This window comes from Passer domesticus, chromosome 3, assembly GCF_036417665.1.
Source record: "Passer domesticus isolate bPasDom1 chromosome 3, bPasDom1.hap1, whole genome shotgun sequence".
Taxonomy (NCBI): domain Eukaryota; kingdom Metazoa; phylum Chordata; class Aves; order Passeriformes; family Passeridae; genus Passer; species Passer domesticus.
In genome coordinates, this window is record NC_087476.1 from 56797978 (window position 1) to 56930360 (window position 132383).

General features: G+C 38.2%; 2 protein-coding genes and 1 long non-coding RNA gene across 11 annotated transcripts; all 3 read right to left on the reverse strand.

Moving 5' to 3' along the window:
• Positions 1-17404: 17404 nt before the first annotated feature.
• ALDH8A1 (aldehyde dehydrogenase 8 family member A1) lies at positions 17405-29547 on the reverse strand. Of its 2 annotated transcripts, XM_064413252.1 has the most exons (7): positions 28290-29322; positions 24151-24298; positions 23617-23772; positions 21758-21907; positions 20914-21170; positions 19951-20112; positions 17405-18544 (listed from the first exon to the last, which is right to left on the reverse strand). In XM_064413252.1, exons 1-7 carry the CDS (start codon positions 28425-28427, stop codon positions 18092-18094), a joined length of 1464 nt encoding a protein of 487 aa, XP_064269322.1. In that variant the 5' UTR covers positions 28428-29322; the 3' UTR covers positions 17405-18091. The 2 variants fall into 2 exon arrangements, with proteins under 2 accessions (XP_064269322.1, XP_064269323.1); XM_064413253.1 differs by lacking the exon at positions 23617-23772 and having other exon boundaries at positions 28290-29547.
• A 1318-nt stretch (positions 29548-30865) lies between these two features.
• On the reverse strand, positions 30866-89365 carry HBS1L (HBS1 like translational GTPase). 5 transcript variants are annotated; one of them, XM_064413247.1, is made up of 18 exons: positions 89177-89341; positions 86533-86598; positions 84597-84737; positions 82274-82468; positions 56008-56116; positions 47605-47861; positions 46982-47147; positions 45818-45935; positions 43221-43367; positions 42500-42574; positions 41621-41738; positions 41369-41437; positions 38052-38156; positions 35973-36063; positions 34262-34370; positions 33559-33659; positions 32484-32628; positions 30866-31534 (listed from the first exon to the last, which is right to left on the reverse strand). In XM_064413247.1, the coding sequence occupies exons 1-18, from the start codon at positions 89217-89219 to the stop codon at positions 31523-31525; spliced, it is 2067 nt and encodes a 688-aa protein (XP_064269317.1). In that variant the 5' UTR covers positions 89220-89341; the 3' UTR covers positions 30866-31522. The 5 variants fall into 5 exon arrangements, with proteins under 5 accessions (XP_064269317.1, XP_064269321.1, XP_064269319.1 ...); XM_064413251.1 differs by lacking the exons at positions 82274-82468; positions 84597-84737; positions 86533-86598; positions 89177-89341 and adding an exon at positions 81310-81331; XM_064413249.1 differs by lacking the exons at positions 82274-82468; positions 84597-84737; positions 86533-86598; positions 89177-89341 and adding an exon at positions 63909-63973.
• Positions 89366-89590: 225 nt separating this feature from the next.
• Positions 89591-99807, reverse strand: LOC135298106 (uncharacterized). 4 transcript variants are annotated; one of them, XR_010360082.1, is made up of 4 exons: positions 99170-99807; positions 98301-98391; positions 93730-93916; positions 89591-89678 (listed from the first exon to the last, which is right to left on the reverse strand). It is a non-coding gene; the product is annotated as an uncharacterized LOC135298106 (long non-coding RNA). The 4 variants fall into 4 exon arrangements; XR_010360083.1 differs by lacking the exon at positions 93730-93916 and having other exon boundaries at positions 89594-89678; XR_010360080.1 differs by lacking the exons at positions 89591-89678; positions 93730-93916 and adding an exon at positions 96275-96428.
• Between the last annotated feature and the right edge of the window lie 32576 nt (positions 99808-132383).

Sequence of the window (132383 nt, forward strand, 5' to 3'; positions counted from 1 at the left end):
ACTTTTTTTCCACTGAGCCTTCTGATTAGTTTACATTTGTGATAGCAGGGAAAGACAAACAAGTTAAAAGAACAGAATAGAAAAATCAAGGCATATAAAGTCTATTATTCTAACCGGAGTGTCCTACAGGGAAATGATTCAGGGCTAGCAGCCCTGAAGATGGAGGAGGGGAAATCGTGCTAAAGCACATTTGAGTGACACAGATCCAGGCTGTGGGTTTGTGAGGGTTTGGTAGTTTTATTCATTTTGTTTCCTGGTAAAGATTAAAGCAGACAGCTGAAAACTCAGAGGTAGGCAATGACTTTCATCCATCTTAGAGACAGAGGAAGGCAGCTTGTCCTGCGGCAACGCAGTGCCATCTACTGATTCCTTTCTTTAAGGAAAAAAAGGAAAAAAAACAAACCAGGCTAAATTACCCCTCGTGGTAGGGCAGGTGTAATCAGTGGCTGCAGCATCAAATGACAGCTGTCCTGATTCTTACTGTGAGCTTTGCAGCACTATGGCTTACCTATCTCAACTACCCATAGTTAACTACAGATAAACCCAAAATATTTATTTGACAGGTGTGAAAAACCACAAAAATGGGAAGGAAACTTTTTAAAAAATAAAATAAACCCAGAATTTCTCATCACAGATGATTTCATGACATACAGTGCTTTTTGGATCCTGGCAGTTACTCTAAATCTGATTTATCCCCATCCTGTGAGTTGAGGTTCAGGTGCAGGTGCCTTACAGAAGCCACACATTCCCATGAGCTAAGTGCTGGGCTACATGCTGGGAAATTCCACATATTTCATTTCTGCTCCCATTTGGCCTGAAGACACCCATCCCTTTGTACTGCTGTGTAGCTGCCCTTGGCCAGGAGACAGCTGCAGGCTGCACAAAAAGGAGGGGAGTGGGATGCAGCTGCATGGTCGTGACTTTGGCATGCGACCACCATGTGTGTCCACAGCTTCAGTGGGTGCTATATGGGACTGATATCCTCACCAGCAAATCTATGTTTTGTCTTCTTTATTCCTAATTGAGAGGAAGATGAGTGAGAGGAAGACCAGACAACAAGCCTGGGATTTAGAAGTGTCAAATACACCTCATAGCTTTCCACAGATGGGGTTTTTTCCATATTTTTTCAGTGACAAAGAGCAACTCCTAATGCAAAACCAAAGAGAAACTTTTGCACATTTTTGATTGAACAAATTTTTGTGCACTGGTGCAGAATTTACCCTTTCTTAAAAATAACATATTTTTTTTTCTTCAACTTGAAATACTTTCCTGAAAAATATTGTTTGCATATTGGGCCATAACAACACCATGAACATCCAGAGTCTGAGATGGTGTATTAAAAACAATGGTAAGCAAGCTTCTAGAATAGTAGAAGAGCAGATCCTGAGAGCTTTACTAGCTCAAAGCTGATCTATATTCACCACTAACACATAGTTTTCAATTTACATGGCATGTAGGAAGTAGTCCTTTTGCCCCGTTCTGTCTTGGAAAGCTGTCACTTGGATACACACCCAGGATTTGGTGCCACCTTCACAATGTGTGTGAAGAGATCCAGTGGAAAGCAGTGAACAACGGGAGATCTGGAAAGTATGGCATACAAGGAAGACTTGCATGAGGCAACCTTGCCTAAAAATATCTTTAAAAGCTACCAAAAAGAGAAGTTATAAAATTTTCCTGCCCATCACCAACAGGAGGAAGATGTAATGACCTTCATTCACAGTTAGGAGAATTCAGGTTGCATGCTAGCAAAAAGCACTTCAGCAGCAGAGGCAGAGATTGGGGAATAGGGTTCCAGAGAGGCTGTGGACTCACTTCAGCCAGAGGTCCTTACTAACAAATTTAATAGAAATACAACTATAATTACTCTGGCCAGAAGCAAAGCCTGAAACAAGTTCATGATGTTCTTCAAACCCTCCTTGCTCCATGAACCTCTGATGTTAAAATTCTAGCCTAGGGAAAAAATGAGCTTCCTTCCAACCCCTAACACAGGATCAAAATACAAGTACAGCCTGATTTCACACATACTGGTGTAAATCAGGAGGTACTAAACTAGGAGCAGTGGAATTACTCTGCTTTAAAGCCCAAAAAAAGAGGGCCTTTAAAATCATTAACCTAGAGGGTTTTACTGTAACAAAAGGCAATTTTTAGATATTTTTTGTTCCTGTTCTAGTTTCTTTGTTATGATCTATTCTGGGTTTTATAGCAATAATGATATCATCACCTCATTGGTCTGGTATCTACATAGTGTAGCAGGTGGAAAAAAATATTAGCCAGGAGAAAGATAAATTGATTTGATGCCCCTGCACCATATTTTAAACCCACCTATAGAAGAATGGAGATGAATACATTTTTTTTAATAAACTCTACTTAATTATCCATTTTCTCTGTCTTCTGTGACTAACAGTTTCACACAACTTTCTTTTTAAACTGGCTAATTTTGTACAGGAAAAGTGTTAATTAAAAAGTAAACCAAAGGGCTTAGCTAAATCTTTGATTTTTCTCTGTGCCCCAGTTGCTCATCTGTAACAGAGAGATCATAGTTTCTCAGCCCAGACATCTGCTGTATGATTCATTAAGATTTGTAGGGTGGTTTGCACATTCCCAAGTTACTAAAATAGATTACAGCAGATAATCCAAACAGTGCATTAGAAATTAATTTCCCTCTACTGGACTTTTGACAGAATGCAGAAAATTACTGGAAGTTCTGTGGTTTTTCTTCCAAGCTGTACAGTCAGCCAGTGTGACTGCCCATGCTGAGCCCAGCAAATAAACCTCTCAGCAGCCTCAGTGGGAATGGGATCAGCTCATCATTTCCCTACTTTTTCTACAGGAAGCCTGACACCTTGCCCACACAATGAGCACCCTCCAAGAAGTACCTCTACTTCTGCATTTGCATCCTCTCCCAGTGGATCTCCCTTGTTAGCACCTCTCAAAAAGCTGATCTGCCCCTTCATACATGGAAAGACAGCTTTTATTGCACACAGGAGTATTTAAATGTCCTTTCTATTTAGCATGAAGGGTGAGCAGTCAGTACAACTTTGGTTTTGAGGCAATTTACTTATTGACAAGGATCAGCCTAATATCACCTATTGCTGGGTGGAAATAGGTTCTCTTTGGGGTAAAGGGGATGCACAGTCTGCTTGGCTGCATGAAGAGCATCATCCCTTGTAGTTGTGATAATATGTAACTGTCCGTGTGTGGACACTCTTATCCTAGGAGTAGCAAGTGCATTTTCATGTTTAATCCACTTCTGAAGATAAATGCTGAGTGTGAGCAAACCAAGCAGGAAGAAGACACTCATATGCCAGGAGCTGATAAAGCAAAGTTTATCAGACTTAGCACAAAGATGAAGCAAGACACATCTGAAGCTGTAGATATCAAAAGCCCAGGTTCCAGGCATGAACAAATCACCTTAAAACATTTGACCACACACGAGTACCTGCAAACCAGGAAGCAGGTATTTGGAAGTGTGAGGCAATGGCCACTGACTTGCCAAGGGTATCTGGGACAAAGTGTCCTCACTTTCAGCTCTGATGTCATTGACCCCAGACAGCTTGATTTGTCATGGGTGTTCACTTCCCCATAGCTGAGAGGGTACCAAGCAAGGACAGCTTCCACTGAGCACTACAGCAATGCTCTTGCTTGAGCAGTGCAATATCTTTGCTGTTTCTCACATTATTTGGTAATTTGTCCTATAGTTTTGCTGCAGCAAAGCTCCTTAGTTTCCACTGTTTCAAAATATAATTCTGCAATAAGGAAGCCTTAACTTTGGGTTATTAACTTTGAATGCCAGATTATGATTTCCATTATTAATAGCCACAACAGACTATTAAGAAGGCATCTCCACCCAGCTAAAAGCAAGATTTTGTCTTCAGGCATAATAATATCTCTGGGAGCTGCTCAGTTCTAATAAGTATTTAAACATATATTTAAATTTAAGCATCGTTGTCCTCTGACGTCAGTCAGAATTCTATTTAAAAATAAACCACAGACTTTGTTTTCTTTTACTCAATACAGCATAGTTGCTATGGCAATAATCAGTAGCAGAGCACTTGTGGTGAAAGGCAGAATGTTTTGATTGTCATGTGAAGATTCACACCTTCAGAATTCAATTCTTTCACTAGCTGCTGCTGTTCCTCCTGCAGGTTCAAGAGACCGCAGTGAGTCTTTATTAGCTCCTACAAGCAGCACCAAGACAATGATTGTCCAGCTTGCACTGAAAGGCCACTTAGCACTGAAGAATTAACAAGGCATTCACTCCCTAAGGAGTACAAACAAACACCCCAAAGATGTACTACAGAACAGGTGTTTAATCTGCAAGGAAACTTCCTTTTCCTTGGTAAGGAAAGCTTTTCATTCGCTTCCTCTATAAAGAACACCTGATGGACTCTATTACGCAAATGCTAACCACTATCAAAGCAGTTATAAGAAGGGATATCCAACTCCTGATCCCAAGTCTATAGTCTTCTTGTGTGTGCACAATAGGTATTCAATTTTTATCAGAGTTTTATGGAGCAAAGAACAAATATAGTACCAACTTGTTCACCAAGAACAGAAAAACATCCCCAACTAGTCAGACGGAAAAATAGATATGTGGGAAAGAATAAATGAAAAAGTATCAAAGCAGAGAGAATAGCAAGGCAGAAGTTGCTGTTTAGCCTTAAGGTCACAGGCAAGTTCATAACAATTTCTGAAACTGTTTGCTACGTTGAAAAAATCTGGGACCTCTTAAACTGCCTGCTTTTATAAGGTGCTCTTGAGGCTGGCCCTGAGCTACTTCTTGGGAATTCTAGGAGGAAACCTCAGTTCCCCAACAGTGTCCTCATGACACACTTGAAGCACGTTTGGGCTTCCAGATATTCCCTCTGCCCTTTCAGTGACCATGCCCAGTATAAAAAAGTCAGATGTCCTTCGTTGAGGTCAATGTAGGATAAATAAGGACCCAGTGTCTTGCTGCCACCTGCCAGAAAGGCTCATGCCCTTTATAAGCAATCTGAATAGAAGCTGCTACAAAAGACAAGATCCCTACAAACAGCGAGGTCCCAAGAGTGCCCTGGGATCAAGGAGGCTCTGATACTCTCTTTCAAAAGAAAAGCACACACAACATCCCTGAAATTCAATGCAAATACTTCTCTGTTAGAAAGAAACACACATGAAGCTTTTGAGATTATAGCTGGGGGGGGAAAAGGTAGGTACTTTCCTTAGCATGTTCCTAGGGAATCTGTATTTATTCTGACAGTCTTCATCTAAAAGGATGGTCACATGTTAATACAGAAAAGTAAATAAGTAAAAAGACTGAACAGTGTTAGTAAGAGCTACTTCACAGTGTATCCAAAAAGTCACTTTATCTCTGCTTAACTCTGCTGTCTCTGAAATGGGAACGCATCAGTGGAAATTTTTCTTGCTTCTGCTACCTATCTTTGGACTTGTCAAAAACATATCACCTAGATTTTTCCAGTTTTCAGCTGGAAAATGCTTGTTGCTTTTCCCTATATACTTTCATACTGTTAAGCTTTTTCATACACAGTAACTGAGCTTTCCTTACCACAGTTAAACCCTGTTTTATAAATCTTGATGTCTATGGTCATTTCATAACGTTAGAGTCAGGTCTTACACAACTGTAGATGTCCAACACCCTTCCATTCACACACAACACTGGTTTAAAGTCTCAGCATAGAAAGTGGAAGCTGAAAAAAAAACCCCAGGAGAACCTGTCACTAGAAGTGGCTGGACCTTTTCACAGGCATAGGTTGATATCAACTTCAGGCAAATATCCAAAGATTTGTTATTTCAAAGTATATCACATCTGGATCTGGTTTAGTACCTGAACCTGAAGCCTTAGGTACACAGGTTCTCACAGGAAAAACCTTCCTGCTACCTTTTTACTGCTTTGTCCTTTTGCTGTTCTGTAGCTGAAACTTGCAGAGGCAAAGGTAAAGCAGACAAGAAAAACATAACTGTAAAAATATGAGAACAAAGAAAAATTTTAATAATCAGAACAAAATTTAATTTCTAGAAGTTGGTGATCTTTGATAACTAATTTAAAAACAAAAATCTTAATTATGATTTTAAAATATTTTTTAAGCCTTTCATTATCTTTAACACTGGACACTGACCCCAGTGATAAAGACAAATAAGCTTTGAGATGGAAACCAATATCTTCTCCTTGTTCAGAGAAATGCCTGAGAACAACTTGCTGGGAAATCATCTGTGACAGGCACAGAGGAAAGCCTTGTGAAAATGTTCTTCACAAACTCAAAATTAGGGAGGCCCTCCAGCCATACACCTTCCACAGTTTGAAATGAGTATATGTGTCCCAGTATGAGAACTTGGTGTTCCTTTTGCTTAAACATTTATTAGCTTTTGCAGAAATAGCAGAGCAGTTTCATTCATTCTCTTTTCAATTTATATAAATATTAGATTTGTAAATACACAAAAAATCACTTTGCACTTCTAAAATTTAAATTACTACAAACCTGAAATGTAACTTCATACAATACTTGAAAAAAACTTAAAAGCAGGAGGGAAAGAACTGAGACTACTTTCCTAATATATATGATCAGTCAGATAACTTTTCTTCACCTATCAACAAATTTGCTTCAAGAAGGTTTCATTTGCAGTTCATCATTATTAAAATGCCCCTTAACTTATTTCTCCCTGCTATGTATTTCCACAGAAGCTTACAACTGTCAGAATTTAGTCTTGCTCAAGCAAAAAATCACAAAAATACATACAGCAGCACCACTCCCTGGAAATTATTGTTTTCATAAAATTTCATTAAAAGGTAAGAGATATAAAACCACCTTAATCCTACAGACTAAGCCAAACCATTCCTCCAGTAAAGAGCCAGCAGGCAGAAAGGAAAATTCCTTTATTGGCTCAGAAGTTTTTGAATGCTGAGAAGGAGAGAAGACCTCTGCGGGCAGGGGTAGTTCCTCAGCGTCCTCCCATCCCATCCAAATCAATCAGCAGGACAGCTCTACACACCCTTCAGGGCTGGTTTATATTTAGAAATGAATAAAGAATAAAAAATAGCAAATCATACACCCACTGTGCTTTGGGGAAACAAATGTGCTAGTCAACGGAAGATATAAATAATGGCACGATGACACAACGAAACGCCTCATCCGGCGGCTTCAGTGCACGCCGCTGTCCGGGGGCCAGCAGGCTGCTGGATGTATTCCATTAATCTCTTTCTCAAAGTGATGGATTTCTTTTCTTGGGAACAAGCCCAGTTCACAGAGGAGTCATTTTTTCCCCCATCAGCTGAGAGCAGTCACCAGTAACTCATCACTTCTCATCCAGCCCGTGCTCTTCACTTGTACCAGAGACTTTCCAGCAGTGATACCACAGCTGGCCTGCAGGAAACACCCCCGAACTCTCTATTCATAGTCTGGGAAGGGCAGAGAAAGGAGAGAGCAGGCAATCAGATACAGAGCGATAGGAAAAGTGTGACCTTCCTTTCCCTCCGTATTGATATCATTTTCTTCCTCAGCTTTAACCTTTTAAAAACATTCGAGAAGCTGTGTGAAAACTCGCAACCTCAATGCAATCTAGACGTAATAATTCCAAATTTTTAGGTGCAGAAGAAAATCCATAGTGCTGGGTATACATATTGGGCCAGAGAAGGTGAGCATGACCAACAGCTCCAGGGAAGAGCCATTCTGGGTTTTTACTCCACCAACTACAGGCATTTCTATTAAAAACAGGTTTCATGTTTCATCAAATAAGTCTGACATGCTGTCCTGAGACCAAGAAAACCTGAATTTTGTGTACCTAGCTCTCCCAGCATGACACAGTTTACCTGTAAGGAATGTATGAAAAATAAATCTTTTTATCAGGGATTTCCATGCCCCCTCCCTGCCAGCTGCAAGTGAGGCTGGCATGAGGCAGAAGTCATAATGCTTCTAGACACTCATGGGAAAGGATTGAGAAGCTGGGGACATTTGGATGCTAAATGTAGGGAGGATGGCAAGTTTGTATGGTGGCTAAGCAGAGGCCTGGGAAATTGCAATGGAAGTTGTTCAATGGCCTTGGCCATCCAAAGCTGACTCTGTCAGTCTACTCAGCTGCACAAGAACTTGCAGACATGTGACTAGAGGTGTACAGGGACAGAGGAGAAAAAAAATGTGATGGGCTTATAGGGAGGGAATGGATTTTTACTGCTTTCCAGCTGCCTTGCAAGAAAAGAGTGATTGAATGGCAGGCTTGTGCTCTCAGGGTGGTCCACAGCAGGGTGTAAAATTGTTGGGAAGTTTATTTACATGCTCAGTCACTCTCTCTGACTTCTAATAGGAGCAAAAGCAGCATGAAATGAGGCCCCAGCTACTGTGAAGAATTGCCAGATAATGGGATTTATGAAAGAGTAAACATGTTTATGCACATCCCTCAGCAGTTAACCACTGTATTGAGCAAAAGACATGCTGCCACTTAAAGGGTTAAAACAGATTCAAAATTAGAAGGGAGACTACAAGACCCTGGTACAATCCTTCTGTGCAGGACAAGGAGGAGGGTGGTGAGTGTGCACACACACCTCCTTCTGCTGCAGCAACAATATTTTTATTCACTTTCCCAGATAAGAGAATCAAAGAATCATAGAGCAGTTTGGATTGGAAGGGACCTTTAAAGGTCATCTAGTCCAACCCCCCCATCACAAGCAGGTATACCTGCATTTAGATCAGGTTGCACAGAACCCCTTTCAGCCTGGCCTTGAATGTTCCCAGGGACCTCAGAGCAGCTATAAATTGCAGAGCTTTTTGTTAGCTGGGCTGTCACTGCAGTCCTGATTCAAGTTAGTGCTGTAGCTCAAAGCCTGTGCTGCCCAGTGCCTCTTTGAGGAGCAGCACAAAGTGAATGAGCTTTATCCAAGCCTTGGCATTAGAAGGGCTGCCAGCACCTTTGCTGGTAGTTTCTGGGCACACAGAATTTTTCTTAGTCCTAGCAGGGCAGAGCTGAGGCACTACTGCAGAAGACATTGCTTGGTCTGCCTCCATTTGGGGAGGAGTGAATGTTGGCCTCCTTGGGCTGTAAATTCTACTAGCATTTCTCCGTATTTTACCTATGGTTTTCTCAGAATTAGGGGTGGTGGAGGAAACAACTCTAAATAACCACAATGCAAACATTTTACAGTAGAAAATGCACCACCCTAAAAATGGCACAGAGCCATCATTTTAAATTACACAGGGCAAGAGCAATGCCCCTTTGGAAAGTGTCATTTCAAGGTAATGAGGATGTTGAGGAAAGACTGTGTGACCCTGCCCATATTTATCCTCCCAAATAGGTGGGGATGTGTCACAAATCGCTGTTACCAACCCGAGCCATGGCAAGCTCTGCCTTGCCACCAAGGGACAAAGCACAACCACCACCATAACTATTCCACAGAAGCAGCTCATGGCCAGTTTGTCGCTGTGAACCTGCAGCGGGGAGCCAGCAGTGCCAAAGGACAGAAATAGCAGCACTCCTTTTATCACCCAGGGTTTCACAATGCACAGTGCCGTGCCAAAAGATCCATGGATAGGGTGGGGAGATTCCTCTCACCTTTTCCCAAGGCTCATCTCTTAGTCTTGACGTTTACAAGAACTGTAAGAAAAGGTTTCTCATTTCCAGGTGTGGCAACATGACCCTCACCTCTCAGGTCAGGATGTGGTCTTTACAAAGATTGGACTGCACTACCCCTGATCTGAGATATACAGTCACCTTTAAACAATACTTTGGTCACACAGCCTGACTGTCTCTCTACCATTGCTCCATCCTGCTCCAGGCAGAATTGCTGCTCTAAATGGAAAGTTAAGAGCTGGAGCTGTGCTTGGCCAAATTTCCTATTGTGATGACCAGAAGCTGAGTATTGAGAATAGGCTGAGTCCTCCCAGCACTGCAGGGCTGGTCTGAGCTCACCCCCACACTTACCTGTCCAAAGCAAAACTGTCCCTGATGGGAAAAAGGCGTCCATTGATCTTGGAAGAACAAAATGCTGCATTCAGCATCTTTCCTAGGGCTAGAGAGCACTGTCCTCATTCACATTTTTCCATCCACAAAGTATGTATCAGTCTCCCCTACAGAGAAATAAGAGTTATTATCATTCTGATATTTCTGATACCAAGTGTTCTGCATGGAGAACTACAGGACCAGAAATCATATCTTTTCAAAGCACAATAAATTGTTCAGGACCACATAGAATAAAACCAAACCAAGTATCACATGAGTTCCATTTGTGAAACCCCAGGAAACTTTCAGTTTAGTTAAGAACTAAATGACCCTGATTTGGCACATCTAATGCACCTGCTGCTCTGATCATGCAGGGTTTAGTCCATGCACAATCACTACTGTGAGTGTTCACATTTCTTAAATTTAACTCAGAGGATAGCTAAGTAGCCACATGTGGAAAGACAAAGAGTGCTGTGAATTAAAATTACCTGACTTAGCTTCAAGGAACAGAGCTCTTTCAAGAGCACTCAAAATCTGACAGCATTCCAGTGACAAGTCCATGGAGTACAACTCCAGTCCTCAATGGCTGTTTCTTAAAACCAAAATAAGTTAAGCTCTTATATTATTTCATGGCAGTGAAATCCAAAAGAACATTTTATATTGTTCAGAATATTGCCATAGATTTATTATTTTCCTGTGCATATATGAGTGTCAGCAGTTGCTTTTTCTCTTTCTACATGATTTGAATGATCTCAAAGGCAAAAGCCAACAGCCTCCTATAAAAGTTAATTTTTTTTTTTATTTCTGAGCTTTACTTGAGTCCAGCCCTCACTTATTCTGCTTCTTTACATCTGCTGTTACTTTAAGTATCTTTATTATTTAGAGGTATATAAATTGATTTACAATATTCATCTACAGTGAAACCAGCCTTTCTGAATTAGTGTCTGACCCCCCAGTGATGCACACTGAATCTTTCACTCTTTCTACCTCAGCTCTGCTCTAACTCATCCCTACCAGACCCAGCAGCCAGAGTACACACCAGCTGACATCTTTTCCCTTGAGTTCCAGCAGTTAGTTTTCCAGGATGCCTGAAGACAACATAAATCATACTGCCAACAAAGAAAGGACTAAGCAAGAAAGTTTTAGGTAGGAATATTCTGCCTCTTCCATACAAAGCAACTTTCTTCTCTGCTGAGATCAGTCAAACCATTCAGACCATGACTGCGCAAGGGAAAAAACTACCCTCAACTCATTTTGAAGAAATGTCTTGCAGGCATTACAGTATAGTCTGTCCTTAAATAGCCTCAGCAGCAAGAAGAAAAATGGTTCACATTGGTAAGATGTGCAAAGAAGGTTAATTAACTAAAGTTCATGTACTGCTTTGAAGGTGGAAAGACCTTCAAAGGAAGTGTTAAGAACAGCTAACCAGAATCCATCTTTTTCAACCTCATAAAAAGCAGATCAATGCTGCATAGAATGTGCACAAAGAGAAATTGTCCAATTGTAGGATTATTCATCTTTGTTAGAGCCTAAGGGGTTGCTTAGAAACTGGTGTTTCCCAGCTGTATCTCAGTCAGAGCTGTGATTTCACTACATAAATGGAGTCAATATGGAGTCAATATGGCTGGAACATTACAACATTTTCTTCAGCATTCAGGGCTCATAGTTTTAAAAAGCAGATTTCTGACAGCTCCCTCAAAAAGAAATTATTTCTGTGTCTGTCCAAATACATAACAGTCCAGCTAAAAATGATGTTTCTGTCACACAGTATGCCCATTAAATAATTCATATCACTGACTAACACTGGTGAGAAGTGGTATGTAGTAGCAAAACAACAAGTGAATCTGAGTACATGGCTGCATATTTCTAAATATTAATTAGGAAGGAAAGAATGAGCATATTTAAAAATCAAACTGGAATGTACCTCTTGCTGTATTTTGTCCTTAGATAGAACATTATCATCCTTACATCCAAACTGCATGAACTGTAATAACTTAGCCAAACCTCAGGAAGAATAATGGGAGGAATTGCTTTCCTCCCCAGTGGTGAACGGCTACATCTTTCAGGCAAAGAAGCACAGTTTGCTTTGGGAAACAATGTTCTAGTTCTACTGTGGAAAAGAGGTATTAGTCGGACCCTGGGAGGAAAAGTGAGTCTTGGGCAGGATGACAGCAAAACCACAATCAAACTACCAGCTGACTGTCAAAGGTAGACATTGATTTGTATCAGCTGAGGGGAATGTGACCTCCCGTGAACCCTTGTTCTCAAAATAAGGTAGTTGTATTATTTAGATGAGTGGATGGTGTTAAGCATGACAAATACATAGCATGTTGTACAAGTATAGAGAGCTCAGGAATCTAAAAAACTTGTTTTCTTTCGGGCTGCTCATGGAAAGAAACTGAACAGGGAAGTAAGGTCTCAGACCAGAGTGAGAGTTTCTTTGGAAGTACTTGGATCAATACTTCAGCTTGCCCTTCTAACTGAAGCCCCACACTGTGGAAACTGCATATCTAAACAGTTATGCACATACACATACTTATTTTTTAAACATAAGCAAAGGTTTCAAAGCATATCACCAACAGAGGAAGCAGCCTGAAGCTCCTTGCAGGGGTCAACTGATTAGAAGAATCCCACAGCGCTGTAACAGCAAATTTCTCTCTGAATCACCAACAAATTCTAGCTCTTGTGGCTCTTATAGAATTTTGGTTTTCACCCTTGTCCCATATGACTCAAAGCCACAAAGGCCAGAGATACATTTGACCATCCAAAAAACCTCTCCACACTACGCATTTGAGTAGGCAAAACAGACAACTCAGGAAAAAAATGATGAACTGTAGGAATATAATTACGGGTTACAAAAGTATCCTTTCCATCCTTAAAAAACTTTGTGCAGTTCTGGAAGCAAACCAGCACAGGAAGGAGGTAATTTCCTAATCAAACTTCAAAGGTTATCTTATCAAACCTACTCAATGTCCTCTACTTGGAAAACTGGCTCCAGAGTCTCCTTGGAAAACAGCGACTGAAATACAGCCATTCAGCAGGACTGAAATTACCTACTTTCAGCTAATAAGTACTCATGTGAAAACATGGATATTTCACCACAAGAATCCCAAAGAGAAGCCCAGACAGACATTCTGCTGTTTCCACCAACAAACATTTTGGCATTCATCCTGAGGACAAGAACTCATATTTTCTTCAGTGAAACACAGTCAATGCATTGCAGCCAAGTAAGTGTAAACAAATCAGTTTAAAAAAATTAAGGCAACATTAGGAAATGTTCCTTTTTTTTTTTTTTTTTAAATAAGTCAACCTCTGAAAATGTCATTTTACAGCTGCAGAAGACTTTGCCTGACTTTTTTGTTGGGTCAGCCAAACTTGAAGAAAAACATGAAATATCTCTGTAACCAAGGATAGACCACTACTTTAATAGGCACTGCTCCCAAAGGAAGAGAAAATCCAATTACTAAAATGGTAGCATAATCTTTTCATTATTATTTCAGGAGCTCAGAGTTAATTGGACAAGTTTAGCTCCCTGTGAATGAATGTGTGTCCTCATTTCACAATAAATAGTCTGTAATTACCTCCATTTCTCTGAAACCAGGAGATAGCTCTCATTAGCAATACCCTGGAAGAAGCCTATTGTGGGTTTGAGTAATATTACAAACCTCATCATTATCATATCTGGGCACCCCACAGAAGCTCTTACACACAGAGAAATGTTCTTATTTCATCTTTCATGTAACTGCACAAAGGCCCCACTTGCCTATGGGGAAGCTGCACAAGTGCTTTTCCCTCAGCCTCACTGCAGCCCAGCATCTGTCTGTCACCTCCTCGTGTCCCAGTGGGCTCCTTGGACCAGGCACTCCTTGCCAAGCTGCAAGGTCCAGCACACCTTCCCAAAGCACAGGGCAAAAACAGAGTGGTAGCATCCAGGTAAGAAACCTTGGCCTGATCCACCTGGCAGGTCACAACTTCCTCTTTCCGCCTTAAACAACTGCCCATCCAGGACCCTTGTGCTACCTTCTGTGGGAGCATCTGCATTTTCTAGGATATTATTAAGGACACCTGATGCCAGAGAGAAATGCCACAAGGCAGGCTGTGCTGTGGTTAACTCGTCACCCACCAGAGAACACACCAGTCAGGTGTGCTGCACCATCTGCTGTGTTTTAAGAGACAAAACTTGCTCTTCAACACAGAAGCCCAGGAGTATATCTGCCCCTCTGGACACTTCAATGACCCCTGCAATTGCTTCCTTGAATATGAACACACACACACACGCACACACAAAAGCTGTCTTGGCAAAACTGGTGTTTGTGAAGCCAAAAGGTGTTGTGACACATCATCCAAGTCCCACACTAAAAGGACTTTCTTCAGAATTTGGAGTTATTTTCCTCCCTCCAAATCTCTCTGTTAAAGAGAACAGGAATAGATGCACAACATGACAGTAGTGTTACATACAAAGATAAAGATTACTTGCAGATTTAGCACAGTTCTTATTCTCTGCAACATCATGCTGGCCCTCCTGTTAATTGCAATGATATGACAGAGCTCAGGCTGAGTTCTACACTGTTGGGCTGCTTTGGCTGAACTCCTATTCTCACACTGATTGCACTTTCCCTCATAATCTCCAAATCCATTTCAGCTGCTCCTTTTCAGGAGGCAGCACCATACACACAGTTTCTGGCTGCATAACTAGCCTTCAGCTGCACTAAGATGCATCCTGTTTAACCAGTTACAGTACTGCAGGGCTTCCCTCTTTTTCTCATTATACCCCAATCTTCACCTAAATTACAACTGTTATCAACAGAGATTTGAGGTATTCTAGAAAAAACCTTGTGCATTGTTGTCCCTTAAGTACAAACATCACCCTCCAAGCACAAAAACAAATGCTTGGAAAGGAGGGGAGCAGAATTCAATGAAGAAAATGTCCCAGAATTTCCTGCAACTGTTGTTAGTTTCCTTTATTCATTATATTTAGCTAACTATAGCATATTTAATGACCATCTAGGGTGGAAAGTGACACCCTGGTTTTACTCTAAGACTAAGAAAATTTTATTCCGTTCTCATTTTTCACTCTCCCACCACACAGAAAATCCTCTAATTTAATAAGAAGCTTGAGGACAAGTGCTTGGACACATCAGCCAGTATTCTCGTCAGAGCTGAGACAGGTGTTGAGCTCAAGCTTCAAGTCTGAGCAAAAACTTAAACCTAAGCCCTGAAGACAAGCCTGGAAAGAAACTCCTCACTGTTCCCTCACAATCTCACTCTCTTCCCCCCCCCCCTTTTTGCTTTATTTGTTGTTGTTCATAAGAGGAAAGTCTTAAGTATCTGATTCTACCTGTGAAGTTGAATCTTAAGGTATAGCTTTCTGAAGTTCAGAAATTCAAAGCTTGGGTTTTAAAGTCAGTCTAGCTTACTAGACTGGTTTACATTCTTGTTCTGCACATTTAAGTTACACATGAAATTTTCTCTGACCCAAAATCAAGTCTGTTTCCACCCCTGAGTTTTACAAATGTCTTGCTCTGCCTACGTTACAAACACTGTGGGAACATGAACATAGCTTGATTTTAATATAAACATTACAGCTGATGTCTCCCCTCTCCAAACTACATGCAGAGTCTCCCCAAGCAAAGCTGCTTTCAGCATTATACAATAACTGGGTACAGACATAAATAGGCTGAGAAAAGATCTGAAATAGAACAGAAATAAACCTATCCTAACTGAGAGCTGTAAAGGATGGCAAATATATTAATACTTCCCCATGTAAAGTAATAATCTCACACCAGTGAGATAATCTTCTAGTGTTAAACTGAACTGTACTCACTCCATCAGTAAGAATTAACAGATGGAGCAACTCTTTGAGATTTACATAACAGTAATTAAACAAATCCTCACAATGGCCACATGATTTCATGCTCATGCCAGGGCAGTCTACAAAAAAAAAAGCTTTACTATCATGTTGGAAAATTCCAGAACACGTAGCCTGAAGAGCTCCGCAAGAGCCATCAGCCTCATAACTTGGATCAGCCTGCCTCATCCTCCAGGATATCCTCTTCACTGTCCACTTAAGAGTGAGAGCAGAAAACTCAGAAACAAAGCAGCTGTAATAGGCACCTTCATCATCTGTAGGAAGAAGTCCCATGGCACCTCCTTCACTGCCACAAGCACCAGCAGCTCCCTTTGGGGCTAGGACCTGAGGCTGGAGGTAGGCATGGGAAATGCAAGAATTACCCATTACTACTGGCAGGAACTGTCCCCACTGATAACACCCTCACATCTGTACATGTGTGAATGTCTAGTAATCTAAAAGGGCAAGAAATAAGCAAGGTACTTGAGCTGTACATTTACAACTGTAAAAGGAAGGAGTCTGCCCATTAGAGATGGAAAATGCAGAAAGGGACAGTATTTTGTATTTTCACATGGTCTCTCCCTCCTGCACAAAAGTCAGCAGCATCATTAGCACCAGCAGACTTCCCTTACCTCTCTGAGGTGCTGGACACAGGGATGACAGAATGGGGCTCCCCAGAAGTTCACCTCTGAGAAATCTTCAGTCATGCTGGACACAGGGCCACCACCTCTATATCCCACACCTGGGGGTCCTGCAGAGCTCTTTCTCCACCCCACCCACAACTCCACCTCTGATGTCTTGGGCTAGAATCACGTAGCTAACACACAGACCTTTGTCTCCAGCATGTGAAATACATCTAGAAATCGCCCATCACATTTGACGATAAAATCAACTCCTGAAAGCAAATTAATCTCATTAAACCTGAAACTAGACCAGATCCAGATTGCGGAAGGTATCCATCCATTTCTGCTAATTGTGCAATAGGCCATCTGCTGTTGCTGAAAATGTCTGCCCCCCATCACCCCCCAACAAATGAACTGTTTCACAGCTTTTGGGTTCTTGTGCTCTTCCAAACAGGATGTGTAAATAGAAAGGAAACTGGCAGAATGAAACATGCACTGATAGCTGTTTATTCCCCTCCCAGCTGAGTGATGGGGATTAAAAACATCAAAGCAGGTGTTCTGCTGCCACCACATGGTCATGATTAGTCCTAAGCATTTTTAAAATAAAGTGCTTCCTCAGAATGCATCAGCTCACTAAGCCCAGAATTTTTACGTATTTCCTTAACATGCCTTTGGCTGGGGATTCTTGTACCAAATCCATCAAATGCCCACAGTTCCAGCATGGCTGCTACCTCTGCCCTGCAACCAGGTGGAATCCTGTGGAGGTGTATCCAACTCCATTTCTCTTTTTGTGGAAAGCAAACAAGTTTGTGAGATACCTGATTAAAAAAATCCCTGCAAGCAAAAGGAAGAGGAAGAGTTGGAAGTGGCTTTATATTTTAGTGACAAATATTTCCAACAGTTCATTCTCTCAGGAGTAAATTCTGGATTCTATTAAAGAAGAGTGACGCTGTTTGTGATGCAGCCAATATTTTTGTGCAGAGATGCAAAAACCACTATCACTGAGGTCTTGAAGTGACAAAAGGCTTTAATTTTAAAATAGACAAGAGAACAGGTATTAGGATGATTCAGCTCCCAACCATAAAGAAGGTTATAATTAAAACATTTATTGGCTCTGTGAATATCAACAGAATGTCATGACCCCATGGTTTAAAACCACTTAGCTGGTTGAAAAGAGTTTCTCAGGCTTTCAGTGTAGTGTAGTATCAACCCTTGTCTGATATCAGTGAAGTGCAATATGGGTGGATGTGTGGACGACACTGTTTAGAGTGAAAATGAGCTGATTCCCCTTTACAATATCAGTCTCACCATGTAGTACTTGTTACTTTGTCCCTCAAGGTAATTCACAAACCAGAGCTACTGTAATATATTACTCTTTCTCCAATCTGCCTTAAAGGGACAGATTTTTGAAGCAGGAATATCAAAAATATCAAAAATATTCAGGATCTGTAAGACAGGCAAGTCATCTGGCTTGAGATGGGTTGACTGTGGAGTCCACACTGACCTTTTCATCCAACATGAAAAACTGACTTTTACATTAGCATTTGGGATGATCATTTTCAGCTGTCATTGATATTACTTGACCAAAGTTCAAGAAAGGAATGGCTACAACAGCAGTCTGTATTCTAAGGAGCCATTTTTGGTAACTCAAATTGCTGTCATTTAGTTCACTCTAAAATACTTCCGTTGACATATGTCAGTGCTTTATTGTGATAGTTTTGACCTCAGTAAAGAACTCGTAGGAATCCTTTGCTCCCTCCCTGCCTATGCCTGAGGCTTTCATCCCACCAAATGGCAAGTTCAGGTCTCTCACAAGCCAGCAGTTGGTCCACACCAATCCAGACTGCAGCCTGTGTGCCACCCTGTGAACGCGTCCCACGTTGCCAGACCACACCGTGGCTGCCAAGCCGTATTTCACACCATTGGCTCTTCTGATCACCTCCTCTTCTGTATCAAATGCTACCACACATGTCACAGGACCAAAGATCTCTTCTTGCATGCAACAGGATTCATCCTTGACTTCAGCAATTACTGTGGGCAACATGAAATAGCCTTTCTGGTTGCCAGGTGGGAGGGCCAAAGGATCCACTCCCTCTCCACAGAGGATCCTGGCTCCTTCAGCCTGGGCTTTCTTCACGTAGGTCCTTACCTGGGGAAGCAGCAGAAAAACATCACTGCTAAAGGACACCAAATCCCAAGAGTTCACACATCAGCAGAAGCCCCTGAACAACTCCAGCTGGAACATGCTGCCCTCTTACAATAGAGGGCAGCATTCCCTAAATTTTGTTGTAATGCTTCTTTGTAAGCAAAGCTGGGTATTTCTTGCTGAAAAAGTAATTGTTTTCTTTTTCCTAATACTTACTAGCCTAGCAGACAACACTGCTGGCCCTTCCCACTAAGTATGGTCAAAAGGGTAGGACTCAGTGAAAACACAAGTGGTTCCAGAGCCTCTCTCCTCTCCCCCAGGAGCAGTTTGCCATGTATCCCATACCATGGTTCACTCATTTACTCCAAGAAATCAGTAGTATTTTCCTGCCTCACAGGCAAGACTTTTCAATGTTTACATGCCACTAGGACAATGAATGGTACAGAAAATCTCATCAATAAATGATTAAAGATATTTCCACGGCTGCTGCTACCATATGCTTGCTACCTTGAACACACAGGATGTTCTGTTGATCTGCTTCTGCTGTTCTGCAATCGCTGCCTGGTTTCTCTCCTTACAGAAAGACCACAGAGATACCACAGGACTTCCTTATCTTTTTCTTCTTTTAGGCACCTTGGTAGGTAAAACGTGGAAGTTCTCTGTGGTGCTACAGACTAAGGTCCTCAGGAAGTGGGTGTTGCTACAACTCTACTTCAGAACAAGAGAACCTGAAGAACCTTCTGAGGCATCAGGGAAGCATATCAAAGGTCTGGCTTTCTCTCACTCTGTGGTTTTTTGGTCTGCTTCTTGCGTCAGAGAGTTCTGGGATATAAGCATCTGCTCTCCCTGAACTCTGACACCACAACTTTCATTTCATATAAGCCACTAAAGCAGACTGTGTCTAACTGTGCACCATCTCAGCTGCTCTCCACACAGCTAGACCATTACAAATTACTGCAAGCAGTTCTAGGAAACTGTTCTGTACAAGCCAGAATTTGCCAGAGTGATATAAAAATAAAACTTTTACCTTGTCAACTAACTTATTAGGTAAATTAGTGATCTTTGCAAATGCATTATTAAAATCCAAGAAAATGTTGTTGAACTCTAAGATTTGTGAGTATAAATTCAGGACTTAAAAGAAATTATAATTATCTCATTCAAACAGGAGGAAATATTCTTTTGCCATTTTAAATTATTTTCCCCAGGGAGTTTGATTTTTTTTTCAGCGTAATCACATGATCCCAAGCCACAGGCAACAGAAATCTCATTAAAAAGATACCTTATAATGGCTTTATCATCCCTCAAAGCTGATCTTGGAGATGACAAGATCCTTTCCCACATAGTCCTGAAACTACCTTTTAGCCCTCTAAAAGATGAGATGAAATCACATAAACTCCATGTAGCATCACCTTTTCTAGATGCTCTTTACTTATTAGTGCTCCCACATCAATTGTAGGATCTGAGGGATTCCCAGTCTTCCACTTCTTGGCCTCAGCCACAAACCTCTTCAAAAACTCACTGTAAATTCCCCTCTGAACAAAGATCCTGGAGGTGCAGAGACAGATCTCACCCTATCAAAAACAAAGAAATAAACTAGAAATCAACAATATTGGTTCATAATACATTGCACTATTGACATATATTAGGAATTACAACCCAGTTCACTTGTGTGCCTGCATTCTTGGGAGTGCAAACTACGTTAACCAGCACTGCAAAGTGCGATTTTTTTTCCAGCTAAAAAACAAAAGGAGAAGGAAAAGGCAAAACTGTGTCAATATCATGCAATCACCACCATAAGTAAATTTAATTTTATAAATTACATGTTTTCTTCTCCAACATTTTTTATAGGAAACATGATTTCCAACTCTGAATGATCCCACTCCATTTCCTGATAATCTCTCTGTGATACCAACCTGTCTTCCTAACATTTGCCCAGATACAATTTCCTGGCTTTGGTGCTCTCTCCTGAGGGTGGTGATGAGGGAAGAATAATGTTGGTAAAATTTTTGGGGAAGTCCCCTAATTTAATTCTAACAAATCAACAAGCTTCCCACTTTCTTACTCAGTGGAACTTAAAGCAGCTGCTTCCATGAGAGATAAAAAATCTATGTACTTTGAGAGGAGTAATAACACCTTGTTATCTTCTGATGGAGAGCACAAGGAAGAGCCTTTATTACTCTGTGTCCCTCCCTGTGGAATAATGAAACCTTTGTCATATTTTTCTACTTAGGATCTTCTCAAACACGATCTTGAAATAGACCTTGACCATCTGAGATTCAGATCCAAAGGTAGGCGCAGCGTGCACACAAACCCTCAGACATGGTCCCACCCTGCTGCCAGCGGGGTTTGTGTGTTACAGGGGCGAGAAGCACCTGGTTGGCAAAGCTGGACCTCACGGTGGTGGGGATGCACTGGCTCAAGTCGGCATCATCGAAGATGATGGCGGGGTTTTTGCCTCCCAGCTCCAGCGAGAGGCGCTTGCAGTGCGGAGCGCTTTTCTCCGTGATCCGCTGCGCCGTCAGCGTGCTGCCCGTGAAGGAGATCAGAGGCACGTCGGGGTGGCACACCAGGGCCTCTCCTGCCTTGGCCCCTGTTCCAAACACGACATTCACCACCCCAGGAGGCACCCCTGATGGGAACAAAGGCACACGGTCATTGTACCCTCCTGTCTCCCCAAGGGTGTCACTTCACTTTGTTTTGTCCTTGAAGTTAGAAAGTTACAGCAGCTCAAGGGCAAAATATACTAACTCTCAACTTCAGTTAGACAGCTCTATGGGTCATGGGTTAAATGATAAAAGCAGTCCCACTGATCAAACTTGTCTGACGCACATCACCAGAGTGGAACAAGAAATTGTTCTCCCAGTTTTAATTAATAGTGTAACAAATACAGCCGTGACACAGTTACCAAGAGCTGATTCTCACTCCTTTATTCTCTCATGGCTCCTTTGCTTGCACCACAGACTTAGGAGACACTGGTAAGTGCAGGAGGGGCAAAACTTTTCATCAGAAGATAGTGGGAAAAAATGAGCAAGAGCTGGATATGGAAAACAGGACAGTATGAGAACAGAGAAAGCCTTTTGTTCTCCAGTGCAACATTCAGCTACAGCAGTCTTTCCCAAAGCCTCTGAGCCCCTTCTGATTTCAACTATAAAACACCCAATGAACAGACAAGCATTTCCATTCAATTCCTGTTCCTTTGCATGCTGCAGGACTTACCTGCTTTCTCCAAGAGCTTGCACATCATCCAGGCTGTGACAGATGTCATCTCACTTGGCTTGGCAACCACAGTATTTCCACATGCAATGGCAGGAGCTATTTTCCAAGTCAACAAATACAGTGGCAAATTCCAAGGACTGATTAAACCAGCTACAAAACAAAACCACGAAGACAGGAGGTCAGTCTGCTGGGATACAAAACTCATTTCTCTGACCTCAAGAATTATATACACCAATTCAGATCTATGAAGGGAATTTGGCCATGGCTTTTATTTCCAGACAATATGTACAATAAATTTGCAGCATTTCTCACAGGGAGATAACGTCTTAAAAGACCTGTGCAAATGATTCTAAAAGTGATCAGCTGAGCTCTCTGAATAAGTTTTGCTGCTTCTTCAGGGCGGAATCTTATATTCTCAATAAGTTTTTTAATGTTTTGCAGGAACATTAATGCAAGGTTAGGCATAACAACAATTTGCAACAACTTGTCTGTGGTAATACTTTGTATTAGCAAAGAGCAAGTGAAAATAATTATAGAATAGTTTGGGTTGAGAGGGTCCTTAAAGATCATCTGGTTCCAACCCCTCAGGGACACCTTTCACTAGACCATGTTGCTCAAAGCCACATCCAACCTGGCCTTGAACACTGCCAGGGTTGAGGCATTGTCCATTTCTTCAGGCAACTTGTATCAGTGCCTCATCACCCTCACAGTAAAAAATTTCTTCCTAACACTTGTTCACGTTGAAGCCATTCCCCCTTGTCCTATCACTACATATCCTTGCAAAAAGTCCCCCTTCTCTTAAGCTCTCTTGCAGGTCTCTCAAGAGCTTTCTCTTCTCCAAGCTGAATGTGCCAGCTCAGATCACATTCTTGCTTTCTCTTGCTCTTTCAAGCTGTTTTTTATTTTTCAATTTTAATATTAAACAAACTCTGTATAATATACATCACACATTTTCCAGATAAATTTTAGTCTAACTTATGAGTGCCAAAATTTATCACTATATAAATTGTTGTTCCCATGAATTGCTGAAAGACCAGAATTATTTTCAGTAATTGCCTTTAGGAATATTTTCACTTTACATATTAGTAGGAAATTATGAAAAAAATCTGTAATTGTCATGTGTGACTCCTTACAAAAGCTACAGGATTTCTTTCTGTTTGATGGTGCAGATTCAGTGAGGGACTTTTCCTTATGAGAATAATTTTACCAGAAAAAGTCATGTTGTCCACTGCTCAAGAAAAGTTTTAACAGGGTCCTCTAAGTTAGCCAATTTTACGTTTTAAGTAATTCAAGTGAAAATGTGGAGAACTCACAAATATTTAATGTTATATGTTATTTGTGTTATATGTATAACATAACCTAATAATGAAATCATTACAACACTGCTACTTGTCAGCATAGGACTTTATTTTCTGAAGCAGCAGCAGCATCTAGTGGCTGAGTTCAGCAATTCCCCAGCTAGAGTGGCTTATTCACCCACGTGCACTCGGGTCACAGACTACTACTGCTTTCCCAAAGGAGAGAGGATCCCACTCTGCCCACTGGAGCAGGAGCTCAGTGCTCTGCACACTGCACTGACCCACAGCTGTAATGCTCACCCACAGACACACACGGACAAAACACAAGAAAGACTGTAAAGCTGACAGCAGTAGATGAAGCTTTTCAGGTATGCAGTCTTTTTTCTTTTTTTTGCCATGAAGTCACACAACTGACTTTACATGAAGTTGCTGATGCTTTAGCAGACAAGCCCATGTTTAGCACATGACTCAGAGATAATAAATGCTTTCAAAAACTCTTTGCTGAGCCCCTACGGAGGCAGACATTCTGCCAAGCATTTCAGCACGTGAGGATCATCATACCAACTCCCACAGGTGCCCTCGAGGTGTAGTGCACACAGCCCATGGTTGGCATTTCGGTGCACTCTGTGACGTGATGAAGGATGGAAGAGGCAAAGAATCGGAAGTTGTGCACAGCCCGAGGGATGTCCACCGTTCTGGCAAACGTAATCGTTTTTCCTGAAACAAAAGCAAACCTGCTGCTGTCATCATGGACAGAAACATTGCTTTAATAGTCTGCTCTCAAAGCTGATTGGTGTGTCTTTTGGGAAATGTCTTTTGTCCTGTGCCTAAGTAATCGCCAGCACAGTACAAATGTAGTCAGTGACAACAGCTCCCCTGTAGCAATTCCAAATATCTGACAACTGAAGTCAAAGTCAGTAATTCCAAAAAGCAAGAATCACCCAGGAATCCCAAATCCAAAATCTCCTCAAGGTTCATGTACATCTACTCCAATTTGCTCCAACAGTTCATACCATAAAAAAAAATTCATCCAAATTCTCCATTTCAATATTCAGCAAGGCACACTTATTTGAGATCAACTGTTCCAGTTCTTACCCTGATCCTTTGACTCTGCTTGTGCAAACGCTTCCAGGTCATGTTCAATCAGGTCTGCCAACTTGTTCAGGATCTGAGATCTTTCCAATGGACTTTTTGAGGACCAAATTGGGAAGGCATCTTTGGCAGCTTTGACAGCAGCTTCCACCTAAAAAAGTAAAAGAGGGATGGTGAATGCTAATGAAAGGCTTAAGAAAATATTTAACACTCAGCAGATAAATTTATATTTCAGAGACTAATAATCCAGACCACACTGCTGGGGACCTGACAATTCCTTAGAGCTTCTCCATTGTTATCAAGACACTACCCCATAACTCAAGAAGTGTTACTGAAATAGAATATCTAGAAAAGAAACTTCCACTGGAATTCTTGTTTTTCTCCAAATACAGTAATTTGTGGGCCACCCTCCAGGCCTGGAAGAAATTCTGGAATGGTCAACTGGCCAAACCAAAAAAAAATCTTTTTTCTCATGGAGGAAAGAGCAAGAATCTCCCCAGAGCAAATGCAGCTTCAGTCTCAACATGCACAACCTTTGCAACACAAGGGTTCAGCCACAGCAGGCAATGATGAAAGTAAGGGGCTGGATGTTCAGCTAGCTCTTGATTTCTACCATTTGGTTCAAGTAAGGACTAAGAATATATTTAGAGAATGGACACTCAAGAGGAAAATTTTGTCTTACCTGATCACAGCTAGAAATTCATTAATGCCCTCACGGGAAAAAAAAAAAATGTTCCCTTTTCAACTCTGGGAGTTTAGTCAGTTCTCTTACCAGACATCTAACAAAGCCTACAGGTAAGAATCATTATGTATTTATACAGATACACACCACTCCTATCAGTATATTGCCTGAGATGTACATGACTGATGCACAGTCCTTCAGCATGACATTTCTGAACAGTGGCAGATTACCAGCACTTTTCTGAAGCAGACCCATCTTCAAAGGATTAAAATTCAACAGAAGGCTTTCTGTCCCATCAGTCATTTCCTCTGGACTCTTAAATGGAAGTTACCTGCATCTGTCTGTTGATTTATAAGCAGTTCCTTCTTCATGTTTGCCAGTCTCACACTAAGTAAAGATGGTGATCAATATCCTTCCATATTCTAACTGCTCTATTTCCCAGCTTTGGCTTCCTATGTAACACTTATACCATACTCCCCATGTCTAATATATGTATCAAAGTGGTGGTTTAGTCACAGCTGTCGAAGCTGAGTTCCTAAAATTTTGCTCATACAATTTCTCCAGTTTGGGAAATCTGCCAAAATCAATACCTAGGAGGATGCTGATGTAATATTGATCAGACCATTATGACCTCCCTGAATGTTGCCATATTGCTAGTCCCAATGAAGTCACTGAAGGCTCCTTTCCACCAATTCCACAAAACTGAGTTCTGAATTTGTTCCTTCAGATTGTGACAGGTCCATCACAAAATAATTTACAGATATTCCAAAGACTTTTTAACTAATGAGGGCACAAAAGTTCAAGCAAGCAAAAAAATAAAATCTATATACCCCTTCTCCTTCCTCCTCCCACACACATCAGAATTTATGGGCCCTGTAAAAATAACACCCAGAGTTTGAAAGCAAGAACACCATCAGTGCAGGGGGCAAGGTGGGAAATAAACCAACGTGCAGAGTCACATGGATCACTGGCCAAGCTCAGAAACCTAGACTCTTCTCTTTCGACTGTAGTTCCACAACCTCCTGCTCAAGAGCCAATAGCAGCAGGCTGTCAGCCACTGAACAGCTGAAACAGGACCAAACCAGGCCTGGGAAAGGGGAACTGCAGCTTCCTGAGTGAGTCCAGTGCAGATGCCATGCTAGCCTGAAATGTTCACCCTCTGTGAAACCATACCACCTTCACTAATTAACTTGTTCTTCCACCCTCCCATCCTGTGCTGCTGCTGATCTGTCCTCTCCTCTGTGGCCTTTTCCACCAGGTGCTGCCAGGAGAGGAGACAGTCAATACTGTCTGCATTTTTAACCCTTCAGTGGGTTTAGAAAAAAGGACAAAAATATTGTTTTTTCACAAACAGCAGAAGAAAAATCTAGCAAAGGAAGGAATTAAGTGGAAATTAACGTAAGAAGAAAAAAGGAGAGAGATCTGTAGAGAAGAACTAAGCATACAAAGGTTAAACAGTTACTTAGTTTGATTAGCAAAAACCAGCAAAGAAAGTCAAGCCACAAAGAAAACATGCAGAAGAATTCAACTATGAACTCCTGTGTCTGAAACACTTCCTTCTGCTTTCCTCTTCTGCATGAGACAGACACAGAGAAACAACACACAATCCAGACCCATCATAAAAAGTTGCTATCAAAATACCCCATGCTGAACTGCCCTCAGGACAAGATGTTTGCTTTTGCAGAGGATGATATGCAGCAGCCAGGTTCTTCAAAGAGAAGTGTTTTTAAAGCAGATATTTGCCAGTACTAATTAGTCATCAGCCTGTCTTTTGGATATACAGGGCACCTGCTCATCTTGCTGTGGTACTGCCATGTAGAATTTAAGATATCTAGCTAGGGAACAAACTGACTCCTAGAAAAAAATACATTCAGTATTTTTGGCAGAAAGTGGCTAAAATAGCCACAACAGCTGACCTGGTATTAAACTCTGGGGTCAGCAACAAATTCACTTTGCTTCACCTAACTTCCCAGAAAAATCTACCAAGATAATATGCAACTGGACATTGAGCCTTGCTAGAAACCAGCACCCTGAGTCCTTTGTTGAACTATGGTCTAGATGCTTAATTGGTATTTCTAGATAGCCTCAAGTAGTACGTGATTGCATTTTCTTCAGCAAATTCCACCAGTCCCCAGTGGATGCCAGCTCTGCACAGCACAAACTTCTTGTGCGGTTGTCTAAAATAGGACTAAAGCACTCACCAAATTTACAGTTCTTTAATCAGGGTTCCCATTGTTACACACAAACACTGACTCAGAAAGCTGAAAGAGAAAAGCATTGCTCTTAGGATGCTTGAACTCTATCTCTAGAGTGACCAGCAGCCTCTGGCATTCTCAGATCTCTCTGGCTTTAATGATTTTGCAAATGAATGGACAAGAAGATTTGCTCCTGCACATCAAAGAGCAAACTTTTCAGGCATAATTAGGATTGGAATGAACTTACAGAGATATATTCCAACAAACCCAACCTGTTACTCTTTAACCCTTGGTCACCAGCATCTAACAAATATTTACCCAGTTGAAATTACAGTGCAAAGGTTTCTGCTGAGAGAAGCTGTCAATAAGGCTGAAATACAAGCAAAGTGAACAGGTACATACTGCAGTATTCTGTTTTAAAAAACATTTTCAAAATGCTGCCCATTATTTGACAATATTTTCCAAGCTCTCTGTGCTATCCAAGCTTGTCCAGTCACTTTCCTCTTCAGTGAGTTTGAAACACTATTTTGGACACAGACTTTAAGGTCCCCTATAAAGCAGCATCAATGAAACTGCAGCTCCCCCAATGAACATCACTGCCCATCCACACCCGAATATGTACAATGTTCCAGGAAACATTCACCCCAGTAGGGAGCACAAGACCAGGAAACCCTATAGATGCAGAGGACAGGGTATGTTATAAGGAAACACACTCATCACAACCACTGAATATCCAACTGCTAACACCAAATCCAGAGAGGTCTGAAAGCTTTTTACCATTTTCAGAGAAGAGACAGCAAGCCAAAAACCCTTTTAAATGAAAACTGCAAATCATCAAGACACTAAGGGGAGAACACAGTTGCATATGGTGCCTCTAAGTTTATTTACAGAAGAGATCAATAAACACTGTTCTCACAGATTGTTTATATTTACAGCCTGTCTGGGTGTTATTGTGAACTTATGCACAAGGCATCTCCCACCATGTGAGCTGAAGGAGTTCCATGCAAGCTACTGAAGCTTTATTGATTCACACCAGCTTGGAATCCAGATCATAACTTTCTAATAGCAAAATGTAAAAAAAAATGACAGGATTTGCTGCTGCAGCAGTAGATTACACAATACTACAATATAATCAAGGATTTACTTGTTTAGGCATTGACATAGTCATTTTTCTGTTCTCTCACCTCCAGCCTCTCTCACTCAAAAGGTTATTGTTACATGCATTTAACATTTTTCACTTTTTTGTACATGTGGATAGCACTCACCTCTTCTTTGCCACTGTCTGGAACCCTGCAATAGACATCTCCAGTGGACGGATTATAGGAGTCTATGTAGGAGGAACAAGGAACAAATTTTCCACCTATGAAGTTTTCCAGCACTAAGAGAGCCTTTGAGTGAGCCATTGCTGGCTGCTTGCTTCACCTGTGATTTTTTTCAACGAGGCATCAATTCAGATTAGTATGTCTGTATGTATTTGCACAGTGAGTCCGAACTCCTCCCCCGTCTCTCCGTCTTCCCTGCACCACTTGTTTACAATTGAGAACAAACCCTGGCAACAACAGCAGGAAAGATCAAAGGAGAAAAAAATTAGTATTACTGTGACCCTTGGCTCTTTTCTAGGAGTTGAAGCATGAGGGAAGAACAGGACAGCTGCTGAAAACCAGCTTTTCTCTGTCTGTAGGAAATGAAAGACTGAAAAAAAAGAGAGAAAAAGAATGGTTTAACAGGGGAATTTATACCTATAACACTTTTTGAAGTTACAGTTTGAAGACATTTTGCAACAACTAAACAAAAAAATTCAACAATCAAACATCTGGCCAGGAACCTGCTTCTAAGTGTCAGCAGACAAAAGACACTTAAGACCAGCATATCTGCAGCCCACGTTCACTGTTCTATCAGTACTTTTCCTTGTATCCCCAAAACCAATGCACCAATCAAACCAAAAGATTTTAAGCAATAAGAAACTCTTTTCCACAAAGATCACCAAACGTCAAACAATACAAACAGCTGAGTGACCCCTCAATTGAGAAGCACAATCCTACCTGGTATACTCTTATATGTTGTCAGAAATTCATCAGGTTTTTTCTCCCAAAAAAAGCAAGACACTGGCTGTCATGCTTTCCCTTCCATAGATATTCCAGTGGAAGCCCCTTACTACAGAGAAACCTGTTACATATAATTAGTTTTTCCATTTTTTATAATTAGTTTCCCATTAGTTTAGAACCTAAACTGCCCAGTAAGAGCTGTGTAAAAGACATTTTCTCCAAGACAATGCTGAGGATCATCACTTTTAAGATTGCATGCCACCTACTTGTTCTCCAGAGATATTCAAAACACTACACCCAGAGAGCAGTATGTTCTCACCAGGAGATTGTGAATATCTCAATCAGGAGTTTAGGAAGGTTTTGCATCCTAGACAACTGGCAAGCCATCAAGTTTCACGTGGATCAACATGCAATCATATTTTGATCGAAGAAAGGTGATATGCTTCTATTGCACAACAACAGATCATTTATGCTTCAACCAAGTGGCACCTCTGGGCAGAGTTCAAATCTGTGCTGAAAGGTAGTGCAGTCACGTTGAAACTGGATTATGTAATACCTCTGCTTCTCCCAAGCTGCAAACTGGGAAAGTTAGCATGCAGTAGCTTTTCAGTCATCACAGAAAAGTGAGCCTCAAAATTTAGTGCAAAACATGTGTGAGAAGAGTTATCAGAGGTTCACCCTGTATTACACTTCCTTGTCCATAAATAGTAAGGAATTTATGCAAGTCTTAGAACTGAAGACTGTAACTGCTCCCTGATTTAAGGGCAACCTAAAGATTTTCAAAGCTTGAAGGCAAGCTCAAGTGGAACCAGTTCAGTGCAAGAGCTTGGCAGTATAAATCTCTGGAATCCACCAAGGGCACCTAAACCTTCACAGTGGCATGTTGAAACTGGTAAATATTTAAGTGCAATTTTTGGTCTATAAAAAGACATAACAAATAGTGGTAATTCATAAACTTGCAGTAACAGTGTTCAGGTATTTCAGATTCATAAGTTTTACAAAGGTTATTTCCACATAAAGCATTGCTGATACTTCTATAAATATCCATGCAGGCAACAGTACAATTCATCAATGTGGTCAAGTGCAGGTAGCTGCTGAACTGGGGCTAAAGCACCTAAGTACAAAAGAAGTTATCTAATAAAAAAAAATCATGTAGGAAGAGTAGTAGTATGGTTCACAGACCATACCAGACTGTGAACTAAATAACTACAGCATTTTAGTGTTCTTCACTGCTCTGGACACAGCTTTACTTCAGTTAACCCCACAGACCGACACTCTGGAGCGAGTGCTTCAGTTCCTGCTTCCCACTACTAACTCTGGGCAAAGGTGAATTGTCTCCACTCTGCATTCACATATAGGTCCTGAAACACCTGAGGTCCTCTCAAAATTCCTACCAATATAACTTCCAAGTTGTAGTAAAGTGTGTCTGTCCTGAGCTGGAGGTGGCAGAAGGACCCTCCTTTAAGCTGGAAGGTTTCATCAGCCCCATTACTGAAAAGCAGGTAGGAGTTTCAGGCATAAGTCAGCACAATTTGGCTTTAGCAGACACCACAAGATTAAACTGTCAGCCTTTGTTCAAAAGAGCACTAAGTCTGGATGAAAGAGACGTGTACGCACAGTGGCTGCACTGAGTAACATGAGAAAAACTGAAATTATTTCTTCAGAAAGCCAAATTGGATGCCAGTTTCGCATTTTAACTCATAAGTTTACTCTGAAACTTCTCAGTTATGGTAAGTAAAGAATGATTTAACACAATTTAGGAGTGTTTAAATAACAAAAGATGAGGGAGACAAAAATGCTCAGACAAATTTATTTTATTATTCTCACTGTTTAAAAAATAAAATTAGCCAAAGTTGGCACAGCTTCCACTACACAGCAAAAGAAAATCTCTTTTTTCTTAAATAAATTTTGGGACAGGGAAAGCAATCCCATGATAATACTACATGCCATTCTCTTGAAAACAAGGTAAATAGGTTTGGTTTTTTTCCCCTGAATATGCATTCAATTCAAACCTAAAAATATTTTAGACCAATAAAGTCACTTTACTGAATTAATGTGCAGCAAAAAAGCAATCAAAGAAAATATGTAAACAATTTATGTCTGGAAGTAAGAAGTTTGTTTCATGATAATTCATCATCTTTTTCTCTAATTCAGCTTTCTAATATTTTTCCATCAACTTCTCTAAGGGCTAAATTCCACATGGAGAAACTCATGAGATTCTTCAGATCAAGAAGTGCAACACTTGCAGTTCCTTGTCAGTTGGCATCTTGTTCTGCAGCAGGAGAGACTGATGAAGGGATCCCCAGATGTCTCATACAATTCGACTTTTGTCACCACCATCTTCTCCCCAGTTAATTGCACTTGTTCCTTCAACTGAAATAACTGGATTCTTACTCAGAAGTTTGGATATCTGATTGAGTTTTGCTTGGACGGTGGAAATTCTGTCATCACTGTCATTCTTTAATCTAAAAATGTAATCAAATGGAAAAAACCCAATGGTGAAAAATTAAGTACTAAGTGTAAAATTATCTCGGCGTTTTTCAGTATTATATAGTTGTGGAAAAAACAATTCTTTTTCCACTTAAATTCTTGGAACAAGAAGACAAGTACTAAAATAGCAATTCCCAAATAACATATCAAGGAGGTTATTTAGTCCCAATTCTACAAACATTAGTCTAGCTCTAAACATTGCAGATCTAAAAATCCCATTCACCTCAAATTTAATGAAAAATGGGTTCAATCCATCCTATTTCTGGAACTTATTTAAGACCAGACAGATTTTTAGGAGCATTCTACATCCATAAGACCTGTGACTGACCTAGCACATCATTCCTACACATACACAGAGAAACCAGAAAAGCTCATGCTCTAATTCTAAGTTTTGACATTAAATGACTCAGGCTTAAGTTCTCAGTGCCAGAACTTGGTTAATGCACAAGATTTTTTAAAGGGACAGCTAGAGGGACATTCACATTTTTTGCTTCTAGTTGAAGATAAAACATTTATGTTTAGCCCCACAGTCTTTGCTTCCTCTCTGTAGAATCAGAAAATGTTTTTTGGCATCAGTAAGAATCAAATGTACGATTTTAACAGAAAAAGACGTTGGACCCAACCTAGACAAAGTTAAAATGGCCAACACTTCTTATTTACAAACTGCTTCCAGAATATTCATGCAGACATTTCAAAAAGACTGATATATTTCAATTCAAGGGGAAAGAGGAGAAATTCTAAACACAGTAATTTTTACTCCTAATAAATTAGACAGAATTATGACAAGTTTTCCTCACATCTTGCTGAAGCACTGTCTCTTCCTTAGCACAAAAATATTCACCCTGGGCTAGAGGGTGTAAAACAGGTCTTAACCATAACATCACTCCTCTGCAGTACAGAAAGTCTATTACAAAAATGCCATACCTCTGTAACAACTCCTGCAGCAATAGTGGAACCACTGTAGCGTAACATAAACCTCCCCAGCTCTTTAAAATCTTTGTACAACTCTAGAGCAACAGGTCTTTGAGTTTGTAGTTCTACTAGAGCATTCTGGCCTTTAGCCAAGAACCTGCAGGTAAAAAAGCAGAAAACTCTATTAGAAATGTATGCATGGATCAATAAAGAAAAGAACACTGAATAAATGGGAAAAATCATTTTAGAAAGCCCACAGTACAACTATCAAACTTGATTTCAAGTATAACCCAAGCCACGAGACTGAAAACATAGATGCCTTATTAAAATGTATACTGCAGGCAAATGAGTTTTCTTCAAAAACTTTTTGGCACTCACCACAGCGTTTAACAAATTGTTTTGAAGCTATTTATCTTATTAGCACCTGTTTTTTTCATGTGAGGTGGAAATCAATTCTTATTTCAACCCCACAGCTAAAGAGCCCATTCATTACTTTGCAGAAGTCTGCAAGTTTCAGCCATGAAATTTCTGGAAAAATTTCTAAAAAATTATTCTGAAAATCTTGTATGTCTCAAATAGCATTTCTATATTAATTTAAAAATATTATTTGAAACAACTAGAGTGTAGTTACTGTAATTGTATGGGAAGATACCCTAAATTTCTTTTGCACTGACACATTGTCTAGCCAAGTGTGTTTTAGGCAGTTAGAAATCTCCAAAATTATATAAGGATCCCATGCTTTAACAGTAAAAGAAGGAATACTGTTAAAAAAAAAAAAAAAGAGAGAGAGAGAGAGGGAGGAAAAAAAATCCTTTAAGTTAGGCACTGCTGATCTAGGATTCATTCCCAATTATGCAAGTGACCTTAGGCCTAAATCACTGCACTTCTCAGGTGCTCTGCAGTTATCAAGAGGGCAGGAGGTTTTTCAGTTTGCAAAGCACATTGAAATCCAAACACGAAACCAACTAAAACAATAAAAGCATATTCTTATAACATACAATTGATTCATAGTAGAACCTGTTTGATATACTGTGTATTAAACATCAACCCATTTCTTGAGTAATTATTAACTATTCATAACACTTACTTAGGTTTTTTCTTTGTCACTTCACCAGTACTTTTGTGCAGGACACTCAACAGTCTTGTAATAGTAGCAGGTTCACTTACTGTTTGATAGTGTAAAAGCACCTGAAAATATTTTTTGTAGTTATTAAACATCCTACAATAATCAGCAATCCTAGGTGTTAATAGTTGAAAGCAGCAGCTTGCTTTTGATTTTTTTTAAACAAATACTTATAAAACTTCTCTCACAGGAGTGTGTGCCTCACACCCAGTAACTGTTCCTAAACTTTGTGATCACAACCGATATGACACAAAGGCCATATTTTATGTCATCATAAATATATTTTTCATCCTTTAGTTTGGCTTTTGCCACCTCAATGCAGTTCTGTAGCATGAACTGATATTTTATTTATTTTTTAAAAGTATCTTAAAAGGTATCTTACACTTAAGTGCATCACTATATTTCCACAAGATGTGAGCTTCTAAAGCCTAGCTGTGGTGGAACTCACATTCTCTGAAATGGCTCAGCTATGTAGTAAAAGCCAGTAAGGAAATGCATAAACAGGCACAGTAGCCCCTTCTATCCACTTCAAATTACAGAATAATCTGTTTCCTCTGGAGAGACAGAACCACTTCTGGATTCTGACTGTGTCTCATATCCAGGAGGTCAAACAGAGAGAGGAAAAGTCTTGAGCAACCTGCCATGAACACAGTTTTCAGAGACTTACAGGAAATCCTTTAGTGATTGGAATCTCAATATTGAAGATGAGAATCCGAGCTCTGAACCGAGTGCAAACTTTAATGGGTTCCTTGGGATCACAAAATACACAGCCCACACTAGAAGAGAGAACAAAAAAAAAAAAAAAAAAAATCAAACAATCTCTTGACATAGAAGTGTTCAATAAGTATCCTTTTCCAGTGCAGTGATTAAGACAAGCAAAGAAAAAGCAACACCGTTTTAATGTAAGCAGGGCGGTGGGGGTGGGGGGGGGTTGTAGGTGTGTGGATCTCCAGGAACACTGTATCGAAGCCTGTAACAAAATGCGTTCCTAGACAATGTCTACCTTATTTTGTGTGTATGCATGAAGGGCTCTGTCTAGTTCAGTGAACAATTACCTCCATTGCTAATCAGTTTCTGAAAATGTCATTGTTTCCTGTGCGTAGATATTTTTAAGAATTAGACTTTCATTCAGAGATTCAGGGTTTCCGTTCAACAGCATAAGATACTGCAGGGTGCCCAAAATTGCAGTACTGCTGCCTGTGGCTCTAATATTTTCAGGATAATAAGGGAACATCAGGATCAGGACTCAAAACCTGAGCTTTCAGCAACTCTCATTTCAAAACATTCTACTTGGGAGTCACAAGAAAGCTGCTGCTTGTTACAAGTTGGTAAGTAGACTAGACACAGCTTTTTCATAGGGGCTACTTTTAGCCATCTGAAATGAAAGGAAAATTAATCCCACACAGGAAAACATGACAGAAGAGAAAAAAACAGCACGATTAAACATATACATCAAATTTCATCAATATCAAAAGAACTTGAAAATTCATAGCTTTTTTGACAACACTAACATATCTCCAAAAGATGAAGACATCAATGTAACAAACTGACTCAAGACTTCATTCCACAACTAGAACAAGACTTCCCTCAACCTTTGACCACTGAGAATGCCACCCCACTATGAAATGGCAACACAGAATACCTGTACTTTTCCCTTAAATCAGAGCATAGATTTGAAAAACTATCAATGCAAGGAGATTTTCCAAGAGTAGCTTGAAAGTTTGCTGTCTGAAGTCCAACTGAAATGTAAAAAAGGTGAACAAATTGTGGATCCAATTATGTGGCCTAAACAACAACTGACACTTAAAAGCTTAGGCTAATGCACAGCATGAATCCTACAGCCTGGAGAAGACACCAAGAGGTTTGCTGCGCCTCACTATTACACCACCCCTTAGCAAAACATTTAGGAAAATAAATCTTACAATTAGCTAAATGTGTTGAATAAACAGGTTCCATCAATTCCCTTGTACAGATTTACTTATTAGTACAAAATGACAGTTTGCATGTGTCCTGTTAGAATGATTGATAATTTGAGATGTTCTTTAAAATTCTTCTGGTTTATTTAGCAAGGTTGAATTTATTTGGCAGTTAAAATGTCCAAGGGGTAGTCTAAAAGAAAAGGGCTTGGAAGGTTACTGGTGTCAGCACTAGGGCAAAGGAAAACTGACAGTATTCTTCTGAGGCTGCCGTTGCACATGCAGCAGATGTTTCCAACGTTTGTACATGCAGGCCAGGTGATATGCATCACTTTGGTTTTAAATATCCTGGTAGCCACATCATTCTTCAAGTAAACCGCTGTAATATAGCCCAGTGTAATAGTTATACAGCTTTTCATTAAAAACAAACCGTTACTTAGACTGAAACCCAGTTTTGCTCACTTGATTTTGATGATATCCATGCCGGTCAAAGTGAGACTAACGTGATCTCCTGCTGCAGCCCAATCAACTGGTTCATCGTGCAGTGTGATTCCTGGAAATGAGTAAGAACAGAACCTCACAGTGAAGTACCTAGGTTCTGAGCTACAAACAAACAGCTCTGTTTGGGCCATTTGTGCTTCATCAACCATTACTCATCAATTTTCAGTATGAATGGGTTGAGAGTAAAAGCTTTTTAACTGAGAAGACTGAGGAAGCCTTTCTTTCCCCTTGGTGAGGATTCACTATTCTCTCTCACCGCACCCTGCACCATAACATGGCCTTATTCGAGCCAGAGGAGGGGACCTGGCCCTTGCCACCAGCACAGATGACGCAATCCTGAAAACGCTGCAGTACTAATATCTCCATATCTGCCCCACCCATCCTTTGAGGCACACGCACACCCTAGACCGCATCTTTCATGTACTTTAATGGTACTGTGTCAACTTTCATTTACCTTGAGTGGGTTTGCTGACTCTTTCATAAAAAAGCCTAACTGAAGCCTTCCGTTCACAACATCGTGTCTATTAGAAAGCATCTTTACAAGCAACTGAATTCTGATTTTTATGCGTTTTAATTTCTTTAAAAGACAACCTGCCTGATGGGTGAGGGCAAGACTAATTAGCTCTGATTGAATATCCTGAGGTTTCTGGTGGACACCAAGAGAGAAAGAAGAAAACTGTTTTTTTAGAAATAGGATCTAGTTCTATTTTGCTGCAGATTGTACCTCTTGACTTGCAGATTTGTTCCCAAAACCACTTGCCAAAAACATGCCAGAAAGCATGATTCAACTATAATCATGTTGAGTACCATTTTTAAACAGTGCTGATAATTATTGATATATCTGTCATCATCACAGAATGAAAGAAATTCAGCCTCTTGAAATGAACAACTTGAATCCTAATGCGCACACTGCCTAAAGTAAATACAGTATGCTAAATTAAATTATTACTTCTTTACATTGAATATAAATAGTAAATGCCTAATGAATTTATATGCCCAATCTTCATTTGCATTTCAGTCACAGGAGAGGCAGTACAAAAGAAAAAACATAGAATCGTGCTGCAGGAGATACTCAGACAAAATACATCTGTTTCCATGGTACTTCTTCCACGCCCCACACAGGGGAGTGACTACAGTGGTCTGCTACCCAAATTCATCCACATTATTGTAACATTCCTGTGCATGTGAATAACGTGCATAGAACTGTGTGCGTTCATAGACTGAAGAGCTTCCCAAATTAGCACCAAACAAGCCGGTTTGGAACAGAACAGACAACCAAATCAACACATTGCTGTATTCAGGCTAAATACTTAGATACAAAAACCTATTCATATCTCAAGGACTCAATTTTTTATTCACTGGCCAATGTAGGAAAATCATAATTTTATCTTTCTATTTGCATATGAAGCAAAACCTACTCTGCAGCACAAAGAAGCAAGTTTAATCAGGAAACAGCTAAACACTTAATGTCTAGCTATTTCTTTCCAGAAATCAAATATATTGAAATTTAAATCCGATTTTCTTCTATTTTCTAGCTGTTCAAGACAACTATATCCTGGAAGTTTGATACTATGAAAGGATCAGTGACAAATCTTACAACATCAAACAGGAACGATGACTTTATTCTCAAGCTTTTTCACAACCAATTCATAAGATTAATTTCTAAAGGTTGTTCAACATCCTCACACTCCTAGCAGAAGCCCTACACAGTAAAGCTGAATACTAATGATTCCTGTACTGAATATCTTTACAGACATTGCTGGAACTCAAATGCTTTTACAGGCTCTTCATAGAGCCATGCCAAAAGCCACAAGGCTATAACATTTGGATTATCTGATACAGTAAAAAAAAAGTATTCGAGATTTCACATACTCTTCACAGACATATTTATACAGACACAGTCACATCTAAAGAAATTCGTTTTATGCTTTCACAATTTATGTTTGACAGTTGGTATCAGTTTGACAGTCTGTTACCATTTCAGTAACTGTTTCTAGCCCAGTATTGACCTGAAAGTAAACACGCTTCTGAAGACTGTACCTTTTGCAGTGCAAGTTTCATTGGGAGGCATTGCCAGAAGTCGTTCTCCAACCTGAATATAGCCTGCTTCTATTTTACCAGTCACACAAAATCCTGAACCTTGGTCTGTAACAAACACAGCAACAATTTCAAAAAACTTCATAATACAGTCAGTTTCCCATCAGAAGTTAAGTCCTTCATCAATGCACAGACAAGTTTTTAATATAGTGAAGATTTTTTTCCCCTTCTCAGCAGTGTTCAGTACTTGCAAGTTAGCCAGCTGTGCATCATAATGAAAATGAAACATTAAATTCAAAACCTCTAGATCTTATATTTTTCAGAACTAAGGAAGAAATATTCTTCTTTAAACAAATGTAGGTACATAAAGAAATATTTTTTAGTTTTTTCAGTATTAGACTAAGCCCCTTTATTTCTAGCAATATTATTTAATTCAGCACTTTGTCAATATAATTACAGATAAAAGGAATATTACACACTCTCACAATTATTCTCATGCATACAGGTGCAAATTCCTATGCCATTTACTGTTCAATTGAGTCAGAATCCTACATACTCTGCATATTACTTTTACTCCTGGAAAAGTGAAAGAATGATTCAGTACTTTTTAATACGAGAAACTATTATAACTGGAGATGATTAAGTATTTCTGAATAAAAGATCTGCAAAATTTTCATCTTCAATGTCCTAAGAGCCTGTTCATCATTTGAATGATATGCCAGTTACTTTCCAAAGATATTCTACACATGGATATTTATGCACATACACCTTAACAAATGCCTCATCTTCTTAGCATGTGTTTGCAGGTGTGTTTAAAAATAACTCTCTGAACTGATTCTACAATGACATTTTCAGTATCCACACAAACAACAAATAATCTTTTGCTGAACATCAGAATTCAGTGATACAAGAAAGCATCTTAGTATTTTGTGTCTCACATTAAATTAAAAGCTGAACTTAGAGCTGAATTTAAAAGAACAAGTAGAACTCCAATCTTGAGGTCACTTACTACTGACTTGCTCTTTGCATTTACCACAGATACTGATAAATGCTTCTGTGTAGTGAACGCTTCCATCTTTCTATCTGGAAAAATATTACCAGTATGCCTGCATGCTAGTTTTCCTCTACTCATTCCAGCAAATGACATGAAACACAGACAATTAACAGATGACATCAGATGTCAAACAGAAAACTGCAAAGCTGATACTGGCTAGAAAAAGAACACCCAAGTCACGTTACAGACACCACCTCAATACGGTACACAAACAACCTGCAGCTGGCCTTGCAAGCACTTGTGGCAACCAGAAACATGACCTGATTCCAGGTTCTCAGGCACTTCCAAGCACAATTGAGAACCATTTATCTTTTGTTCACATCATCACCAGGTTTGGCTTGGTAAACCAATGTGGTCTTTGAAGCTTCACCAACTCCTATGCTGATTGCTTCCTGAAAAGTGTCAAGTTCCTTCAGTTACCTCTGAAATCAGAGCAAGTGCAAAATGGACAGTGGGGGACAGAATCAGAGCATAAAAAATGGCCCAGTGTCTGTGCATCATGGTATTTGGGTTCTGCCAGAACATGCTCTTTGTACTCAAGATTTGGTTGGTGGACAAGGCATTTTAGGGTCAGACCAGTCATACCCTAGACAGAATTATAATATGGTAAGTGGGGACTGATGCAGCAGCAAAGGGATTTACAGATCAAGAGATAGTTAGCCTGGAGAGAATGAATATTAGGAGGACTGTGGAGGATAACAGCTAAAAGCTGGCTGAGGCAGCTGGCTCTGAGCAGCCTTAATAGAGAAAGGGGTTTTCCAAACGATGTGGGAGTACACTCAGCACTCTCACTTTTTACACACTTCTGTGGACAGCTCCTCCTGAGCATGCACAGGTACTGGAACAGAGCTGAGAACAACTATTGCTTCATGTACTTGTATGTGCAGCTACTTCCTCTGGTGGCATCAAAGTTGATCAAGTTTTGAGATTATAACATAAGAAAAAATAGCCTAAAAAACCACCTAAAAGACCACATTTAGTGATAAACCCTCTATACGTAAATTGTGTCCCTTCCAAAGTCATTATTTTTTTGCATATTTTAGCAAAATAGATGTAGTCAAAATTGCTCATTTTGTGAAACTTTTCTGAACCCAAAAATTATTATTTCAGCTGAAAAACTGTGACATATTATTTTGAAATATCTCAATCAATAATCCAAAGACACTTTCCCACAGTTCATGAAATTAAAGAGGGAAAAATAAACACAGAGATGGCATAGATGACAAAACCAGTAATATCACACTAGGGTAATTTCCCATGCAACTCTTCAATATTTAGCATTATGGCTTCAGTTAAATCAGCTAATTAAGGGCATGCACAATATCTATTGTTTTCTCAAAGGCCCACGTGAAAATTGCACAAACCTGGTATTTCCAGGTTTATACTACTTACAATCAGTATTTCGATCTGATTTTTTTGTACTTCCCCTATAAATATCCTAAATAGAAAGCAAAATTTCTTAAAATATGAATTTCAACAATCATATTCGATTACAAATATTTACAACAGTTCAAATCATGCTGTCATTTGGTTTGCAACATTTCTCAAGGGACCTACAGAATATTTCAAATGGGCTGAGTCTAGAAGTCTTATTTCTTCTAAGTTATCTGCAATTGTAAATGACTAAATGGGGAAAAAAATGAAGTTTACCACGAAAATCTTACAGGCTCAAGGTACTCTATTTCCACCAGACAACCAAAGTAAGAACTGGTTATATTTCTTGCTGTTCCTATCTTTATTAATGTTAGGGAATAGCTCACTGACTTAAATCCTTGGCTGGTTGTAACAGTCTCACCACCACCACGATTTTCTTCCACCTCATCTGTCCAAATTTTTATACAAAAATTAAAGAACATTTCATTATTCACAACTACAACAATGAACAGAAAAGGAACAAGACAAACTTGTTTAAAATCTAGGACTGGAAAGCAAAAGAGCCCAAAGCCACACTCAAAAATTTGAGAAATATTGATTTAGTCCAGCAGAACCAGTTTGGGAAAGTCTCATATTCTGTCCCACAGAACCATGAACTCATTACACAGACAAATAATTGGTCATGCAGATTACCTTCCTTAATCTTTTCCAAGGTGTTTCACCTTCAGCAGTACTATTTAAAATCTGGCAAGGAATAGAACTTGAAAATATCCTATTCTGGTCTAGGACTACACATGAAGCTCCAATTTTAAGTCTTATTTTGACAGCATTTTTTAACACTTGTGTTAAATATTGGTGAAATGATGGTAAAAACATTATAAAAACAACCAACCTTTAAACACATCAGCAACACACAGTCTAAATGGTTTATCCACTGATCTCTGTGGTGGCTTGAAAGAATCTGCAAATAAATTGATAAGATCTTTTAGAATGTCTGTATTTAATAACTATCTCAGCAACTTCTCCGTTAAGAGAAATTAATTATGTTGCATTCCATTGACTTTGTTTCACATTCTCCCCAAAATAAGTTTTAACACACACAGGACTAAGAGGTATTATTTTAAATGAGGAAAATTGCACTTACCAATTTGCTCCAACAAACACTTTCCTTTATACCATTGTGTGAGGTCACTTGACTGACCCCTTGTGACTAGATTTTCACCACCAAGGCCACTTGTTGGGATATAAGCCACATCTGACTCCTAATAAAGAAAACAAACAGATGTGAAGCATACATTAACAACAGAATCTCCTAGCAGAAGTTAGAGGTGCATTTTTTCAATGTTATGCATCTAAATTTTAAAAGAATAGTTATCACATTCCTATTTCCCCTGGAGAAGGCAGGTTACCCAGTGAATCCATTTCCTCTGTGGTTATCTCTTGCCCAATTACTCTGCTCCAGCAAAGAGATAATTAAACATGATGGTATCAATGCTGACAACTAGAAACTGAGTTCAGGTAATAAACTCCTCCATGTTTGACAGGAAAACTTTTGTTTGAATTGCTGCTTTATGCATAGAGATTGCAGGAAGACCACTGCCAGTCCAAATGAATAGTAGTTGAAATTCAGAAAACATGAGAGGAGGGTTCTCATGAGCTCACAGTCCACAGTGATACCTGCTCCAGTATAAAACCCTCTACTGTTATTCATGAAATCCTGAACGTTAAGATAGACAATTCTTTGTCTCTTCTGCTTTGTAGACAACAATCCCAAGAAACTACAAGTGATCTAAGAACCCCAAAGATTCAACAGACCTAAACAAAGATGATGACACAAAGAGTATTAAAGAACTGACTACCCTTATGCAGAACTCAGTATCACCCTACCAGGAAGAAAAGGCATCTGCTACATTATGTGCATGTAGCAGTAGCAGGAAAGTGACACAAAATAACCTGACTGTAGGAAAAGCTTCTCCCACCCAAATCCTTGAACAAAGCAACAAAGGCCTCACAAATATATTACCTTAAAGCCAGCTTGCTTAAGAAATTGGCCAAGCTTATTTGTAATTTCCTGAAATCTTTCCTGTTGCCAATTGACCTAAAATAAAGCACAGATTATGATATGATAATAAAATTACAGATTTTTAATCATGACTTGAACATACAGCTGCATGTCATCAATTCTGTAGTAGAAACAGATGTGTATTTATAAACATGAGATTTCCAGGTGCATTCATACTTGAATATATAAGAGCATACACATTAGCAACTACTGATCACAAACACCACTAAAATTGCAAGCCCTTTTAATTTCAACAGTAACTTTTTTTTAAGCTTACACAAAATTCAGATTCAGTAAGACATATTCACTACAGTAGTAACTTAAAACATAAATAGTAATCTTTAACACACTTTGCACATTTAAATAAAACTATTGAGGTCCTCACCTAAATGACCACCAAGATGATCTTACAGATTCCACTGAGATCAACTGTTATGTGAGATTTCCACAAGTACAAAAGGGACCCCTGCTCATTTTAGCACCAAAATTAACACACAAAATGTATTTTGAAAATACACCCATAAATAAAAAGAATGGCATCATAAAGTCTAAACACAAAGAACAGAGCTGGAAAGCAAAGAAACAATGCTTTACTATAAGTTTCACAATACTGATCCTTAAACTTAATGTCTACAAATCCAGACAGAAGCCCCTCACTTAAATGAAGAAACTAAACATGTACCTGGTCCATTTTATTGACAGCAACAGCCAACTGTGTCACTCCCAGAGAGCGCACTAATAATCCATGTTCTCTAGTTTGTCCACCCGTCTCAAATCCTGCCTCAAACTCTCCTCTGCTGGCATCCACAACCAAAATTGCCACATCAGCCTACATTATAAAGAAAAAAAAAACAAAAAAGTGGTTAAGAGGTGGAAATAATCTGGGTAAATACCTCAATCAGTAACATTTCACACAAAATGTACTTCACACAGAAAGAATCCTGATGTGCTCCAAATGTAATTGAAACTGCTCAGTCCCATCTGTATCATACCCACTTTGGTGAGATATTATGGCATTATGTCATCTTATGTCATAAACCAGCAGCTCCTGGTTAAACACGGGACCAACTGCTCATTTGGGGAACCTGTCCCCTTCAATCTACCCACTGTGGATGCTGCACAGATCTAAACAAAAGCAGCCTACACTCAGAAGCTTTAGAACACAATGTATGAGCACAATGTCCAGTTCTCTCTGCCTCAGTCTGTACACTGTCTTCTTAGTGAGAAGCTGCAAAAATTACAAACAAATCACCACACTATACACCTGGGACAAACAGTTGTACTGTACTGCTCACTGTATGCTGGATGTGAATGCTTCACAGTCCACTCAACACACTGGAGCATGCCAACATCACAAGGTGGCAAAAGACAAAGCAGCCTATTTTATCAGCTAGACAAATCCTCTGCCAAAGCATTAAGAGCAAACAGTCTATAGCACTGCATAAAAGTCAGCATGTAAGCACTAGGAAATGCACAGATCTTGCTGTTAGCCTTAATTGCTGCTAATATTTCTTCTACTTTTCCTGCTTTGGTAAGTAATTGCCAGTTAGATCATCATCATGTACTAAGTGATGGCAACAGATGTGAACAAAGGTACTGGCGTCAACAGGCAGGTGTAAGACAATTTCAGAGGACTGAGGAGATGGACATAATGGAAAGAGAGAAGAAAAAGCGGTACTTTTTCCCTTTCCTTAAATGCTTATGCTTCAGAATTCCAGGAAAAGGAAGAGAGTCCTGATTCTGAACTACCCTGGCCTCATCCTCGGCATGAAATCCCCAGAGCTCAGAGACAGCAGGAGTGTGAGAACAGGAAAAGGATAACTGATGAATTTCCTCAGAGCTCCCAGCAGCTGGGGGTTCACCTCCTAACAGCATTCTCCACAATAAAAAGACACTAAAGCCATTTCCAGCCATTGCTTCAGCACTGAGCCTGCTCTAACAGGCAACAGAAAGTTGCAAAGTTTCAGTGATTCCTTAACAGGCTCCAGAACAGACGAGTCCCTCATCACCCTGAGAGCTGGAACACAGAGATACCAAGCTTTATTTGGTCAGCCTTGCCTTCTGCCGGACTGATAGAATTGCTGCAAAATGTGCAACTTTTTTCTTAATACTTCTGCCTGTGTTGCTTTTCCCTCAAAACAAAAAAACTACTTCAACAATTGTAAAAAAATACCATATCTGAGTAAACATTTTCCACTGCTCTGAAACCAAAGATTCACTTCTAATTTTAAAACTCAAAATTGCTACAACACATTCTGCCATATAGATGGCTGTATAAGCACTATACCATAATTTGCAAACTTCTGACTACTCTGTAGCCTAACCACTGGGTCACAAGGTTTGAATTCTCACCCAGGCTCTGCTTCAGAGCTAAAGCAGAACTTGGGACAAACCAATCTTCCTACAGTGCAGTTCTCTATCTAAGATCATACTAGCAGTACTCATCCAAGTACTCAGAGATCTTCAGATATAACCCATATTTCAGACAGTTATGACACAGACAAAGCAAAAACCAATATGCAGCTTAGCTTTCAAAAAAAAAATTAAATCTCTACTCTGGAGAATCAATTTTATTATTTACAAAAGGGTGCCTTTAAGTGAAAAAAAAAACAAAAACAAGAACAAAACTCCTTTTATATCATGTAACCATGTTATTTTTTCCCCCATCTCTGAGGTATTATTTCCACAAATATAATCTATAGGAGACTGGCACGTGTCATACTGATCTCAATGGGTAGTGTCCAATGCTACTTTTCCTAAAACAAGTGGCATGCAGTCTCTGCAGATCTGACAAGATTTATCTTCTTGACAAGATAAATGCATTCTGTATAAACTTTGTTATCTGTTTTCTCATCCCCTACAAAATACACTGTAAAACAGAAAAATGTGTTCTGCCTGACCTATAAATTCTTTTTCTTTAAGCTCAAAATCACTTAAATTCTTATCCTACAATGTGACTTTCACAGAACTACTAATTGAGTAGCCATATATCACATCTAAATAGCTTTCAAAGCTCAAGTGTGGTTTTATCAAACTGCAACTTACTATTAAATTACTTGCATAATAAAACCCTCCTCCCAAACATTAGCATCAAAAAAGCAACTACCTTTAATGTTTAACACATTATTTTTTAAGTTTAGAAAATGCAAAGAGAGGTTAATACTGTCAATGATTTCATTCCAGTCCATCTTAGATTTTAAAAGGAAAAAAAAAAAAACAATTTAAGAAGAATCTACAAATAATGCTGATATTGGAAAAAGCATTTTAGACCATCTTTACCTGTGCTGCTCCTGTGATCATATTTGGAATGAAGTCCTTGTGGCCTGGAGCATCCATCAGTGTAATTACTTTAGTTGGTGTCTCGAATTTGGTCATACCCACATCCATTGTCACTCCCCTTAAATAAAGCATACATGCAATGCACAATTAAAACTGCTTTAAAACTTCACAGAGACAAAGTAAGCTGTTAAAAACACAACCATGAAATTATACCCTTCATATCTTTCACTGATTTCACCTTCACCATAAAGATACCTGTATGCTGGAAGAGCAAACCTCTAGAACTGTTTTATTAAATCCAGTTGTGAAGAAAAATACCCAGAATTCCCAGTACTACCATGCACCCTTAGACTGTGTCCCAACAAGCACAGCAAAAACATGAAAATTGAACTGCATATCTAAATCACTACTAATTATACTTTTGATATTTAGTTCTTCAGAAAAAGGTAAGAGAAACATAGCTGAGCTTAAAAAAAATAGGTGGTATAGGACTATAGAGATACAGTTACACATTTGCAAAGATGCACAGGCAGAACTCCAGATTACCAAGGAAGGATCACAACACACTTGGACTCAGTTCCACCTCTCGCTACTCTCCACATGTTCTGCATGACACACAGGATAGGATCCATCTCAGCAAATGCAAACACCTACCATGCACATGTCTGTATCTGGGTTAATCATCTGCATCTCCCTTTACAGACAATCAAGAAAGACAGGAACTTTCAAGGGACAAAACATCTTGTAGTAGAAGATACTTTTAGTAGGCTGCTTCCAATCACCAAAAAATCCCAACAGCAAAATAAGCCCCCCAAAATCCCAAACATTTACAGATTATTCCAGAAAGTTGTGGTTTTTAAAATAAAAACTCAAAGCAAAGAGAACATAGAATCAAAAATCAATCAACCAAAAATACCAATTCAGAAAACTCATTTCTTCAATATAAAAATGCAATTTAAAATTTCATAGTTCAAATTAATAAAGGCTTTTTATAAAGCATACAAATATTGTTAATTTAATTAATTTGTAGATTTTATTTTAAAAGTTATGTAAGTCACACGTGATGAACTGACATTTCAATGCTTAGTTCATCAGACTAATATTTTCTGACAAATGCTGTTCTTTCACAGAAAAAAGGTAACTCCCATGAAAATGTATTTCTACCTTTCTCTTTCTTCACCAGTTTCATCCAAGACCCATGCATAGGCAAATGAAGCTTTACCAGCCTTTTTAGATTCCTGTTCATATTTGTGCATCGTTCTTTTGTTCACATTTCCCAAAAGGTACAGCAAATGACCCATTAAAGTACTTTTGCCTGCATCAACATGTCCTGTGGAAGAAAATAAATATTACAGCAATTTTATTCATTTATGTAATTTAGGTCTAGCACAAGCAATATTCTAAACATATGAACATCACATGCGATGATAATGCTTCTGTAATCCATAGAACTTCACAATCCTGTGAGACACAGAGACACAGGAATACAGGTTATTGTAACAACCTATTGTAACAGCCATAGAGCACCTCCAAATTCATGCTAAAAAGAACATGCTGCAACAATGAAACCAAACATGTTCTGTATGCTCAAAGGGACTCTAAGTCAACCTCACTGTGCAAGTCAAAGACATCCGAATGTACTCCCTCCAAAAGCTGCAGAAGGAACTGGAAACAGTATGAGATTCTCTTCCCCTGAGTGAGGAAAGTTTAGCTTGTGTATCACTTCCAGATTCAATCAACACAGTTTTTAAACTTTGTTTGTCAGAAATGTAATTTAACAGTATTACCTATTACCACCAAATTCAGCAGTTGCTTTCCTCCTTGTCTCTTCTCCAACTCTGCTTTCACATCTATTTGTGGTTTTGCCTTGCTTGACTTTTTTGCTGGAGTAGGCACCATATTCTGCTCTTCTGAAACCTGCACTACTTGGGGTGAAGGAGTAGATTTTGAGACAGCCTCAAGTGCCCCAGAAGCTATACTGGCATCTTCAGGTAACAGTCCTTTCTGAGGTGTATTAGTGTGGCCATTTTCCTCAGCAATTGCACTAGGGAAAAAAAGAAAACACAAAGAATGCAAATAGCAAAGAAGACATAGACATAGGGGACAGAAATTGAGTTTTCCATTCACTATCATGTAAGCCCCAGGGAGTATGTGATAAGCCCATTAAGGTGGAACTGATAAGCAGCTGGATAAAAACTGCACAGATGCCAGCTCTGAATATCTTGTCTGAAAAGCAGCACTGTTTACAAAAACAAGATAAGATGAAATCTTGTAAAATATATGAAACAGATAAACAAGGATAAACAAGCTTTCCATAGACCTTTCCTTTAACAGGAAGGGGAAGGACAATTATGCAGAACAACCACAGAGCAGGTTTCCTCTGAACTAAGAGCCTAAGTCAACTTTGAAGCACAGATCCTGAAACATTTTCCACGTACAGTACCCTTACTACAGTTCAACATAGTAATCTTTTAATCTGAGAACAGTGATAGAACATAAAGAGTTGATATTAAGCACATGTAAGCTGCAATTTAAAGTGCAATGCTTATACAGAACTGTAACAAGATGAGTTAAGATTTATCAATATTGAAAAAAAATTGTTTCATGCATCAAACAAGAAACCCAGGACTAAAGAGATTTGGATTCTCAAACTCCATTTTTCTAACACCCTGTTCTACAAATCACCATACTAATCCTAATGGTAAATAATCTCAAATATATATTTTCTTACACTGTCTCTTTTTATCTCCATTTTGTAAATGAACATATTTTCCTGATCGACACAAGCTTTTGGAGAATGTACAATATTATTCTTTATTTGTCATAGCAAAGATGCTCACTAAAAACAAACACTAAGTAAGATTTTAAAGACAGCAAAAGCTTTCTTACTGCCTGATAGAGTTGCACGGTGAGGCATTAATGTAAGAAACAAGACTGGAACAGAAGCAGTTATTACAGGTCTGCCAACATTCTATCACAGCAAATGTCAATATACAAAGTACTGGTTATACAGAAAACTAAAATCCCTACAAAACACTATACTTAAAATTTTATCCAAAGGGAAGAAGCTTCTTCCCCTGGAAAATTGGAAATCCGTTCAAGTTCAGTACAATCATGCTGCAGATTGCTTTCTCTGGAACAGGTTCATGCAGGCTCTTAGTCAAGTGCTTCCACATCCACACTGAAATTTTCACTCTCCATCCACTTTCTGTTTACATGCCACAATTAACCCAGTTTTGATCTTTTAGACTTCTACAAACAAAACTATTTGTTTTGGTACTTTAGCATCCCACATTGTGACATCTCAGCTTTTATTTGACATTACTTCTCATTTTCTGTCTGCGTAGGAGTATTTGCATTGCGTTAGTCCCTTTCCATTACACAGACTCATGGAACAACACAGCCTCAACACATTAGTCTACCAAAGAAAGCTGTTGAAGAGTTATGATCTAAAAATTTAAACATTATAAATGTTCAGATCAAATGCAAACTTAGCCTCTCATTAGAGCAATAAGTAACACGTGACATTTTATGGCTCCCCCTTCTTCCCCACAGTTTCAGAACCCACCTGTGTTATCAGTACTGCAGCAGACTGATTGATTTTGACACCTTTTTATAAGGCCCAAAGCCAAGTTTTTCTCTTGATTGTGAGACCAAAGCAAAAATTCCAACACCCATTTTTTTTGGCTACAAAATCCAAGGTCAAGTTCTTTCCTCAAGGCTGAATACCCAGGTTTTTTTTTCAAAACCCAAGGTCAGGTTCTTGCCTCAAGGCTGGATACCCAGGCATGCTTCCCAAATTAGTTAAGCAAACAACCTGTTTTACGCCAACTGTGATGGTTGCAGGGGTACAGATGGTACCTGTGCTTCTGCATAATGAATGGGTAGACAATTCTGTATAAAGTCTATTTGATATTAAACAAAATATAGATGCATAAAGTCTTTATATTTTTGTATTAAGTCTTTTCTAAAAAGAAGTTATTCTACAAAATATTCTAAACCACTTGTAGGAGAAGGACAAGTTTCTATGAAGCTACTGCCTTGAGTCACACAATCTTGACATTCTAGAATTCACACTACAAAGCCAACTGTTCTGTATCAGCAACTATCACTCCCATGTTACAGATAGCACTGCAGCTTGACAAGCTGAATAACCTTGATAACACTTGATTCTTTAAACTAAAACAGTAGTTGGTCATCATTGCTTTACATGTAGCAATGAAGAAAGTTGATTACATACAAATTTTTCCACAGGGAAAAAAGCCAATACAATTATGCTTTCTTTTACTGGAAAAGGTAAGTGCATCTCTATAAGGCTGAACAGAAGGCTCTGCCTTTAAAATTCTTTAAATAGTACATTAAGTATTAGCTAACAACCTACTTTGGAATGGCAAAACAATTATTTTCTCCAATGTCTCTGCAGGGAAATTTTACTTCATGAAAACAGACTGGAAACAGTCAAGTTGATAGAGGGTAAATATACAGAGAATTGTGATAAAGTTTTCTACATATTGTAATAAGTTATTAAAAATCATCTGAATGGTGTAAAGTATAACAAATAATTTTTGTGTCAATCATTTAAGAGAGCCTCACATATTTACAATTAATTTGCATTAGACAGCTTTAACCAAGATTAAGACTCTTCCATCTTTTTTCTCTTTCTTTAGGCAAATCAGTTCAGTCTCAGCATAACATCTAGCATGTTAACATTGAAGTACCAGGACTAGTGCCAATATGCAAAGGTCACACTGAAATGCAAATATGGTATTTTACATTGGTATCAAGTTTTCTTCCTTGAAAGTCTAATATTTGAAGTTCTGGAGAAAACTATTTGTATAAGAAGTCATATCAAAACAGCCTTTACAGCTGGCAGTAGTTTTCTCTCCTTTTCGGTGTATGCATTTCTTCCCAAACCAAATTTTCAAAAGTGAAAAAAAAAAAAAAAAGGCAGTTATTTAGATGAAGCTGAAAGTAATGCGACCCACAAACATAACTCTCCTATTTTTGTATAGCTTTCCAAAATATATTCAAACATTGTCACATCAGCCTATTAGGAGACAAGAATGTATTTTCATAGAGGTTATTTGCAAGCCTCTAAATTTTATTTCATTAAACTAGGTAATGATTCTTTTTCTAATCACATATGGTAAGATCTTCCTGCAGGCCAAAGCCAGTGCCAGTAAGGATTCCCCAAAATAGGATGGATTTTGTGTAATAGAATACAAACTACTTACAGCATCTGAAAGAACCATGGTTATTGCCAGAGACCAAGTATTCTCTCATTTCTATGTAGTTTTTGTTGCAACCACCACTGCTTAAGGCTGCCAAATAGCTTTTGTTTTGGGTGGTGCAAAGAAAAAGTGCTAGATACAAGTGAAATTAGTGAAGCAGAGCTCCAGCCATCATTAGGCCTTGCTACTTTTTCAAGGGTACAGTATTTGAACAGTCAGTACACTGCCAGAGTTAAAAAATTTCAGATATTACTATGTTTTGGAAACCTGGAAACAACTTGTGCCACAATAAACTTAGACTTGCCATTTCAGAGAAGAAACATCAGAATGGAGAGAGCATATGATCTACTTACAGACCACCCCTAATAACACAATGCAGCTTTCTGTTGACCAGTGTCAGAGGAAGGGAGAGCGAGTTTATTGCTAGGTGCCTAAGCAGGAAAGCAGACAGGCTAAATTCCACTCTCATGGAAGTACATGAAAAGAAATGCAACAGTATGACCCTGACAGTTACTTATACTTCATGGCAACCAGTTGAACAGTTTACTGAAAGCTTGATAACAGCTCAGAAAAATGCTAAGGAAATCCATTTCTGACAGTCAATAAACAAAAATGAATGACCTTGGAAACGCTCTTCAGCTAGCCTCTTCTCACAAGGTTTTACAAAATTACTGAATTGAAAACCCTGTCAGAAGGCAATACTAGTGTGTCACTAGCGCAGGCAATTGAGAATATAACCAAGTCAACTGCACTAAAAAGCATCTTTGGTAGCAAAGTTGTAGCTTGGTCTGAGCCATGACAACCTACCATATGAAGAAAAATTTATATTGGAGGAAGATTGCTAGGGTTTAACAATCCTAAACCATTGCTTGCATCATTGTTTGAGAAGTTGATGGAACTCTCAAAAGCAGTCTCAGTTTGCCAACCAGTGCTGTCTGGTAACACGGAGCCATTGATTGATTATGTAACTCAACTTCTTTGACAGGATAGAGCTATTATGAACCTTGCACATGCACTGAGATGATGTACTCAAGAAAGCTTGACCATCAGCAATTCAGGCACGAATCTCAAAACAGCCTATCACAGCTCTTTTGGAAATCAGCAGACAAACCAAAGCCTGGCAGGGACCAACATTTAGTAAAAATTAAAACTGCCAGGCCAGAAATTTCCTGTGCTGTCTTGCCAACAAGGACCATAACAGTAAACTGAATGTTATGGTTACATAACATTTACATTACATTTTCCTGGGGAATATTAATAAATACAACATATACTGTTATAAGACATGTTAGAAGGCATTCAATCTCCCACAAGTATTGAAAGGTTCACACCACCACGTATTCAAAGAGGAACCTGAAAGCTCATCTGCTCAATATTAACACTTCAGAATTTAGCTTTTAAACATTATTTTCAATCTTCTAGTCTCGATGCTGGGTGAATTATTTTTACACAACTGACTCTTTTGGAGTACTTACAGTCATTACAGAAATGTCTACATTTATTTCCCCTTTCAAAATTATTAATTACAAAATATTGGTCAGACTAGTTAAAATAATCAGCCCTTTTTTGGTCACAACTTCTTCCGGCTTCCTTTATTACTTAACAGAAAGAAAAAGCCCAGTAAACAGTTTTGCTAGAGCATCAGTTTACCAGCAAACTCCATTTTCTGCAGCCAATCCCACTAAAAATACCCAGCAACAAAGGCAATCAATGTTCAAAGCAATTAATGACTTCTAATAATCCATCCATTTCAAATAAGATTCACTAATTAATATGAGGTTATACCTCAAAACAAGACTGAATCATAGACTGAATAGTTAGTCAAAGAATGGGGGTTTTTTGCTAATGCAAGGCTGCTGTTTTTAAAAACATGATCCAAAAATTACCTTTAAGATCCCATATGGGTAACAACAAAAACTAGTTCATATGTACTATACAATTTCCTTCTAATGGTATCTGCACTGGCACCATACAAATACTTTGGAGTAATAGTAGAGGGCACAGTTACAGATGTTTTATAATCCATTAAAATGCTTTGAATAATTTATACTGATGCTTTTGGTCAGTGGCATAAACTATATACCTAAAAAAACCCTGTTTTATTATAAACACCCTGCAGTAAATTAACAATGAAACAAGAACATAAAGAACTTATAAAAAGGGTCAAAGGAACAAGTCTTTCTTAGGTGTTAATAAACACAGATTCCTTCTGTTCCTTAACAGGTTATCCTTATCCTGCCATTAATCCAGAAGGTAATTGCAGAAGAAAAAAACCAACCCTAATACTCATTGAATTGAGGTGGAGGTTCATGTTTAGAAATAGATGATTATCTGCTTCTATCAAGTCAATACCATAGGCCTTGGCAGTGCCTCCACAGTAGTCTGTTAGGCAAAAGAAGAAAGAAGGGCCTCATCAGACTCCTTGAAGAAGGGGTCTTTAAGACATGCAGGTAACTTTAAATTGTATCTTCTTCCATATTCATTGATTGGCTGTGCTCCAAATCTCATGTTCTTTTACAAATCATTCCACTTCTTACCTACTCCTCCCACTTAAAGCTAAATACCTTAAGTATATCCAATTTCTACAGTAAAAATAAGTTTGTTTTCAATTAGTATCTCTGCAATACCACTAAGTGAGATGATTTAAAAACCATCTTCACTATCGCAGAATGACAGAATAGTTTAGGTTAGAAAGGGCCTTTTAAGGTCATCTAGTCCAAACCCCCTGCAATGAGCAGGGACATCTTCAACTATATCAGGTTGCTCAGAGTCTGGTCCAGCCTGATTTTGAAAGTTTCCATGGGTGGAGCATCCACCACCTCTTTGGGGAATCTGTTCGTGTTTTAACACCCTCACTGTAAAAAACTTCCTTACATACGATCTAGACTCTCTTGCAGTCTAAAACCATTACACCCTTTGTCCTGTTAGAACAAGCCCTCCTAAAATGTCTGTCCCCATCTTTCCTATACACCCGCTTTAGCTACTGGAATGCTGGAATGAGGTCACTCCAAAGCATTCCCTTCTTCAGGTTGAGCAACTTCAGCTTTCTCAGCCTGTCTTCATAGGAGAGGTGCTTCATCCCTCTAACAATCTCGGTGGCCTCCTCAGGGCCCATTCCAACAGGTCCATGTCTTTCCTGTGCTGAAAACCCCAGAATTGAATACACACTCCAGATGGGGTCTCACAAGAGCAGTATTAAGGATTTATCTAGAGGATTTACCCACAGGTCCTGAAGGCTTAATCTTTTTCCAGCCACTTAACTGTAAGCAAGCATGATACAAACTATGTCAGTGACCCTGAAAAGAAGCAGAATGGCTGAGAACCATGTTGGAGACAACCACCTCTCATTTGAGACTGAGTCATCACTAGCCTATCCAAGAAGTACTTAAGTCTACAGATGAGGAAACATTCCTCTTATCTCCTCCTTCCCTGTGGAGCAGGCACACCTGCTAAGTATCAGATACAAAATTCTGTATTTGCTCTTTTTTAGAAAAAAAGATTTTAAATAGCCATTATTACAGATTAAAATTAAAAAAAACAATCACAACTACATAAAATTTTCTAGCAGATCTTCTTCACTCACTGAATATTCCTTTCTTTTTCTAAACTTCTATCCAAATTAAATTACTACATAGAAGTCCCCATGAAAAACTCTAACTTCTCAGAAGTTTAGTAAGAACATAAGAGATGAAGGTGCCTGGAACTTCATGAGTCCAGTTGTCAAACCCAGAGTCACTGACTAGTAGACAGCAAGTGAAAAAAAAATTACACTTCTTTTATATATTGCAATTCTCAAACAGTACAGACAAAATATTTTGCGAGTCCCAGAAATTTTTAATTTGGAACTTATTGCATCTAAGGAGATTGAATGAAGGTGATGTCTTTTAGCAATGGCATTTAGTAGCATAAAGGAATAATGACATCAATTTCACACCTTGTATTAAATGTGCTTAAGTAGATGAAACTGCTTGCTTTCCATTCAGTTATCAAACATGCACAAGATACTGTAAGATAAAGACTATGCTGCCCTCTTACTCCCAAGAATGCTTTCTAGATCAGAAATACAAACCCTGCAGGATGAGGTTGGGATGTTGGCACTTACACTTGAGAATTTTTTGACCTCAGGATGAACTGTGGAATTTCTTGCCAGAGATTAGATAGCTATTGTAAGACTGGGTTCAAAAACAGAATAAGGGTACCCAAGTAAGAAAAATACATTAACCATTCTTAATAGAAATAGTCACAACCAAAAAACAAATAAAAATTGTGGGGAACCACAGAACACAATATGTCATGGACCATATTCCCAATATACATGCCCTGTCCTTATATATTTAACTATTCACTGCTGGCTATTGCTGTAGGTAGACTCTGATTCAGATGTCTGTCTTCTTGCTCTCATGAGACATCCCCCTTAACAGTTCCAAGTCAGGATAAAATTAGAACCACTAATTTAGCTATAGCACAAGTAGGACCAAACTCTACAACAGTTGTACCCTGGACACCTGTTAAAGTTAATAAAAGCTGCAGAGGAAGGTATGATTTAGCCATAAGTGATTGTTTTCCCCATCAACTATTCTTAAATACATTACTTCCTTTGAAGAACAAGCAATTACAGTTAAGATTTATTGATTTCATAATTCCACTTAGAGAACTAAATTTAAAATAAAACGAACACCAAGAAAGTTCAGTATTCTATGAAGCGGATGTTTAAATAATCTGACTACCTGATATCTGTATGCACTATTCATAGTGAAAGGATTTGTTAAACTCAAAACGTGAGGTACCATCTTCTGAAAGTAATTCTGAGTCAAACAAGAAGCTGAGATGGTTAGTTCTGAAGAGTAACACTAAAACTGCTGTGAAAAATAGAAAAAAAAAATAAGAAAACTTGCTACAGGTGCATCAGTCTGAAAGAAGAGCTGCTGATGTACCTTGATGTATGAGGGCTTGGCTTACCATGGAACTTCAAATCCCATAGATTGTTTCTTTCCAGACACTGTCATTTTGGCAATTTTTGGCACAATTTCAGATTCCATTCTGGCTGACTGGGAATCCCTTGTTTTTCCTAGTAATAGACAAAAAGTAAGTTTGAACTTAAGGTTGTGACTAATAGGTGTCAAATATAAAGTTTAACAAGTCCCATTACTTCTCTCCGACCCAACAATACCAGTCCTTCATGACCAACTCTCACATTTCAGTGTCTTATGGGAATGTATTACATAATTAATCAAAATAATCTACAGTTAGATCTATTGTGAAAATCTCACATCTATCTCCAAGCACTCACATGACACCTACACTATGAAAGAGCTTTACTAGAAGCAGCTCTGCAGGATGCCAGAAGCATTTCATGCAACACAAGATAAAGAAATAGTTTGCAGCCACTCACTAGATAATTAGATTAATTGTTCTTTAGAGATTTTCTTTTGCCTTAATATTGCTAACATTGTAAAGCAAAAAAATATATACAACTCACAGAACACTAGCAGCAGCACCAGCTATGTGTGGGCTGCAATGCCTTGCCTGAAACCTGAAAACAGAGTTGCCTCGTACTGAATTACAATCAAGAAGCCAAGCAATACTCCAAAGCTAGCTAATTTCAAGGTTATTTAGAATTAATTACCAGAATTTAGTAACTGAATTAAAGGTATTATCTTTTACCATAACTTAAATGAAAACACAATTAAAGTTCATTCTTAGTTTTGTGAAACTAGTTGCACAACTAATAGCACTACAGTGCTATTAGTTTCTTATCAAGCTGTAAAAAAAAGACAAATTATTTACTCTGCAGAGGAGGGGTTTATATAAAAGAAGCAAACTAGACATTTTCTTTGCACAGTTCCCTTGATATTATTTTAGGATCCCTTTTTCCTTAAAGTAAAAAACTTCCTGTATTACAGCATTTGTGACAGCTGCTGCACATTGTGTTCTGAAGGATGTTACACACATGACAAAGCAAAAAAATAACCCAAATTCAGAATTAAGCTGCAATTTTTAAACATGCTTTACCGAGTGTATCTGAAAACTAGAAAAACACCACTACTCTTCCAGTATTGGACCAGTTTGGATACTCAAGAGTCAAGTGAATACCAAGTTACTCTTTCAAGTATTTTAGATACACTACATTAGGACAAACTGTCGGAGCCATTTGGCCCTACTCATTTATGTTAATGCTGCACTTTCTTCTAAAGCACAACAGCTACACCTTTAAACCACAAGATCAAATTGGTCTGTAGGTTACATAAATGATTGCGGTCAAGGCTGCTGAAGATTTCAGGCAAGGAAGCAGAATACCACAGACATGTCTACAACAGCAAACAATCACAATACAGATGGAGACATTCTTATTTATCTGATGACTTGGTCTTCATCTCCCTCATTTGTCTTATCTGCTGACACTCATTTTATTTATATGCCACCTGCAGATCTCTGCAAGAAGTAGTCTGTATGTAGTTTAGGAATTGTTGCATACAAATAAGAAACAAAATTAAGAGAAATAAAGGCAACAATAGAAAGCATGGCTTACAAGAATCTCAAATCATGTACCTAACAAATACAAACATTCAGAATATAAAATTCTCACTGGACAGGGACTGTTAGTTAAGAACAAAGATTGTGTTTCATCTTCAAGCTCTTAAATAGATGGCTTACAGCATTTTTTTAATAGGAAAACATTTCAGTTACAATAAAAATTACATTACTTCTGTTGCCCAATTGATATGATATTTTCTACATCAATTCTAACCATTTTCAAGCAGACATCATTTTCAACTGACAGGTAAACATGAATGCTTTACATGTCATTTGAAAGCTGAATTCTCAGAAAATACCATGTTTTAAATCTGGCTACAAGGAACTAATAATTACAAATAGCACAATTAAATTGAAATGAGATTAGTTGAAAGAAAAGACAAAAAATTAGTATTGTATAACTTGAAAATAACATGCAATCTATTAGTCAGAAAGTCAAAGGTTTTACAAAACATCTTCTCTAATCAATTTCAAAATTAAGCTTTACTCTGTACAAACAATGCTGCAATATTTGACACAGACTTGAAGTTAAATTGTACAAGGAGACTTAACACATTCAACAAATGGAGTATTTGAGACAGAAAAAAACCCTTAAAACTAGAATTTAGGAAACACTACAAGTTGAAAGAAGATACAAAACTAAAATCACAAAGAACAAGAGAAAGTAAAATAATAGTCCATTAAAGCTGACAGTTTGGCTAGTTCTTTATTTATATATACTTCAGTTTTATAAGTACCAATAACAATAATAAATAATTATATAAATAAATACCAAAGCATAGGTGCAGCAAGGAAGCAGACTGGGATCATATAAAGACAAATCAAACCATAGAAATAATCCAAGAATGGCGACATTCATACAGATGAAAAGGCAAGGCAAGAATTATTAGTAACACTACTGATAGAAGCATCAAATACAATTTTCAGCCTTCAATGTTTTTATAACCAAGTACAATAAAATCAAGCAGAACATTTGAGATAAGGACCAAGTCTGTCTTTTATGCAGTGCAGGCGCCATTAAAGATTAATAATTATGGCTTCATTACAAAGGACAGAAGGCTGGGAAAGGAGTCTACTTCACTATCTAATCTATAGGGAACCGGAGAAAACTGCATGATAAATTCTTATCTGCTCTAGCAGGCAAAGCAAAAGCTATTCGGCACTTAACAGATTGCATGCAAATCCTTAAAATGCACCTTGGAACTAAAAGGAAGTCAATGCACAAAGCTGATACAATTTTAAAAACACTTCTTAATCTAAAAGCAGGGTACCCTACGGCAGCTGAAGCGTACTACAAACCCAGAAAAAACATAGAAACAGTAATCCCAATCTGATTAGGACAAAGCAGCTGTGGAGAATCAACTTCTGAAGTGAAAGGATTACAAGAGTATCCAGATTTTTACCAAGAAGGCCTTCATAAAGTACTTCATATCCAATGCTATTTGGACATTCTCAAACACATACCTAGGTAATTCAATGGCAGTACATTTCCTAAATCAAGAGTACAGATAAAATAAAAACAGATACATCTTTCAAAAACTTCAAAATAAGTCCCAATACCTTGTTACATTTCACTGCTCTAAGCGTTGCAAGAAATAAATCTAAGTGTGTATCCTTACAAGTAAATGCACTGATTGACAAAACACTAGGAAAATGTAAAAAATTTCTTTCCACCGAAACACATAGCATACATTTATAAATAATAAAAAATAAAACTGAAAATAAAAAAGTAATATCTTAAATTCTCACAGCATGATAGTTCTCACAATTTAGAATGTTCAGAACCCCAAACTTCTAGCCTATTTTAAGCAAAGTAGCTTCCAGAGAGGTATTTGGTACTTAGACTGCACTAACATCAGAGTACCTAGACTAAAGCACACTGTAGCTACAAGTCAAAACACTACTACAAAACTAAATGTATTGATGAACCTTGTCTCAGTATTAAACTGGGATCAGTCTAACACCAAAGGGAACGGACAGACCTGCACTGCCATTACTCCAGTACAACTGGAGCGTATGACACCGTAACAAAGTTCTCTTCTATTATTCTTGGCTGTGTTTTTACCTTTCCTGTGACTGCCATTTGGTCTTCTGACTTAACAGACTCACAAGTCTGTTAAGACTTACTCAAAAAGTATTACTAATGACACTTGATATAACTTCAAAATTGTTAGCAACAGAATCCCAAAATCTGATGGCACAATAAACTACCTACGGGCTGATAAATATAGATGAAGAAGACAGACACAAATACATATGGAGGAAGAAGTGAAACAGTGGGACAGTCTTTAAAAATTAACACAGTCTCTCTAGATGTTCAGGATGGAATAGTAGAAGTATATAGATTTAGTCAACCACCTTCCTTTACTGTGAGCAATTCCCTCTGGATTTCTTTTCTAAAATAGTTTGTAAGCAGTACCGGTAGAAGATTTGTACAAACAAATCAAAACATTACTCTGACTACATTATCAAACATAACAGGCTTGATTAGTCCTTTTTTCAATTTTGATTCATATATATACACTTAACACTGAAAGTAACAGGAAGGCAAACATGATATTTTCTCTAATTATGTTGGAGGCATGGAAGGTTTCAGTAAATGGAAGAGTTGACTGACAGTGCAGTCTGTTCCCAGGTAGTTTAGGAGTGAATGAAAAGAGCCACTCTCTCAAGAAAGACACATTGATACCAAATGGATATTGGCATATTTGGAAAAATACACACTTGCACTGGGTATTGAAATCCACACTGACTTTGCTCAGATGACCATATCTTTCTAACAGCAGAAACAAAATGCCACTGCTTTTAACTCCTATTCACAGAAGTTTCTCCTCCCAAGCAGTCTTTCACTAGTCAAACTCTAAATTAGTACTCTACACTCAATTAGCCCACTGCATAGAGAAGCCTGTTTCTGATACAATGAACCAGAATGTTTCATGTGCCTGAATTCAGCTTGAAAAACAAAGACAAATTTCCAGTCAGGCATGTGTCAAGCCTATGCTTTTTCAGGTGGCAATCCCATTTAAATAAATCCATGTCTACTCACAAACCAACTACTAGTGGTATATAAGCACTGGCAAAGGATCACACCTCCAAGGGAATTACGTTCCAATTAACTGTAAGCAGCTTGCAGATAATTTTTCACTTGCTTTTGGCATTTTTCTTGGTTATACTGTTTCTTCACTTTTCAAAATTGGATGTGCACTTGAAGGCAGCTGCATGCTATTTCAATTTGGAATGCGGCTGAGGATCTTAACTGATTTAACTGACACTTGATGGACAGAATAAAGTTACTTAACCAGGTCCTCCTAATGCTGTCTAAACCAGCACTGCCATAAAAAACACACATGCAACACCATGCTTTCTAATCTGCAAGACACGGTTTGCATCCTTTCCTCTGCTACAGACTTTCTATATAACCACAAACAAGTCACTTACACCTCTGTCTGCTCATTATACAGCAACAGCCACCAATTACATAAAAGAAAACGGCACTGGTTTTGTGCACCATGTCATGAGCTGGGTGCACGTGTCATGAGAAGACACAGTTCTGTCTGAAAAGCAGAATTAATAACCAAGACTTCTCTCACGATAATATACTTCCCCTCCTACATGCTCTGCTATGATTTTAAACTAATTTTAAGACCCTGTGAAATATTTCAAATATGGACTACACATGAGCGAGTCAAACAGATGCAGACACCCACACAATTACACACAATTTCATGCTCAGAACCATGTATCACCTGTTTGCCCACATATATCTGGGTTTATATTAATATGTAATAAATCCATCCTGTCACAAAACGCACCCGAAAAACTTCAAACTATTTACATTTTTCTATTTATGCCAGAAACCTCATGAGCTTTAAGCCTTTAATTTTTATTTTTAATTTGCCTTAAAAACAGTAGAATTTTATTTTTACCTCTTTAAATGTCAAAGCACATGGGAAAAAAATAACAAAGAAATATCAAAACTTGTGAATTTAGAGATATGCTACTGAAAATAATTTGTTTTGGTTTCATAATTAAACTGAATTAATTGACACTCATGAATTCTACAAAATGCTATAGGATATAGTGGTAACTTGCAGTTTATTTAAGTTTGCACTGGGATGCAGTACACTATCATCAGTGGCATTGGTACTGTGTATTAGTATTATCACCATATCACAACTCTGAGAACACTATCAGAAGTCCAAGACTCTCAACAATGCACCACCTGTACCACCTGTCATAATATGACTGTGGAACTCAGAATATCCTAGATTTCCCAAATTTAGACATCTTCCTAACTTTTAAAACATTCTGCCTGCACATAATTTTCTGTGCATCATCCCTATAGATCACCAAGTCTTTTGATGCAACAGCAGTGACAAAGTTTGCATGTGTGACAACTTCCACCTTCCAGAATTCCTTCCATATGCAAACTTTAGTACTTAAAGTAAACTGGTTCAAAACAGACACTTTTAGAAAACCATATAACATAATGCTGCTATGAACTGCATCATACAAGTGGATGCTACTGAACATCCACAGTACTTCCAAAAACAATGCAACAGTCCAAAATAATAGAAAAGACAACTTGCTAAGTCACCACCCAGTGATGAGACACAGCCATTCTAAAGATATTACTGAAAACAATTCTCCAAACAAGAACACTGAACTTTTTCTTTTTAAAAGAAAGGTTATTTCCTAATAGAAACCACAGTCAGGGGCTTTCCAGGTAACCTGGTCTCATTGTTATAACTATTACCTTCTCTGCAAAGTTTCAGAGGGTGAATATGACTTTTTTTTTTTTCATGTAACTCAGAGTAGGCATTTTCACTGAAAAATGCTGAAAATAAAAATGTTCACTTGTACCTAACTACAAGAATTATTTTGGTTTGTTCTTAAGGTTTGATACAAGAGGGAAGAGAAATACAGCAGGTTCTTGAGTGGTGATATTCCTGAGTCTGTCCATTCTAGGATGCACAACACACACAAACAGCACAACTTACTACCCCGAGACTGAAGTTCCAGAAAAGTTTGCTTTACTACATGCAGCTGCAACAACCGGGTGCACAGCAGCCACAGTCAGAAGGGCTGGAAGCCTGCTACAGCCAGCTGGCACTCCTCACCTCTCTAACTTTACTTTCAATGTTTGCAGCTTTCATCAAGTTGACATCTCTAGTCCAAAAAATAATTTGTTCAAGTGAGGCTCCTGCCTGGAGCTGACCTTTTTTTTTTTTTTTTTTTTAAACTTCCAAACAGGGAGAACAAACAAACTGGAAGATAAAAGATAAAAGAGAAGATTTTTGAAAATGGCACCTAAGAAAGTTTATTTGCATAAAATAAATCCTTCAAGTGATCTTTCCACATTCTGAAAACCCACCTGATTTTGCCTTAGCAAACAGTTTGCACATGCTCTTATGGTTTAAGTTTTAAAAACTAAATCCCTGAAACACTTCATCAACATTCAGCATAGAGCTGCTACAACTGTTTTTGTCCAGGCTGGACACAACAGTGTCACCTGAACTCAAATTCTACCTCTCCTGTGGTCTCCATAGTTTCCTACTACAGCAATACACTGGAGGCAAAAATTTGTCCTGGATAAATCATAAAAACAAACAAAACTGGAGGGCAAGAGAAGAAAACCATATAGTGAGAACTGGCAAGCAGTAAAACACACAGATTATCAAGAACAGATGAAGATTAGAAGAATGAAAACCAGTCAAGCAGAGAAGATAAAACAGTGATAGAGTGACAGAGTGACCATGAAAAAAAAAAAAGACAGTGAACAACCTAACCTGAGGTAAAACTGTGTATAAGGAGAAAGTAAGAGGCCACATACTCAATTACAAGTTCCATGCAGAGCTAAACATGAACAAAGGAAGCAGAAAATAAGCAGAACTGAAAGCAAATGCAAAGTATGTCTGGAAAGGAGCAAACATGGAAAATAATAATGGCCAATTATTAGAAAAATAGGAAACAGGGAATTGCTACATAAGGAGTTTGAAATTATCAAGTAGAAAAAAATGGAACTGCAATAAAAACGTGGAGTGACATCAGGAAATAAATAATGTGTTTAGGGCACACAGACAAATTCAACAAAAACACTGAACACAACTAAGTTAGAGGATTAGGACAGACATGAATGTTAGACCAGGTTGATGTGGACGGTGTGGAATGTGTTATAACAAGGCATTTTCTTTCCTGTCTGAAACATAGCCAAAATTTTTGGAGTCTCACCCATGTGTCTTGCCATCAATACTACCTCCCCAAATGAAGCCAAATGATACAGAATCCAGCAGTCAGTTACAGCTGCATTGTCTTGCTCTTCTCACCTGAAACATCTTCCTGTGAGAATTTTCTGGTCATCAGGACTTATTTAACTTACACACGGTCAAGCCTGCAAGCAGCACAAAATTAATGTTACCTATTAAAACTATTTTTTCCAAGTGACTCCTTACTGCAATCGTTCCATCGAATGGTGTACATTTAATTTAGAATATCTAATGTTGCCAGAAACATCTCAGAGAACAAATGTATATTTTTATATAAAAGATTTTACTCATGTCTATTACAACTGGGAGTTTTCAGCATTTTCACAATTAAAAACTTGTATGTCCCAATATCTGGATGCTTAAATCAACACTCCAATTTTTATGAAATTATGTTTAAGCAATACACGACAGCAAAGAAATGCACAGATTAGTTCTATATGTAGACCATTGGTACAGTCTTCCCAGAAACATGGATAATTAGTCTGGTTTGCATTCATGGTTCATCTGTTAGGGGAAAGACAGGCACTGATGCTATAGCAAAACTCTTAAGATTTCCAGTTTCACTAAGCCAACACCTCCCCTGTAAAAGAACGGGGATCTGTACAGAAAGGCAGACTGGGGGGTGGTGCGTGTTTTCCTTTCAAGAGTACCCAAACATCAGCTGTCTCCTTTTGATGTTTCCGACACGTAAAGGTCCAATAGGAGATCAACTATCAAAACAGCAACTTTCTCTCCACCAAGTTTTTCAAAAGGATGCCCCTGTGATATTTCTCATACCTACTGCTCATAGTTCAATGGACTACAATTCAGTCCTTCACATGACCGTAACTCAGCACAACTCATCCTGTAACTACTGAAACCTAATTTGTGGGAGGTGTATTGCTCTGCATTCTAGCAATGCCAACGATACCCATTCTCAACCCATAACTGAAGCTACGATCGCCTGTAAAAATAATTTATTAGATATTTGCTGTTGTTCTGTAAGAGCACCTTTACGCTCCCCCAGATACACAACCATAAGTCATTGGTGGTGTTTTCTATCTCAACGAATTTTTCTTAAATGACTGAATTGTCTTTCACTGAGATTTACAAACAGCTCAGTCTGATATTTCTGAAGTGCAACTTCCTACCATAAATGGTCATGTAAAGAGCAGAGTAAGCACTATGGGCAGGATAACCCTAAAAAGATATCCCCTTTAGCCAGTCACTTAATTGAACAGAACCCAGAGTCCATGCAAATTACCAGAATTTCTGTTAAACCTTGGCCCAAAATGAGTATGCAAAACTGAAAGTACAGTATGTACATTCTATTACAATTATATCAAATTTCCAAAAATAACAAACAGCAATTTCAGGTTTAATTCACAACTAATGTTATAATGCCAGAGGATGGTGCTATTTGCACATCATTCTGATAATTCAGAAACATCATATCCTTTACATGTTGACATTATTTATTCAAGTACATTCCTGCTGATTGTGTTGATGGAGTGCAAGGCATTTTACAAAAATAAAGTTTTCCTGATCCACAACTTTTATTTATGCACTAAAACTACTTCAGTATGAAATAGAAGTTTAAGAACAGTGAACATGAAAAACATTGAAACAATCTGACAGTATTTAAAGAGTAAAATCGTCTTACACTTGTTCAACTTTCCCACAACCAACTCTGCAAATTTTCTCCAGAAATATAATGACATAGTCTGTTAAAGCTGTACAAGAAAATGTATTTACTAGCCCTACACAACTGTTTAAGCTGTAAATATTTCTATCATTTGAAGTTCCAGAAAAATGCAAAAATTTTGTGTGGTGAGAACTTCTAGGCAGGACTAGCTAAAGCCTTACTTAAATTTAGGTTCTCTGAATTCTCAACCCTCTCACTCTGCTGGTGACATTACAATTACACCAGACTCTCCATGACTTCAGGAATGGCAATGCAGACAGCATAAGGCAATGCCACAGCACAAGGCACATTTCAGAGAGGAAGACTGGTGGCTTCAGAAGGCCAAAAGCCTAATCACATATCAAAAATTTTTCAGTTACTTAAAAAAGCAGTTCAGGGGCTTATGTAAGATGTGATTTTAAAGAAGCAAGTGTTCAACAGGTCAAGTATAGGTTAAAAGAAAAAAAAAAATCAAGGTACAGCAGTACAGCAATTACTCATAATTCTGGGTACATACAAACACCCATCCCTTACTGTAAATTGAAATACAAATGCATTTAATAAAAAAAAAAATAGGAGTTGTTCATGAGTACAAGGGAGAAACTCACTGACTGACAATGACTTTTGCATTTCTGCTTGCAAGGTTATGGTAATCAAACAGCAAATCCTCAGAGATGACCCCTTTCAGTTTGTGGGGGTTTTTCCCTTAAAAAGACAAAAGAATAGACATATTCTACTTACATATTTTACAAAAAGTCAGCCAAATACTCCCATTTTGAAAGCTTTACCTATAATGAAGATAAAAGAAGAAATAGTATTTACTAGAATTTCATTAAAGGTAAAGAGAGTAGGCGAGGAGGCATAGGATTGCCAGCAGAAATAGAACTGAATACATGGAAGTACCTTATGTGGAACAGTTTGTATTTCAAGGGGTTTTGCTTTGATTTGATGAAACTGACTTCTTGATTGTCCTTGCCATGCCCACCACCTCCTACCCAACACAGATGGAGACATCTTCCCAAGCCAGTAGTTAGGGTACTTCTCAGGGATGTGGCAAAACTAAGTACAAAGTCTTTACTGTAACAGACAAACTGTGGGTGATATGGGTACCACCCACAGCACAGTAAATGTTCAGACTCCTGATGTTTTGGGGGGCTTTCTTCTTCTATTTAAGCAAGAGACAACCCCCCCACTAAAAAGCATTTCATTGTAACTACTAACCAGCTTTGGGTGTGAGCCTCAGTTCAAAACCATATTTGTGTTCAGTATTTGTTCATATACAGAACTCAAAGCAAACCTAAGTTGCATTCTTGCCACAAATACTTAAATGCCTCTTGAATTCCACCGTCCATAGGCGTAGTGGAGATCTGAACTCAAGAAGAATTGCTTCAGGGCATTGTGCTGCTTTCACTAAGAAAGAAAACTGCTACAGAGGAAAGAGATACTAAGGAATGAAGATGAATGAAGTTCCAGAAATTTTCTTCTGAAACACAAACAATATTCTAAATAGTCATAATATTAAAAATGTAGTAAAGAGTATTATGGTTCTCTATATTGAAAACTACAATTAGATAGAAAAACAAGAAAAAAAATCACTGCCAACAAAAAATATCTCTCCAATACAGTGATAGCAAATGTGTTATTTTAAATCCCAAAATAAAAATCATTAAAAGCCATTACTTTGACCAAATAAATTAGTCACAGTCATTTTCCAAACTCCCAAAAGACAATGTTTAGTGTTTGGATTTCTTGATCAGGAGTAATTTTAGTAAGCTGAGGAAATGACAAGAAAAAAGCTGACAGTATTAACCAGAATCGAAGTAATGATGCTGGAAGGCAGGCTCCAGTGAAGAGAAAGCCAGTAAAACACAAGACTGACATTCTAACAAACTCGCCTTCAGAAACAGCTGTGTTCTATGCAAGGCTGCTAGCTCAGTGAACCCAAGAATAAGAAGTGAAATAGGAGCTAAGATGTTACACCTAATACTTGCTCTCACTTTTTAAAGCAATCCAGCAGAACAGGGCCTGCCCATATGTCCCCAAGAAAACAGGAATTTTCATTTTCAAAGAATGGAATTTTCATTTTCAATGGGAATTTACAAAAGGTAAATATCTAACTACTGCAAATAGCTCACATTAACCAGTAATACACATGAATGATGGAAAAGGTACCTCTGATAGGTGACAGGTACCAGCACAGAAGTCCCAGACCTAGGAGCTGACAGGCTCCTAATTACCAGAGATGTAATCAAATATGATAGAGTAGGAGAGATGGTATTTAGAGTTTTACAAAACAGAATGGCTAAAACGTACTGTAACTTGAAAATCCTACCTCTTTTGCTATTGCAACTATCTCGTATACAAACTCTTATTCCAACTAATCTATTAATATCCAAAACTTAGGCAGCTACTGAAAATGTATACCTTGTAAAAAGTTAAATAATAGATTAACTGAGTTTATTTTTAAAAATTGAATCTTTAGCAGTTAAATGCATACATCTAAAAGCCACCTGAACAATTACTCTGAAGCTAAAAATTATAAGTGTTCAAATTTATACAATTCAGAAACAGTAAATATTAAAAAACAACAAATCAGACACAAAAGGAATTAAAATACATTGATCTTTGCACATGCAAATTAGGTCAAGTTAAACACTTCACACAATCTGTTCAAAGGAAACATTCTGAGTGAACATACACCCATTAACAGTGCTTCTTGTACTAGGACTAAATGTAAAATAATGAAACAAAAACACTTAAGACAACAAAGAAAATAATTTACAAGGTGCTGTTTCTCCTTTGCATTTTTTCTCTAAATAAGATTAATATCGATCAAACTACTCTTCCCCACCTTAACTGTTCCAATATTTCCGATTAAGGGATGATGTGTCATGCTATTGGTTCAATTTTGCATTACTCAACATCAACATATTAAGTGGGGGGGTTAAAAAGAATAACTGCAGGATCGCAATTCTTCCCGAGAAATTTCAGAAAAGCAAAGTAAAGTTTAACACTTTTTCTTAGATTCAGCCTAAAATATTTTTTAATATTAGATTTACAAATTATTTCTATGTAGATGGGACAGTTTAAGTACTCTAGAGGCATTCAATTTTAAAAAACATAATACCAGGAGAAAACACTTAAGATTTCTTCCTTCCAACTTAATTTTATTTTCAGTGTTCTTTCATCATGAAACCAAAGGTTGTAGGTGCACCATCAATGTGCTCACAACCTACAATTCGCTACTAGAGATTACATTTCACAATGTGCTATTATTTAGCAGAATGCTTTCCCTATTTTTGATTACATATCACTTTAAACATCTTCCCCTCTCAATATTATCTGCCACTCATAGTGGAACATCAGAAGAGAAACAAAGAGAAATGAGGCTTCAAGTCCAGTCATGCTCATCTTGGTAATTTGTCCATAACATAATGGGGTGAAGTTGTGCTATCCCACACGTGACTGCTCACAACTGGAAGAGACCTTGACTGTTGATAATGACACTGTGAACCAATATTTTATTCTATCTTACAGCTTTTCTGATATAACTAGCTATACCACTAGTATCTCTTGCTGGTAGACTTTGCAGATATTCCTGTGCTGTAAAGGACACTTTTTTTTTTTTTGCATGTACCTCTGAAACTCGAGCAGCTCCGGCCTTTTGGAAAGAAAGAAAGAAAAGAGTGCAAACTGAATTTTGTCCTCAGCACTACACAGATGAAAGATCAATTATCACACACACAAACCTACACAGTAGCTAACTTTAACAAAAGACAAGAAATAACCAAATACATATACAGGAGAGGATGACCACATTCTCAAAGCCTGAGATCGAAACTCTCAGATTAAGAAGTTTGATACTACTAAGTCATACTTTACTGTCACATTAATTTTCTTCCAGTTAATTTTTGTGAAATTCTCTGTATGTCTTCACTGTAAGATCAACAGGCTTCATTCAACATCTACTTGTGCTGCTTCCTTTAATTCTTATGGAAAGCACCCTACTGATTTCCTAAATAAACAGAGTTAGTTTGCCACACTGTCATCTTGTCCTGTTCATAAATAGAGTACATTTAAGGAAAGGCAGAAATGACAAGGAAGCAATGGCTAATAAAAATGAAAAGAAAAAAAAATCTTTCAGCATTCTTTCTTATTTAAATATCTTACTGGTAATCCAAAGAATATTTGAATGCTACGTGTGAAACTGCTAAAGATCTCTGAATCTAACTTGCAAAACAAACTTAAGCTGCATCAATGCAGAAGGCCGATCAAAGGTACTTAATTTATCTGCAGTCCAGAACCTCCACAGTATCAAAACCAACATATTAGCAGAAAAAATATATATCTAACACAGAAAAGTTCACACACTTATTACTACCAATTTAGAGACTAATCTTATCTGAAAAGCCACAAAGTTCTCCTGGACCACTGCTGTGCAGTTTGTACAAACACCTAGATACAACAGATAACATACCAGAAACACGTTTCTCTAAGGAATATATTATGGATTCTACCAGAAACAACGAACATTGCTAAGGATTTAGAGAACCTACCATTAATTTGGTGATTTGACAGTAGGCCTTTGAGTGGCTAACTGATACAAAATCCTAGAATTAAGCTCTAACTCTATTTATCAAGGAAACGACCTTATTGAACAGAGTAAAGTACAGCCTGCAGTTTTAGACAAGCTTTGGAAGACTTATTAGATGCAGATCAACACCAGAAAAATTTCACTTGAGAGCCTGAAGCAGTGCATTTCACTCTGTCATGACTTTAAGAAGGGAACTCGCATGGACTCAAGTTCATTGCTTCATGTTTTTGTCTACACATTTACAGTAGCACCTGTAAGTACACAGATAGCATCTACAATCTTGCAATAGCTTGTTTGCATACATGTTATCATAAAAATAGCATCAAAAACATAAAAATTAAAGCACACTTCTGCCTTGAAAAGTGTTTAAGATCTTTGGGTAGCACTTTTTTCCCCCTTTTTTTTTCCAACTCAAGCACAGTTACTCTATCTTCCCTAGTGGACAAGCAAAGTTAGTCATTTTCCTGTTTATGTGGGTCAGCAATAGGGAAGAGGAAAACATTAAAAATAGGAAAATGTGATTCTAAAACCACAAAAAGTTGCAGCAGGGACTCCAACAAGGAGTACCCAAAATAACTTCAACTCATATTTTGGAATTAATTAGATACAAAATTTCCACTAAGGGTGAGCTTCTATAGGCAGTAAAAAACATACAAAAATAACTGAAGCAACAACCAGTCAAAACTCTTGCGTGTCTTTGACAATAGGGCATTACAACTTCTGCAGACACAAGTATTTTCCACAATAAAGTCAGCGAGTTTTCCAAGCTTTTGGCATTTTAAGCATTAATTTCTGACAGTGGACTCATGAGTTTTAATTTTAATGACCATTTCAATCATCATGAGTATAACAGAAGGGAGGAAAATGGTACTTCATATATTTGTAAGTGTTCTTGCTGAAGACTGAAAGGCTGCGAACACAGAAGGTGAGATGATGAAAAATGGGTCATGTCTTGTCACCCAAGAAGAAAAGGAGTAGTGAGTAGTTTTGTGTTTAAAGCTTGGATTTTTACACCAACCTGGCTTTTACTTTTTAACTTATTTTCTGAATGTTCCCAGTTTCCTGTTAGCACTCAAGCTCCTTTTTACCAGTAGGTAATGTATTTTAGTCTGCTTCTTTTGCTCCCACTATTTTGGATTGGATATGTCACTTCTAATGTTTAGATGTCTTATTAGTTTCTGGAGTTGAAATGCACTAGTTTTCAACTGCGAAACACTACCATGTCAGCATTCCCAATAGCATTCCCTTGCTTTGAGTAGTCTTCTGGTACAACTTGAAGTACAACTTCAGGTAGGATTTGCAATCTTTAAATTGATAAACAATAGCACTACAGCAGCAGTGATTCATTCATCCTTAAAACAGGATTTAAAAAAAAAATCTGACTCCAATCATACATTGCCAACAATCCAGCAATCCCATCTGAGAATTTAGTAAATTCTTCACTTTACCTTCTAAAGACAGAGAAAACCACGTGATAGTTGATCTTTACCATGACCTAAATGGACTGAGAGAGAACACTGTAAGAACAAGTGGAGCTACGGTTTCCCCAGGATCTCTGGTTCTTCTGGAATCCCAAAGTTCTAAAAAGGACACAATCATTTTTAGTTTCATCCAAGCTCCCTTAGCTTCCAAGCACAACACCCAATTTCCATAGATAATACAGTCAACTATGGAAATGACTTTGTATTGGTTTACACTTCATCCTAACAAATGTAAACCATGCTAGTGTTAGAGGACCATGAAGGAAAACTCAGAAAAAGCCTGGAGTGTCACTTTTTCCAGTGTAGGTGTACAGTATGTATGAGGAGAATCTCAAAAATGTATTTCAAAGGATTTAAAAAAGCTTTTCATTGCTGGTGACACATTTTTCCCTGAAATAAGCCACTTCCTTTCTAAAACCCACACAGTCAAGATGCAGTAACTTTGCAAAGTCTGTGTATATATTTTTCTTACCCAAAACACGGAAGTTTTAAATTCTCATTTACTTTCCATGATTTAAGATATATCATGTCAGATCTCAAACATTTCCATTAAGAAAAGAACACATTTTCTTTGTCACAGACGGAATGCGTAACATATCTGAGTATAATTATGTACAATAGGTTCTCATCCCTATAGCAGGCACTTGAGAATTGTAATGTTACAGAAAAGTTACCACATCCAACTGAAGTTGGGAATAAAAATTTCTTCTCAGCTACCAATGTATAAATAATGGATTTTTAAATGACGAAAATCAAAGCATCAGAGCCTAATATGATAAATGGCAGTAAAACCTGAGGAAATCTAAAGCTAATGAAAAAATATTGTACATCACCATTAAACTTCAGAAAGTTTGCTCTTCTTTGGAATTCTCCCTATAAATAAAATCCAAAAGTATCAGTTTGTCTGGTTTTTGGTCACTGAAGGCTCCCAACTTCATTTGTCCATTAACCACAACCAGAAGTGATAAATGTTATCTGTTGAAGGCCAATAATCTGCATTCTGACACTTTGCACTAAGTAACCACTATCACAATGACCAACAGCAACATAAAAAGACAGAAAACAAGTAAGTATTTGTCCATGGGAAGAGAAACATGTATCATTCTGAACCAACACCAAAGCTTGCTGCATTCAACGGAGGAAAAAGAAAGAGCTAATTACATCAAGTCACATTGTGGTGATGTTTGTGTGATTTTTTCGTTTTTAAATGCTACCAATGTAAAGCAAAAATAAAGGAAGATACTTATGCAGGAGAGGCAAAAAAAAATTTTCCAGAAAATGAAAAGACACATTAACAAAATGCAAGGTAAGCACCTGGCAATTTTATTTGTTCTTTTCTTGAAACTGCCCACACTGTATTACCAGTTATGTCAAAATCCTGAATAAACGCAGAATTAATAAAAAGCATAAACTAAAGGTACATGTCAGTGAAGGAATACCTGTTTCTCTATTAATATTTATTAACTGCTTCTCTGTAAGAAAAAGAAAGTAGTAAAGCTCAATACCTACAAACCTAGACTTAAATGTGAGACGTGCTCTATTCCTAATTATCTGCCATGTCATGAGTAAGGCTTTTCAGCTTCCTGTGCCTTGCTTTCAACCTTGACTCTCTACTGTGAAGTTTGTTTCTTATTAAATATTTATAAGAACAGACCTGTTCTTGGTGGTATTCTTGAGAAATTACCATAAAACAAAATAGCCAGTGCCACCACAAAGACAGCTCAACTCTAGATTCCTTGCTGCCCCAACAACAACCAAACCAAACAGACTCAGTTTGCATCGCTTTTTATTTCCTGCAAGGACTGCACATTTACAGACATCTGACCTCTTTCTTGCTTAAGCATCACTAAAATCAAAAATCTTAATGTCATAAAGTGGTTAACAATTCCGTTAATGGTGCCTAAAATGGAATAGAACCTTACTCAATCACCAGTATCTGTTTGTTCTGCAACACTAATACAAGCAAAAAGAAAAGAAAATGTAGTTTAGCTAGGAAAAAAACCATGAAGAAATTAAACGAAAATGCAAATGTTTTTCACTGAGGGTACCATTTTCACATAAATATTTTTTAGAAATTTGGATTTTAAGAAAGATTTCTCAGAGAACCCATAAATACCAGCTACATTTCCTGAAACAAAAATCTTTGCTTGTCTTGACTATAGTGAGAACAACTTATTACAGACTGTGTTTCAAATTGCAATCTCTGAATATCACCAATACCAGAACAAAGGGCACCTAAGAAATGCTACACATGTCAAGAACATATGCTACCAGTCAAAAAAGAGAAATCTGTATTAAGCTTTCATTCTTTCATGTCATGGATAAACAGGACTCAAAATATCAAAATAATATCCATCTTCATCCACTATTCCTTCCACACATTGACAAAATTCCTGAGTTGGAAGGGAGCCACAAGGAGCAAGTCCAGCTCCTGCACCTGCAGAGCACCAACCCCAAGAGTCACACCATGGGCCCAAGAGCATCATCCAAACACCTCCTGAACTCTGTCAGGCTGGTGCTGAGAACACTTCCCTGGGGAGCCCATTCCAGTGCCCAACGACCTTCGAGGTGAAAAAACCTTTTTCTTGTATCCAACTTAAACCTCCCTTGACACAACTTCAGGCCATTTGCTCAGGTCCTGTCACTGGTCACCACAGAGATCACTGTCTGCCCCTTTTCTTCCCCTCATGAGGAAGCTGGAGAATGGAATGAGGGCTTCCCTCAGTCTCCTCCAGGCTGAAGAGACCAAGTGACCCTCAGCTGCTCCTCATACAGCTTCTCCTCCTGGCCCTCCACCATCCCCATGGCCCTCCTTTGCATGCTCTCTAGTAGTTTAATGTTGTTATGTTGTGGCACCCAGAACTGCCCCCAGCACTGGAGGTGAGCCCACCCCAGCTCAGAGCACAGGGGACAATCCCCTCCCTTGCCCATCTGGCCATGCTGTGCCTGGTGCCCCCAGGACAGGCCTGGCTCTCCTGGCTGCCAGGGCACTGCTGACTCCTGCTCAACTTGCCATTGACCAGGACCCCCAGGGCCCTTTCCATGGCACTACTCTCCAGCCTCTCATTCCCCAGTCTGTCTGTACAATCCAGGGTTGTCTTATCCCAGGTGCAGAATCTGACACTTGCCCTTGCTGCCCTTCACTTGGTTGGCGACTGCCCAACTCTTCAATTTATTGAGGTTTCTCTATAGGGCCTCTCAGCCCTCAAGGGAGTCCACAGCTCTTCCCAGTTTTCCATCATCTGTGAACTTCCAGATTATCCCTTCCAGTCCTGTGTCCACATCATTTACGAAGATGCTGAAGAGCACAGGGCCAAGGATTGAGCCTCACTAGAGATGTCTGAGGTCACCTCACTCACTATAAACCTTTGTGCCTGATCCATGAGCCAGCTGCTCACCCATCTCACGATGTGTTTATCCAGCTGCATGCTGGACATTTTGTCCACAAGGATCCTGTGAGAGTATCTAAAGCTTTACTGAAATCCAAAAAGATTACATCAACTGATTCCCTTGGCCAACTAGGCATGTTACCTTGTAATAAAACAAAATCAGACAGGACTTTCATGAAGCCATACTGGCTGTGACCACTGACTGTGCTGTATTTAAGATGTTTTTCAATACCTCCCAGAAAAATCTATTCCATAACTTTATCAGACACTGAAGTGAGATTGATGGGCCTGTAGTTTCTGGGGTCTTCCTTAATGCCCATCTTGAAAATCAGGACAATGTTCACCAGCTTCCAGTCAGCTGGGACCTCACTGATGATGAGTAAATAATTCACGAGCAACTCTTCTCTAAAATCTCCATGATCTCATTATAAAAAGAGTAAAATAATTTTCACTATGCTTTCATAAGTCTAATTCTTAAGAAGTGGTTCATAGATTCTCTTTCAAATACCATTTTAATCTCTACAGACCACAATCATTTTATAGGTGCTAGTCATATGCTGGTCTTATTACCAGAAGCTTACAGGGCAATGGGTTATTTCCTAAAGGAATCCTACCAACACTAAGCACACTTATTAACTATTTGAGCAATGAACTACTGACGTACTTCAGAAGTCACTGACAATTGTTTCTAATGGGCCATTTTTAAGCATGCAATGTAACAAATCCACAAACCAGATAAAGAACACTTCCTCAATGATACTACAAGCTGATGAGCAGCTTCATACAGATTGTTCATCTCAAGAATCATCTAAAATCACAAATTGCAATTAGCTTTTACTTTTTGGTAATACAGAGTACTTGAATAGATCACACAAAGGAGCAACTGCTGCATAATGCAGCAATACTAAAACAGAGATCCATTCCCATTGAACAGCATTGAGACAGCAATTTGGGAAGACAAGACTGTGACTAAATAAATTTAAAAAATCACCATTGGCTTTTTGTTTTCTCACATTGTTCGCCAGTGCAGATCGGTCCAGTGAAACTTGGACTATTGTCACTTCCTATCTTCTAATTAGAAGTCTGGATGCAGTAAATTGAACATAAAATCTAAGTTTAGCAGCTGTCTACATGTCAACAAAATGAAACAAAAAGAAAAGCAAGATAACCATGGAAATTCAATTCTATTAAAAAAAACCAACAAAACAAAAAAAAAAAACCAAAAAAAAAACAAAAACAAAAGAAAAAACAAAACAAAACCAAAAACAATCAACAACCCAAAACACAGAGAAGCATTCTCCTTCAGCACTTTAGGAAGTTTACCTTTACTAGATGAATTACAATGGGATGAAATATTTGCTTGAAATATTGATCCACAATGAAACCTAATACAAAAACATTTTAAAAACTTGAGAAGTTGAGTACTTTAGATTTGAAAAAGATGCGACTGTGTAACCCTACCTCATGTATGAACTATTGCCCTTGTAAAATGGCACTGTAATAAAGTACGTATGCTTCATAAAAAGACAAGCCATATCCTCTCTTCATACAAATATTTTGTCCAGATACTCATTTTTGCAGTACTAGTTTGCATAAGTGCAGATTTTCAGAAATTGTTGATTACAGAAAAATTTCTGAATGCACAGTAAGGAAATAGGACAAAACACAAGACTGCAAAGACTACCACTCTGCACCTATTAGTCTCTTAAAAATAACATTTTGAAATACTATTGTGCAACAGTTCTAGAAATTCAAGCAGTTTGCTGCATGTGAAATTTAAGATCTTGAGAACTGTCCAAATTTTGCCTCACTTTCTCCAAAGGAATCTTCTGTGCAAAGAATGCCCATACAAACCTGGCCAAGAACTGGACAATAGATACAAACATTACAGAACATTTAACCCTATTTCTATCAGGTAAGTTAAAAAGAAAATGTAATTAACTCAGTTCTTTAATAATATGCATTTTATTTATATACATAAAGCAACATCCAGAAGTCAATTTTGTATTAAAAATAGTCAGCAGCCATTTAAAAATTATGCACAAAATAGATTTGATGTACTAAATGCATTAGGAGTACACAGGAGTAGTACGTCTATGCAGTTTAATATTAACTTTTTCTGTTTATATGCAAACACAGACAAGTATTTTGCAATGTTAATATGTGAATTCCAAAACAAGTAACACAATTAACCCATATTAGCCAAAGAGAGCAGCTGCAAAATGGGGGGGGGGGGGATTATATACATAAACTGAGAAAATAAGCATAAAACAGGCAAATTTAGTTTACTAGAATTCTAACACTCATTAGGCACAAACCCTTCAGTGCAAAGGCCAAACACAGCTGTTACACAAAAATGCCACATACCATATCATGCAGTATTCTAACACAATTAAACCTGTCCTTGAAACCATATACTCATTCTCAGTAAATAATTAAAGAAATAATTAAGGAAATTATTAAAAAACCTGCTTAATTTAAAAAGCAAATATAGTGACACAATACTTTTTGTTTAGAAAAACAAAACTATAAAATTGTTTAGGCATGAAAATAAATCTCTGCTGAAAATAAATTGGAATTCAAGTTAATCCACCACTTAGGTACCTTCTCCAGTGTTTAGCCTGCAGGTCTGTAATAATTCAAGGCTCACTTCAGGATTCAGGATTGCAAACTGAGGAAAAATCCCTCCCCTACTGTTTACACACTGAACAGCATATACTGCTCCATCATGACCACTAATACCAGAGTCAAATGCCAATGAAAAAGTAATTATATATGAAAATCTAGCTGCCTAACAAGATCCAAAGTTGTTTACTAAGGTAACAATTCCACAGCAAGATCCATAATAAACATACAGTGCTGATGCTCTTTGGCTTCAGTCACTTGTTCAAGCTTTAATCAGCATGAAGACTATGCCAAAACTGAGCTTCTAGTACTACACATTGTACCCTACTACTTGTTCCAATGGTATCCACAGGACCTATATTTAGTTGTACATCCAGTTCACGCTCTAAAATGATAACAAATGCTATGGAGTTTTATGCAAATAAGGGCAGCCAGGGGAATGAGAAAACAGACCAGAACCAAAAGAGAAGTTAGACAGAGAAAAGATTTAGATGGGAAAGCAAAGCTATTCAACTTTAAAAGACCCACGTGTATTAGAAATTTCTGCTGACATTAATGAAGTCTTCTGGAGTATCTGAAACACAGGAAAGCAAACCCACCTGCAAATACAACAGGCATGACAATGCCAAACTTTGCACTCATATTTTATGTCGAAAAATCAGAATTTCTCTACTAGAAAAATACACACAATTTTGGGAAAAGTTGAGTTTTAATTACAAACTCTGCTAACAGGACCCTTTGGTCAGTAGGAAAAACAGACTTGGATTTTTAAGCAGGGAGAAGTTAAAGCTTGGATTAACGGCAGAGAAAGAGATCACTGAAAAGCATTTCTTATTTTTAACACAGTAGAATTTGCTATTATGACTAATCAATAAAACAAACAATAGAACAATCAGTATCCACCAGACTTCCATAGAAAGTCTTTTCAGGAATTCAATTATGCTCCCGCTAATGAACTTGTCAGATCATAGTATATACACTGGATTATATTATTTAATTCTTTAAAGGAACTCCAAATGGGTTAGGATCAATTAACACATCAACTGGAACATAAACACTGCAGCACTGTCATTATATAAAACTTTTATTAATTAGGGTAAGAAACATTAATTTCATTCACAAGGTCAAAAAATCACACTGCTCTTAGTCCTAAGTGACAGATGCATCAACTAGACAAACAGATGTATAGACAAGCAAAATATACAGACCATTAAATTTGTACCTGAGAACTGGAACATGTTTTGTTTTGTTTTATTTTATTTAGAAACAAGTCGTAGTGCAATCTGAAGTCAGGAATAAACCTAAAGGTTTTGTATTTTTTTTTGATCTAACATGCTCAAAAAAATTGGATTAAAACTAGATGAAAGTCATATCTGCTGTTTCATACTAGCTGCCAAGTTTAGCTTTAGTTTACAAACACACATTTTTCTAGTTGCAGCAGTATCTCTACTGAACTTATTGCTGTTCTGAATCTAAAATACTGGCAATGACACTGGGAATATATGAGAGGTCATAATGTGTATTAAAAGGAAAGTTAAAACATACATGCAGCTACTAACTTGAATAACGGGGCACCATAGTAAGTCCAGAATGTTCTGATTTGGATCTTTCATCTAAGGATTCAAAGTAACTGCAATGTGTACAAACAGCAGAAGAGAATGCACTTCCATTTTTGAAGGAAGTTTTCATCAAAAAAGACGAGGCAGACACAAACAGCACTTAGGCTTTGCCTTATTTTTTTTTCAGTCAGCAAAGACTTTCATGCTACAGTTGAAAGTACTGAAACTTCAGCACTTCTCTGAAAGGTTTGAGGATAAACAATAGAATCCTAGGGAAACTCCTTATGAAATACATGCAGCATGTACATACCTATAAAATTGCTGGTTTAAAATGCTGGATATCACATTCTGATAGCTAACTGGAGTTGCAGGGCACAACAACAATTTGTTTGCTCCCCTACAAATTTGGTCCTATCAAAAACTACACATGTACTACCACAACCAGAACTGTCAAAACCTGAGGTCTTTGAGGCTTTTAAAAACTAAAGGCATTTCTGTTGTAATAGTGTGATCAGTATCAAGATAGAATAATGACATTGACTGGAAACATCCATTATAAGACTGATAGTTTAATAACATACCTTTATCAGAAAATCTAACCTTAAGAACATTTCATAAAACAGTTGTGATATAAACTGACGTTCCTGCTCCCCAAACTATACACCATATAGCAAAAGTAAATTACTTTACAAAATAATAATTCACCGTTTGTCCCAATGAACTGCATCTTCAACACCGAAAGCAATATTTCAAGAAGTCTAATGGTGTTTACAGAATTTTGTACATGCAATATCTGTAGAGTTCAAGACTTTCCAAAAGTTAAAAATGTTAAACTGTCAGTGAAAATTATGCAAAAATTAGGATATTCAGTGCAGCACTTTAAAAGTTCACATACAAATTTCTACCTATCAGCAAGAATTGTAATATGTCAATTTAAAAAATAATAATAAAAAAATCAGTTCTGGATCATAAATAGGTCCTATATTGATTTTTTTAAATACAATTCAATATCAACACTGATGCCTTTTTTTGTTTTTTCCTCACTACTGTCTTGTAAAAGCTTTTCTTTGGTTAGCTTTCACAATATCATCAGGAGATGCTGATTTGAAATCAAATGGTGTTATGGCTATTGTAGGACCAGTTTCCTTGGGTTTTACATCTTGTACTTGTCTACTGTATAGGAATGTTTTGTGTATCCCAACTGTGCACCGCTTATACCCTTTGGGAGGATAACGGAGGCACAAGGTTAAAGCAAAAGCTGAAGGTCTTGCACGCAGAGCCTTTATCCATGAAAGGGACAAATCCTGCCTCTTAAGACCATGCCCTTTTTTGGGTTTTCTGTTAGTTTTGGCAAAACCAGAGCATTTTCCTTGCTTTTCTTTCACAAGTTTCGTTTCGGGACTAAAGATATTTGACTGTCCTACCACACTTTTCTCTGTAGATACATCTGCATTTTTTACAAGGACACTTAAATCAATGTTGGTTCCTTGGGAGGGCTTCAATTCAATTACATCGTGCATGGGCAAGTCCATCCCTTGCTGAGTTTTATCTATTTCAATAGTCTCTGCTATTAAATCTGAGAGTGATAAATTCTCAATCTCCTTTACTGGACAAACTTCAGAAAGGGCTAGAGAAGACAAAGATCCTGTTAGCTCTGGCATCCCACCTGAAGTTTGGGGTTGATTTACTAGCTGTGATAATGATGAGGCTCCCAATTTCCTATCAGTGAGATTTGCTGTTGACTGGGTGTAAAGATCAGCCAAAGAGTAACAGTGGCTAGCACTGCTTTCCTGGTGCTCCTGAAGCAAGTCAGCCAATGATGTATTTCCAGATCTTAATACTGGCAAAGCAGCCATGTCTGAAGAGAGGCTTTCTTGCTTTCTACTTTGTGCAAGTGAAGATAAATTTTCAAGAAGTTCATTCTTTTTATTTATAGTATGACTGACTTCATTATCAAGAACAGAGTTTCCTAAAGCACTTGCTAAACATGAAGGACTATAAAAATGTGCATTACTATTACAATCAGGACTCAAAGAATCACAAACCACATCCTGCATCAGCAAGGATTTCAAGTCCTGCGTTTCCTTGCACTTCAGTGGGTTACTTCCTATGCTACAGTAAACATCTTGACTGTCAGGAACCAAACTTACTGCATTAGCACTTTCTGGTAGTTGCGTCTCTGCTTGTTTATTCAGAGGTGCACAAAATGATCCTTTGCACAAATCATCACTGAATGCAGATGACAGAGCACATGAAGAGGATTTCAATCCTTTCCTTTCACATGAAGGTATACTGGATTTTTCAAAATTTGTAGTTAAAGAATAGAGAGCTGAATCACTTTTGGCTGTCAAGTTTCCAAAACCAGGTTTGTTGATGTTGTCAGCAAAACTGTCTACTGCACAAGAGAAACTGTCTGTATCAACACACATTTCTGGACAACAACATAAGTCTCCTTACCTTACAATAGCCAATGATTTTCAGATGGAAGTCCAGTCACAATGAAATATCCCATTTTTTAAAAGTTGACAGCAGCAACCAAAAAAAAATAAATCAAGAAACATGAAAAGGCATTTAATTACTAAGTGTCATCCACAGGTAAGGAATGTTCTACATGTACATCACAGGTATCTACTGAAATACATAAAGAACTTTAAGAATCAGCAGAGAATGTCAATAAAGACTACAGACATTTAAGTACAAATCAGAATAAGAAAGCTACTGTATAGACACTGCCCAAAAAGGGAAATACTAAGGATGGGTGATGTCAGTTTACCAAATAAATAACAGAAGCACTAAAAATTTAAAGATGCTTTCCAAATTTAAAGACATGCATTAATTCAGTTAAGTCATATATTATAAATGAGAAATCTATTATGAACTGCAGATGGTCACAGCTTGAATTTAAACTGACTCTGAGGTGTTATTTTGACTTCTAGCTCAAGAAAAGCTCTTTCTTTGAAACGTTTTAGAACACACATATAGCAAGTCAGTCGTCTTTCATTTTCCAAGAAATGACTATTGCACTGATAAGTGTCTTCACAGTTTGTAAAGCCCAAATTAAACTGTAGATAGAAATGAATCACCTTGAATGTAAGCAATTAAATCTAAGTATACCTTTTGTAGTCTTTGCTAAAATCACAGCATCCTTATTCTTGGTCTTCACATTTTGCTTACAGCCTTGTGAAAGCACAAGATCCAAAGCCTTTTGTACATCGAATTTAGTATCCAGTGCTGCTTGCACCATTGTTTGCTCCGGTATGGACTCTGCCAAAACTTCTCTCATTTGATCAAGGCATGAATTAAGACGAGCTGAAAGAAACACATCACTGTTATAAGCTGCCCAAAAATACATCTTCAATGGCCTAACCCCTAGCACCACACCTCTGATTAGCAAACAGAAGGGAAAAATATTACACTAAGGGTTAAAACCTTTAGAAAATAATTTCAATCTCATCTACTGCCCTGATAAACTTTGTTCCTACACCCTGCAGAATATTTGACCTACTTCAGATATTGCAATAAAGAACATATTACTATTAATCTAGAAAGTCTCAGTACTGAAATATGTTGATGTGTAAAATAACTATCTTCACTGCAGAGAAGAAATACAAATAACCACCTTGAAATTATCCAAAGCAATAGAGTAAGTAAATGTAGAATCCCATGTAGAATCCCAGCACATTTTAAGTGTTTACAGATGATACAATTAACAACCAAAGTAAAACAATATTTCCAGGGTCCTCAGGCCTTAACAACTCAAAACCTGGAACAACACGGCAGGTTTCAAACTACCCGTAATCTTTACCTTTTCTAAAACTTTAAGATATTTTTTGGCTGATAAAATCAATTTTCTTTGGAGTATATTTCTGCAATTACTATAAGCCTTTACTAAGATACTTGCTGCACAACAGAAGACTGAAAATTAATCAGGTTGCCCCTCACTAGAAGCCATACAAACACTAAAGAGCAGAAGAAAATCTTCCTGAAATCCCAGTTTCTGCCAGTTCAGATTTTAGAAAACAGGAACTGAAGAACAGGAAGACAGCTACATCTTTTTATTTGAACACTTCCTGGAAGATGTTTAAAGAAGTTTGGGAATTCAATACTACAGAATTCCTACCTCCGTGAGGTTACTTATATTAGCACCCTTTACCTGTAATTCAAATAGCAAGTGAATCTTCTGCAGACATTTGCCCTGCAAAACAAGTGTGGGCAGAGCCTGCACAATGTGCTGGTTGCCATTTTACCATCTAATACCCAACAAGAACAACCTTGTGAAACTCTTTGCAGCCACCCTGGCTACATCAATAATTTTGTATTAATGGCCAACACTACATACTGTATCAAACGTAACAGGTCTTGTGAGACCACTGCTGTTTTCACAGTAGAAGTGGATATTTTGAGGTTTCTTTTCCCTCTTTTTTTAGTCTAAAATATTATTTTCCTTCCTGCTCCAATACCAGGTCTTAACTGAGTCTGTCAAAAGCATTCTGCAAAACCAGAGGACTGCATTGTCTAGATCACCTGTATCATTATACTGGCTCATTCTTTCAAATTGCCCTCCACAGCTTTATTTCCTGCTGTAAAAACATGTATATTATTCCCCAATGTATCATATGTAACCCTATCTCCAAGCATTAGCTTAACTTCTACCAATTTACTTGATATGGAATTAAAATTCTTTCTAATTCACTGTTCTGAATTTTCTGCAACTTCTTTAAGTACCAAATTTCAAAACACTTTAGTCTGATCTTTTCAACATTTTAAAAAAAACCCTGATTATTTCCAAAACTATATTAACTATTAACACTTAGGAAAGAGACTTGTGAATCTTTTTCACAAAGCAAGTAATTAGGCAATTAGGCAGCAAGTTTAAAAATAAAAAGCAAGTATTTTTCCCCAACCACTCAGTTCAGAACTCAGCTTGTAACATGGAATTCATGACTGCAAGACTGAATGGAAATGAAAGTCTTACAAACTCAAAAGGTAAGGGAAAGACAAGATTGTACAGAATATTGGCTACTCTTTCAAGGAAATGAGAGACTTTGAAAACCTCTTAAATACTGCTAATTGCTATAATTTGGAATGCAAAGCAGAAAGAAATTCTAATACTAATACTCACTTTATAATATTCAAGAGTCAAGATCTGAGCTGTCAGTACAGCTGTTCTAATGTCTCCACATAAAATTTCATTTTTTCTAGTAAGAAACTAAGAACACATTTCAATGTATGCAACCAAGTTACAAGTAGTACACAAAAGGTAGTTATGAACTTGAAGAATGACCACCGAAGGTAGCTCCCAGAAGGGTATTGTTTTATAATAAGATTCCAAAATTGTGAGCAACATCAATTAAGTAAGAAACATTAATTTAAGACTATTCTAGTAAATCTTTAATTCATATAAGAGATTATTCTGATAGTTGTTCTCTATAATTACCTCTATCAACTTCAGTCAACTGATGAGTGGGTGTAAAACAATCAGCAGCAGCAGCACCAGTACCTTCATCGCCATATTCTTCTTCTAATGGCTCAGCAAACGTGCCTGGCTTGTCTCGTCTGGAGTAAATAAACTGAGCTGCTGCATTAGGTAAAAAACAAAGTATTAAAAAAAAAGTCAATTTTTTTTCCTCCTTTAAAAGCAAAACATAACTAAAGGTAAAATAAGTTAGGATGCTGAACTGTTGCAGTGGTTTCAAGGGGGTGGTGAGACACTACTGTGTCATGGCTACACACTGAGGACTGCACAGAGCATACAACTGCTCATGCTAGAATATAAATAAATTGGTCCTCACGGTGAAACCACAGGCTGGGCAATATCCTTGTGTGAATGAAATGCAATAATTCTGCAAAGTTCAACATTACAAAAAAGATTATATTCCAGGTTTGAGAAACAGTATTTTCTACATGAATCTATGGCTTAATGTCTTCAGAACCTTACATTATTTTTGAATTTGAATTTTCAACCAGTTTCAGTTTGAATTGTAAAAAGTTAGCATGAAATTAGCATGGCTTTTAAAGTATGTGACTATAGTATGAGACTGTTAAATTACTGATAAGAATTTAATGGAAATTAACACATCCTTTCTTTCTTGGAATTTCATTAGAAATATAGCCCATGAGTAGAAATGTGCGTTCACACAAAACTTTAAACAAGTGCATGGTTTCGCTCTGATTTAGCGACATTAAGGCATATACAGACAGAACTCCTCACTGAACAAGAGCCCCAGTCATTGTAGTCTCTCAGAAATGTGTAAAGCATAATGTAAACAAATTGCCTTATGCCAGGTAATATTCTCCCCAGCTCTGAAATCCATACTGAAAGCAGGTGTATATCCAGAAGTAGCAATTCCTAGCAACTGTTTCCCAAAAGCATACACACCGCTTCATGTTCAATCACCATAACTGAAGCAACTATTAACACTCTTCTACAATGTACATGAGATTATTTTATAATTGAAGCTTCCACACTTAAGAGTTCTTAGGAAAATTACTGTGCACAGTCAGGAATTCATTTTGCCATTCATCAATCTGTACTTGAGCAAAAGGTACACTCCATCACTGAAATTAACAGCACAGGAGAACACCAGAGTTTTAAAGACTTAATTATCTCAAGTTCCTGTGGCCAGATCCACACACATCACAGTCACAGTGGATTATATCCAAACCAGTTACCTGCAGTAGCACAGCTTCATGTCAACACCAGCTGTACTATTTCCAGGGCCTACTCAGCTCTAGAAACACTGGCACCTAATCTGGCGAAACCCTAAACTGACAATCTTGCCAGAGACTTGACTGGAGAGCACAACTTAATGGTTCTACAGCCAGGCTGAATTCAGCTGGGCTGAGCCCCTACAATGATGCCTTACCTGAGCACACAGCCATTGCTGTTTTTAAACCTACTTTGCAACACTGCAGATGCTGGAAGGCTGATTAGCTCCACGTGACCTTGCATGAGAGGACCAGCACTGCAACCCACAATGAGACTCCCTGCCCACGTTTACTCAAAGGTGCGTAGAAGACATCAGCCACCAGGTGCACAATAACAACAGTTAAGCCCAGGTAGATCCTACTAACCACAGGAAAAGACACCAAATGTTTCAAGGTTATCAACACATTCCCACAGAGCAGATTTTTACGTTAACAAGTACATTCCAACCATCTAGGATAATACACTTGTAGGACTCAAGACGTGGCCAGTTGTTTAATTGGACTTTCAAACGTCCAATGCCTAACACTGCACAACTGACTGTAACAGGATTATGGCCACTAGGCACTTTTCAAAAGTGTCACTCCCTTTTAAAATTTGTTTTCATTTAGAAATAAATCTCAGAACAGGTATCAATGAACAATACTTGATAAATATTTGAACTAACCTGTTGAAGGAGAAATGCAATAATCATCTTCTACTGATTGGCCATACACATCATCATCTTCAAAGTCTATGAAGCAAAAACAGCAAGATTAATCTGCACAATTTCTAAATAATATTATAATCCAAACCATATATTTTGCACAAGGTTTTATGAAATAATGTATCTCCTGTATTCCAGAAGTACAGTGAGGTTCTGTTTATTTACCTAGGTGAGAAATAACCTTCCAAGTTCCAATAACAATTTTCTTACAATAATACAATTTAACATTTAATAGTCTATTCATTCGGCTGAAAGTTTTCAAGAGCTACCATACTTCACACCTCCTCCTTCAGCATCTCCTTTGCCCTCACAGACTAAATCTAACTTTCTACATTCCACAAATTTTTACCCATGGCACCTCTCTTGATATTTCTGTTTGACCTCTCAGTCTTCACCCCAGACAGGCAGTTCAATCACAATTTCTACTCCCAACAACTCAGATCAGCATTTCTACTCCACTCCTATGCATCTCTCACCTTTCTTCTCTGTTTTATGCTCACACCCATCCACCTTTCAAATGAAGTTCAGCAAGGCAAAAAAAAAAACAATTCACAATTCTCTTTGAATATGCAAAATTGTTTCAGGTAAAAAGCAAGTATCTTAAACAGTTACTTAAAGATAAAAATGTTCTTTCCTCAGGAAAAAAAAAAGGCACCAAAAAAAAGAGTAAGTTATGCACCTTTCTCTCCTAAAACGAATCCTAGTATTATGCCAATCTCAAAAAAATAGCATAATTTTCATTAAGTAATAATGAAATACATGAAAAAAGCAACAAACTATTATTAAAGACACTACTGCACTTGGCAGTTTCACAAGTAACATCTATTCTTTATTGTTGTAAAAGACAGACCACAGCATGCACTGACCATAAGAATTAGTATTTAAAAATTGCATAAATTACTAAGAACAGAGTAGAAGCTACTGAAGCATTCCAGCTGTATGGTCAAGATATTTGCAGATGGAATATCACATCTGGTTATGAGCACAATATCTCAGAAAGGAGAGAGGGAAAAATGGAGCATGGTCAAATAAAGACCAGAAGATCTAAGGCCTCAGAAGTCTTCCTATGAGAGGAAACCAAAAAATACTGTAAATATTTAGCTTAGAAGTGCGACTCATATTTGGGCATTACAGACCCACATGCAGCATAAAAAAATCATGTTGCCTTTAACAGAGAAGATACAAAGTCTATTTCATTTGGGTCATAAATGATTCTGTGTGACTACAAAAGAAACATATGGCACAAGGGCAAAGCCCTGACACGTCACCTCACAGTCATGTTTCCAAAAGCAAAAAGCAACTTAATAGCTACAGCTACGGTGTATCTGAGCAAACTCATTGCAAGAGTGTGTTAATAGTGAAATTAACTCCAGGGACTGCACACTCAACTTTGTAAAAGCCAGCAACTCAGCTGAATTCAACATTTCAACCAGTCTGTGATGAAAAATGTTCTCTAGAGGATGAAAAATCAAGCAGTAAAATTCCCAATGTAGCTCAGGGTTTTGTCTATATTAGGTAAATTTACACTAGCAGAAACTGCAAGGTGGGAACACACAGCCAGCACAGCTCACATGAATTTACAACTTCCAAGAAATTCTAATATCAGAGTGCAAAACCCAACTTGTACTACTGTAATACATAAAAACCACGTAGTCTGTTCACTCAACAGAAGACCAAAGGCAGGCTGAAGCATATATTGCATTTTTTTAATAAACTGACAAATTGAAGCAACAAAATTCCTGCTCTCCTACCAAAGGCTCTTCAGAATACTGTTATGAAGTGTGTCCATTTCTCCACAACCCAAGTCAACAAAAAGAAAGACTTTCAGGGGAAAAAGAAAATACTCGGATTTACAGTTGGTGTAAGTTAATGGGGCCAGGGCACAAAGAAAGCTGAAGAACTGCAGGTACAAGCCAAGCTCTCATGGAAAAACTTCGTCATTCCGTAAGTAAAATAAGACAGGTGCCTGAAAAAGAGATTATTCCCTAAATGCACAACTCCATCTTTAGGAATTACATTTCTTCCTCAAGTAACAGCTGTTAACTCCTGTCTATTAACACTTTGCTAGAGTTTTGTCGTGAATACAAATTTTTAAATTTTTCAAGACTAAAGATGGATGGATTCAACCGCACTGAGGCTTTTTTCAAGTCAGTGTCGCTACTAAAAAGCGGAGTCAATTTGGGCAGCTCAAGGCCATGCAGCTGTGGCTTGGACCACGTACCAAGGCCACGCTCTGCCCGTGTGGAAGCTCCCGGGCAGCAGGAGGAGGTCCTGGGTGGCAGATCGGCCACGTGTGCCCGACCCTCTCCACTCGGGCGGGAAACGGGCCGGGAACGGGGCGGGGAGCGGCCCCGCCCGGAGCCGCGCCCAACCCCCGCCCCTGGAGGGGAGGCGAGGGGGAGGCTTTTCCCCTCCCACCGGCCCTGACAGCCCCCCGGGCCCTCCCCTGCCGCCGGGCGAGCCCCGCCACACCCTCCTGCCCGCGGCCGCCGGGACGGCAGGCCCGGCCGGGGGCAGGGGCACGGGCCAGGGCGGCGCGGGGGGACCGGCACCCGCGGCGGGCGCCGCAGCTCTGCCGCCAGCGCCCGCTCGCCGTAACCGCTACCTTCGTCGTAGTTATATCCTCGGACGTTCCTGTGCCGGGACATGACGGCGACAGCGGCCGCGACGGCCTCGCTCGCCCTCCCGCCCGCGGTGACGCTGGCGCGGCCGGCCTAGGTCGCCATGTTGAAGTACGGCGGCGCCGGGCGGAATCCCCTCTTGCGCAGGCGCGCAGAGCGCCGCTTCCGCCCTCGTGCGCCGCTGGGCATGCGCACGGCGCGTCCCGCCTGGCTCGGGGCGGGGGCGGCTCCCGGAGGCGCTCGCGCCCCGCCCGCTGAGGCGGCCCCGGGGCGGAGGGAGCGGGGAGGACTGGAGGGCCGGGAGGGCCGGAGGTGGCCGCGGGACCTGCGGGTGGCCGCTGCAGGTGGCACTTGGAGCCCAGGTGTGGCTCTCCTGGTGGAGACCTGCCCGAGCTTGATGTTGGTGATCTTGGACGCCTCTTCCAACCTGAATAAACGTTGCTGTGATTCTGCAGGGTGTAGTACCGTGGAGTCTCTCTGTAGTAGCTGTGTGTTTAGTAATGCGAGTTACAAGGAAAATCTAGATAGGAGATGCCCATTTCCTGACAATGATGAGTTTTATTCAAGACAAAAATGGGAAGTTTTACATGCACACATATAAAGTTTAGTCAAAACCACATATTAAAGTTTAGTCAGAACCATTTTCTTCATTGATGAAAAGGGAGCATTCTGTAAAGGCCGACATTCACTAAGAGCCCATGGAGCCTTGATTTGACTACACTGGCACATTACTGTGACACTTGCTAATGCTGAGTTTCAGCCTGCAGGAGCAGTTGCACTGCCAAGGGTTTGGATAACCAAGGAATGTCCCTGCAGCTGCTCCTCTTGCTGGGGCAGACAGGGAAGGACAGGCAGACAAGAGCTTAAGCTCTGTTGAGAAAGGGAATTGGGATAGAGATCTCAGTTCATGAACTCCAGCTCTGACAGAATCTCTTTCCATATCTGCCAGCCAGTTTTTCCCCAGATACCTGCATTCGTCTGTGGGCTCAGGAGCTGCTAGGCAGATTACACCATTGATATTTCTGAAGTCAGGTGTCTTCATCTTTAAGACCTTCAATAATTTATTTACCATCTTTTGATCCAGTCTTGAGAATACCAGAAATCGAGTCCCCCTTCAGCCACGTGCACGCTCCAGGTGTCCTCTGATACCCCAGCACACAGCCACACGTCCCAACAAATACACATGCCCTGCTTCTGTTGTCTTTAATATACTATTGTCTTGTCCTTGCCACATAACTATTGTCTTGTCCTTGCCCACATGCCAAAATTGTCACTGTCTGCCACTCCACATCCTTCCTGGTCACTGCCAGAGGTAGGGAGTATTAACCATAAGCCAAAAGTTTGTGTTCACATACAAATAGTATGCAAAGTGACAGATTCTTTCCTTATATTATTTGCATATTTCTAACTAATTTCTACAGAGAAGCACATGCAGCTGAACAGGCTTAGGCTCTATGTAATGACTTCCATACAGTGCTGGGATTAAAAACAGAATTGGAAACAAAGATTTCTGATTAATACTGGTGTCCTGTTGACCTTTAGTGTCCCAAATGTTCTCTGCAGCAGAGGTTTGACAACCTCTTATTCCTTATCTGTCACGATATCTTGACGTGCATCAAAGATACAAAAGTGGAGACTTGCTATCATCCATTATTATTGTGGCCAGGGTAGCAGACTTCTAAATTCAAAACCTGATTCCAGCATCTGCTTTCTGAGCCTTCATTGAAATAACTTGAGACACAGTATCACTACAACTTTGGAGCATCCTGCCAGTCTGCCTCCAGCAGCTTTTCTTTGGAAGAGACACACTTTCTAGCCTCTGAAATTACTTCTGGCCCATTCTTCAAATGTTAAAAACTCCAGTAAATATTAATCATGTACATTTAGGGGTTTTTTTCTTTCAGGTAGTGACAGTTCTCATTTCTCACACCTGAACATTGTGTTTCGAAGATATTTCTTTTATCCTTCTTATTGCTGCTTTTTTTTTAACATAAATCACCATCTGCTTATAAAATAATAAATTTTTCATGTTTGAATATTTTTTCATTACTTCTCTTGATTTTCAGTTACTGTGACCTCCACAGATAGGATGCTCATTTTATCTGCTTGATAGTCAAATGTAACATTGTTTTCAAGATTTCAAAATTAGTTCAAAACAGGAAAATAAGTAAGAGTTGTAAAAATATAAAGGTGAATATAAGGGTAAGCCAAATGGAGGAGATTGTATACTATGTAGTCTTTCCCAGGCATTAACAGTGAACTTGAATTTTTTCTTCATTTAAAGTGTAATAAGTTATATCATACAAGATGTAAAGAAAAACAGAACCCGAAAACAAAAATTTCCTACAGGAGCACAATAACTTCATATTATTATTTCATACATAGTATCTTTAAAGAGTCATAAATACAGTGTGATTATTCCTTGCCTTTTCTTAATTCTGAGACATATGTAAATGTTTTAGGGAAAGATGTTCAAGAAATAATAAGCTTTAGTCCTCAAGCCCTAGCTATGCCTCAGTTCGTGCTACTTGTACGTGAATGCGAGGTTCATGAAAAGTATACATCTGATGGCAAAGCAGTCTTCTATAACTAAAAAATATTCCTTCAGCAGCAATTAAAGCACATCAGAGAACCTTGTCAGTCTGGCTCCAGCAGTTCTGACTGTGGCATGACTAACCAGGTCACTTCTGGCATTCATTTCCTTCCTGCCCACTGAGATTATATATTACTTTAAGGCGTATGCCTCAAGAAGTGAACTAAGATCACTGGTCTCAATCCAGGTGGCAGCATTTCTGCTAATCCTCTTTTTTCAGCAATCTGCTGGGCACTCCCAGCCCCAGCACTATGAATTTTTTTTTGTAACTGTAAGAATCAGTTAATAAAATACTTAATAATTTCATTTTAGCTAAGTAGAAAGTCTTTCATACAATATTATTTCTTCTTGAAATGAAGCTGCCAAGCTTTTTAGTAGTTTAGTAGTCTTAGTTACAAAATATTCAGTCTATTTCAATATTGTATTGTTCTTTTAAACCAAAGTCAAGCAAGGCCTGGTCTAGGAAAAAAACAGCGTAATTCCAGATGTATTACCACACTACCAGGTGTGGCTGTTAAGTTCTAAAATATAGATTTTCAAGGTCAGTAAATGCATTTCCAGCTGCTAAATGATCTGACTAGCTCAAAGAAACTGCAGCCAGTAAATGCATGTCTGTTTTTGTCTAAAATGATGCCATGCAGTCAGAAGATGATTTAAAAGTCAGAAAACAAAGAGTATTAATAAATTATCATTTTGTACATATGGTAAATAGCAAGTGTCTCCAATTTTTCACAGTATGAATGAGGTTGTTAAATATATTTATTATTTCTTTGGGAATGGATCAGTGCAGAACAACAAGTTTCACATATGAGTGATTTATGTTAGGACCTTACACAGTTTCAACAGGATCTATTAACAGCTAAGTTAGATGGCAGCTGATGGCACATGGCAATGTAATGGCAATTCAGTCTAGAAAAGTGACCTATTTGTATAGTTTAACACAGAATCATTAAAACTAGAAAAGACCTTTAAGATTATTGAGTCCAATCCAACAATAAACCTAACACTGCCAAGTTGACCACATTTGTGTTCCTCACAAGCATGTAAACTTCCTGTTACAATAAGGAATAAAATATTTCAGTGCCTTTAGGTGAATCTATACTTTCTGTAACACTTTGATTTCAATCCCAAATACCCCTGTCACCCTGCTCCCTCCCTGCTGGCTCTCAGACTGCTTCTCATCTGCAGTGACCCAAATACTGGCCCAGAAAGTTCTCTGCGAGGAGGGGAACTGCCTTGAACCACACAGCTCGGAGAGAAGGAGTTCAAATTAGAGCATGGTTGCCAAGAGCATGGTAGCTAAAGCCACTGTGAAGAACTCAATGAAAACCTATTATCTATTGGTCTTGCCCCTGAATAAAACCAATATTTTATTACAACAGGGTGGCATTCACTTCTAGTTGGCCTGTGAAGTTTATTCTTGGTACAGAGAGAGATAAGTGATGAAAAAAGTTTGTCTTAGAGAGAATATGCATAAAATGGAACATGACCCAAGTTTATACTAGGAGTGTCTCAGAAATAACTATTGAGGTTTTTTTTCTCATAGTAACAGCTTTTCTCAATTTTCTTGAAACTGAAAGAAGGCAAATTTTAAACTGATAAAAGTAGACAATTTTCATTCAGCATAGGCTTAGACTACAAAGTTCATGAGCAAAATAAATGATCATGGCTGAAAAAATTAGCAAGATTCAAACAGTTTACATCCTTGTGTAGATGACAGGAATACTTAAACATGATCACAGTAAATATTTAAAGTCTGTATAAAATTCTGCAAGGTATTAAAATGTTCATGTTAGAGATTCCATCTACTTTTCTCATTACAAGTGACAGGATAAATTAAGAGAGCTGCAGAGCTAAGGAAGAGGCAAAACAGAAGTCTGTCATTATGACTTGGTTCAATATGATGCACGTGTCCACATTAGAGCAATTTATAATGACACATACCTATATTTATAGTGCAGCATTCTGTTGTGTGTGATTATATACATCCATTTATCAAGCACTTTTAAAAGTTTGCCATGGATCCTGGCTACTACCATAAATTGTGACTTCATCAATTTGTCTATAATGATTGGACATAGAGATGCAATCAAGCTTTCAGTAACAGCAGTGAGACCTTTTTCTACTGCATCTGTAGGAAAAAAAACACCAAAGTGAACTTAGATCCTGGAAAATGTCTTTAGAGAGACATTACACAAGTCTGCAAATCAAAGCAGGGTAAATACAGTTTGAGAAATCCATCACTTTCCTGTATAGAGTAATTCATGACTCAAATCTGACTGGGATATTCCGCTACTGATCTCTTCTTCTAGAGTTTAAATGAAAAACAAATGCTGAGACATGTATGTTTCTAGGAGGCACAGTAATACTTAGCTTGTTGGGAAGATAGCTTGTTAAAGTCTAAGAATTATGTTAGAATTACTCTGATTTTGTTTTCTGTGTTCTGCACTTTTACATTTTTGGGAGCTGCCTTTCACAAACCCAGCTATATTTTGGGCCACTGAGTCAGGGAAACCCCCGTACTTGCCTCTCTCAGAAATCCAGTACCTCCATGGTTATTCTGAGTCACATTTCTTCCCACATGAGACTCAGTACTGAATCTGTAAAACTGCATCGGGTTGAAGAGATTTATGTGGTGTTATTAAGTGTCAGGAAGCATCATTTGATGAATAAGAAATGTGGCTTCATTCAGACTGATACTGTATGTCAGTCTTTGACTAAAGTCTTTTGTTTCCTCTCCCCCCAAAAATTTCACTTTCAAAGGCTGATTCTTCAAGAAATTATCAAGTCCCTCGTTATCTCTCAAATGTTTCTCATGTACTGCACACTGAAGAATCTCATAAAAGGTATTGCTAATTCATCCTGCAATCACAGGATATAATGCACTTCAGATGCTCATTTATTTTTCTTTATTCTTTTTTTTTTTCCTTTGTCATCATATTTGGTATATCCCAGAGTCAAATGCAGTCCTGCAACACAAAGCAGTGACTCTAGCAGAGAATGGAAATCTTGCACAATAATATCCTTTTAGTTCCATTTTTTCTTATCTGATAACCAGAAACTACTTAACAAGATGCTCACTTACTATCTTGTTTGTTTCACATGTTTAAAGTATAAAATTCTATCATTTGCTATTAGAGCAACATCCTATCTTCCAGGAGCTAATCTTTAATGACAGATGCCCTGTCTTAAATGTATAAATCTATTAGAAAACCAATCTGATAAAAATTTATGCCTGCAAAATGATGATTCACTTATATCAATGTACTTGTCACTCAGACCTTAAAAAAAAATACATAATACCACAGAATTGGGTGGGTGCTTAAAATATGCAAGAACTCGATAATAGGAAAACATTAGCCACAAAGTGTAAAGGAGAAACACCAATTAAAAAATAAAATTACCAGCTCAAAATTTCCAAGTTTGTAGACCATCTATTATGAACAGGAGCATGTAAGCTTTTGGTCTTAGGGTGCTGCAGCAGCTACCTTGTGGGTGACAGCATGATTTCAGTTTAACTGGAGAGATCTTACTCATCTCCCCTGTGCTTTATAAAAGCAAACATGGCTTAGGCCTTATGAATCAGTATTTTAATACTGGTGTCCAAAGCTGAACTGATGTGGCTGTTCTAATTAAACATCATGCTACCTCCAAAACAACTCATCAGAAAAGAATATTCTCCCACTTTCTAAGATGTCTCTGAGGACAGGCTAACTATATAAGTATTTGCTTAATGTGGTTAAAATTATAATTGTTTTATGTGATTTTGTTGCTGATTGCAAATGTTGTGGACTTCATCTTTGTATTGAAGTCCATGTGGGTTTTATGTTTGTATCCATTGAATGAATTCCCTGAAAGACACAACAGCATTGCAGTGTAGGCCAAATTCAGTTATTGTTAATTTTTTTTTTTTTCCCCAAACCATGCAAGGACACAATGGTTCTTTCTGTCTCTCTGCTATGGATAAAATATTTTCCCACAGTACTTCATACTGGTACCTTGCACCAATCATTCCTGCAGACAATACCTGTCTAACACCAGAGGTTATCACCTCTTACAATATCAACTACGTCATCTTGGAATGGAGGAGATCCCTGTAGCAACAGAGTCTCTCTTTGCCCTGCACTCATGGAAATAAAGCTGGAACTTAATTTCCCTTCTATATTAGTAATTTTTGTGGAGGCTTTTGGCGGGGAGGGGTTTGCAAACTTTTATAGAAGCAAAGTTTATGAAAAAAAAATTATATATTTAATCATCATAAATTCAGTGGCAAGATGCAAGAGGGGGGCTCAAGTTAGTGCTCCCTCAGATGAAAAAACATGTGAAAAAGTGAATGTTCCATGCTCTGTGTGTACGCAGAGTTTCACATCAGTGATAGTGCAGGCCCAGTGATGGGTCAGAGATATAGAGAAAATTCTGGTTACAGCTGTGAAGATTAGTTAGGGGACAACACATACACTGTAAAAGAATCCATGTTTCATCCCTTCACTGCTTGTGGAACAACTCTTTATTTGACTTAAATTATTCCTGTAGTCTGAAGTATTTAATAGAAATCGTCAAAGACTATCCACATTGCTTCAGTTGACAGGAGTATATTCAGAAGTTGCTGAAATTCTTCTATTCAGTGTTTAATAATTGACACTCTGCAGGATTTAGAGTGAGTGAATTAAGTCACTATTATCTACTTTGCAAGGTATAAAAGTGTATTAAATGAAATTTAATCAAGAATACATTTTAATCCTGTAGCAATAAATTTAATAATAAAATGTCTACTTGTCACTCAAAACTCTTATTCTGGTAAAGTTTAGATAGATGCATCGGTAATTTGCTGGATTTCAAATATTTGAGGTTATCATTTACGGCTATGAAACAATGCCAGCCCTCTGTACTGGTCACATAATTCTGTTAAAGGAAAGTTTACAATTATTGAAAATGTTATTATCAGGATGAGTAAGGGCATCCTTTGCAATAGCGACAGAAAAAATATTCCTACTTCACTTTAGTTCATCTGTAGTCATGAGGAAATTCACATTTCATTCCCAATAAAAGCTACAGCAGAATGATACTAATACTTTCCAACTACAAGAAACTGGTCATCTTTTTATAAAAATTCATTTGGGGCCTGGTCCAAACCTTCAGGAAGTCAATAGAAATAATTAAATATGCTTTCATTAATCAAATTGACACTAACCAGATCAATAACATGTACAAATTAGAGGATTTTGGTAGAACAAAAGCACAAAATTTTACATTGAGTTCCCGTGGAGTATATTGTATTAGACACCCTATTACTGCCAGAGAAACCATGAGCTGGGAACAAAAGATAATAATAATAGGTATAGCAAATTTCTTATTTATGTTCTTAGGCAGTGAGAAAATGTCAGTGGATGTTATCTGTGGAAACACAAGATCATATTTTCAAAAAAGTGAAATGTAGCAAAGAGGAGGCAAATAATCAAGGGCCCCTTTGAGCCTGAGGAGGTGGCAGAGGAGCCCTGGAACCAGCCAGTCCTGAGCCTTTATTTGACCAAAGGGGAAGGCATCAAGTGAGTTCTGCTGAGGACCAAGAAATTCAAATGGGTCCATGGACTTCTGATTGTAGGGGCCTTAGTCAGGGGAAGTACCCTGTGTTTTGCTGCTTGGTAGGGTTTGCATTTCAGGTAATGAACTGTGCCTGAAGGAAGGACATTAAAGAGGTCTGGGCACGGTACTGGATTTTTTTCCTTGGCAGGTGAGGAAGCCTGCCGGTTTACAAAAATATGGAGACTTAGCAACTGCTGTGTGCTCGTATGAGCACTTCACCTTGCAATAAAGACTTGACCATTTCCAGTATTTTAAAGCAGAATTGACATATTATATTTGAGAAATACTAAGAAAACCTCACTTCTCAAAACAAAGATGAAAAAGGAGGTATTTTGCGATCAATTGATTTGAAATTTTCAAGAAAACTTCTTGTTTGTTGAAAAGTCACTATTCTTTAACCAGAAAAAAAAAGCTTGTCCCAGGCTGTAAAATATTTGGGAAAAAGGATTATCTGTATTTTTTTCCTGTATTTTTACCCTACTGGGAACAGAATGATTCTTCTCCAGAAATGACATACAAGAGCAATAGCAGTAAAACACTGGTGTCTCAAAAATGAAAATAAACACACATATATTTATGACCAAACAGTCAAAACACTGTCAATGTATGGAAGTCCACTTGTAAGTCTTACAGCAGGGTTCCACTGGTACAAAATACATGGCTTCTGTAGGCTCCTGAAATAAATTAATGCTGTCCAAATGAGCATCATTGCTTTACTCTGCAGACACCTTTAATGTGACTACACATTAAGTTTGCAGGATTTAAAACTTTCACTTTATAACCTCCATGAAACTACCATATCTCTCTAAAAAAAAAAAAATCTGTTCAGGTATAGACCTAGAGGAACTGATTTTTCTCTCTTTTATGTCATGCTCTCATTCTGAAAAGAATCCTAAGCTATGTGTGAAATAGTAGAAAACTGTGTTACTTACCAAAGTAAATTAAAGAACCCATGGTTAGTCACACTGGTTCCAAGCTTCCAAGGCACAAAGTGAGCTACTGAAATCTTGTTGAGATGTTTTTCTATTGTAAATATCCAGGGAGAAATCAATCAATTGAGAATGGAGGACAAAAATATAGCCATAATAAAGATATATACATGAAGAAAGGAAAATAATAATTGAGGAAAGTCAAAATGATTGCATATAATTCTTTCAGCATGGGCAAAATCTGTAAAACTAGGTCTACATTCAGTTTTACCCAAACAGATTGCTAACTTTTATGCTATCCTGTCTCTCTGGAAGCTAAATTTTTGTCTTACAGTACTTTGCACCAGCAACAAAAAGCAAAATGCAGCCAGACTTTCAATACAGTTTAAATGTGATCTCTGCATCAGCAGTATTGAGGAGAAAGTTTTAGCTGCTGAAAAGGTGAATGTGTTGCTTTGATGTAAAAAAAGATTTATTTCATGAGAATGCTCAAACAAACAATCTGTTCCAGTTATAAGCAGTGTGACTATTTATAGTCTGAGCCTAATACAGACATAACACACTTGACTGTGAACAGTAAATACTTTGTGAGGGTTAGAAAGTGAAAAAAGAGCTGCTTGCAGGCACTGCCACACGGTGTAAAGCGTTTGCTGAGAACGACAATGCAACATCTGCAGATTCCCACAGGATGTGTAATTCTTGTTATTTCAGGGTCTCATCCAATTTATTTGACATTATTGTAAAATTCACATAAAGACGAATTGATTTTGGTCCTTAGCTTGTCATGTAAAATACTGGCTAAATACAGAGTTTATATTTGGATAAGTGAAATAAAACCTTCCTATTCCCGCACCCTGAATAAGCACTTTCACCTTGTTTAAGATCATTCCAAAAATAACAGGAAGCAGGCAGGTAATAGGTACTATCTGGTCTAGCTGTATAATTGCAGCCCCAGGCAAGAAGGGAATAATGGATTCTTCTATACATTTTCCCCACAAGATCTTCAAGAAAAAGAGGCAAGTGTAATAATAAAGAATCCAAATCTTTAAAAACCTTTTAAAAGCAAATTGATTAAATCATTACTTTAAAAAATCAGTCATTTCTACCAGTTCTATGCAACACAGACATAGTTGCTTACTCTGTTTCTACTCTTTACTTGAGGGATAAATGTCTAATGAAAACAAAGTATAGAGAGACTTGTATAACCACAGGTCAGCAGATGAGTGAAGAAAAGTAAGCTTGTGCTTAAAAATGTAGATCTCAGTTGCCAGAGTGTGCAAATTATTATAGATTATAACTACTCTTAATTAGGCTTTCTGATGGTAGGAGTTAGGGAAGGCATGAGCTGGGAAGGCATGAGCAGCAAGGGAAGCTGTACTGCCATGCTTATTCTGGGGATCATGTTGTACATTAATCCACCCGTCCATCCATCCATCCATCCATCCATCCATCCATCCATCCATCCATCCATCCATCCATCCATCATCCATCCTCTGTGAGTACAACCAGCTACAGGTACATTCCATATGCTGGAAAGCTCTTATATTCATGGTGTTTGTGACTTCAGCTGTTGATTTCCTGCTGTTTGTCGGTGACCTTGGCTTCACCCTTAACAACTGCAGTGAGCTCCAGTTCCATGGTACCTGTTTGTATTTCAGCAGCCTCTCATGAACTAAACATAGCCCGGAAAACCAAGAAGTGAAGCCCACACTTAGCCTTTCAAGTGGCAAAGTGGTTGGAGGCAGAACAACAATGTTGACATGACTCAGTGACAGGAGGGGCAGATGGGATCACGGGAAGAAGCAAGTGTGGCCTTCAGGGATCTGTTTGTCAGGGACATACACACACAAATGTGGGTAGTCTGCAGGCAGCTGTGTAACACCATCACCTTAATGGTGCAATCATAACTTTATTCTAATAAAGGATTATACCTGAGCCACCATCAGTAAATAATTTATTTTTTTAAAGCTATATGTAATATTTTTTTCATTATTTGATTCACGGACATGAGAATTCACATGACGATATTTCTCAAAGAGTGCCCCCATTCATTAGTGTAAATTTTTTCTACTGAGCACAGAGTGGTTATGCAATATTAGTGTGACAATTCCTGGGGGGATTTGTACACCACCAACAATAAGGGCTCTATGCTCATCAAATACATGGCCTGCAGATGATCAGTGTCTGTGTCTGAGCTCTCGGCTCACACTATCTTGCTAAACTTGTCTGGGCTGAGGAAACTTGTTTTTGCTCTTTCCTGTGGGCCTCCCACTAAGAAAGAAAAATGAGTTGATTTCAGTATTTCCATCTCTGCTCTCAAAACCCCACCTAGTTCTGAAAAATCAAAACTTCTCCCTTTAAAAAATCCCAAAATGAAACATTGATCTCTGCAAAAACAAGAAAACATTTACAATAAGGTGAATGAAACCTCTGGCCCATGGGCAAAGGACAGCAAGTAATTACCAAAAAAACCATGTGATTTGTTTAACTAGAAATACTGCACTTCATTATGCTTCTTTCAACAGCTAGAGAAGACTGTAAGAATTCCTGGTATCAGCAGTGAGAGCTGGAAGAAAATACTTGATGTTCATTTATAACCCACACACAAGTACCTGCTGATTTACAACTTAGCTCCAGCATTCAGAAAAATGGAACTAACTACCTTTAACCTTGAGACAGGTTTCATCTTCACACAAATTATTTACCTGGTTTCTGTGAGAGTTTATTGTTCCTTTCTGACAAACATTTTTTCTGTCTTATCCGGGAGTACAGATCATTTAAAAGATTATAAATCAAGAACTGTCTAATGTTATCACATAACCTGGCTTCCTACATAAACTATCTGAAGCAGTTCTTATTTGAATTGATTTATGGCTTTTAGATGTACTGTTTTATCCTGATTTCTTGAGTAAATGCTTGAAAGACAGAAAAAGAGGTCGAGGCCTGCAGCCAACAGCCCCTGACCACTCTGTTCTGTCTCCCTTTCTACAACAGGTCTTTTGGACTACATTTATAGGTAAACCAGAATGGAAACTGTGCATTGACCTGGAAAACACATGACATGGCTTGAATCAAGATCCAAAAATCCCTACCACCCCATCCCAACCAGATTTATTCTATCCAGAATTAATGGGCATGCTGTCTTAGTGATACCCACACATTTTCTGGGATAGTAGGGCTAGTTATCAAAGGTCAAAGTGTGCTAAAACTGTAGAAGCACCAGAAACTGCAGAAGGGTGCATGAGTGTGAGCGCTGACCCTGTTTTACTTGGATGTGTAAGAAAAACTCAGTGACCTTTATCTAAGTCTGCAGCCACTCTCTTAGGTTTCTTCATCTGCAGTTTACTTCTCTGCCATTTGTGGAACACCCCCTCTCCACATACTCCCCTCCTCCCATCTATTTGTCTTGACTACTGAGTATCTAATAAACATAGCACATATAGCATAGCCTCAGGATCTCCAAGATGTGTATTCTCACCTTTTCAACCTGCATCCCAATTCTCGCATATTTTGTTTCCTGTTTATTCTCCCAAGTCCATATGGGGTGTGGCAGCTGTCCTTAAAAGAAGGCTAGCAGCTCGCTGTGTGACAGTCCTTGCCGAGCAAATGGACAGGTGTTGTCCATCCCAGGGAAATGTAACATCTGAGGAAACATTCAATTGGTGCAATTGATTGTGGGACCACTGTAATTGTAATAATATGGGAAAGCAGCATTTTGAGAATTGAAAATCCTGAGTATTGACAGGAGAATGAATTATTCTTATCTGAATTATTCTGGTCGCAACTCTATACAGTTGTTTTCTGAAGCTGTCTTAGAATCAAACCTATTTCTGAGCTATGAGGTGGGGGTTGGCATATCAAAACCTACTTTGTAGGTGCCTGTTCAGCATGAATTCAAGTATAGTGTTAATTTTTATGGCATTGAATTTCTTCACAGGTTCAGATGGGCAAAGGAGGCCATTCATTGTTCCCATTCATGTGAGGGGATAATATAAAGTATTTTTTGGTCATCATGCATCTTTTGGTTGGATTTGTTTTTTTAGTATTTTTCATGGCTTGGGGGCCTTTCTGGCAGTACCTTTCTTTCAAAAGGTATCATGTCCTTTAGGAAAAAGCAGTGATGTGCATGACCCACAGCACTTCTAGCTGAAGTACTTGAACATTGAAGACACCTACTGGTACCATCCCAGTTTTATCTGGCTGTTTGGGGAGGAATGAGGGAGTTTTTGGCTGTTGCTGCCCAATCGTCTTCCATGAGGGTGGTGAGTTTTGCTCTCTGGCAGGTAGCAGGTGTTATTTCCTGCTTCACTCAGTGTCTGAAGGCAGGGAATGAAGTCTTAGGGAAGAAGATGTTCACTTTACTTGAATAAGGGGCAACTCCAAGCAAAAAGACCTTCTGTGAGTACAGCTGCTACTGGGATCACAAGGATGGGAATGTGGTACAGAGTTTGGGGCTTGTATTCAGGAAAAGGCAAAGGAGTAGGATTCATGGTATATGATGATATGGTTAGGGCCTCAAATTATCCAAGTGGAGGTAATTTACTTCAGTGCCTTCTTTATAAAAGCAGCTAATTTTCTTTTCAAATGTCTACACTGGACCTCTAACACTCACACAAAGTCAGACATGATTCATATTACTTTTCAGACTACTTCAAATATAGATGCAGGTGGCATCATGATAGTGTTGGATGTCACCCTCTGCAAAATGTGCCTTTCTCAAAACCACAGGCTGCCTTTGTGGTTGTTGTTTTAGAAGCAGCCCTTCAGCTGGTGTTATCACATGATGACACAAACTGTGGGAAATGAGACAGTCAACAGGTGCTAAGAAACCTTGAATATTAGAAACAAGAAAAAAAGTGAAAAAAAAGACTAAAGTTAGGCCAAGGAGATACAAAAGTACCAGACATTTTGAAAAATTTTTCAAGGTAAAAGCAATGAAAGGAAAGAGAATCATAGGTCATTCTGGCTGGATCAGAGGAATTACTGTGTGGGCATAAATGTGTTTATAGCCCATATCATCATGTGACTGGAAGATTTCCCTGCTCTGTTACATCAAGCTTTCTCTAGGACCAAGTAGAAAAAACCTTTGATTTACTGCTCTTTATTTGGAAGGTTTTGTTTGCAACAGTAAAGCCATACAACACTTTGTTGTTTTAGTTGTTGCTTTTTCAGTTGAACCTAGTTTCAGGCCATGGATTCCAGGGTAACCATAGATTCAGGGGCAAACTCTGTCCTGGAGCTGTTGAAAAGTTACAGTAGAGACTGTAAGTAATGTCATAAATTTTACTCTTCTTTTTCAAACTTGAATTTCTGAGGTGATGAGCATTTGATTGTGTCCAGATGTCCGTCTCTTCCTTTGCACGTCTCCTGCCCCATACCTTCTGACTTCACTAGCCAGTTTCTAGACATTTCAAATGTGGCAAGTATCTCAAAGATAATTATGATCCTTAGTAGAATCCCATCATACATTAATACTGCAGAAGAGCAAAAGGAAGAAGAACTCAGCAGTTCCAATAAATATTTGCCTTTTTGTCCAATGAACCTACACGTACTGGCTGACCACAGAGCACATTAATCCTGACAGGTCAGCCATGAAAAAATTATTGTTGAGACAGGTCAAAATGGCTAAGGCACAAAAGATTCAAATCTGTAGGAAGCCATCAATTCCTTTACTTACGGAACCACCTATTAATTACAAATACAAAGCCTCCCTGCAATCAGAAATATTCAGCATGCAGTAAGCTATTCAATAAGCATATGCATGAATAAATACCCCAAATGCATCTTTAAATGCAATTAAGTATGTGTACAAAATAGCTAAGGAATATGTTGATCTGTATATGCATCAGTTCTACACATTCAAATGTTTACTTGCATAAACAAATACAATGTACAATTAAAGCACTTGTAATATAAGCACACAGAAAATTTGATGATCATTTCTGTTTGATTAGCATTATTACTTTTCTCTAGACTACTGACAAAAATCTCAAGTCCAATTAAAAAATAATAACTGTCACAGGAGAATTTTAATATATTAGTACAAGACCAAAATTGAGCATAATTAATTGTACGAATACATGTTTCAAAGCAAAGAGTGATAACAAAAGGTATCTTCTGAAACAAAGGCTGAGACAAACTTTTAGTCCAAGACATTGTTTTTTCATTGCTATCACCAGTGGGGCACATGGCCCATCGTGGCTTCTCTGCCAACTCTTTTTTTTATGAGTCATCACGGCATCAAAAGCCTGTCAAACACCAGAACAGAGATAACACATCCATAGACCGCACTGTTACAAGCCTCCACAGTTTTTTTTCTGCCATACCAGAAGAGGAGTCTCAAAATGACTTCTTCCTCAAGTCCAGCCACTTCTTCAAGTGCTGCTCTATGCCAGCTTTGGGGAGTTGAACAAAGGACAGAACTGTAAACGAGACTAGTGTTAGTTAGCAAGGGCCATGGGATCAGCCTGGTTACTGCTATAGATTAGCCCGTGCTCCTGACTCCTCTGCTCAGCTGCAACACTGGGGTGCCCCAGGAACTGTTTCCAAGACACACTTACTCCACCTGTAGCGAATCCTTGATTTCTCCAAAAATGCCAGGAGGGAGAAGTGTGGGGGCAACTGCTGGCAAAACTGCATTACAGCTTTATTTTTTTTGATTTTAAACTGAACCTTATAAAGGATCAGGCCTCTTATGTAAAAGACTGTATTGTAGTGGTAATGAATATTCCTCCCCAAATCACCAAACCAGCAATAAATTCCTCTAAAAAGAAGTCATTACCTGTGGTCAGAGTTTTCATATATTAAACAAGCATTTTTCTCAAAGAATGCCTTCTTGTGTTTCTTTGTTTATATTCAGTTGTTCAGGATATTTCTTTTTCTTTAGTCTTCTCCATGAGTCCATACTATGAGCACCATTAAAATTAACCAGTAATGAATTTCTTTAAAAATTTATACAGCAACTTTAAAAATTGCTTTTTTAAAAGGTTTTAATTTTTAAGGAAGTATTCAGAGAAACTCTGGTCCTTCCATTATACATGATCACATTTTCCAAATGTGTCTGTAAGGAATAACATTAATCTATCACATTTATTCAGTACAACTCTTCACTAATAGTAAAAATAATGAAAAATTCGAAAGACAGGCATGTTATATACAATACAGAAAAGAATACTAAAACTCAAGCCAAACGGAAAGTTATGTTTAAAATCAGCAGCAAGACTCTTCCCCAGAGACTGAGTACAGTCAAAATAAAAAATTCTACTGAATAATTAACAGGTGTTATTGAAAATGGGGTGAAGTGGTTTTAAGTGTATATCCTGAAGGAAGCAGGGAGCATGGTACCATGGTAAATAGTGCATTACAGGAAAATGAAATCCTACCCACCTAGTTGCTGTTGAACCTCTAAGAACTGCCATTGCACAGGTGATTAGTAAAGGCAGAAGCTAAGAAGGAGGTCTGGAGCACAACTGCATCCTTCTTCCATAAAGTGTCTTAGCATCGCTCCAGACAACTCAAATCACCCTGATGATGTTACTGAGGGCACTGTCAAATAACACTACGGCTGCTGCACTCTAAAGGAGTATCCAGGTGCAAAGCTCAGTGAAGTCAAACGTGGGTGGGCTTCAGTGGGCACTGGATTTAGGGCCAGATTGCAGGAGGCAGAGAACCTGCTCTCAGTGCTTGGGCAGAAGCCCACACAACCCATCCCCTGGGAATCAGCAGGAGAGTTCTTCTTGTGTACCTACACACTGTAGTCCAAAGGCGAGTTGAGCTGCCTTTGCCTTTCCAAAGCTCACCATAGCTGAGCCAGAAGAGGTACAGAACATAATGTTGCACAATTAGCTAGTCTGAGAGACTGAAGAGAATGTGTTGATAATATGGACTCGTGGGGAAGACTAAAGACAAAGACATATCCTGAATAACAGAATATAAACAAAGAAACATTAAAAGGTATTCTTTGAGAAAAATACCTGTTTGCCATATGAAAGCTCTGACCACAGTATGAGTCACTGCAAGTGACTTCTGATGATTCACTGTAATTTTTAAAACTCTGATAACAATCATAACAATCTCCAGTTGTTTCAAAAACTTTTATTTTTTCTCTTGTGAATAAATAGTTTGAGTAACTTTTCATATAAAAAACCTGTGATTTCATTTTCTTGTTCTTTTTAAGCCTCTAAACAGCCATACCAGTGGACTCTGTTGGGTAAGACTGCTTACATTACTTGCTCCTCATACTTTGGAAGGGCATTTCTTCTGCAGAGAATTGATTTTGACTGCTCTATCTCAGACTCTCTACTTGATCCAAGTAAATCACTTGGAATTCTGTTGGTGATGGTCATCTCCCAGGAACTGGACCAAGGGAACAGAACCCATCCTAGCAGACCACCAGAATGCCACCAGATTATGACTCTTGGTTACTTCCATGGCCTTTGAGTTGTGATTCCTGCCTTACTTACACATCAAGGTTGAGTCGGTCACTTACACCAGTATCACTGCTCAGATAAAAATAGCTTGAACTTTCTGTCAGGTATGAGAAAGTTCTTCCCAGTCAAGCATGAATCCCTTTCCAAATGAGGTAATACAAACTGAAAAAAAAAAAAAAAAAAAAGTTTTTCCATATCAGAAAGAGACAGTTGTGGGTCATTTGAGTTTAGCTAAATCAAAGTAATTTGATGAGTTTAGCAGTGTCCATGTGGACACAGTTTAGCAGTGAAAGACTCTGGCCTATAATTACTAGTCCTCTTGACAGTTCCTACAGTCTTGTGTCCTAAATGTTTTTTTCCCCAGCTGATCTGAATTTAGGCAAGGTAAAAATGCATCCTAGCAGTATCAAGGTATTCAGAAAATTTTGCAGGCAACACCTTTGAAAATTGGCATAATGCAGTCTTGAAATAGCTTTGAATAGTTTTAGAAAGTCATTCAAGTTTAATCTGCTTTGCAGAGAAATTATTTGAAGAAAATAAATTATACCCTTCCTAGTTTATACTGCAGGAAGAATTTTTTACTCTGTTCATTCTGTATCTTATTATGCACAGGTAACATAAAAATTTTGGGTGGGCAGCACCAACAGTCAGATAATTCTTCCAGTAATTCTGCTCTGAATTTTTATTCTACTTCAAGGCATACATCAGTGATTGCAACCACCTGAAAAAAAATCAGGTTTTTTATTATTTATGGCTTGTATTGTTTCTGACCCTGTGAACACTCCTAGTCCCTTTCAGTGTAATATTGAAGAGGCTAACTACTAACTGAACCAATCTGATCTTGTCTTGAGCTAATCTGTTTGACTTCATAACAGAATGCTTTTTTAATTGGTTAACAACCCTCACCTGGAAATAGCTGCTAAGAGTAAATTTTTCCCAAGTTTGTCAGAAAAACATGGCAGATACAAAATCAGGTCTTAGGAGTACAAGAGTAGACTGTAAAAAATATTTGTTCTGCCTGAGACCTAAGACTGATGTAGCTCAGTATTCAAAGCCTGCATTGGCCACTAGCAAATGAGGGGTCTCAATCTGAAACCTCCTGATTAACCCATCCTGTGTTGATTTGACTAATGTCTTTAATTAATCTATATGACTTTCTTGTTGTCCTGTGGCACTGTTTTTTGCCACAGTACACTTGAATATCACATGGAAAAAATAATCTCTTTCTACTAGGCTGAATATTTTATGGAGTGGCTCAGGTCCTTATGTTGCAAGAAACAGAAGTAAAAAAAACAAGAAAGTTTTTACTAAAGGTAAAATCATTTTGTTGTATTATATTAAATATATGGGCAGTGTTGTTTGCTTATAGATCAGTCTAAGTGTCCAAGTCCCTACTGAATTTTCCATTTAGGAAAATGCATGTAGACCTGGCAGTTTATGCCATTTCGGTTACCGTACGGAGATCAACGCTTTTCTGATTCCTTTGGGGACATCTGTTCATTAGCACATAGGGTGGCCAATATTGCTTTAGGTAAAGATCAGCTAGTTCCTCTGTTCTACACACTTTGGAAGAATAGCTTTGCTTATAAAATGTAACAAATGTTTCCTGGACTCTAGCCAATATATTTTTGATCCTTTCTTGATCTTCTTTTCACTAATCCTTTTCTTTTTTTATTCTTGCTTTTTGTTGACATGCCAAAATTCTGTCAGTCTTGTTTCCTCTTTCAAAAAACGTATTTTTGTTAAGTTGAATTAAGCATTCTATCCTGTTGCCAAGAGCAAATTAAGTTCCCCCACACTGAAATCAAATTTCGTAAAGTGTCCGGGCAATTAGCTCTAATATGTGGTTGCTGTAACTCTTAATTTTCCCCTTTTAAGGGTTTTCTTTTTTCTCTGTCTTTGTTTCTGAACAGAAGACATGAGATTCCTTCTTTTCCCTCTGGTTGTCGTCTTTTACTTCCCCAGCATCCAGCAACCACGCACTGATACTTCGCCAAACCTCACTTTTAATCTGTAACCCAAAGGTATTTAAGTAACAAATTGTTCATTCTTAACCAGAAAGCTGAGCTGGTGGACCAGCCTGCTGGAACTGGAACAGGAACAAAACTTGAAGAACAGACTTCTGAAGAGCTCTCCCAAGCACCGCATTTAAGCATATCATATGCGCATCCAGAGATTTCCCATGACAATTTAAAACTGGCACAGCTCACCCACATAACAACAGAAGTCTTTTACAACAGAACTTATCTTCTGTGTATTTGTTGTCAGGATTTTGATTCCAAGATGTTCAAGGACAAAATAAGAGCACATTTTACCTTCCCATCTACATTCCACGTAGATGGGAAAGGAAAGGCCTAGTTTCAGAAGGATCATTGCAAAATTGTGACTGTTTTTATATGATGGAATGGCTCAGCTCTAGCCTAAGCTTCTTGCAAACCTTTAGCATTCTCACATCTGCATCAGCCTACCATAGGCTTTCTTCTCCAGACTGCCTTCAGCAAAGAGTTTTTTCTTATTTTATTCCTCAAACCCTTTGTCTTGATGCACAAGCAGGATGCACAAGAAGATTTCTCTCTGCTTACCATACCAAGCACTTCTGTGGTGAGGAAGGATATAATCAGAGCCAAGGAAGCAGTGGTTTCAGTTCCAATAAAAAGTCATATCAAAAACCCTAAATAATAATAATAAAAAAAAACCTGGATGGCTTCCCAATGTCAACTAGATTAGGATCAGCTAATTTGTTCATGAGAAATTTGACAGTTTGAACATTACTCAGTCAGCCACCATCCCTCTTTTCCTTTACATCCCCATTTATTTTGGCAGACTTAAATAGTGCACATGAGAAAGCTGTATTATAGTAACAGCCATCATGCTATTTTAAACGTAACACTAGAAGTCAGAGAAAAGCTACTTGGATTCCCAAGAAGATGTATATATATATATATATATATATATATATATATATATAGAGAGAGAGAGAGAGAGAGAGAGAGAGAGAGAGAGAGAGAGTTATATATTTGTATACAGTTATATATCTATATATCTGCAAATTGAGCAGCCACATTGCAAACACTCAAATGAAGCAACAACTGAGTTCAACACATGAAACCTGCAATTACATGAAATACTCTTTTGTTGAAAAAATTACTTCTATTCTCAGAACCACACAGAAGTGTTGTCCTGCATCCGTACTTCCATTGCTGATTGCCAATCCCTGTCAATATAATAGGTCTTTAACCCAAAGACCTGGGTATGTTCTGCTGTTGCTGTTCTCCCTTTGTTATTCCTACTCACCAACACTCCTTAGTCTACCTCTTCCCTGATTTAGCCTTCTGCCAGCCCTGTAAATTATGCAGAAGGGAGGTGCAGCTGAGAGTTGAGTGTCTAGTCCTCACTTATGTTCACTGGGGACTAGTCACTAATTGCCCTTCAGTGTTTTGAAAATTCTGTTATGAATAATAACATGCTAAAAACTCAGTCTCTGTTTTAAGTTAATGTGGCCAGAACAGCATCCAGAATTTCATAGCTAATCTTTGCCCTCAGTTGTATGATATCCATCTACTTCAGCCAACTCTTCTATTTCTTCCAGGCCAAAAAATGTCCATGTGGCCAAGGACAAGAAGGTCAGCATGTGTCTCCAGAGAACAGGCAGAGGATGTGGTGACAGGTGGGAGGTGGAGCATTTTTTCCTTCATCTGGAGCACCATTGCCCCATGGAATGGGTGGGAAAGGACTTGGAGGTAGGTCATGCACCTCCTCTCCTTTCACTGTAGGCATCTCTGAACACTTGGCATTCCAGCCCAGAGCAGGCTCATCACATGTGATCTCGCCATAGCAACCACGCGTGACCTGCTCCCAGTTTCATGCAGTACAGGAACATGGACAGCCACCTTTCTCTGTGTCATCAGTACCAGAACTGCAGTGCCTGTACTCACTGTGCCTCTCAGAAAAGGCTGGGATGTCTGAAAGCAAGTCTGATAGTTTGTGAACTCCCAATTCGCCAATTTCATTCTTCTCTATTTCATGAGCTACCCCATACTTTTCTCCCTTCATCATTTCATTTTCCATCTGGCAGACCTGATTCATGTTCTATTCTGTCCTTCATGCTTCAGCTTCTTAATCCTTCTTGATTCTTACCTGATAAGACTGACTTCTTTGTTATTAATGTTATCAAAAGGATGAATTAAAATTAATGCAAGACTTGTAATTCATCTGAATTGTTGAAGTGAAAAGTCAAGCCAGTCAAAACAGCAAATGAAACATGCTTAAAGGCATATCACAGCAGCTTTTAAAACAAAGCACAGACTCTTTATAAAAGCCTAGGCTTCTAAACAGAAGAGAGAAAGATGCATGACCATACAAGAGACAATGTGTACTCACAGAAGCTATTTGAGAAGTACATATGATACTTTTCAAAGATTTTAGGTCAGTTACATGATAAGCACAACACATCTCATGATACAGCTGCAGCACCTGTACATCAAACCTAAAATATAATCTTCTATAGGAAAGAAATTTTTATTAAATTTTATAAAAATACTTTTTATATTGATTATTATATTAAAAACAGAATACTTATATAATCTTGACACTATTTTCCCAATAACATCAGTTGTGTTTTTCCATATTTTCCTGATATTACAAATATTTTATCCAATATATTTGAGTTAGTTCATAGTGTCATATAATATGCAGCTACTGGTTTTAAGCTTTGAGTGAAAGGAAGAAGTAATTTTCTTTTTGTACAACAACTGCTGCCTGTTTCCCAGTTGCTTTAACTCTCATTCTTTTGGAACTTTATTTTGCAAGCTAAGTACTTAAACTTGTATTTCCTGGCCTTTACATTAGGATTTCTACTTCTACAACAAGCATTATTGAAAGGCATATTATTTTATAAGTGTCATTTCCAAGTATGATCAAGTGGGGAAAAATCAGAAAAATCTCAGATGGAAAATATATTTAAATTATCATGAGGCATAAAACTTCAAGGAAAAAAGTAGCTAGTAATGTATTAGAAGGAGGAGGAAAACAATGTATAAATCCATTACATAATGTAGGAAACAAGCAAGCATGGCTTCACATACACACAAACATGAAAGATAGATTGCAATCAGATACATGGAAAAAAAACATGTTTTAAGAAGGACAGAAGAGTACCAGACAGAATACAGAAAAAGCAGGTTAAAGAACAAATTTAAATTAATGTTTCAGCCCACAGAAGTAGTTGAAATTTACCCTGGACAAAATTATAAAAAGTTTGATGTAGCCAAACTAGCTGATTTTGGAACTAACCAAGATACTTTCCCAAATATTAGTGATTGCATTTGGGAACCTGGGGACGACAAGAGGAGCTCTATTAAATGAGAGAAGGCAGAAGTCTTTACAAAGGGAGAAGGAAAGATGTGAAGATGCCGAGCAGCATCATAAACTAATCAGTCTATAAAAAATACTGTAATGAATTACTGAACAATCCACGTCAACAGCCTTAAAGATAATGAAGTGATAAAAAAAAAAGCAACAAGGGTGTGTCAAGAACAGCTCACTTCACACCAAACTAATTCATTTCTTTGACAGGTAATAGACATAAGAAGCACAGAAGAAAGAAGCAGAAGGCTGCATTTCTACTTCAGTAAATGTTTGTAATTGTCCACGTGGCATTCCTGGAGAGAAGCAGAATCTTCATGTGGTCACCATCAGGTAGATAAGGTTGGCTGAATTAGTTTCAAATCTGCTTATCAGTGGCTTCCCACCAAACAAAAACGGTGTCTCAAGTGGGTGTGATTCTGTCTTGGGTCTACTGAATCCAGTTGTATTTCATGTTTCCACAGTGTCTAGGACAGTACAGTAGAAATTGCCCAGTACGGCAGAGAGATGACATATTACATGGCTAGGGAAAAAATGGAAATACTGGTTTATTCTGAGCTGGGGACATTTCTGGTGGTGCCTTCACCACCTGTGCTAATACTGTGGGCCCCTAAAAGCATTCTGGTGAGATTATATTGCATTTTAGATGTATTCTGTTTTTCAACCCTCTTGCCAAGCCTGGGACCTATTCTGGTTCTTCTGTTAAATCAGAGGTGGAAGGAGCTTGTGCTGAGTAGTTTTGAAGAGGCATATGGTATTGTGAAGTTGATAAATGGACCTATGGATTTGACTGAAAGACCACTTCAGATAATACAAGTAGTAGTGGTATGCAGATGGGTGATAAAAGCCTTTTGGACACATTCTAGAAGACTTTACTCACTTCCCTAGAAGAATGACTGAAGTATTTGAAGATCGGGTTGAACGATAATCTCACAACTGCACTTGTTTTTACTTTAGTGACAGTAGTCTTCTGGAAGTAGCTCCACAATTTCATCATTAATTTACAGTAGCACTCAGTGAAGGAAAACTGGCTACAGCACTACTTGGAAAAAGTAAGTTTGTCTGATTTATAAGAGATCATGGATCTGGCTCTACCTGTTCAAATATTAATATATCCATCCATGTTGTGTGAATATTTTACCTGGGAGTATTATGGGAGTTTATAAGAATAAAAAAAAAAGAATATATATATATATATATATATATATATATATATATATATATATATACACACACACACACATTTCTGGTTTATAAGGCATCTTTTATTGTAAAAAACATCAATTATTCAATAGAATTGGGTTTACTTTTGTTTTTACTGAACATTGGTACATGTCATACACTCAGGATTTTATATCAAAGGCCAATAACCACTAAGGTCGAGTTTAGGGGCAGGACTTCTTTTAGTTACTGAATCATACCTATACTTTTTGTTAACTTCAAAGTCAAATCACTCTTACTTCTTCTCCTTATTTTTCAATCACAGACTGCCCAGAAAAAAGGCCAAGCTTATTCACAGGCACTAAGACACAAGGTTTTATCAAACATAAAAATTATGCAAACATAGCAAACTAAAATTGCAAGAACAAGGTTTCAGAATCAAAGATTTAAAAGTCTGCTCAGACAAAACACCACCTCTCCATCCCAGCTGAGTACAGGAGTTTCCCAAAAAAGCAAAAATCTTGGCTTTAAGTCCAATGGCAGATGAACCTTAAAAACTGGTCTCATTTGCTTTGACCAAAAGCTTGGGCATCTGAAGAAAATGAGTGAACCTAGGTTAACTTCCAGGTTAGCTGGCTGGGTGTTGTGAAGACTCTTCCTCTGTGAATATTGCTTCAGAAAATATAACTTCTTTTACATAGCAACCTTTTTCATAGGTATAAGAACAGGATAAAAAGGTAGGAAAACAAAAGCAGTATTTGCAGTTGATCTTCTTTTCACTTAGCTCTCACACACAGTTGTGATTCATTTTTACCAATAAGGCAAAGTAAGATCATACCTTTCATGAGTCATATTCTTTTTTATTGTGGATTTCTCAGTTTTCAATGTTTTGTTTATTGATTATCCTTTTAATTCCTTCTGACAGAGGTAAGTTTAGCAGTAAAAAGGTCACCACCAAATGTGCTTTCTCCTCATATCTTCCTTTGCATTTTTGAACTAAGTTGCAGATCTTGACCTCGTGTTGGCAACAACACTAGAGTGAGAGGTTCAGCTCAGTCTTAAGTGCCTAAAGTTATGGAATATACATTGCTTTCATCTTTGGTTGAGAGATACATGTCATCAAGCAGGCCATATTACACAGACAGGTATGCAAGTAGACTGAGGACTTACCTTTAGTCTTTACAGTATGAAGATCTTGAGCAGCTTTTTGGGAAAAAATAAGCCAAAAAAAAAGAACAAAAACATAAACAAAACAATTAAAAAAAACAAACCCCCAAAAAACTCTAACACACAAACTTAACAAATTTTATACATATAAACATGAGTTTCACCATTTAGCCCTGATATAATTCATCTGGGCCTCCCAAATCAAACCAGAAATTATTCAGCCATACAGAGGTAAGACTGAAGGGACTCAAAAGTATTCACTGACTTTGCATGCCTCTGTTTACGGTTGTCTGGCTTTAAAGACTTACCAGCAGGTGTCTAATTTAGGCTACATTAAAGAAAAAAGAAGAACTCAAAATGTGGGGGACTTTTTAGAAAAGATTTCCCCAAGTGGCTTGTACAAGGATTTTGAGTGAGCCAGAAAGGACAACCAAGGGCCTAATCCAAAACTGACCGAAGGACACAGTCAGCTTGTATTACTCTTGTGCTCTCATGTTCCTGAGAGTGGCAATCATAACATACATCAGATTAAGTGATGCATATGTTACAGGATTCTGAGGCACAGAATGAGAGTTATCATAATGAAACTATATATTACTTTTGTATGCACCTGGTATGTGATCCATATACAGATCTTCTCTAAAATGAAGAAGGGAAAAATAACCTGAGAGTTGGTTTTGATCCATTTCATTCATGATCCAATACATCATGATACAATCCTGAAACCAAGGAAAAAAACCAATCTTTAATCTTCCTCATCTAGTCAAGGAGTGCCCCAGGAACGTACTGTAGTTATTTTGACTAGCACATTGAAACTGTACCTAGTTTTTTTAATTTTCTCAAACTTTCTGAAAAATCATTGTCCCTTGGATACCAGCCATTGAGCTATTCTAGATTTCTACTCCAGCTTTCATCTCCTTCAAAGACTGATTGCATAAGATTTAAAAAGTCAAAATATTTTAGCCTTTTTTGTATGTGTTTCCAGCTCTTGCAAAATTGTTCACCTCTCCTCACTGGCTAATGGGGCTTAAAAACTTCAGTTATCTTGTCTTCCTAAAGATTTTGTCAAGCATAAATTAACATGGCTTGAAATGCAGCCTTTTATTTAATGAAATAAAGTCTGTATTTTAATTTTTTTCAAGTTACCACCAGGAGAGTCAGGATATGAAAATAAAATATTTTAACAAAATAGACAGAAAGACAGTTTTGGAGAAGTTAGACTAATCACCTGACAGTGGTGGAGTGCAAACAGAGGGGAGAAAGGAGGTCAAATGTACATCAGTTTCTCACACCTGTGAGAAAGTAGGTGTGGGGAAGAGTTCACTTAAGAAAAAATAGGGAAATGTAAAAGTCTGTAAGACACTGAAAACAGGTTGTTGAACTCCCATCCTTCCCAACCCATTTTGTTAAAATAATAGAGGACAATATTTGTCTGCCTTTTAGTAAAGGAAATCGGGGCAGATTAAGAGGTTGTTCTACTTTTCTATGAAGATAGAGGAAGAAAATTCCCAGGATCTTGGTTATTATATGTATTTAACTAAGCACAGGATTTGGCCTAATATTTTTTTGTTCCAAGAGAGAATTTATTTGTGTATTTTTTGAATTAAATTTTTACTCAAGTAAGATAATACCCAACTTATGGGTATTATTTCACTCAATGTGAAATCCTCCCTTCTGGGTGGGGATCTATGCTGCAGAGCCCTGGGAGGTAGGGTACAAAAAGGATGCCATGGAGCATCTCTGCTCTTATTTCCCACTCTTGCATCGACAGGAGCAAGTAGGGAAGCCCAACAGGCATGTTGATGTTGATGGCATGTTGATATTGATGGCATGTTGCATGGCATGTTGATGTTGATGGCCCAATGTCCACCTGCTGGATGTTCCATGAGGTTTCAGTTTGTGAGCAGCTGGAGTCCGGCACCAGGTGCTGAAAGCTCCTGCCAGGCATCCCCAGCTTGCTTCCACCTAAGAGAACACCCAACCTCTGCATTCCCTGGGCACAGGGCAAGTGGGGCGGGATGAGCAGGGCATTCCCTTGGAAGGTGCGACTGTGAGGAGCAGTGACAGTCCTGTGTGTCCCCTCATCCAGGACACGCTCAGGTGGGATGGGAGCAGGGACATCCACCAGCCAGGCCCTGTCCCAGCAGGAGGAGCAGACAGAGAAGCACCAAAGCTCTTTGGCCAGTCAAGCTCAGGCATGAGCCAGGCCTGAACTGTTCAGCTGTGTTCTCACTGAGGCATTTCTCACACAGGCAGAGAGATGCAGAAGCTTAGGCCACGACCATCAGTGGTTTCAGGACTGTGCCTTTTAAAGCGTTATTCTGCTGCCTAAGCAACATTTTAGGGACCTGTATATTAGTTCAAGTCATTTGCCTGAAGCCACGACAGCCATTTGTGGCAGAACAGGGAAATACACTTTTATCCCCAGAGGCTCTGGCTAACACCATAACCACACCGACGTCCTTCCTCTTTTCTCCTTCCTCTGGGCTGGTCAGAATCAGCTTGAAATCACATAACAGATTTTGATCACAGAGAGATGGGGCTGTGAGAGGCATTGCAATTAGACAGCTCTCCCTGAAATGGAGACACTTTGATCACAAGAAGTCCATGTGGCACATAACCAGCTGGACTGAGCCCACAGTGGTCTGTCGCAGATGAAATGGCTGAGGCCATATAAAATAAGAGATAGATATGGGGATGCAAGAGGAAAAAGGTGGAGGTGAGATGAGGAGAAATGCTGGGAAAGATATTTATCCAAAAGAAAATAAAAGTCTAAGCTGTCATCCTATTTTACTCAATGGCAAAATTTCCACTGACTTCAAGACAAAGGACTGGTAAGCCATGCAAGTGACTGCAGAAAGCAGCCACCAGTGTGCAACTCAGTGTCACCCTCTGAGCAGCTCTGAGATACTAACGCTTCGTTTAATCACAAATCAGCAGGACAAGTTCAATATTTGATTTTTTTTTTGCAAACTCAAATATTCTGTTGTATTCTGAAATACACTTTGCTTTCAATATGTGACAAATTTATTTTAGGCCTTGAAGTTTTGGCTAATGCTATAATAGAAAGAGATGCAATATAAGTATAGCATGCCCTGCCAGTTTACAGAGTCACAGAATGCTCAAGTTTGGAAGAGACATTCAAGATCATCTAGTTCAAACATCAACCCAGCAGCACCATAACCATCCCAATACCATATCCCCAAGTGCCACATCCAGACACCTCTTGAACACTTGCAAAGATAGCGACTCCACCGTCTCCCTGGGCAATTTATTCCTGTGCCTGACCACTCTTTCAGTGAAAAATTATTTTTATAACATTTAATCTGAACATCAGTTTAGTATATCAATGTACAGAATGTGAAGATTGAAATGATCAACCATTTTTGTAATTTCTTGCCAAAGTATTACAAAATTAAGTAATTCATATTATTTTTTCCTTGTTTAATTGAACAAGTACTTCAAGATTTCCATCCTACTTTCCATTCATTACTTTTTACAGGCTGTACTTGTATGAACAGGAATTTTAATCTCAAAACATAAAGCTTGAATTTTGAAAACTCGGGCATGCTCAAAATCTTGCTCCGTCTAATGAAGCAATTTTAATTAATTTTAATGAAATTGTGCTGGTTCTTGTGCTACTATCTTCCACAAATTTTGGATGAGGCCTTTGTTGAAAATTGTTTAATTATATCTCTCATCACACTAAAAATCTAAAGATATGGAAATTGATCAAAAGTAATGAATAAACTTATTTTCTCAAGGCTTGTTCTAACTTGTTGCTTAATTTGCTCTAGACAAATATTTAATTTATAACACTTTATTGAGTGAAGAAAACCTGAAAACCAATAATGGTTAAAAATAAAATTAATGGAATATTTATATTATATTTATAATAATCTCTTCAGCAATTCACATTTTCCAAATTACAGTGCCATTCTTTATGTTTTCATTGCACATACAGAAGTAGCAAAGTATATGTGAATTGTTATCAAATATTCTGAGGTATACATTTTCTTGTGGTGTGTTTGCAAAATTAATACAAGATGCATTCATCTCCCATTCTGTCCTCTGCACTAATAAATCACAAAAAAAAAAAAAAAAAAAAAAAAGACCCCCTTACTAAAAGAGATGTGGAATAAGATGTGGCCCTGTTTTTTGTATTTTCCAGCTCTGTAGGTTTATCAGGATCCCAGAGTCTGTGCTCCTATGGGAAGGGAAAAATGTCTCAGCTCTAGTCCCAGGTGGTTGGGTGAGTGCACTGGGAAGAGAACTAGTGTTGGTTTTATGGCTCTACAGTCAGGGTGTGAATGAGCATGGACAAGAATATCTGATTTCATATGCACTCCGTGAAAACTGAGAAGAGAACGGTGCTGATGAACAGCTTAGCGCCCGGTAAGAAGAAACTGCCTTTCCAAATCTGGGGCAAAGTGTTAAAATATGTTTCATTAAAAAAAAAACCCCAACAACTTCCAAAAGGTTTCTGGAAAAAACATTAAAGCAACTGTATCAAAAAACTATACATTGAAATGGTTCTGCTACATGATGTCAGAAGCACAAAATGTTATTTTTCTCTCTAATGTTTAACAGAATACAGACATTGAAGCAGCACTAATGTAGAAGTTTTTAAAAACTTAAAATACAAATTAAATAAAAATTAAGTACTAAGAGAAAAATAACATATGGAAGCAGGTAATGGTCATAAGATTCAAGCTACCAAAAAATGAAATAAAATCTTGTGAAATATTTGCATTTTAACAGTGTGTTCTGATTTTCCAACATTTTAAAAGAATCTGATGATCTTAAGGAAATTATACATTTGGGTCATGCCTGTCCTTTCCTTTTATTTTTAGTAATTTTGGTTTTTGAACAACAAAATGTGCAACAGTGTTATTAGTACCTAGTTCTGTTTGCATAATGGTGACAAGATATGATAGGATACAGTTTCAAAGGTCTTTTTCCCCATGAATCATCTTTATTTTGAAATAAGATAAAATAAATGCTCATCGCACCTACGGCCAACACTTCCCTACCAAAATGCAACACCCTGTAAGAGGAAAGCAAATTTTGTTGGAAAGTATGGCAGCAAGAAGAGCAAACCATAGCAAAGAGCTGAAGCTGGCCCCTGCTCTGCTGAATGTTTCCTTGCACAGGGCTGCCAGCATCCCTCCAGAACCCCCTGCCAGAGATGCTGCGCAAGCTGATACCATTTCATCCATATGCCATAACCTGCAGGGTCTTAATTCCTGTTGCCTCACTGTGGTTTGAAAAGCAGAAGAAAAGGACACCAGGTAGGAAGTTGCTTACAGACATTCTGCTACATTGCATGAGATTAAACAAGGGGATTTCCCATCAAGGTGAAGAAGAAAGCACACCTGTAAAGACTGAACATCAGCAATAATTTGGCATGATTTCCTTCCTGCTCCAAAACCTGCTGGAACGTTTTTCACTTTTTTCAAACTCCCTTTTGTGTTGCAGATGAAAAACAATGTACAATTTTAAAGCTGCAAAGCTGTACTTTCCCACCTGTTCACGTCTTAACATGACTGGACTATTTTTGGTAGAAAAACTGAAGAAAAAACTGCTTTTATACTTTTCTACATCTTTGCCTTTCAGTCTTGCTCTATGATTTATTTTCACTCTCCCTTTCTCTCTTATGTGTCATCATGTTGAGACTCTTTAAAAACTTCCACACCCTCTGTACTTCACCACCAGGACAGCCTGGACTTTTCTGGTGCTTGGATCCCTCACTTGGATGTCACTCTGCTGATAGAAGCCCAGAGTGCAGAAGAGAGATAAACCCCATTTCTCCTATGTGAAGTAACGGTTGGACAAGAGTTGACCAAAATATGTTCTGAAAGGGCCTGATCTAATATTCCCTGCAATCAATGGAAGGCCTTTAACTGACTTCAGCAGGTCTCAGATAAGGACCCACATTAATATTGCCATTATCATTTGTAACGGAGGCTCTGAGCACTGATGTTTTCCAAGAGTAGGAGACAACTATGGCACTGCATGTTTGTCTCTGCTGTTTCAAAAGAACATTATTTTCATGCAAATTTCTGTTTGCTTTGTTTTCTTTGCTGTTTTTATGTATCAGATGTGCCCTTGTTAGAAGAGATCCTCCCTATGTTTTGAAATCTCTCAAGCCTCAACAGAAAGATAAGAATATTAGAAATCAACAAGGAAGTTTTTCTTGCAAATAGTTTAGGCATTTGTGGTGATTAAGCCTTAAAAAAAAATAGTTTGGAATGATCCAGGTGAAAGAAGAAGTCCCACCACATTTAATCAGGTCTCCCTTGTATGGGTGACAGTGGTGCCATTACCCTTCATGTTACATTGTGTTCCAGAATGAAACAGACCTCAGTATCTGACAGAAGAACCCAAACTGAACTTTCTCAGGCCGGAGAAGTGGAAGACCTTAAAAAAAAAGCATAAATACTGCTTTCCTTCTAGAAAATTGCCTAAATATTGTGTAATAAAAAATCTGTAAATATCAGAAAAATTAATGTCTCTGTTCACTTCCACTGCATGGGAAAAAAAAATGGAGCAGAAAAAACTGTTTTAAAAGAGGGATATGTCTCAGAGTTCTTTTGCTTCAGTAACTTTCCATTGAATTTACATCACAATCATTTCCGTCACTGTCATGAACTTTAATGGATTGACTTTTGCAATGTCCTCTAAAGAATAGAGATGTTATTAACCCTTGTAAGAGTCCTTAAGCTGGACCTGCTGAAGACAGACTATATGCTTTGGATCATGCAGCACTTCAATTGCATGCAGTTCTTTTCTCTGAAGCTCTGGCAAGTGAGCTCAGCAGCCCCAAGATTACACCTGAGCACCTGAGGAAGTTGTACCTGTGTGAATTTCTGCTGGCCATTGATCTTGCAGTCATTACATCTGCTATTGACCTTCACATGTCATGTTCTGGGCTTTGTCCTTTCCTCATGTAGATGAATAGAAAAATCCTTTTGACTCTGCCAAGAACAGGAGCAGGAATATGACATGCTAGGGGCCTCTTCAAGAGCCAGATTCAGGGTTGCATCTGAGTAAGTCTGAATTCTGTCTAAATTGATGTATGTAGTTATATTTGTACACATCTTTTTCTATCAATATTTAACAACCTGTTCCTTACTCTACTTTACACTTTTACTTCCCTCACTGATTTCTTACCCTCACCTTCCATCTTTGCCAGTCTAAGAGAGCTTGCCAAAAAGTGTTGTTTGTATGCCCAAACCTCAATACAGGAATGAAGCAGCTAATCGATAAACACTGAGGTCAGCCATGTATTATCTCTAATAATTACCTAGTAACTTCTCCAAGAGCTTCAGGTTGTAGGTTTTACTAACTCAGTACATCAAGAAGTGTATGTAGCTAGAAAATTTAAATGAAAGTAAATAGTATTACTTGTGTATCACAAGTGAGGTTTGTCTCTACAAAAAACTATACAGTTTAAAAGCAACATTTTTAGTTAAACTGATGAAGTACAAATAATTGAAATGTGTCATTCATATAAATTTTATCCCAAATGGATAGTTAGAGCTAAATTAATATGAGTTGGGCTGAACAAAAAGAACATGCTTTATGCCACATTTCACCCTGTTTTCACTTGCTTTCCAGTGCGATTTCAAGTTGAACAACCTTAACTTTGCTAAAGACGAAAATCTCAGTCTGGCCTTAGTACTCCAAAGTACTAAATGCTGATGAATTTACAGAATAGCCAAAATAGAAGGAGTTCTCACAGACAGTTTTTATACTGAGAGTTATACATAGAGGAGAGATCCATCAGTTTGCAATAGTTTAGGAAGAGAATATTTGTTTGCCAGTCGTAGCTTTCCTAATCAAGGAGGGGGGAAAGAAAAAAAAAGAAAATAAAATATGAAAGCCTTGAAAGTACCAAAAAACTTAGCTATAGCTTAATGTCTAAATAAAGCTTTATGAGATGGTAATACAGACAAAAAGGTAGTGCAAATTGCTTGCTAAGATCTAATTCTGTGAAAGTAATTAAATTTTAGACTAACCTAGTAATTGCTATTTCTGGAAAGGATTGGTGGTGGCTTTCTAGTCACATGCCACTGGTACTCAAGGACCACTGAGATAATCCTAAGAAATAGGAAGTTGGCCATTTAACAAGGTATTTGAGACAGATGCTACAAAAGTATTTGCAGCTTCTGAAAGGACACAGAAAAGTATAGCAAGCACATGTGATCAAAACTTAAAGTACTTAAAGAATGATCTTGATCACAGATGTGCTAGAAATGTAAAGCATAGGAAATGACAGAGGAAAGGTCATTTTTCAGTTATGTGCTGAACAAAAGACAGCCAGGAAGAGCATGCAGAGCCATTCTTCTCAGGCTCTATTACTTGTGTCTCTAAGTGTGATGAACCCTGGAAAGCAGGTTTCATCCTGGCAAGCACAGGAGCTTTAAAATCAGCTTGGTATTTCTACTGTCAGTGCCAGAATTCAATTATCTTCAAGCTAAAATAAGCCGGTGTTGCCCTCAGAAGCTCAGCAGGAAAACTGGAAGGGAAAGGGCAGTTTACAGAGGAGACAGCACACTGGTGTTGGGTGAGACCCTGTGCCCAGGACAGACAGAGGTTTGCAGTCCGTTAAGCTGTAGTGTCATAGCAATGCAGCTGATACAAAAGCAAAGGGAACACCTGAAGAATGAAGAATCTCTTGAAAGTGTCAAGAAGGATGAAAAACTGGAGAGTGATGCAGCAGTGGTGCAGTGATCATATCTCATTTCTCAGCATGGCAAGATCGCTGCAAGTGGAGAGCACTTTCCTCCTGCAAAGGGAAGTAGCTGGTGGGCTTTGTGCTGTTGTGTGATATGAGACTACTGGAAGTCATGTATTCTACAAATGAATCTTTTGTGAGTTTCGCTGCTGACTACAGTAACCCTGAGGTCATTCTGCACAGTCAGCTCATCTGTATGAGAAAGAAAAGGAATCTAGAATGATGGGGCCTTTCCAACACCCATTTAAAAATTGTGTAGAGCAGTAAATTTCCTTAAAATGTAAATGTTTCTTGTAACACAAAGAACAGTATTGGTCCTTTCCATGCAAAAGTAAAATGGTCCTCTTCTTTCTTTCTTTCTTTCTTTCTTTCTTTCTTTCTTTCTTTCTTTCTTTCTTTCTTTCTTTCTTTCTTTCTTTCTTTCTTTCTTTCTTTCTTTCTTTCTTTCTTTCTTTCTTTCTTTCTTTCTTCCTTCCTTCCTTCCTTCCTTCCTTCCTTCCTTCCTTCCTTCCTTCCTTCCTTCCTTCCTTCCTTCCTTCCTTCCTTCCTTCCTTCCTTCCTTCCTTCCTTCCTTCCTTCCTTCCTTCCTTCCTTCCTTCCTTCCTTCCTTCCTTCCTTCCTTCCTTCCTTCCTTCCTTCCTTCCTTCCTTCCTTCCTCTCTTTTATGAAATCATCTGAAGCTTTTGTGACTCATCCCTTACACAAAAATTTCTGTTAATACAGCATTGGGGTAAATTACTCCAAAGCTTTTCTTGTGGAAATATTTGATAACTATGGCTATCCCAACCTGTCACCAGTTACAGAAACAAAAATGTTAACATATTTATGGTGTGCAAGAAAGCAGAGACAAGAGGGTCAAGGAATTCTACAGGCCATTGAACTTTGAGAAAGTCAAAACCAACAGAATTACATTTGCCTGACCAGTACCTTGCAAAGCAGAGTAAACAGTCATGCCTGCCTTTTCAAACAGTAGTGAATTGCTAGCTACAAGCAAAAAAAGCATATTTTTTTGTAGGTTTAGGGTAATCCCTAAAACCTGGAGAGGAAGCTGAAAATAGAAGACAGGATGGCCCTGAGGCCTTCAGAAATTGCTGAAAACCTCACTATTTCTAGAGTGGCCTACAGCATGTTAAAAAGGCATGAGAATCTCTGAATTCTGACACTTTAGTAAGGCAGTAAAAAAAAAAAATAGGTGATTTTCTGATAATACCAGCTTTGTCTGAGGGAGACTAGTGGGGTGGATATCAATCTTTGTGCGCTAGAGGGAGAGAAATAGCCAGCTGGGCTAGAATATTAGCCAAAGCACTTATGAACTGTGTGATTGTCAAATACAACTAAAATGTCACTAGGAAGGTTAAGAGTATGTTTTCATACTGGGGAATTCCAGAGGAACTATTACTGGAAAAGGGGAAAAAAAAAGGCCAGGGTTTACAGGGCAAGGTTTCAAACCTTTTTTGGCAAGATATCATTTCTACTGCATTATCACCAGCCCTCAATGTCCTGAAGCAAAGGCAGAGACTGGAAGAAATGTGCAGACAAGATGATCCTTCCTTGGCACAGTTACGTACAGATCAGCTCCTGTTATGTCAGCTAAACAAACCAGACTTCACAGAGCAGCACTTGCCATCCCAGTGACTGACACTAGAAGAAGCTCTATGTGTTGACCTACCTACTTACAGAACACAGAGGCTGTACAGACCATGCTGACAATGTACAGCTGTTTCTGAAACATTTAGATGAGAATTTATGTGAGGAGCAAAAACAATATGTTTCAGGCGAAATCATGTGAGTACTTTTCTATGAAAAATGCTGAAGTCTGTTATTATCAGGAGTACCTGAAACTGTGTATTTAACAGCAACAGCAATATTGCCTGTATTTCTTGCAAAGAGGTATCTGAGTTTTAAAAAAATCACGTGATTTGACACCAAAGCAACCTCTGAAAGAGTAAAAATAAGTTTAATACATATTTGCTTCAGTCAAATGTGTTCTATTTGAACAGCAGGAATTGATATGGGATTTATGCCTCTGTTCAAAGCGGTCTGAAGATGCAACTCCTGTGATAAACTCATGGCATTCATTTGACTAAGTCTGAAAACTAGAGATGGACCATATAGGCATTGTAATTGAATACTTAACCATTTATATTGGAAATATTAATAATGTTTCTCAGTTCTGTCCAAACTCCTCTACACTTAGATTTCCTCTAACCCAGAGTAAATGCCTTCAACTTCATTCATTCTCAACCTCTAGAAGGCACTGGTTCCTGGGAGAAGAGAATTTGTGCCTGTGTGTTAGCTTACCACACTGAGGTTTAGGACACCTGAGGTTAATTTTAATGGCCATTCCAGTGTAATCAGATAGCTCCTACACGTCCACTGAAATGTCATTTTTCACAGCTCCATGGTGGCACATAGCTGGTGTGTTGCCATTGTTGAGTTCTAGTGCCTCACCCTAAGAGCTGACTCCTGCTCTCCAGTTGCATTTGAGCAGAGAGCGGGGCCATAAACAAATATTGGCCTCTTCATCAAATTAAAACAACATCTGACCAGTGATGGATCAGTAAGGACAGATGCTTTATTTATTCATATGAACCCCTCAGCAATTTAGCTGGTTCCTTAAATGTCTTGTTAAAGAAAAGTGAGTGGTCTCCACTTGTCTTATATTTCTACACAAAGCACTAAGGATCTACCAAATTTTATCATTCTCAGATCTACTAAAGGTGCCTTTACCTACTTTATTTTTCCTTTTCTTTTGCACAGCAATTGCACCCAGTGGAAGGCTGCCTCTCTGTTAGTGACCAGTTTAAAGAGTCAGATACTTGAGAAGATTGAAATGGTTCTGTAATTTTGCTTATGTAAAGTAGGTGGATTTTTAAAAAATCCCTCCCCAGAGGAATTGCAATCCCTTATATTTCTAATTGAGAAAAGGGAACATCCATGAAAACTGCCACTTAGCTAAAACTGAAATTTAAAAGATAAATGACAGTTTAATGTGAAAAGAGAGACAAAGCACTGAGAAATAATATGTAATTGCAGGTGAACAAAAACTTAACTGAGCATAATAAAATTATTATACTCATGGTTTATTCTTAATGAACCAAGCAGTAAATATTTTATTGCAGAACTAAGACTAATAGGTCACTAAATAAAGGATTTTTTTTCACAAAATTAATGTTGTATGATAAGCCCCTCAGTTTACATAGAAAGGAAAGGAAGCAATATCCAACTTTGACCTAAAAGTACAGACCAGAAAAGCTGTATTTGGGTGCATGCAATTCTAATCAAGCAATAATATCCCCATCAAAATGAAGTCCAAACAATTGCCCCCACAGCAAGTTCACCTTTGACAAAAAGTTGAGCACTGTCAATGCTCAGTTTCTGTAGCATCTCCAAAAATAGCTGAGAAATCAGATGCAGAACCAAAATGCAGACCTGGTGGTACAACAGGCAGATGATGGGCCGGCTCCCCTTTCAAAGCTCTTTGTGTTTGACAGTGCTGACGACACTGGAGCTTGTTTTCATTAGTATACTATACAGATATGACTCAGAAGACATATGGAGAATGTGTACTACCAAGATGCAATTTTTAAAGTCTCTTTTCTGTTCAAAAACCACACTTAAAAAAAAAAAAAAGAAAATAAAAAAAACTCCCAAACTAAAACAAAAAAATATCCCACAACAAAGATGTGCTAAACTGACAAAAACTGTCACTAATAGCTGCCTAAATCAATAGGTGATCATCTCTTGCCCCCCTCTAACTTCAGTGGGGATGGGAAGGAGGAAAGGTGCTTAATGTATAACTATGAAAAATGTTCATTTGAGGAAAAGTTTTAGATTAGCCAACTAGAACACTGAATACTATCTAGATAACAAAATAAAAAACTTGGTTTATGGCAGATGAACATGAGCCAATTATATTGGTTACTATTCAAAAGAAGGAAAAAAAGAACTAAAATTTCAGTTTACTATTGAAACTATTACATCACAATCTGCCTGCAAAATAAGAAGTGCCAATAAACAGGAGAATAGGCACTTGTGAAGTCCAGCTCGGAGCTATATGCATGGAATGGCCATTTGCTGGGGGAATCTGTTATCCATACTAGAAAGCAACAGTAGATGGCCTACTTTTCACAAAAAGTGAGAGCTAGAGAAAACCACATTGTGCCATAGGGAGGGGAAGCACAGGCAGAGCCTTCATTATTAATTGGCATACACAGAAAGAGCAAGCAGAAACAAGACAAGTAAAAGAAAGAAGGGAATTCTCCCCGGAAACATATGGGAAGCACAAAACAGAAGTAATAAAACATTAAAGAATAGGGATACAAACACCACCATGTCCAGAAAGTGCAGTCAGTAGTAATGACTGTAATGAAAGCACTGGAAGGGTGAATGTGAAAGTTAATGGCTTCTTTTACACGTGTGAGAGAGTGCACAGAAAAAGAACAGGGTACCTCAATGTATGAAAGAGTCTTCCAAGTATCATTTTCTATATAACTCACCAGGCTTTACTAAAGGGAGAAGTAAAGGAAAGCACAGAAAATTCCACTTTGACACCTGTCTTTCAAAGCTAATTTCATTTTCATAATTTATCTTTGTAGTTACTGCACAGCAGAGGACCCAAAGCCAAGCACTGCCAGCATGTCACTCTGGTCACAGACCTGGTGCTCTACTTACTTGCTTTATGGGCCCACTAAACCATTTCCTTTTTATAATTAGCCACCAAGGATAATTTTCCAGCTAATTTTGCCATGTAAACTCTATAAAGGCTCAAATCCCTAATGAAAATTAAGCACACAATACTGCTGAGGTGCCCTCTCTTCAAGAAGCTGAGCACAAGCTTTTTCAATATTTTTGACTATCCTTTTCCTATCTGGTTAAGCTCTCAAACCACACGTTGGCTGATGTTGTCAATTGACATTTACAAGATACCTTGGGAAATATTTTTGCAGGTCACAGAAGTTATTTCGCTGAAAAAACAGTGCAAACATGCAATTTGAAAAATTATTGCTAAAAAATATTTGATGAACACATTTTCAAAGTTCATACCCAAACTTTGTTGGACACAAATATTTAGTAATAACATAGTGATTGCTTCAGAGCTATCTAAGTGATAGTAATCACCTATTCAACCACTTGGTCTTGCTTCTAAGATCCAGCAAACTACTTTAAAAGCTAACAGTGGGATGTAACTTCATGGAATTAAATGACAGCACAAAGAATGGCCTTCCTTGTGGGCACAAGGAGGCGAGGAAGGAGCACTGCTGTATTTGTATACACAGCTTTACTGCAAACATAATTTGACTACCTCTTAAACAGCAGTGAGCAACAAGGGCTGCAAGACACAGAAATAGAGGTGATTAATTCTGTCTTGGCCTGAAAAAATTACTTTTCTTGCCAATATTTTGGCACCTCCTATTGACTAATACAGAAAGGAGTGACATAGGGCCTGAGGACGTAAAACAGATATGGTGAAAATGAAAAGCTCTAGTAGCTAGTCTACAGTAGTCTACCACAGCAATAGAGTAAGTGTGTAGTAGAGTGGAAAAAGAAGAGATTGATTCCATTTCACAATATTCAGTCAGTTAAATGATGGCAGAAGGTCTGAAAGGAGCAAGGTTTTAAGCATATAAAATACAAAATATTTTAATAAGATAATAAAAGACTACCTGGGAAATAGGGCTTTGTGTGAGAAGTGTAAGTGTCCATGACAAATCTAAAAAATGAGATTAATAATGGGTTAACATCTAAAAGAAAATATGTAAGAAATGACTGCAACCAGTGAGTTAGAACCACAGACAGAGATAAATCTCCTTTACGTATCTTCCAGTAATAGGAAAAATGAATTAATTTTAGAGACAATGGACTTGATAGGAGTCTGCCTATGCTTTTATTTAAAGTGGTGTAAATCACTTTGTATTTCCTTCCAATTTATCAAGTCAATAGAACAAGAGGAAAGAAAGACTGCTGTAATGGGGATCCAGGCCTTTCCAGCTGCATGACAGTGAAAAAGGCCTCACTGTAAGCTGTTGCTGTCCATAGGACTTGCTGTGTTGTGCATTGCACAAATAAGTGGCCAAAATCATTTAGATGTGTTTACTCTCATCTACACTGCTATAGTTTATAGATTAAGCTCTGCTTTCAGGTACAGCAAGGAGTATCTATAGAACCTTAAGAAACATCACAAAGAGTTGCTTTGCATTTACAAGAGCAAAAATGGGAGAGAAGGGACAGAATTCTGCTAAACTGGTGCAAAGGTGCACCTCCCTCAGAGGACACTTTTAAAAGCAACCATGGAACAAAAGCCTCTCTGCTTGCTAGCCAGGCATACATTATAGTAACCACACCCTTGTAGGTAAACATCTACATAGAGCAAATCACTTTTGTGAATAGGGTTTACTTTATCATTTGGAAATGCATATTGCTGTTCTTTGACATATTAGTATGCTTAAAGAAATCATTTAAGGAAATAAGCTTATTTGCATATGTTTTCACTTATTTGTCCTCTCCTCTGTTATTAGTCAAATTTGTCTAATATTTTTATCATATCATATTTTATATTAAAAAAATAAATAAACATCATGATGGCTTTTCAAGTAGTAGTTGGTAGCAATTAAATAAATTCAATAAATCACATAGTCTCGTGTGTGATGAAAGTAGTTGGAAAGGCTGTATTGCTCCAGGTATTCTGGTAACATACAATGTCAATGCCCCACCATACAGCAATTTTTCTTATTACTGTGAATGTCAGTGCTCCGCTGTAGGTTAAAATATGAAGCTGCAATATGTACAATGAATGCTTCTTATTGTTAGTACTGTGTTTTAAAAAGAAATTAGATTGCTCTGTGTGATGATGAGGAATTACATGGAAAAGGCATTACATGGACAGGCTAGTTTTCACAGGAGGCTCTGAGCCCACCGTGCTTGGGCAGCCAACTGGACATGGAGTTCTGCTGGTGTCCAAAGATCTCGTGCCACTTCCCCCAAGCCTCCTTTTGCACCTACTGTACTGTGCTGCTTCAGAACAAATGAAAAACCAGCTTTTGTACAACATATGTTTGGTTCCTATAGTAAGCTATTTTTGCAGTTGGAAGGCCTCAGGCATTACTATCCTTTCAAGCCATACACAAACAAAGAGGGTTTACCACAAAAAAGAGCCTCTGCTGATGAGTGTAAGGTTTACCTTTGCTCCCTCACTCAAGATCCTAATTTCATCAAGTTCTATAAAATTTCAATTGATTCAGTTTCGCCTTATCATTGAATTCTTATTGCTACCTGACCTAAGGTCAACTATACTTTCAAAATAAATAAAGAAAAAGATATAATGCAATCAACTGGTAAGTCTGAACCCTTGCTATCTCATTTCTGTTGTACACCAGAACACAGTGGGTTTTCAGTGCTGTGCTGTAATCAGGGTAACAGGGGTCTAGAGGGCTCTAAACCTGCATGTGCAGAAACCAGAGGTACAGACTTAAAGATCTAGGCTACACCATCTGCACTGCTGGAGTAGGAGACAGCCAAGCACCCCTTCTCTCTCTAAGCACAGGGATGCATATCCTAGGAGAGATCTTCTTTCCAGCAGCTAAAAGTTTCCAGTCAGCTTCTTGCCCTTTCTCTTGCTTTCTTTTTTCTTTTGCCTGGCTGCAAGAAAACATGAGTATGATGCTGTGCAGGGAGCTGCATCTCCTGCTGGCCCACATCTGTTTTGGCCTTACCCAGAACCAGGCTGTGTCCATTTTCAGCAGGGGAGGTGGCTGCCACTCACACCTAAGTGTTTGCTGTTCTTGGAGTCCCGGCACACATGCAAATCTGGGTGCTAACATATCCAGCTCCCTTTGAGGCAGGTATCCCTCAGGAAGACACCAGCCTGGCCCTCACACACTGAACAGGTTACTGGAACAAAAATGTTAATGCACATTGTTGGAGACATAATTCAATACATTATAAAAGAGGCATTAAACCCCAGTCTCCTCTCTCCTTCCCCATAACTTTTAATCAATCTTCTTATCTCCTTTTATGAGGAACTTGTGAGGAAGTCTACATCAAAGGAAAACATACATTTTTATTTTGCTTCAGATGTGTTAACAATATTCATTAAAAACATTTCTGACCAAAATACCAAAAATCACCTGATGTTCAATTATAAAAATACCACAACTGCATTTGAAACTTTACCGTAACTACAGTCTAAAAGTGAAACTAAAAAAGTGAAAGTTCCTTGTTGTTTTATGATACACAGGCTGAAAGAAATGCAGAAAGTAAATAAAAAAGCACACATAAGCATACATTTATAAAAACGTTTCTTGAATTCTAAGATATATTTGTACCAGAGGGAAAGGTGGCAATTTATAAGGCTTTTGATAGGAAAAAAACACGTGTGATCATACAAGTTGTTAGACACTGTTTTCACAGTATTCCTTGCAGATTCTGTGACAAGCTCAGAAAAAATAGGAACACATAGGAAGAGACTACTGCTGAGATTTTCCAAAGTCTAAAAAAAAGAATGCAACTACCTCCTGTACATTTGGAAAACCCTGGTGTTCAGGCTCCCTGCTCTTCTCACAGCTGAACTTCCTTCAGGATTCCTTTTTCTCTTTGGTTATGCCTAGTTAACTGACATTGGCAATACCCAGCCCAAGCCATGCCAGCTGAACAGCAGATCGCAACAGGAAAACAGTAAGGAAGAAGACAACGTAGATTTGATTGGCATCAACAGATTTGATGTTTAACCAGGATTCTTGAAACTTTATTCACAGGCTTTTAAACTTCATCTTGAGGTTTATGTTTGTAACGGAGGTGCAGGAAATCAAGTAATTCAACTTATATTTACCATTTATATAATTACTTTTATTAAATTACCTATATAATTCATGCAAGGGAAAAAAATCCCTCCAGAACATGCAGTTACACTGTTTACAATTACTCTGTCAGTTGATGCAATTACTATAAATAGGCTCAGAGACATCACTAATTAATAAAATTGGAAGGGTAACGTAAGAAGAAGTCTGCTACTTCACATTTAAGGCATATGAAATATAAATTGAGATGCAGAAGGGTGATTTTTCTTTTGGGCTTTGGCAAGAATATATTATAAAGAACCCTCACACATCAAAGTCCCCCAAGCTATAGGTGCTTGGGAAATAAAGCAAAATCGTAGAAATGTGACTTGTTTCTAGCTAAATTTTAAACACTGAGAATGAAGCAACATTGGTGCAGAGCATGCACACA

Excerpts from the sequence above, each read along its gene's own strand:
- HBS1L (XM_064413247.1), bottom strand. The coding sequence starts at position 89,219 with ATGTCCCGGCACAGGAACGTCCGAGGATATAACTACGACGAAG. Across the intron at positions 43,368-45,817 it reads TGATCACAGGAGCAGCACAG|GCTGATGTGGCAATTTTGGT; the intron begins GTAAAGATGGTC and ends TTTATAATGTAG. Across the intron at positions 36,064-38,051 it reads TGAAACTTGCACTGCAAAAG|GAATCACACTGCACGATGAA; the intron begins GTACAGTCTTCA and ends ACTCATTTCCAG.
- ALDH8A1 (XM_064413252.1), bottom strand. The coding sequence starts at position 28,427 with ATGGCTCACTCAAAGGCTCTCTTAGTGCTGGAAAACTTCATAGGTGGA. Across the intron at positions 24,299-28,289 it reads CAGACAGTGGCAAAGAAGAG|GTGGAAGCTGCTGTCAAAGC; the intron begins GTGAGTGCTATC and ends TTACTTTTTTAG. Across the intron at positions 21,171-21,757 it reads CAAGCTCTTGGAGAAAGCAG|GGGTGCCTCCTGGGGTGGTG; the intron begins GTAAGTCCTGCA and ends TGTTCCCATCAG.